Below are 132705 nucleotides of genomic sequence, written 5' to 3' on the forward strand. Positions count from 1 at the left end.
GAGTTGCTCTGACAAGTTCCATGCGAGGGGTTTTTTTTTTTTTTGCCGCAGCGAGCGTAATTTTCAAACACCAACACACACGAAAACTGAGACATCTGTTGAAGTGGAGCACAGCACTGAAAGATGGAACTATCTCAAAAAAAAAATTTCAAAAAAAAATCATAATAATTGGAAAGAGCGGGCCTGGTGTCATGTGTAACAAGCAGGCAGCACCTGCTCTATGTGCCTATGTCGGGGGGGGCATCGATAGATAGGAGAAATGAAGGGGGCAAGTGCATCTGTTGCTGTGGACTAGCCACATGGAGGCATGGTGCATACTTTCCAGGGGCCAGCACTTTGCAAAGCCGTCAGCAGTAGATCAGGCTTTATTCTAGAAATGTTGTTTCTCATTGTCAGCTTTTGCCTGTGGCCCAGGCTCATCTCAGTAACTATTCCATCGCCAGACCTCTTCTTTTGAAGTAGCTGCTGCGGCGTAGTTCTTTTTTCTAGAGCGTCTAAGGCCAAATTCGCACAATGCATTTAAAGCACTTATGGTTGCTTTAGACAGCCATGGCTACCCTCAAAGAATGAGGAACGGCTTAGGGAGCTGGGTATGTTTAGCCTGGAGAAGAGAAGGTTAAGGTATATGATAGCCATGTTCAAATATATAAAAGGATGTCATATAGAGGAGGGAGAAAGGTTGTTTTCTCCTGCTCCAGAGAAGCAGACACGGAGCAATGGATTCAAACTTCAAGAAAGAAGATTCTACCTAAACATTAGGAAGAACTTCCTGACAGTAAAATAAAAAAATTCCTTCAGTAGCACCTTAAAGACCAACTAAGTTTTTATTTTGGTATGAGCTTTCGTGTGCATGCACACTTCTTCAGATACATGCAAAATGGCTGCTATTAACATTTTTTAAACAACGGGACATGCTTTTTCATGGACCTCCTCCTTCACATTAAATCTAGCCCTCAGCCAGGAGCCTAGGTGCCTCAGACTGGCGTCAGTTGCTGTGCATAAATTTTACAAAATTAACCAGTAGCACCTTCGAGACCAACTCAGTTTGTTCCGGGTATGAGCTTTCATGTGCATGCACACTTCTTCAGATACACTGAAACAGAAGTCACCAGACCCTTATATATTGTAGGAGGGTGAGGTTTTTCTCAGAAGAGTACTAGTAGGAGATGGGTGATAGACTCAATGGGTATGGTTTTCCTACTACCCTTCTGAGAAAAACCCCACCCCACCCTCCTACAATATATAAGGGTCTGGTGACTTCTGTTTCAGTGTATCTGAAGAAGTGTGCATGCACACGAAAGCTCATACCCAGGACAAACTTAGTTGGTCTCGAAGGTGCTACTGAGCAATTAAATTTTTATATATATATTTCAACTGCGTCAGACCAACACGGCTACCTACCTGAATCTGTGCATAAATTGTTGGTGCATCATGAATCCATAGCAAGCAGTTGCTCCATTGCCTTCTGAACATAGGGGCCGAAGTTCAGCAGCAGAGCACAGACTTTGGATGTAGAAGGTCGCAGGTTCGATCCCTGGCATCTCCAGTTTGAATCAAGAAGCTGGTGTTAGGATCAAGACATCTGTCAGAGTAGACAGTGCTGGGCTGGATAGGCGTAGTTTCTAGTGATCTGTCCTTGGTCCTGAAGCCTGGCTTGCACTTACATGGGTCAGCAAAGTTTTTCAGCAGGGGCCCGGTCCACTGTCCCTCAGACCTTGTGGGGGGACGGACTATTTTTTGGGGGGTGAACGAATTCCTATGCCCCACAACCCAGAGATGCATTTTAAAGAAAAGGACAGATTCTACTCATGTAAAAACACGCTGATTCCTGGACCGTCTGCGGGCCAGATTTAGAAGGCGATTGGGACAGATCCGGCCCCCGGGCCTTAGTTTGCCTACCCATGACTTGATGGGTACTGAAGCCAGACTCTTAAATTATACCAGCTTATTCCAGGTAGAGATGGACCATTTTGGTTTTTCTCAGTTTTCCAATCTAGTTCACCCAATTTCCACATCAGTTTGCAAACGTTAAGGGGGGAAATAATGGAAATTTATAAACATTTCTCTTAATACACGCATTCATCCTAATCTGAACATTTTTTGCAAGCCGAATTTATGTACATCATGTGGGTGTGGCTGTCCACACTTCCCCCTAATATATGCTCTATTTGAACATATACCAAAAAGGGGGAAGGGAGGAGATAAGGAAGCATTGCCAGCTGAGATTGACAATATGAATAGCCCATTAATTCTAATATAAACATCTAAATTAATATGATCAGTTCATATCTCCAGATAACAATGTTGGAAGCCCCTATGGACCAGAATTTGGGGGCACATGAGGAGCCGTATCCAGCAGCATGAACTGAACTCTATGTGCCCAGTGCCAGATACAACCCAATGTTTTAAGATATCTGAGAGTAAAATTGAGGTGATACCAAAAGCACTCAGGATACACATTAGAAAGTAGCCCAGCTGCTCCCTGGAATTTGAGTTGCTCATTGACAGTGGTGGTTATCCAGAGTTTATTTAAACTGTTAACACAGGCATGTCAAACCTGCGGCCCTCCAGATGTTTTGGCCTACAACTCCCATGATCCCTAGCTAGCAGGACCAGTGGTTGGGGAAGATGGAAATTGTAGTCCAAAACATCTGGAGGGCCGCAGGTTTGACATGCCTGTGTTAACATGAGTCAACAGCATGCTACTGCAGCAAAACAAAAACAACCTATTGCTATTCTAGACTGAATCAATAGAAGTATAGTGTATTGAACAAGGAAAGTCATTGTGCCACTCTATCCTGCCTGGGTCAGACCATACCTGGAGTACTGTGCCCAGTTTTGGGTGCCACAATTTAGGAAGGATATTGACAAGCTGGAATTTGTGCAGAGGACCAAGAAGATGAAAAGGTCTGGAAACCAAACCTTACGAGGAACGGTTGAGGGAATTAGGTATGTTTAGCCTGGAAAAGAGGAGACTGGGAGGAGATATGATAGCCATCTTCAAATATCTAAAAGGATGACACATAGAAGATGGAGCAAGCTTGTTTTCTCCTGCTCCAGAGAGTAAGAACTGAACCAGTGATTTCAAATTACAAGAAAGGAGATCCCGACTAAACATCAGGAAGAACTTTCTGACAGTAAGAGCTGTTCGACAGTGGAATGGTCTCCCTTGGGAGGTTGTGGACTCTCCGTCCTTGGAGGTTTTTAAGCAGAGACTGGATGGCCGTCTGCCATGGATACTTTAGTTGAGATTCCTGAATAGCAGAGGGTTTGGACTAGGTGAGCTTCCCAGTGCTACAATTCTATTATGAATAACAGTCCCAGCCACATATCTCATACAGGAGCTTCTTCCTATGATGCTATGAAGCCCCAAGGGGACAAGGGACGTAGGCCAGCAAAAGCTATTAAACTGAGAGTCAGAAAGAGAGAGTGCAACCTTTATGGGTAATTCATTACTTTTGTTCCTAGATTTTAGGAGACGTGGGTGGCCTCTGCCTTCTCAGCTGAACTGGGCTGCTTTCTGTGCTTCTTGTACTCCAGTGTACACATTCTCAAGAACAAATGTCACGTCATTGACATCATATATGAGTGTTACATGAACATATTGCTTTCTGCTTTCTTCCCATTCACGAAGGCACTTCCATGTATTTAGAAGTAGTGACGGAGCAGGAAAAAAAAAAGACACATGTGCTATTCCTATTGTATTAATAATTGTTTCCACCCCTTGGGGAATTCATATTGTATATGTGATCCATGTGTATTCTGTTCCAGGTATCTGTAGTCAAGGAAAGAAAATATTGAGAGAAGCAGGCCTATGTTAGAGGTGGAGATACAGTGATGCCTCGCAAGACGAAATTAATTCGTTCCGCGAGTCGTTTTGTATTGCAGAAATTTCATCTTGCGGTTTTCCAATTTAAACAAATCAAAGCAAAAAAAAATTCGTCTTGCGAAGCACGACCATAGAAAAATTCATCTTGTGAGTCAACGAAAAGATCGCAAAACGCTTTCGTCTTGCGAGTTTTTCATTGCGCGAGGCATTCGTCTTGCAAGGTACCACTGTAGATGGATAGATGATGGATGGATGGATGGATGGATGGATGGATGGACGGACAGACGGATGGGTAGGGGTGTTTGTGTCAGGCACAAGATTCACCTCCTGCTGACACTTTTTGGTGGTTTGTAAACACAGAGAACAGTGAGACCTGCTCATTAAAAAGGCGATATCACATTTTCAGGCATTTAGACCCACCTCCATTGTGATAAAAGCCAGCTTCTGTTTTGCCTGTTTTTCTAGGTCACGGAGCATTGCCAGAGGGGGTGGATCTAATGAAGAGTATTTGGCAACTTACAAGGTTATTAGTTCTGCTGGTTAAAGATGGGGAGGGAGAAAATAGTTCTCTAAGTAGCTTTTTTTTCCTGATTGGTGACCTTAATTAGATTGTCAAATGGCAAGTGCTAATAACAGAAAAGATGGCATGCCCAGAGGTGATGAATAAAGTGTATTGATTCTGCAACCACAGATTGGAGGTTTGTCTGAGCTCAAAAGTGCTTTGCAGATAAATATAGCACAGAGACTTCGAGCTTTTCATCAAGGCAGCCCCTGCACAACTTCTGATGTACCAGGCCAAGCAGATTTTCTCCCCGTGCCCCCATCATGTATGGTGACCCACAAAGAGTGTTTATTACCAATCTAGGACTGGTGGGTGGGTGTTGGTAACATAACTTAATGCGAAACAGAAATTGCCACTTTATAAGACCGTTTGATTTGATAGACTGATTGGCTGGCTGTATTTCTATGCCACTTTTCCATTCAATGAATCCCAAAACAACTTTCAAACAATAAGCAACAGGAATATAATTGGCCATCATAGTTATTTTGATGTGATTTGATGTACTGAGTGATTTTCCAGCAATTTTTTAAAAGTAATTTTAGTAACATTTTAGAAATGAGTGTAGTGTTTCTCATTTGGTCCACAGCTTTTCCTTTTTTTGGCCAGAACACCAAAGGTAGGAGGAGGTTCGTTTCTTATTAAGAAGGAAGTAAAAGCATGGGCTCTCAATGCTGCACTTTTGGGTGCTCCTGCACAGGCTTTCCCTTGTACTGTACCAGCACTGATCTGCCCTTTCCACAATGTGCAGCTGGACTGGAAAGAAGCTGTGTTTTGCTTCAACAGAAGTCTTTTTACAGGCCTAATTGTTCACCCCATCCATCAGCAAATAGGCTTGGAAAAATGTTTTTTCTTTCTCATGATATGTCTGTCTGTCTGTCACACACACTGATAAAAGCAAAAACTTTTCCCCACGCCTATTTGCTGATGGATGGGGTGAGTTAGTGGGTCTTGGGTGTTTGCATGTGTTTACGGTTTATCCAGCAGCAGTTTATCCAGTTTGTACAAGTGCCCAGGAACCCAAAATCTGCAATTAGAGTGGTACCTCAGTTTAAGTACACAATTGGTTCCGGAAGTCTGTACTTAACCTGAAGTGTACTTAACCTGAAGCAAACTTTCCCATTGAAAGTAATGGAAAGTGGATTAATCTGTTCCAGACGGGTCCGCGGAGTACTCAACCTGAAGCATACTTAACCCGAGGTATGAGTGTAATTGGTTCCGGAAGTCCGTACTTAACCTGAAGCGTACTTAACCTGAAGTGAACTTTCCCATTGAAAGTAATGGAAAGTGGATTAATCCATTCCAGATGGGTCCACGGAGTACTTAAACTGAAAGTACTCAAACCGAAGCGTACTTAAACCAAGGTATGACTGTACTGAGTCAGAGTGTCAGGTGCATTTTCCTTTTAAGTCTGCTAAAACATAGTGCCTAACTCAAGTATTAACCAACAATGTGGCCCCAGCTTCATACAAATCTTCAGACAAATTTACTCCAAAACCTCAGCAAAGATAAGAATTAACAATACGTACTCCAATACCATAGCAATCCAAAGAGACACAATACTTCTGTTAAGACTTCTGTTGGGTATTTCCATTCTAAAACATGAAAGGTTAGAAGTGTGCTCTTAAAAGAAAATGGTGAAAACTGAGAATTCAGTGATGGGCCTATAATACCACCATCCTTCTCTGTTCCCAAAGAGGATATGATTTAATAGCCGCCTTCAAAGCAGCGACAGGAGGCCTGCTCCCCCTTCCCGCTCCCTGCCTTCTCCTGCGCACCCTCTTGCTGCACCAAACAAGCCAGCCCAGTTTGTTATGACAAGCCCGTTGTGAACAGCTCCCGCAAAAATAAGTGGCTATGAGTGGTTTGAAAAGGAACAGCTCCTGTCCTGGCAGGCACCTGGAACGGATAAGCAGATATCTCAGTGCCATTTGATACAAAGCCAGGCACGGCTGTAATTTGATACACTGTGAAATGAGTGGTCTGTCAGCAAGCTCTCCTTTCTGCTCATTCTAAAAGCAAGGAAGGTGTAGTGGACAGGATCCTTCTTTTCCCTTTTTTTAAAAAAAATTGAGCAGGAAGGGATGGGAACTGGCTTTGTTGACATCCCTGGACATCCCTGGAATTTAAATCTAAGCTATTGAAGGAAGCCCCCATCTTCTGTCATCAGAAGGGGAAAGATGACTGCCTTAAACTCACCCTGAGTGATATCTGGTTTTCAACATCATGATATATCACCAGCTAAACATCACAATATACAGTCAAACATTTTGGCTCCCAAATGCTGGAAACCCGGAAGTGAGTGTTCCGAGTGAGTGTTTGCAAACTATTTTTGGAAGCCGAATGTCCGACGGGGCTTCCGCGGCTTCCAATTGGCTGCAGGAGCTTCCTGCAGCCAATCAGAAGCTGTGCTTTGGTTTCTGAACATTTTGGAAGTCAAACGGACTTAAGGAATGCATTCCGTTCGACTTCCAAGATACGACTGTACTCATATATCACAACGGAGCACTGGCTGGCTTCACGGTTTTTCCTGCATCGTAATTTTTGCATAGCACACACATGCAACACACAACACATGTACATCATGATTTGCAATTTATTGCCAGGTCAAAAATTATGAAACCAATATCATGATATGGACTTCAAACCGGTTTTGGATGGTACATTGATATATCACCCACCCTATCCATGAGCTTGCGGAAGAAAATTGATGCAAAGCCCAGTTCCACAACGATCCCTAAGGGGGTGTGCAGCTCGGGGTAAATTACACTATGTGTGCCCCCCCCCTGGCCACCATCTCTCTCCTACCTCTGCTGGATAAAACCAGTTCTTATGATTTCTATCTGTCCACTGTATTTTCCCTATCTTTCTCTCAGCCAGGAGCAGTCTGTTTTGCTTTTGTTATCGCTCGGTCTCCAAAATGCTTATAAAAATAAAAATAAAACAAAAAGCCTCCCTTTGGCTCATGCTTCGTGTGTGTGTGTGTGTGTGTGTGTGTGAGAGAGAGAGAGAGAGAGAGAGAGAGAGAGAGAGAGAGAGAGAGAGAGAGAGAGAGAGAGAGAGTTTAACAGTTTAGAACCAATGACATAATACAAAGGGTGCCAGTTTTCATCACCAAATCATAACGCTTGCAGTGACAAAGTCCCAATGAAATAAAATATCCACAAAACAATTTTAGCTTGGAGATGTCATGGCAGTAAATTTGAGGTTTTAGTATGGCAATTGTGTTTGATATACATCTGGCGGTGTCGTGTTTGGTCTGGCTCCAGGCACACAGACCAAGAATAAACACACTTTGCAAGAACAGGGGTAGCCAAAGGGGTGGCCCATAAGCTGGAAAAGCATGCCAAAACAATTTGGTATGGCTAGATCACAAGCCCTTAACACAGGAGTGAGGAACAGGCCACATTCTCCTGTGGACAACTTGCTGGGCCGCATGAGAGCTGTGAATGGGTAACAGTTTTCTTGAGACATTGTGCATTTCACTTAAGGGTGTGGGTGTGCTTCTGAAATTTTTCAGAATCCAATTTTCATACCCTCCAGTTCCAGATTTAAGTATAAGCTAAACAAGCTATAGCTTAGGGCCCCACTCTCCTGGGGGCCCTAAAAAAAATTAAAGGGGAAAAAACCTGGATGTACATTTTCAAAATATAAGATAAAATACAAATAAAATAAAACCTACATACAGCAACAATGATTCGTGTTGTGCATGCTCCTATGATGTAAGTAATGGGCCCCGCCTGCTAGCCTGCTCCCTAAAATATCACTGGTTTGGTCATTTCTATATATAGGGTGCCTACATTCTGAATGTGCAAATGGCTTTAGATACAGTGGTACCTCGGTTTAAGTACACAATTGGTTCCGGAAGTCTGTACTTAACCTGAAGCGTACTTAACCTGAAGCGAACTTTCCCATTGAAAGTAATGGAAAGTGGATTAATCCGTTCCAGACGGGTCCGCAAAGTACTTAAACTGAAAGTACTCAAACCAAGGCGTACTTAAACCGAGGTATGACTGTACCTATTAAGTCCATAAATTACCATATAGCATACATTCAACACACACAAAAACAGTGACAATTTGTTGTTGACGAAGGACAGCTGGACATATAAAGGGCCCCATTACCTTCAGGAGCTTAGGGCCTCATCAAACCTAAATCCGGCCCTGATACCCTCCAACATTTTTCAGCAGAAAATCATGACGCGTGTCAGCTGGCTGGCTGGCTGGCTGGCTTGCACAGGAGCACGGCACCAAATGACGCACAAGTCAGCTGGCTGCCTCCCCTGCCATAACCCATACCTGGCTGGCAGGTATACCTGATGGTGGTGGCAGTTTTGGAGGCAGCAGAGAAAAGCCGGCAAGAGCACCATGCATGTCCTCTGCCTCTGCTCTGGCGAGGAAGTACCTACCATGCGCACGAGGGTCCCACTTCACGAAGGTCCTCCTGATAAGCGGCAGCTGCGAGCACCAGACCATGCTCCTCCCATGCTCGGAGATGGTGGCACTGGAGGGAGGAGAATGAGACGATCCCAGATTGCCAGTATTGCTTCTGCAAATCTGTGAACGTCCCGGAAAATAGGGACACTTGACGGGTAGGCATTTTTTTACCATTCTTCGTCTCCACTGCTACAGGAGCTTTGATTGTGTTCTCCTCCCATTCCAACCTGCTCAACTTTATTTTGCGGGAGCAAGGAATCTCAATTTATTATTGTTTTCTTAAAAGGTCCCACATAAACCAAGCCCGCCCTCACCTTTCTCCAAGGCGAGGAGAAACCATCAAGAGCTGTTAACATGCAGATGGCTGCAGAGTCTCAAAAAGCTGACCTCCTCCCAGGGCACAATCCTATCTGCATGCCAGGCTACTATAGTTTATTATGTTATTCTCCCTCCCACATTTGCGGGAAGGAAGGCAACCCACGGTTACTAAATTAATGTAATCTACATGAGATGTCCCTGTTATGGCTGGCAGACTGCTCTCAGCCCACAGGTTTTGTGAACTGCTAATTAACTCTCTATTATTATTACTACCCCCCTCCTTTATCAAACTAAACCAAGATTACACAATTCAATTAAAATGACAAGAGGAGAGTTTGAGCTGGTGTATGTTTCACTCAGTGCATCTATTTGCTTGTTTATTTATTTTCCCAGATAAGGTAGAAGTGTCTGTTTCCAGTTAGGGATGTTTTGAAGGATGGCAAAGAAATGTAGGCTACTTGGGATCACAATGCATTGCTCTTTTCATCTCACAGTTTTAACTGGCGTCCCTGCTGGAGTCTAGTAAAGAAGGCCATATCTTGGCCTTACTGGTTTCCAGAAAGTCTCTGCATTAAAGGCTGAAGCCCAAAAACCATGCATGGTGGGAAACCATCAAGGAAGGAGAGCAAGAGAGAGGGGTGGAATGGCATGAAAACAGAAGCATCCGAAAGGTGGTGGAAGGCAGGAGGAAGCATAGACCTGGTTCATAAGACACATGATGAGGTCAGGGGCCCATCTCAACCAGGATTCTAATATCACAGTGGCCAGCCGCATGCCCACGGAAAACCAGCTTTGCAGAGTCTTGTGGATAAAGGTGGAGCTAAAAGGTTGTGACAAAAGTGGCGGCATAAAGGGGTGTGGTTAAAAGAGGAAGTGATGGTGAAAAGAAGAGGGCATAATTAAATTTGGCTGTGTCTACCACATCAGGGTCCCAGCGTCACCCCAAGGAGGGCTCAGATTTGGACACAGCTCATCCCACTTAGGGGAGGGGAGCCCTCGGCACCCCTTGCCTGAAGAAATGGCTCTCTCATTATCAGCCAACTGGTAGGAACAACTTGTCTGCAGCTTCTCCTGCTTCATAGACATGTTGCATCATGTGACTGCAGAACCAGTCAGAATTCCATACAGCTCTTCCCAAGGGTGGAGCCACTGGAAGGTGAAGCTCTGTCGGCCTTCTTAAGCCTCCAGGTAACACTGATCCTTGGCTGAGGCAACATCTCCCATAGCTCAGCCAGTAGGGCCAACTTGTCTGGCCTTGACCTGACTGATTCTGGCCATTTCAAACACTTCCCTTGTGAGGATCAAGCCCCATTAGAACAAGATAAAGAGGTCAGTGCAAATAGGTCCTTGATTTTAGCTCCGTTGAGCTTGACTCGGGGAACTAGTGGTGGCAACCAAAACTGGACTGGGCCAGAAATGAAAGTAAGTGGGAAAGATGTATTGAAATGAAAGCAGGGAAATTAGGAAAATATACAAACTCATCAGTAAATATAAGAACAAACTGAATAAAGAATAAAAATAATGTATACATGAAATGAAAAAGCAGTGTTTAAACAGAAAAGAGCAAGATGGGATTGGCAAATAAAAATAATTACCCAATAAATCATGTATATTACTAAGACTTAAATTGCATCCTCTTGAAACTTCCTCCAGTACAAACTAGCTAAAAAAAACTACTAAATTTCCAGATATATAACTTCAAGATGAAGAAAGAACAGAATTTATAACTACCAGTCCAAGAAGGGATCAAAGGAACAGCGTCCTGTAAACTCAATAAGGAAGTTGGAAAATATGAATCTGGGATCCAGAGTGATCCAAAGGGGAATACCGGTATTAGTTCAGGCAAAAGGAAAAAGAAAGTGTTTGAAATTGGAATGGCAAAATCTGGACCTCACCCCCCCCCAAAAAATGAGGCCTTTTAAAACCATGAGCTAGCAATTCTTCACCAAAATTTGCTTCCATTCCACTCCATAGTTCTCTGAGACAATCGCCTTCACCATGCACAGGAATTTTCCCTAGAAATGAGCTGAGTGAAAAGTTGCTGGTGGGATTCCATTGCATATGGGGGAACAGTCCACAATTATTATAGAATTGTAGAGTTGGAAGGGACCCGATGGTCATCTGGTTCAATTCCCTGCAATGCAGGAATATCAACTATTATTATTATTATTTATTGAATTTATATACCGCCCTATACCCGGGAGGTCTCAGGGCGGTTCACAGAAGAGATCAACATAAAAACCACAATACAGTATATGTAATCAAAACAAAAACAACAAAACAACCGATGCAGGACATTGCCGGGCACTGACATAGTCTTTGCCTGGCCTCAAACTTTACAGCAGAACCCAATAGGGCACACTGGTTGAGGATCCTGCAATGCAATCCTCCACCCATGTCTACTTGACAGTGAGTCCTCCTGAGTTCCATGGGATTTAAAGGTAAAGGTACCCTGACCGTTAGGTCCAGTCGTGGACGACTCTCCAAGGTAAATGGAATTTGGATTGCAGCCTAAACTGCTGAACTCCCCACCACAGCTGTGTTTCTTGTATAGGACCACAGAGACTTCTCACAGCGGCGCATTGCACAACGAGGCAGGAAGTATCTGTGGCTTTTACAAGAAAAAGAGTTGTGCTCTGCTCGGGGAGCCCTCGGGCTGTTCTCCCAGAGGGGTCTAGCAGCTTGTCGAGTGAGAAGGAACATGGACACCACCGTGCCTGAGAGGAAGGGGAATTCCTTTTTCCTCCCATTTGTTTAATTAAACATGCTAAGGAAATACTTGTGGGAGCCTCACGAAGATGCCTCTCTCTTCCTTGTGTGTGCACACACACACATAACCTTGCTTCTCACATACTGTATCTCATTAAAAAGTGAAGAGCAAGAGTTTTCTGGAAACATGAATCTCAACTAAGTCCTCCTTTATATAACAAAATCTGCCTTGTGTTTTGTTCTCTCTCTCTCTCTCTTTCTTGTTCCTCAAAGTGGCTTCTTTGGCCAATTAAAGCATGATGTTTACTGCTGGAGAAGATGGGGTGCACTGCAGTTAGGGATGGAGGAGAAATCGAAAGGGGTTTGCATTTAAAGGCAAACCAACCTAATTCACACTTTCTCAAATAATACGCAGCTCTCAAACAGCAGCCATCCTTGGACAGTTGCACTCATTTGGAGTGCAGTTCTCCAGCCAAGTAACGCGGGTCCTGGGGTTTTTAATGTGCATAAAAATGCACATATTTGCTCAATTTCAAACGATTTGGTTTCTTAGCTTCGACGAATCGGGATTCATTAGGTCTAAACATTAACAAAATCCTAGTGGGAGCGGGAGTGTCACCTTGAGATTAGAGTTAGCCTCAAGAAAAAATGGTTAATGTTTGGACCTAATGGGTCCCGATTTGTTGAAGCTAATAAATTGAATGGTTTTGCAGCTCCTGACAAAGCAGATTTCTCCAATGCACATTGAGCAAAATGAACAGCTGATTATCAGAAGCACCGGAGCTTGTCTACTTTTGAATTTATTTATTTTTGGAAGATAATGAACCATAAGGAGGGAGAGCAGGAGCCTCAAAATTTCCCATCAGCAGTTAGCATCTGCACCACACAAACTCGCATGCCTCCTCATCAGAGTTCCCCCCACAATTGTTCCTGAAAGTAAGATCAGAGCTCACATTTTTGTCATGCCTGTTGTTGTTGGTATCCATTCATCTCAAGAAACAACGGAGGAGTGAGCCATCAGAAGCAAAGGCAAACTATTGGTGGAGTTACAGTGCCTGCTGTGGCTGTAAAGACCGATATGGGAGAGACACATTTTGTTGCAGCTGGGGCATTTTTTGTTTTTCTTATTCTTATTCTTATTCTCCTCCAGTTTCACTGTTTCACATGCACCCTGACGTTTCTTCTCTCTGAGTTTCTCCCATTGATCATTTCTTCTCTGGTCACTGCTGTGGATCCACAACCTGACTGTCTGTCTCCAAGCACTGCAATCATCGGCAAGGAATTCCCACATGGCAGGGTTGACGTTGCCAGCTTTCATATCACATTTGCAGACATCTTTGTAACACATAGTTGGTCTGCCAGCAGGTCTTGTGCCTAAAGCCAGCTCCCTGTAGAGCACATCCTTGGGGATATTGCCATCTTCCATTCTGTGTACATGACCAAGCCAGCATAGATGTCACTGAGACAGGAGTGTGTACATGCTGGGAATGTGGGCTTGGGAGAGCACATCTTTGCTTGAGACTCGGTCCTGCCATGTGATGCCCAAAATCTTCTGACACAGTGCATATAGAAGGCATTGAAGCATCACTCCTGGTGGGTTCAAGTTGCCCATGACTCACTTCCATAAAGCAGGTAGGTAGCCGTGTTGGTCTGAGTCGAAGCAAAATAAAAAAATTCCTTCAGTAGCACCTTAAAGACCAACTAAGTTTATATTTTGGTATGAGCTTTCGTGTGCATGCACTGTATCTGAAGAAGTGTGCATGCACACGAAAGCTCATACCAAAATATAAACTTAGTTGGTCTTTAAGGTGCTACTGAAGGAATTTTTTTATTTTGCTTCCATAAAGCAGCATTCTCAACACACCAGCCTGGCAGACCTTTTGCCCTGGGTTTTGTGGATTACTGGTATTACTATGACCAGTAAAAAGCAAGGAGCCCTTTTTGGAGGTCCCAGAGTTATCCCAGGTTAATAGGATTTTGTTTCTTCTTTTTTCCCCTGCTTTCATAAATTGTATTTGTACTGCTCTTGTGCATTTTAATGCAATGTAAACCATCCTGGAATCATTGCTTGAACAGCAAGTAGAAATCTAAATTGAATACATGAATGTGGTTAGATTCATTGCATTGTAGTCATTATTTCTAAACATGCATCTAAATTAGCATAGGCATTTTTTAATGCAAATCTGCACCGTATTTTGACTGTGGTGGGAATAATGCATATATTCTCTCTTTTTTTTGGCCCATCTTAGGCCAGACCAGTGGGCCATCTACTGTCTGCCGCAGAACCTTTTCTTTATCAGTAGCTAGTGTGCAGGCAAGTTTGGAAGGAAGGTGTAAAACTTCTGTAATGGACAATTATGTGCTAAGATGCCCCAGGGAGATGTTTCCTCTTGACCCCAGCAGTTAGTGCTTGGCTTCTATCTTGAAGCACGGGGGTTTATATCCATCGTAAAATTGTTATCCTACCTAATGTATCCCAAAGCTCTTTTACACACTGAAATACTAGCCCTTCCCATTTCACAGTCTTATCTGCGCAACTGATTACATGCGAGGGGCTCAGTTTGGGTCCAGCTGAAAATCTGAATGACACAACTGCAGCATGGCAAATTATGCATTCTCATTGTGGGCAGATTGGCCGTGGTAGCTCCTTCTTTGCTACTTAGATATGCACTTACTTACAGGCTGTCTTTTGGGTGCATAGCACACACGATGCAGCGTGCATGTGATTCTCAACAGACTGAGAATTAGGCAATCTAAATGACAACAGAATAAACTTATTAGGATGCTAAACACGGCTAATGTTGCTCAGAACAGACTCATCAAAATCAACAGACTTAAGTAAGTGCACTGATATCAGTGGTCTACTCTGAGTAAGACTAACACTAGATCACACTTTTAAAACAGACCAGTTAAAAGTAACTAAAACAGTGGCATAGATTTCCACAGCTAAATATGCCACACATGCTAAATAAATGTTTTAAAGTCTCGAATGGGGATGGGGAGAGAACAGCCTGAAATAAGTGTCGGAAGCTTATGGGTTTGCATATGGAGAAAGTAGAGAGGCAGAGGGGAACCTCCGGGGTTCCTAGTCTGTCTTTCTGACCTAACTTGTGCTGACCTTTCCTCATCACAGTGGTACCTTAGTTTATGAACTTAATCCGTTCCGGAAGTCCGTTCTTAAACCGAAGTGTTCTTAAACCAAGGCGTGCTTTCCCATAGCAGCAGGGGGCCCAATTTACAAATGGAATGTATTCAACAGGAAGCGGAACATGTTCCGCTTCCAAGGCAAAGTTCACAAACCAAAACACCTACTTCCGGGTTTGCAGCATTCTTAATCCAAGTTGTTCATAAACTAAGCTGTTCTCAAACCAAGGTGCATAGCACACACGATGCAGCGTGCATGTGATTCTCAACAGACCGAGAATTAGGCAATCTAAATGACAACATAATAAACTTATTAGAATGCTAAACACGGCTAATGTTGCTCAGAACAGACCCGTTTTTCTCAGTTTGTTCCTCCTTGCATCCAAGAGGCACTGGGCTTTGCAGAAGCTTATTCCTCCTATTGCACAAAAATACACCTGCAGTGAAACACCAGACCCGGGAAAGGGATAGGGTGTTTTTTTTCAAACTGGAGGAAGACAATCTTGTTCAAACTTTTCACAACTCACTTCCCCAAGTCCCAAAAAACTTTTTTTTAAAAAAAAAGCACCCAGAGGTGTTTCTAAAAGCGAATGGTGCTGAGCATTTTAGTTACGAGATAGCTGCTGCCGCCTTTGTCTTCTCTATCTCCGTCTGTCACTTTCCAACTCCCACATCTCAAAAGCCACCACATCCAGACTGACATTTTGACAAAGCTGCCACTCTCAATCACACCGCCATCCATATGTCAAACCTGCCAGAATGTACCTACCTTCTTAAAACGTAATGCTGACCAGGCAAGGCAGAAAACTGTCAGAGAGGAGCAGACACTGAATCTTCCAGGTTTGCAGAAATTTTCCCTGCTGAGTTACTACTTTTGCTGCAGACTCATATTTAACATGTTCTTATTTAACACATTTCAGCCGCACTGGAGTTTTGCATAGCCGGTAAAAAGGAGAAGAGGATCCACTTGCTGAACAGGATCCATGATGATCCTGTCCAAAAGAGACTCCTCCTCCTCCTCCTCTCCTTCTCCTTCTCCTTCTCCTTCTCCTCCTTCTTCCATTTCTTTGCGTGGGAGTTTAACCCTAAAAGAAAATAACATTAAGATACATATAAATTTAACATGTTGATTTTTTTAACAAATAAAATAACATAAAACACAGCCACACACACAAGATGCTTTGAGTCTTCTTGACCTCATCATCTACTTGACAACTGTTTCCCATAGCTGGCCAAGTGCTTACCAAGCACCCTCTCGGCTTGGTGCCCAGTGTGGGGAACCAGTCACACTGCCCTAAAACCACCTCTGGGTCCCTGTTTCGAACCTCACCTTTGCAATGATGACCTTGGGCAAACGACACTCTGCCCTAGTCCTCCTCCTCCAGCACCACCATCTGAAATATGCATAAAAATAATAATAATTTGACCACATCCAGCTTACCTCCATTCATGGTTCTTACATTCCAGGTTCCTATGCAATATTTTTCTTTACAGCATCAGACTTTCCTTTCGCTTCCAGGCATATCCGCAACTGAGCGTCCTTTCGGCTTTGGCCCAGCCGCTTCATCAGCTCTGAATCTACTTGTACTTCCTCAGTAGCATGTTGGACGCCTTCCGACCTGAGGGGCTCATCTTCCAGCGTCATAACTTTTATATGCCTGTTGTCTTTGTCCATGGAGTTTTCTTGGCAGGGATACTGGAGTGGCTTGCCAGTTCCTTCTCCAGGTGGATCACGTTTAGTCAAAACTCTCCACTATGACCTGTCCATCTTGGGTGGCCCTGCATGGCATAGCTCATAGCTTCTCTGAGTTATTCAAGCCCCTTCGCCACGACAAGGCATTGATCCATGAAGGGCTCCATGGCCACCTCATGAGAAGAGAAGAATCCTTGGAAAAGACCCTGATGTTGGGAAAGATTGAGGGCACTAGGAGAAGGGGACGTCAGAGGACAAGATGGTTGGACAGTGTTCTTGAAGCTACGAACATGAGTTTGACCAAACTGCGGGAGGCAGTGCAAGACAGGAGTGCCTGGCGTGCTATGGTCCATGGGGTCACAAAGAGTCGGACACGACTAAACGACTAAACAACAACAACAACAACAACAACAACAATAATAATAATAATAATAATAATAAGGTAGAGCCTAACTACTTGTTGCATTAATGACATGAGTAGCAATCATATTGTGAGTTTCCCCCGCAAAAAAAATTTAGGCATGACGGGATCATTGACACTACAGCGTGCTGGGGGTGGGAGAGGTTTCCACCTTCTCCCCCAGCCACAATCTCAGTAGAAATTATCCTCAATTAGCATGGGGGGATATTTTGTAATGATAACTGCTGTTTAGAGAGCAATTTGTATTGTGATTGTGTCTAGAGAAAGAAGCAGGCTTTAATAATCTTTCGTAATATGGTGCCCTGTGCAAGGCCAAAATTTGGATCTTCTCAATTGTGTGCCCCCTTTGACTCAGTGCCCTGAGGGGTCTTAGGGTGGGAAATTCCACGCACCACTCTAAATCTGGAGCATTGGGGAGGAAAGGTTTCTCCCTTAGTACCTGTTATTTCCTTGCTTTGCTTTATCCTTATATTAAACATCTGATAAACTTTGCTTCAGCCAATTGAGATGGGTTATACTACTGCCTCTGAAACACCAGGGACAAAGACCCATTGATGATGTGTCCATAAATAAGTAAATTCTGTCCAATGCCTAAACAGTTGCACTTACGACGTCTACATTATATATATATATATATATATATATATATATATATATATATATATATATATATATATATGATGGTGATGGTTACCTACATTTTTATGGATTCATTTAGTCTGGATTCCTTATATATATCAAAATTTGTAACATTTCCCTTTGCCTGGAGAAAAAAATGGCTTGTTCTGATTCTGCATACTAATTTGGAATGTCTCTCAGCCAACATGCAGCCATGCTTTCTGAACCCAATGTCTCTTTTTGATTGTATTTTTAAAAAACCAGACATGATGCAGGATGAAAGGTCTGCAAAGCCCAGCCAGATTGTTGCTTCAGAGTGTGAGACCTTCTCAACTAGGCTTTTAATCATTAGTATTGCTGTTACCAAAGTCTGATGGGTGAGAAATAGAGATGGGCGGAGAGGCAATTCCTGGGGTACCAGCCCCACCACCTGTTTCCCCCAAATATTTCTAGTGGCAGCACCAGAAATATTCATATACAGAACAGGCAAAGTGCATTTCAGAGGAAGGCAAGCTTTGCAAATCCTATCGATTTTGTTGCTGCTCTTAAATTGCCAGAGTGAGCTCGCTTAGAGTCTTATTTCCAGCTTATGTTTCAGTTATCATTAGGATGGTCAATTATGCATTGCCAAAAAGAAGAAGAGAAGAATTGCATCGCCAAAAAAGAAGAAGACATAACAGGGCACCAATTCACATGACATTTGCGTTTCTGACTTCTACTAACCATTCTACTGTATGTGTTATGCTCTACGTAAATGGCTCAGAGGTTTCAACGCTGAAGTGGCATGTTGTTGTTGTTTAGTCGTTTAGTCGTGTCCGACTCTTCGTGACCCCATGGACCAAAGCACACCAGGCACTCCTGTCTTCCACTGCCTCCCGCAGTTTGGTCAAACTCATGTTGGTAGCTTTGAGAACACTGTGCAACCATCTCGTCCTCTGTCGTCCCCTTCTCCTAGTGCCCTCCATCTTTCCCAACATCAGGGTCTTTTCCAGGGAGTCCTCTTCTCATGAGGTGGCCAAAGTATTGGAGCCTCAGCTTCACGATCTGTCCTTCCAGTGAGCACTCAGGGCTGATTTCCTTCAGAATGGATAGATTTGATCTTCTTGCAGTCCATGGGACTCTCAAGAGTCTCCTCCAGCACCATAATTCAAAAGCATCAATTCTTCGGCGATCAGCCTTCTTTATGGTCCAGCTCTCACTTCCATACATCACTACTGGGAAAACCATAGCTTTAACTATACGGACCTTTGTCGGCAAGGTGATGTCTCTGCTTTTTAAGATGCTGTCTAGGTTTGTCATTGCTTGTCTCCCAAGAAGCAGCTGTCTTTTAATTTTGTGACTGCTGTCACCATCTGCAGTGATCATGGAACACAAGAAAGTAAAATCTCTCACTGCCTCCATTTCTTCCCCTTCTATTTGCCAGGAGGTAATGGGAGGTTAATTTAAATACATGGTGATTTAAATTAATAGACACAAAATGGAAATAATTTCTAGAATTTGAGCAGAAATATGTTACATCTCTCCATATTGGGGAAAACACCATATGACTTGTGTACCTGTTCCGTCTTCTGATCAGGTGCCGCTAACCGTTTATGGGAAACTTCAAGGCTCCTTGTTCTCCCCTTCTAAGAATGTGAGAAGAGTCTGCTGGATCAGGCCAGTGGCCCATCTCATCCAGCATCCTGTTCTCACAGTGGCAGCACTCTCTCCTCTTGCCGTTTCCAGCAGGCAAAATATTGGCATGAGAGTTAGTAGCACTGATAGCCTTGTGCTCCCTGAATTTGTCTAATCCAAGTTGGTGGCCATCAACTTGGGTTGGTGGCCATTATATGGGAGGAATCCAACATAGGAGATCATTCCACCAGCAAAAAGAATTTCAGCTTGCCAGGCAGAATGATCTACCCCTGTGCGTGGTTCTGAGGGCTCCCCTGACATGCAGCCCAAGGGAATGGGGGGGCCATGGGGCTGTCATTGGAGGAGGGAGTAGAAAGCACTGTTTGCACTAGCAGAAGTCCTAGCACTTGCTTCTGCTACCAGGCCCCCTTTGTTGAATCTTGCCTCTTGTCTTTAAGCCAGACTGCACAGCCCTCAAAACCAAAGACACCTGCAAATAGATGACTGTTCTCTGTAAAGAAGGACATATGAACACTCCTAGTTATAATCTGCATATGAAAAGTGCCTTTCTTTACATAACCGCAAGGATCTAGCAATGGAAGAGATGAGAGGGAGCAAGCTGCTGGTCTGTGTGGGGAACACCTGCCCCCATTTGCCCCTCTTTGCTGCTGCCTCTTGGCACAGCCTCCAAGCCTTCAGAGGACGTCCTCACATCCTAAACCCAGATCTCAAAGAATCGTAGATTTGGAAGGGACCAACTACTTTGGAGAAGCCTTGGAGAAGGCAAAAGAAGTCCCAGTTTGTGGAATTTGAGCCACCCACTGTCACCCAACCACACTGGCTGGGGCTGAGAGGATTTGTCGTCCAAAACATCTGGTTGGGAAAGGCAAGAATACTGGCAGCGTCCTTATTTGTGTGTTAAAATTCAACCAAGACTGGATCTAGGTGTGAAAATAACTTGCAGGCTTCCCAAATGCACGATTTTTCTCATTTCCAGTTGCCCCAGTCTCTCCCTTACCCACCTGCCTGCCTTGCCCCTGGCACTATATTCCCTGCACTCTTTTCTGACTCCCAAGAGAAGGAAATATCATGTTCCATGTTTGCTGGGAGTGATTTATGTATGCAGATGGCAACGCACCTCTACTTACTGCTAATGATGTGCCATCTCTCTCTAATACCCTTCCTCTCTGAAACAGTGTATGTGATCAGCCAGCGTAATAAACTGCTCTCCCACTGTCAGGCTTGATAAAACTGAAGCTTGTTTTTTCTATTAGCAAATCCAGCCAACTAATACCTTTACATTCTAAAGGGGTGGCTTCTACTTGAGAGTATGTCACATCTCCTAAGTATCTTAAAGTAATACTTGATGATATTTCCCCAACCAGTAAACAGACTGATTATATTACAAATAAGATTACCTCTCAGCAGAGCCCTTTTGAAACGAGGGTATGACAAGGGTGAAGGTGTCTTTGGTTGCCAGGAGAGTCAGGGGAGGCTGCTGAAGATCCAGCCAGCTTGCTTTTCTTCAGGAGAAAAAAATGTGCTTCGATCTCACGTGCTCCTTCTATTTGTATACCGCTTTTACACACACAAAACCGTGCTCAAAACAGATCGTAACAAAGAGACGGGAGCGCATTACGCAAACGCGATTAAAACAATGTCTTAATAACATAGCAAAAGAAAAAAACAGCAACAACTTCATAGCATGGCAAATATAACAGCATACAAAATAAATCACATTTCACTACTATAAATATAACAAGATTACGTAACCAAACTGCAGCATCCAATAGCAAAAATAACGAGGGAGCTTCACAGTTTCACCTTAGTCCTAGAACGCCTCCCATGATGTTGGTCCACAGGTGGCGCAATGGGTCAGTGCATTTGGCTGTTAACCAAAAGGTTGGTGGTTCGGGCCCATCCAGGGACAACTGTGGGTTGGACTAGGTGTCCCTTGGGATATTCTATGATTCTACTCATGGTCCCTTTCCTGCAGAGACTTAGAAGGCTATCAAGGGCAAGGACCCCCATGATGGGTAGGGTGTTAGGTTTTTTTAATGCAAGAAATAAAAGTCAGAGGAATTTATTAATCTGGAAAATAAATCAAATCTTTGTTTTGAAACTTTGGTTGCGGGATTGCCCCATAGTATGGTTTGAAGGCTAGCAGCTTTCTGAAACTAAGGAGGGGAGCCTTCAGATGATATTTTTGTTGAGCAGCCATCCTGACTTGCTTGAACAAAGCTTGCATGGTGATTATACTATTTTCTCTCTTTATTGAGTGCTTATCTCAATTTGGTTTTGGGAAGGTGGTGGTGGTGGTGGTTGTTATAATACACATTTATAAACAGATGCTTCCATTAAAGGGACTGGGGGACAGGGTGCTTAACTTCAGCTGGAATTTTTCCTAAACCCAATTTTAAAGCTTTTATTTTTCTGTGGCATAATAATAGAATCTATCAATGTGATACTACCAATCTGCATTTTTTTTTTACCTTGTGTAAGTGAAGACAGCTATCACAATTTCTCCATTTGGTAATTAAGAACCTTATATGTCTCTTTAACAAGCCACAATCCCAATTGTTTACACCGCCGAAAAGAAGAGATCCAAATATCTTCTGCAGTAAGAGAGTCCCAGTTTGATTCTAAAGTTCTTAAGAGCTTTCTACAAGAATATGACAAGATTGTTTATGATCATGATTATTACAGCCTCTTCCCTCGGATACTGCCTTGTTCCAACACCAAGACTTTGTATTTGTTTTATTCACTGCCTTTGCTTCCTCCAAATGTGTAGCATCATTATTTTCTTTAAAGTCTGCTATTGCTTTCACAAGTTGTTTTGACCTGCTAAGACATCATTTCTCCAACCAGTCTTTCCAACCTCCTCTGCTTTGTTGCTGATGCCGATGCTTTAACAAGAGCCTGTTTGACGCTTTCTTGCTACCTAATAAGCTAACACTTGGCTCGCTCATTCAGACAACGCACCGGTGGGTGCAGAGAGTTGATCTGCCGCAGCCACTCCCAGCCTTAATAACAACACAATACAGGAAGCAACCCTGAGAAAATGGCTCTCTCTTTCAACTGCAAGGCATCCGTGGAAGGAAGGCCCACACACATCCACCCCCAGAACCACGACCCACGCTCCAACCTCCTTGAGATTCTCTCTTTTAACATACTGCATTCGGCTCCTTTGGCCGATTTGTAATTTTTGCTGCACTCAGGGACAGAGCGTCCATGTAGGCAAACTAGGCCATTGCCTAGGGCACCAAAATGGAGGGGGTGCTGGCCTGCCGCCGCCACCACCCACCTTCCTTGGGAACCGATCCAAGGTGAGGGAGACACTCTGCACGCGCTCAGGGCCCCTCACGTTGCTCGGCGGAGGGCAGGGCTGGAGCAAGCGAGCGGGCCGCCCAGCCCGTCCGACGAGCAACAGCACGTGCTTCCAGCCTCAAGCCTCTTAAAGAGCTGCTGTGACGTGCCTGATCAGCCAGCGCCCTGGCCGGGCTGATGCTGCCACCGCCGAGCTGGCGCCAGGATGCAGCTCCCGCCGGCCCCGATCCCCTTGCTCTTCCCCATGCTGCTGTTGCTGCTGCTGGCGGGAGAGCCCTGGGCACGCCGGGTGTCGAGCCGCGCCGCCGCCTCCTGCTTGCAGCAGCAGCAGCCACCCCAGCAGCGACGCCTCAGCGGGCGAGAGATGCAGCGTGAGATCCTGGCCCTGCTGGGCCTGCCAGGCAGACCCCGGCCCCGGACGGCACCCTCCTTCCTTCCCTCTCTCTTCTCTCCCTCCCTCTCTTTCGCTATTTCCCTCTCACTCACTCCTCCCACCCTTACACAGACACACTCTCTCTCTCTCTTTCCCTCTCACCCCCTGGGGGGCGCCAGAAGATGATCTGCCTAGGACGCAAAAAAACCTAGCACCAGCCCTGGCTGCACTGTCCTTCAGCTCAGAGAGAAATCCCAAGGCAGCTTATAATTATCAGATAAAATTATAGCAGGACAGTCTTGGAAAGTCATCCTGGCTCCAACCTCAGAGAAAGAGACCCAGTGTTACATTCCCATTCCTTCTTGCCACAGACACTTCCAAAACTCTTGCCCAGGGTGATTTGGGGGCAGTTTGAAAGTGTAGGAGGAATGAGGGCATTCTGGGAAATGATTTAAAATGAGCTGGGGGGAAAATCTTTAAAATAACGTTTTTGAAAAAAACCAGAGGCTTTTTTATTAGGAATTATAGGTGCAGAGATACCAAAGGAGCAGAAATGATTATTTATGTAGGCAACAACAGCAGAACGGATACTACTGGCTCAGAGATGGAAAGAAGATAAAGTCCTGACCAGAGACGAATGGTTGATGAAGATGATGGACTAGGCCGAAATGGCGAAATTGAACAGGAAAATGAGAAACCAGGAAGAGAAGAACTTTAAGAAGGAATTGGGAAAAAAATTCAATGCATTTAAGAGAACACTGTAAACAACTAAAAACTTTGGCAGGATTTGAGTAACGCTTGTAATGTACTAAAAATAATGGTTAAAAAATGGATTATTTAAGAAAAACAGAGAAAATAAGAGAAGCCCGGGGGGGGGGGGGATTGATAGTGGTAACCATGGAAGGGTGGAGGGGAGCTGAAGGATTCAGGAAATCCTAAATGATGATGTTTTTAATGTTTGAATGTAAATTGGCAATGTAAAAATTAATACAAAAAAGATTTGACAAAAAAGTGTAGGAGGAAGGTGGGGGGAGTTATTGTTTTTGTTTGTTACTATGTTATGTATTGAAGGGATGCGGGTGGCACTGTGGGTTAAAACACAGAGCCTAGGGCTTGCCAATCAGAAGGTCGGCGGTTCAAATCCCCGCGAAGGGGTGAGCTCCAGTTGCTCGGTCCCTGCTCCTGCCAACCTAGCACGTCAAAGTGCAAGTAGATAAATAGGTACCGCTCCGGCGGGAAGGTAAACGTGCACTGCTCTGGTTCGCCAGAAGCAGCTTAGTCATGCTGGCCACATGACCTGGAAGCTGTACGCCGGCTCCCTCAGCCAATAACGCGAGATGAGCGCTGCAACCGCACAGTCGGTCACAACTGGACCTAATGGTCACGGGTCCCTTTAGCTTTTTATGTTATGTATTGGGACGTGGGTGGCGCTGTGGTCTAAATCACTGAGCCTAGGGGTTGGAAGGTCGGCGGTTCAAATCCCCACGATGGGGTGAGCTCCCATGCTTGGTCCCAGCTCCTGCCAACCTAGCAGTTCAAAAGCACGTCAAAAAAAAAGTGCAAGTAGATAAATAGGTACCACTCCAGCGGGAAAATAAACGGCGTTTTCATGTGCTGTTCTGGTTCGCCAGAAGCGGCTTTGTCATGCTGGCCACATGACCTGGAAGCTGTACACTGGCTCCTTCGGCCAATAACGCGAGATGAGCACCGCAACCCCAGAGTCATTTGCAACTGGACTTAACTGTCAGGGGTCCTTTACCTTTACCTTTTTATGTTATTTATTTTGGTGTTTTTATATTGTAAACCATCTTTTGATCCCCGGATGGAGGGTGGCATAGAAATTTAGTAAAGAAAAAGAAATAAGACTCAGCACCTTGCCCAGTCCCCCTTAGCATTCCGCCAGAACAGAGAGCAAGTTGTACCAAACTTGACGCTAGTGTAGTTTATTCCTGTTTATTTCCCTTCCATTGTTCCACTGCTGGAGGCAATAGGAATGTCAGCTGCTGGGGGCATGAGAAGTGGGAAGTGTGCTGTTGCCCCAGGTCCTGCTTGTGGGCTCTCTATAGGCATCTGGTTGTGGACTTGATGGGCTCTTTGTATGTTCTTATGACTGTTCGAAAACAATGTTCTACCTGAAGTCTCCCCTGGTAGTATCAAACTTTGAACATTCCTGTTCCAGTCTCTGTTACCACCGATGAAATGTTTGTCATATATCCTTTTTAGGCAAACTTTCCTTTTCAGCAAAGCTGTTTCTTACCAAAAAGGGAGCCAGGGAGTAATTGATAGAGGAAAAATAACTTTTGCACTCTCATGAAGAGTGCACTTACTATGATTTTTTTATGTGCAGGCTGATAGCACCACCTGCAGTCCAAAAGCAGGGGAAACTTCCAGGAGATGATAGTATAACGCAGACTCTCTTCTTTTGTAATAAAGATACTGTTAAACTTAAAATCTTGCTGAGCTATTTCTGCAGACAACCCAGAGAGAATCTGCTTCAATACCACTTAGAAAACTTACACCGTTCCCTGTTCAGAGTTAAATCGCGAAAATGTACAGAAGCAGCTCAAATTTGTGCTGGAAATGGAGAGAGAGAGAGAGAGAGAGAGAGAGAGAGAGAGAGAGAGAGAGAGAGAGAGAGAGAGAGAGAGAGAGAGAGAGAGAGAGAGAGAGAAAGAAAGAAAGAAAGAAAGAAAGAAAGAAAGAAAGAAAGAAAGAAAGAAAGAAAGAAAGAAAGAAAGAAAGAAAGAAAGAAAGAAAGATGATAGATAGATGATAGATAGATGATAGATAGATGATAGATACTTTATTGTCATTGTACATAGTACAACGAAATTGAATGCCAGAGGGTATCTTTTACTTAAAAGACCACTGTAGACTGTTAAAACCATTGGCAGGGATACAACAACACTTGTAATGTGAAATGAATTTTGGTTACTATGATTATTTAATAGATGGATAACGGCAAAAGATGCAGGAAAAAAAGAAAAAGGCAAATATATTTGGAAATGGAACCCATGAAGGGAGGGGAGGAGGTCCAAAGGTTCAAAGAACCTTTTTATTTTTATGTTTTGGAATGGTTATAGTTATTGTATATAAATTTATGTAAAAACCTCCCAAAAATGTATAAAAAAGAAAAAAGAAAAGACTTTATCTGTCCTTAATCTCCCAACATTCAACTTGATTGTCAGCGAGGTGGGGGGAAACCTTTCTCTATCCACTTTCTCCCAGCACACAAATTTTCATGTGTGTCCATCATGCCACCTCTTATTCACCTTTTTCGAAACTAAAAAAGCCCCAGGTGCCGCAACTGTTTCCTTGTAGAGAAGAAAACTGATTGGCTGCAGATTCAGGAGAGACAAGAAATTCAGAGCTGGCTCTCCTATAAGGCAGAGGAACTGTTTGTTGTTTATTCGTTTCCATCCATGAACTGTTTCCTATGAAACGTGCAATTTAACATGAACCTATCAAGAGTAAGCATGGATATATAAAGCAGTTTCATATGTAAAAACATTTTCGGTACAGCATGTGCGGGAAGCTTTGGCCTTCCAGGAGTTGCTGAATGATGGGAGTTGGTGGTCGGCAACATCTGGAGGGCCAAAGGTTCCCCAAGCCTGCAGTACAGATACATGAGGAAATTCATCTATAGCAGCCAAAAAGACAATAGAGACACCAGCTATCTGGTGTGTAATGGAAAGGCGTTCCAAAGGGTGGGTGCCTAACCTTTAGAGCAGAACTCCTGATGAGATGCTATCTGCAGGAGACCCTCCCCTACAGAGCACAATGAGCAGTTGGATACAAAAGGAGTAAGACAATGTTGGAATATTCCAATGGAAAATTTCCACAGCAACAGATGTCCTTATCAGGGCAAGCCATCAACTACGTCTGGGCCAGTGTAAATGAGCATGTGAATGAGTCAGTATCAGGTCTCTGGCCGGATGGCTAAAAAGAGGAAAAGATTATGTTTCTCTCTTTTTTTTCTTTCTTTGTTAATGACCAGTGTAAAATTTTGTAAATAATAAAGACTCTGAGAAACAGAACCAAATGGTGTTTATTCCTGTAATGGGAATTTCACTAAGAGAGAGCTGGAATGCTACTGTTGCTGCAAAGAAGTAAAAGATGCAGGAAAACTTTTCTGTACTAGGAACACTGCTGCAGAAACCCGAGAGCAAATGTCCATGCACCTCCTGAGTTGTTTGCACACCAGTTGTTGTTTAGTCGTTTAGTCGTGTCTGACTCTTCGTGACCCCATGGACCAGAGCACGCCAGGCACTCCTGTCTTCCACTGCCTCCCGCAGCTTGGTCAAACTCATGTTCGTAGCTTCGAGAACACTGTCCAACCATCTCATCCTCTGTCGTCCCCTTCTCCTAGTGCCCTCAATCTTTCCCAGCATCAGGGTGTTTTCCAGGGAGTCTTCTCTTCTCATGAGGTGGCCAAAGTACTGGAGCCTCAGCTTCACGATCTGTCCTTCCAGTGAGCACTCGGGGCCGATTTCCTTCAGGATGGATAGGTTTGATCTTCTTGCAGTCCGTGGGACTCTCAAGAGTCTCCTCCAGCACCATAATTCAAAAGCATCAATTCTTCGGCGATCAGCCTTCTTTATGGTCCAGCTCTCACTTCCATACATCACTACTGGGAAAACCATAGCTTTAACTATACGGACCTTTGTCGGCAAGGTGATGTCTCTGCAGAGACAACACCTTGCGCACCAGTATCAGAGCCTAACAGCTGCAGCTGCTGAGATGCAGAGACAGGGAGAACTACCGTACAGCTGACGTATCTCCATACTCAAAAGGACATTCTGACCCCATCTTAACAAACCTTATTGTTGAAATGGTCATTTGAGGTGCCCTGCCCCCCAGTCAAGAGGTTGAATGGGTGGAAATGAAGAAAAGGGTCTTCTGGGTTTTGGCATCCCATCTTGGGAGTGCCCTCCCCAGAGAAGCTCGCCTGCAGGGCAGGATGCTCCGCGGGGCCTCCAAGGCGTCTGCCTGCCTCCTCCCACTCAGCCACTCTACAACTGAGGGGGAGGCAGCAGTCGGACCGTTTGGACAGCGCGGAGCCTGTGGGCGCCCAAGCCACTGCGTCACTCCCAGGAGAGACACATGGCTCGGGCCCACTGCAGGCCCCACGGTGAAGAAGGAGAAGGAGAGGAGGAGGAGGAGGAGGAGGAGGAGGAGGAGGAGGAGGAGGAGGAGGAGGAGGAGGAGGAGGAGGAGGAGTTTTTTGATACCCTAAGGAGTCTCAAAGTGGCTAACAATCTCATTTCCCTTCCCCACAACAAACACTCTGTGAGGCAAGTGGGGCTGAGAGACTTCAGAGAAGTGTGACTAGCCCAAGTCACCCAGCAGCTGCATGTGAAGGAGTGGAGACGCGAACCTGGTTCACCAGATTATGAGTCCACCACTCTTAACCACTACACCACACTGGTGAGTGCCGCCCGGCATTTTGTCACCCCCTCAGTGGTGACACCCAGGGCGGCCTGCCCCCACCGCAACTCCCTTCCTCCGCCCCTGCTCGCCTCGCACTAAATGTATGTTGGAAGTGGATGGCTGGATACAGGCCTTTTTATTTGCCTGAGATGCAGTCTTTGGCATTGTTCAGCTGTGTGCAAAACATGCTGTTTTATTGATGTTCTGTTGTTCCAGTACAGTGGTACCTTGGTTTACAAACTTAATCCGTTCTGGAAGACCGTTCTTCTTAAACCAAGGCGTGCTTTCCCATAGCAGCAGGGGACTCAATTTACAAATGGAACACACTCAACAGGAAGTGGAACATGTTCTGCTTCCAAGGCAAAGTTCACAAACCAAAACACCTACTTCCGGCTTTGCAGCGTTCTTAATCCAAGTTGTTCATAAACTAAGCTGCTCTTAAACCAAGGTACCACTGTATTGCTTTAAATGCTTTTTTTCCATAATTGTATTTAACCTTGGAAGTTCTTAGCCTCAAAGGGCATGGCAACAAACATTTCAAATCGGTGAAAACTGAACAGGCACAGCAGCCTTGCTAGACAAAGAAGAAAAGAAAAACAGCAGCAAGGAAGCCTTATCCACCCACCCAAAAGTAGAAATCCAGCTATCATCACTGCCATGGGAGCTAGAAAGTCTGAGGTGTTGTGGAATACTGAACTCTAAAATACAGTAGTTACTAAATTTTGTGGCTTATTGTTTTGACTGAACTCACTCCCTTTCTTTTCTCCCATTCTTTTGTGACTTTACAACTCACAGAAGAAGAAGAACAGGTAAATGTGTTAGTACAGGAAATCGCCACTGAGGGAGGAGGTGGGGCTGTCCCAACAGTGATTGCAGCAGCTGTTGGAACCTTAAGCTGCTACAGTCAACTGGAGGCTTCTTGCCACATGGGAGATTACTAGAATTAGCAAAATAAGCAGGTTTATAGTCAATTTGCTGTCTTTTGAAACCCATGATTGCTCTCTCCGCCCCCTGCCTGCATCTCTTTACTGTTGAAGCTCCCTATCATAGGAATAAATTTCCAGGTGACATCCAACTCTCATTTGTTTTTTACATTCAAGTGACTCTTTCTCCCTTAATTTCCTCCCTACCATGTCTTCACTTCGTATTATAAGCATAGCTGCAGATGTTGTTTTACCTCATTCTATTTCGCACAGTGCCTAGCAATTTTAGGTACATTAAAAAGAATATACATGGCATATACAGACCACTGGATTTGTGCTTTTTTAAATGCATAATTATATATTTTCCCTTTCCTTTAATAACATGCACCACTCACCTATATCCATTCCAGTCTCCTTGTGCAAGGAAGGAAAAGCACAGGAAACTGCCTTCTGCTGAATCAGAAAAGCACTTCTAGCTCAGTATTGTCACGGACTGGCAGTGACTCTCCAGGGTTTCAAGATGCAACTACAGTACCTGGAGATGCTGGGGATTTACCTGTTGCATGTAACAGAGTTGTTCTACTTTCAAGCTGTATAGCCCATCCCTTGTTCTGCATAACACAGGCATAGGCAAACTCCGGCCCTCCAGATGTTTGGGACTACAATTCCCATCGTCCCTGACCACTGGTCCTGTTAGCTAGGGATGGGAACTGTAGTCCCAAACATCTGGAGGGCCGGAGTTTGCCTATGCCTGGCATAACCTGTTGTCACGTGTGTGTCAGGGTATGGTCTGAAGACATGCGAAGCCACCAACTAACTAAAGCTAAGCAGCTATTGATCTAGTCCAGGCATCCCCAAACTTCGGCCCTCCAGATGTTTTGGACTACAAGTCCCATCATGCCTGACCACTGGTCCTGTCCTGTTAGCTAGGGATCGTGGGAGTTGTAGGCCAAAACATCTGGAGGGCCGCAGTTTGGGGATGCCTGATCTAGTCTGTGGGGGTAGCTTCCTGAGAAAATACATGCACACTACATTGGTGTCCATAACAAAAGAAAAGTGGGATTATAAATTTAAGAAAATGAATACAACTTCCTTTGCGTATCCAAAGGTCTGCTGATCACATATAATTATAAAATTCCTAAGAAGATGGTCTATTTCAATTATTCTCCTTGTCCATGAGGAAAATGGACTTTTGCTAGTGATAAACCCATGTACATTGTTCTGTCTCAACAAACACATACAAAACTTAGTCAGCAGCTGGACTTTCCAAAGTGGAACAAAACACAGGTGCTGGCATTCCAACACAAGTGTGGAGATTTAAAGTCTCTACCTCAAATATAAAATGTTCTCAGGCCTTGCAGAACAGCACATCAAATGCTGCAAATTCAGCGTGCTTTGACTTGGGCATAAATCCCATTGATCTCGGGAGGATTTACTCCTGAGTAAGCATGCATTGGACCAAACTGAAAAACGTATTGTCAGATAACTTTACAGCGCAATGCTACACGTTTACCATATTGCTTGGAATGAACTAGTTCAGCTGAACAATGCACACTGAACTGGTTTCAAAAATCTCTGAACTACACCTGAAATTAATTGCCTTTGCTCTTCCGTTTCTGGTGAGCCAGGAATGGTAAGTCTCCTTCGACATTGCAGGGAGAGACAGGAGGAGATAAACAAAGAATGATGGGGAAAACTCATTCCTCTCTGGGTGAGAGAAGAGCAGGCTTCACCCGCAGATTGCCCTGAGGTCTGGCACTTGCTTCCCCATGGAATGCGAGAGCAGGCAAGGGCACTGGCTGCCAAGCACTCCACCTGCCGCAAACCCAACTCTGTTCCTAGAAGCAGAGGTTATCGTGTTAATTGGAGATTACAGTACAGGCACGTGCAAGAAGAGATAATATCACAAACTGCCAAACAACACAGCTGCAATGGACTTAAAGGTTTGAATTGAAATAAAATTTATTTTGGTGCCAGAGACAGTGGAGGGAGAGGAGCCCACGGTTTGTCTATTCAAAGTTTTTTCTCTACATTTATGATTTGGCAACCCTCCCCGGAATGCAAGTTAAAAATAATATGTACAAGTGAGGTTAGAAGAAATTGGATTACTAATATGGAATGGAATTTAACAACAAAAATGGAACTGTAGGTGTGAAAAAGGGAGGAAGGGGGGAAGCTCTACGGCAGGCACCCCCAAACTTCGGCCCTCCAGATGTTTTGGACTACAATTCCCATCATCCCTGACCACTGGTCCTGTTACCTAAGGATCATGGGAGTTGTAAGCCAAAACATCTGGAGGGCCGCAGTTTGGGGATGCTTGCTCTACGGTGTGAAAGGATTGTGCTGGAAACAAACAGCCAACCTACTCTGTACTATCTACAAAGGGAACTGAAAGGGCCTTGGAATTTAATCTAACTTGAAGGCTAATTGGTCATAAATCTTCAGCTGTAAGGCTGAAAGGATTCTGTGGGCTGCCAAGAAAGTGGCGTGGAATCTGCAGTCCAAGGGACTGCTTTTCCTAAGCTCGGGGGTGGGGGGAATACAGTGGTACCTAGGTTTAAGTACACATTTGGTTCCGGAAGTCTGTACTTAACCTGAAGCATACTTAACCTGAAGCGAACTTTCCCATTGAAAGTAATGGAAAGTGGATTAATGCGTTCCAGACAGGTCCGCGGAGTACTTAAACTGAAAGTACTCAAACCGAACCATACTTAAACTGAGGTATGACTGTAGTGAGAACAGCTTATTTACTGCCAGAGTTCTCTGTGCAAAATAACCATGGGATAGAACGATGGAGAGACTCTTGGGAAACAATGGGACACCCAAGTCATGATGGGTAACAGCAACAATCAGAGGAAAGACAGACACATCATACATGGTTCTAGTTACAGGTAGGTAGCCGTGTTGGTCTGAGTCGAAGCAAAATAAAAAAAATCCTTCAGTAGCACCTTAAAGACCAACTAAGTTTATATTTTGGTATGAGCTTTCGTGTGCATGCACACTTCTTCAGATACACTAGAAACAGAAGTGTCAGACCCTATATATATATACAGAGGGTGGTGGGGGTGGGTGGGAATGGGTGATGGGCTGATGGGAGAGGTAAACCTGTAGATGGCTGTTAATGGCTGCTGATGGCTGCAATTAGTCCTGGGCGGAGATGGCTGTAAATGGCTGCTGATGGCTGCAATTAGTCCTGGGCAGAGGTGCTAAAGAAGCTCTGGGAGGAAGACCTTTCATTGCCTACAGACAGCCACCCAATCTTAAACAACTCCTCACCCACAATAATACAACCACCAGACTTAACATGGACCAGAGCCTGCAATAAACCCAGATGCCAACTTTGCTGCCACATACACCCGGACAACATCATTACTGGCCCCAACAACATCCAACATACCATCTCAGGACTATTTAATTGCTCATCTTCTAACATTGTGTATGCCATCAAATGCCAACGGTGCCCCTCAGCTCTCTATATTGGACAAACAGGCCAAACCCTACGCCAAAGGATAAATGGACATAAATCTGACATCAGGAACCATAAGACTGAAAAACCAGTAGGGGAACACTTCAATCTCCCAGGACATTCTATACAAGATCTCAAAGCAGCTGTTTTATTACAGAGAAATTTCAGGAACAGACTGGAAAGAGAAGTTGCTGAATTGGAAATCATTACCAAGCTTAAAACCATGGAAGTACCTGGGATGAATAGAGACATCGGATTCTTATCTCATTATGCATGATCAAGCTTTCTTTAGCACCTCTGCCCAGGACTAATTGCAGCCATCAGCAGCCATTTACAGCCATCTCAGCCCAGGACTAATTGCAGCCATCAGCAGCCAGGTTTACCTCTCCCATCAGCCCATCACCCATTCCCACCCACCCCCACCACCCTCTGTATATATATATATATATTTTAAATAATCTTTATTAACAACACACAAAAAACAAATCAAATATAATCAACTCAGAAAATAGTACAAATCGTTAAAACCAATGAACAAAAATTATAACCCATTGAAATATCATTTTTGCTTTGCCCCCTCCCTCCCTCCCACTTCCCCCCAATCCCCACCCCCGCACCCCCCGCACTGTATATATATATATATATATATATATATATATATATATATATATATATATGGTCTGACACTTCTGTTTCTAGTGTATCTGAAGAAGTGTGCATGCACACGAAAGCTCATACCAATTTATAAACTTAGTTGGTCTTTAAGGTGCTACTGAAGGAATTTTTTTATTTTACATCATACATGGACAGGAAGAAACATCATGGACAAAGTAATTGCCACACACAGGAAAGAATGATAACAGATTCCTCACTTGAGGTTTTATAAATTACTTGATGTAACAACACAAATAGAAATCATCAGGATTGCAGCTGCTCTATAAAGGATTATAATTTTAACTGGAGTGTAACTGAAATTAATAAGATTTTGGAAAGCTGAAAAAGGCATCAAACCTAGCACACGGGGGGGGGGGGTCACTCTAACTAAAATGTATAATCTGGTATTTGATAAATTTGTATTAATAATTGTATTGATTAGATATGAAATGGCATTGTTATAATGGGGTTATTATTGGAATAATATTGGAAAACTAATTTCAAAAAAATGAAAATAATTGCCTTTGGTCGATCTGGCAACTAAGTTCATTTTGGGGTAGAACTTTGAATGATTTCTAGTCCAGCTTTGCCAGATATCCCCAGACTTCGGCCCTCCAGATGTTTTGGACTACAATTCCCATCATCCCTGACCACTGGTCCTCTTAGCTAGGAATCATGGGAGTTGTAGGCCAAAACATCTGGAGGGCCGCAGTTTGGGGATGCCTGGTCTTTGCATTAATTTCTTCCACCACCTAAGGAGGAAGCCCAATCTTAGCTTTCATTTAAAAATAATAATCACGAATCAGACTTGTATAAAGTTAGAAAGCAAAAAGTGAAGGCAATGTTCTAAGCCTTATGAGACAGATACAGAGATGCTGTTGTCGCCAAGGGCACTTAATCACTACTACTAAAAATTCAGAAGGAATGTGAAGCATTTCCTATAACTTTCTTGCTGAAGGGATATGATCTTGTGGGGAAAATGATGTCTTGTACCTTTAACAACTGTACATCTGGTACAAATTAAAAGGGGAAGCCTTTGGACCTTACACTTCTGCACAGCAGCTTGTAGAATTATGAATGCCGAAACTGCTTTGCCAGGAATGAACTTTTTATGAACTAAAAATGTTCATTGGACAACTTGAACTGAACTAGTCCATTTTGTAAAAGGACGAACATGAACCGGAACGAATTCATTTTTGGGCAGGATTAACTTGAACTAGAACTTGAATTAGAACTAGTTCCTTTCAAGCAACTGGTTTACTCAGAAGAAAGTCTTACGGAGCTCAGACGCCATCATAAATGTCAGCATCCTCCATGGTTTGCTATTCATCCCCATCCCTCAGGTACCTCTGCCCTGAACTTGGGTGTATTCCCCAACCCTTATTGAAGCACAGAAATAAATAGAATCACAGAACTGTAGAGTTGAAGGGACGCTGAGGATCATCTAAGTCCAACTCTCTGCAATGCAGGAATATTCAGATGTGGGGATCAAACCTGCAACCTTGACATTATCAGTACCATGCTCTAACCAGCTGAGCTATCCAGGCTATAATATTAGGCCAAAGGTCCACATCCTTGAAAATGTCCTGGAAAGCTTTTTTAGTTATCTAGTTCCTAAAACTATAAATGTAAGCTTGCCAACCTGTAGGTAGTACCTGGGAAAATATCAGAAGCCACATTTCCCAGGTGGTGGTACCTTCCATCGCACTATATCCTTCCAACATCCAGCAAAATTAATTATGGAAAATTGGCATACATTGCAAATGTACTTCATTTACATAGCTGACATAGGATTCAGCTTTTTTAATCTCAGAATTATATTTGTTTCCCTGCCTTTCTTTTTTTGCGTGAAGCCTACGTGTTTCTATCCAATCTCCGCGCTCCCCACCCTCCTTGCATGCTCTTTCCTGCTCAACCTTTGTAAAATAAACAAGCAGCCAAACTTACCTATTGGATTTATCTCCCTCCATTGCACCCTGAGCTCAGGTTGGCATAAATATTTTCCCAACTATTCTGCTGGAAAAACGTGGCTGGCGCAAGGTCTCTTAGGAGGGGCAGCCATGCTCAGCCTGCTGCCCGGAACCAGAAATCCCCAAAGCCCAGGCAGCACAGCAAATACTGCATGCTCTGAAGACATCCGGATTGGACTTTTGTAAATGTGCTCTACAATTCAGAAACTTCAACTGGAAATGCAGTCTACAGATTACAGGCTGGAGTTGAGGAAGGCTGATGTAGGGACTTGAACCCAGTTTTCCGTCTCCCAAATCCAGTATTCTAACCACTATTCCACAGTAGCTGAATCTTAAGACGCTGAACTGTTTAGGCAAAGTACATATTTGCAGGTTTAGATAACTTGTATAATTTATTCCAAGTGCAGAAGCGGAGTTTCCTTGGCATACAGTTTGTAATTTTATTTCAGGCACTGATCACCGTGGTGAATTGTTAACTTCCCAACACTGCTTAAAACCAAGAGAGGTTATTTCTTCGAATGTTATTTTTTTTATAAGGGAGGGGGGTAGCAGTGTAGGGTCGGGGAGGGGGGGGGAGAAATTAAATAAATCCAGAAACAGAAGTATTTTTATAGAGCAAAAATACATACACAGGTACAGATAAATTTGTTTTTAATAAAGGAGTTAATTTTCTTTCAATCCTATATAAAACAATAGCAATTAAAAACTTCATTTCTGAAAGTAAAATATTTACATATGAACAAGGAACTGTGCAAAATTTACATGAAAATAAAATGGAAAGACAGGATTTTTATTCCCTAAAAGACGAAATAAAAAGGTGTAACAGTTTGTAGGGTGTTTGATAAAAATACTGATCAGCATTCAGTTTACACACAAAAAGAGTTAAGGTGCAATCCACCGGAAACGCTTCTCGCACAAGGCTCCGTTGAAACCCAATGCCATTTCATGTCGCAGAGCTCCCTTCGTTTCAATAGGATTTGCACAAGAAGTGTTCACGGTGGCCCCTGCCCTTAAAATCTAACATGAGAGTTCACACAAAGAAAGCCGACATATTTACAGTCATAAAAGTACTATCAATAGACAATTTAATACAATAACCTCTGAAAATATAAAGAACCAATTAGTATATTTGTAATAAAAAAATAGGTACAAAGAGGGGAATTTTGCTCTGGACGTCTTTAAAGTAAGCCCATAGCTTGCATACAGTCTTTTAGCAAAATAATTATAGTTTACATAGCCATTTTTTTTAATGTTATGTGCCAAAAATTATGTACATTTACTGACAAAATACACCAACCATTTTTCAACACTTGATTTCACACTGAGAAACTGTCTTTTTTGATGATTCCTCTCAACTTTGATTTTTATTTAATCTAAGCTTTCACTTTCGCTAAAAAACACAGTGCAAGTAAAATATATTTATGCTGAAAAGGTTTTTTCTTTTTTTCCTTTTTCCTTTTTTTGTTTTAAACTTTACAGCTTTACAAACTATAGCAAATAAAATGCATTTCTTTTTTTCTTTTTCTATTTTTACAGATGCTGATAAAACATTCAGAAGTAACCCTCCTTTGTGGGCCTTCAGAGTGGGGGTTGCCTCTAATAAGCGATAATAACAAGATTAAAAGAATTGAGGTTACGCTTAAAATTAAGTGTAATCTAGGATCTGAACAATTTTGGGCAGGAAAAGATAAATATTTATTAAAATCAGTTCGCTTTGCTAACTGACTCCTTTTAAAAGCTAAAATAAAATGAGGTCATCTGCTGTAGACATATACCTATATAATCGATCTCGTTAAGTAAAACTGAACTAAAATGCACAATTAATGTTGAAATTGCTACAGGATCTGACACAGAGTAGCTGGTTATTTGCTAAACGGTTCCATCAGTCTCTATAATATGGCTTGTTTGGCAAGAAGGCCACTCAATCAAAGAGATGAGTTAAACTTTAAATTGTCCTCTTATCGACTCCTCAGGCCTTTGCAAGTCTCCTTACTGTCAAAGAAAGGGAGATCTCTCTCTTACACCAAAGAGTTTGTAATAAATGGGACTAGAAAACGGTTCCTTGTAAAGAGGTGGTTGTCTCAGAGTGGTGGTGGTGGTGGTTGTTTGTTGATGGGGTGTGTGTTTTTCTTAAACTGTATCCCATATGCTCGTTACAAAAAGGCGTAATCTGCAAATATATATAAAAAAGTGTCCCCAGGTGTCTTCTCCGCCCAAAATACCTTGATGTTCTCCACTTTTTTTACTTAAGGAATGCTTTGTATAGCAATAGTGAATGGCTTGTCTCTCGCTCATTTTCTAAACATAATATGAGGTCCCTGAGGTTCACCCGCGTTATCCTTTGCCGTGTAAACTGCCTGGCTGTTCCGACTCCAGAGCTGCCTGGCACTGCCACACTCGTGCTGGATCCCTGAAAACAGAAAGAGGAGAAGTTAGTTCATTTTCCAAGCCCCTCGGAGAAGCCTTTGCGGCGGTGGAAGCTGTGCGGAATACAGTGTGTGCGAACAGGGCAATGGGTTAGTTCTCCGAGCTAGCGGTATAGCGGAATAAGCAACATGCATCTCTTAGAAAGTCCCCTCTAAGTCAGGGATGGGAAGCTTAAATGGCCTCAGCCCTATATACTCAAAGGAGCATCTCCACCCCCATCGTTCAGCCCGGACCCTGAGGTCCAAGCTCCGAGGGCCTTCTGGCAGTTCCCTCACTGAGAGAAGTGAAGTTACAAGGAACCAGGCAGAGGGACCTCTTGGTGGTATAATAATAATAATAATAATAATAATAATAATAATAATAATAATAATACCCCACTCTTCTGGCGGGTTTTCCCACCTACTCTAGAACGGCTCCCAACAGAATATATTCAAAAGTGACAAAAGATCAAACATTAAAAACTTCCCTAAACAGGACTGCCTTCAGATGCTTTCTAAAAAGTCAGAGCTGAACGATGGGGGTGGAGACGCTCCTTCAGGTATACTGGGCTGAGGTCGTTTATGGCTTTAAAGGTCAGCACCACACTTTGAATTGTGCTCGGAAACATACAGGCACACGGGTAGTTGTGCCTGCCCTGTGGAACACCCTCCCGTCAGATGTCAAGGAAATAAACAATCCTTGACTTTTAGAAGACACCTGAAGGAAGGACTGGACAGGGGAGTTTTTAACATTTGATGTTTTACTGTGTTTACTGTGTTTAACTTGTTGGAAGCCACCCAGAGTGGCTGGAGCAACTCAGTCAGATGAGTGGCTTATAAAGTTGTTGTTGTTGTTGTTGTTGTTGTTGTTGTTTGTTGTTTATTATATCTAGTTCTTCCCACCTGCAGTTCCTGTTTGCTGCCTCTTATGCAAATACATTCTAGGTTCCTTGCCATTTCTACAGCCCCCTTTCAGTAAAGTAGCATTCATTTCTTATCCTGACAACAACCCAGTAAAGTGATTAGACCACAGGACTCTCTGCATGACTTTTATGGTAATACAAATGACTTGGCTCAAGGCTCTCTAAATGGACAGCTTTCAGCTTGGCCCTACCTAAAACAAACAACACTTTATATACTATTGCACCAGACTGGCTCCAGGGTGTGTAAGCATCCATCAACATTTTAGAAGACCTCTGGACTTTTATCCCACCTCGCGTAGTGGTCAATTTGTTTGTTTGTTTTACTGGAGTAATTTCTACCCTGAACTTTGTGTATCAAGAGAGATATGCAAGGTGGCTTGTAACAATAAAAAGAGTGATGCAAAATAATTAAAACCATTAAAACAGAAATAAAGTGGGGAACAGAGGCAGCAGGTAAAAAGCTAATGCAATTTTGCAGAACGCTAAAGACATGAACAGCACAGATTAAATACCTGCTGGCATATAACTGAAACATTCTGAGAATGATGCTACTCTGCCTTAGCATCAACGGGCCAACATCTGTTTCATAAGCCATTATAAAGACACACTCATGGGGGCAGTATTATCCAGGGGACATCTGTCCCCAGACACCCAAAGCATCATGGGAACTATGGAATCCACATAGGAGTTGGAGGAAAACTAAGGCACATTCTATGATTTTCGATCCTCTGGGGTGTCTTTTTAACAAGCACTGAACATTCATTTTTGTAGTATGAGGCCACATAACAACATGAAGCATTCTCACTGTCGGGGGTGGGGGGGGGTGGGGATCATCCAGTAGTTGCAGGATTCCATTCCCTGAAGACCCGGAAATTGTTATCACCCAGCCTACCTATGAGTGCATCTATAGCACTTAGAATTATAGAATCGTAGAGTTGGAAGAGACCCAACGGTCATCTAGTCCAGGCATAGGCAATCTTGGCCCTCCTGATGTTTTGGGACTACAACTCCCATCATCCCTGCCCACTGGTCCTGTTAGCTAGGGATGATGAGAGTTGTAGTCCCAAAACATCTGGAGGGCCGAGTTTGCCTGTGCCTGATCTAGTCCAACCCCCTACAATGCAGGAACCTCAGCTAAAGCATCCATGAGAGATGGCCAATTCAACCTCTGCTTAGAAACCTCCAAGGAAGGAGATCTTTGAAGAGAACAGAAGATATCTGCCTTGCTGCAAGAGTCTTGGCTTTCTGCTTCCAAAGAGGTCAGGCCTATATTCAAGATGGGGCTGATGAGAGTTGTAGTCCAAAATATCTCAAAAGTACCAGGTTGGCGAAGGCTGGCCTAAGCAAACGCCAAAGGCGAGTGGCGGACCCAAGATTTGCAAATCTTACAGTGGCAGTAAAAAGCTGAGTGCCCAAGTCAGTTAAGGGTCAGAGACTGGGGAGCTCTGGTTATCGCTATCACTGGTATTATAAACTGAACGTATTGATGTGGCAAGACATTGAACCTGCGCTATAAGATATCAGCCTGTTCGAAGCCGACGCAGATGTGCCTGTAAAAGCCACAAAGCGCAGGGTGAGCTTGAGGCACAAGCAGTTGTTTGGGGAAGGTGCGAAAAATTCCCTCTCAGTCCCTGGTCTTCACCCACATCTCAGCTTCTATACATCCTGGAAAGCCAACCAGACACTTTCAACCAGCCTAGGTAGTTTAGAGCCAGCTTCAGTGACCAGCTTATGATATGACAAACTACTCAAACATTTGGCACCCCATGTTTACAGCCTTTTATGAGCACAGTCCTTCCTGCTGAGAGCATGACACTTTTGCAAATAAATGTCAGGCAGGAGCAACTGCTCTGGCCCACAATAAACATAACTATGGATGACTGAGGGTGAATTTGTTTAACAGTATGCTATTTAGCACAAGCTCTGTATTTTTTAAAGGGGGAGAGAACAGCAGGGGCTATATTTCACGCAGTTTTGGAAGTCATATGCTAAACTCAAGGAACGTCATTGCAGATTACATCACTTCTCATATTGTGTTGTTGTTGTAGTTGCTGTTATTTATTGAATTTGCATACCGCCCTTCATCCGCAGATTAAGACTACAGAAGCAGCAGAAATACACATAGCTTTTGTTTCGTAAAATGATGAGTACTAAAAGGTAAGTCAACTTAACAAAAACAAAGAATAGGAGTGAGTTATCGCATCGGAAGAGACAGGAGGTTTTGCAGCATCTCCTCATTGTCTTGGAATGCATGTGGAGAGGCAGTAATGAGCTGAGACCAGCAGGTGGCATATATAGACCAAAGAATTCGCCTCTGCTCTGATTTTTCTATATTAAAAAAAAAGAACCAAGGGAGATATACCACCTGGAATGATTGCTAATTGGTGTACAAGTTGAAGCTGCAGTTTGCACAAACTGAGCAGATGCAGTTTAGTACTATTTGCCTTAACAGGGTCATATTTGACAAAAATATTAGGATTATTATTTTTTAAGTGCACAGTGGTACTGTCCTCCCACTCTTCTACCTTCTTGATTCTCAGCCTTTCCTTTCCTGATACACTGTAGTGCCCCCAACAGGGTCCCATTCATTCACCACTCCAGCCCCCAGGATCACGATCCATCTGCCCCCTCCTTCTTCAATGTGCAGCCTCTTCTAACAGTGTGACCAAAGGCTCACATACCTCAAATCTATCCCTGCCAAATTCCTCACTCTAAGCCCCTTGCTTTAGACAGGACCGCCCCCTTCCAGAAAGCAACGTGCTTAAAAGTAGAAACGAAGCTCAAAAGGCTTGAGAAACATTGCATATATCTGCCCAAATACCAATTCAAAGGCTGCCTCCTCACGTGTGAGTTAAAAGTATGCAGAAGGAGCATCCTGTTTGAAGGCTCCGTAATTCTAGGGAGTGTGTGGTGAAGAGAGGCAGAGAGAAGGAATAGCGTAAAGTCACTTGTGGGGTCAAACTGGGTCATGGCCAAGAATTGGGGTGTGTGTGTCTGAGGTATATTATGGGAGCCTTTAAGCTAATCAGGCAATCTTGTCACAATATATTTTGATGCTTCACAGAAATGCTCAAACAGCTGAATTTGCACAGTTAGAGCAACAAATTAATTTGTCCAGGTAAAACCTGGGCTTTTGACATCATCTCGGATATTGAACATCATATCCACAAGCTAATTGTGCAATCACATTTTCTTGGCTTTTTTCCCCTTTTGCTTTGCCCACAGGTGACTTACTGTATATTCCTGTGTATAAGACTACTTTTGTATAAGACTACTTTTTAACCCAGGAAAATCTTCTCAAAAGCCGGGGGTCGTCTTATATACCTGTATACCTGAAGGAGCGTCTCCACCCCCATCGTTCAGCCCGGACACTGAGATCCAGCGCCGAGGGCCTTCTGGCGGTTCCCTCACTGCGAGAAGCAAAGCTACAGGGAACCAGGCAGAGGGCCTTCTCGGTAGTGGTGCCTGCCCTGTGGAATGCCCTCCCATCGGAGGTCAACTACCTGACATTTTAGAAAACACCTAAAGGCAGCCCTGTTTAGGGAAGTTTTTAATCTGTGATATTTTAATGTATTTTGGTATCTGTTGGAAGCCGCCCAGACTGGCGGGGGAAACCCAGCCAGATGGGTGGGGTATAAATAATAAATAATAATTATACGCCAGGTCATATTTCTTATACGGCGAGTATATCCCAAACTCTATATTTTAACTGGAAAAGTTGGGGGTCGTCTTATACGCCCAGTCGTCTTATACACCGGAGGTCCGACATTCCTTGGATATCAGCATGCTAGTTTGATTTGGTAATACTGCTTTAACTGCAAGAAAAACACCCCCACCATGTGTGCGTGCACTAAGAGAGAGACAAGGGGAGCTCAGTTTTAAAATGTCAACCGCAGCAGCAGCAGCAGCTGCACAGCTGCGAGTCAATTAAATCCAAAGCAGCTGGTTCTTAATTAAGCAAACAAAAGCTTCGATTTAGGACATTTGGCTATCCCGTAATAGATTAATCTAAGATAACTAAATTGATCACAGTTTGCTGATGTGCAAACAAGAATTTCTAAATAATGAAAAGCAGATTCCATATACTGAAGGACATATGAAGTTAAATGTTCATGTGTACTGTGGTGCCTCCAGTTACGAACGTAATTCGTTCCGGAGTTCCGTTTTTAACCTGAAACCACTTGTAACATGAAGCGCACTTTTGCTAATAGCGTCTCCCACTGTTGCTGTGCTGCCAGCGCGTGACTTCCGCTCGCATCCCAAGGCAAACTGGGAACATCTACTTCCGGGTTAACACAGCTCGTAACCCGAAGCATTCGCAAGGAGGACGGTTCGTAACACGAGGTTCCACTGTATGCCTGAAGGTTTATGTGTGTGTGATCCTAATAGCCCGCATGGTATTTTAAATCTACCTTGGATAAATATGTAGGAACTAAATGAAACTGCTTTCAAACACAGCAGTGTAGGTCCTACTAGAGAGGAACAATTGTGGTAGGGCTTCATGATACAATGTAGTTGGGGGACCAATGCCATACTCAGGTATTGGGGAACCTCTGGTCCAGGGTCCAAAGGAACCCTCCAGAAATCTCTGATTGGCCTTTGAGACTCTTGCTAAGCCATGCTCCCTCCCCCCAGACAATCCTGCTCTGGGTTCTCGGCTGCTTTTGCCTGGCTGCCACTGTGCAATGACTCTTGCTTACCTGAACAAAGAGATGTGCAAACATTAATCTCCCATTTATACTGTACAGAAGAAAGCAAGCTTCACACCCATTGCTCCACCCATTTTTGCCCCTGGCACCACCCACCACTGGAACGTGGCCTACAGCATGGAGCAGCTGGACACAGACTTCCCAAATGATGCAATGGGCATGATGAAGTCATTCTCTTTAACGGTAGGCAGAAACCCTGATCCTGAATGAACTAGAAAAGAAGATCACTTCTGCACCTCAAATCAGGGAGCAGGTGCTATTGCCCAATAAAAACTAAACATTCTTCTTTACCCAGGCCTTTGGCAATTAAATAATCTATAGTCTGTTAAATGTATACTGGGGGGTGGGGGTGCAGTTATCATGATTGTTTTATTATTATGCTGTGTATTATGTTTATTATGCTGCATAAATTATGTTCTTAATGTTGCGCACCGCCCTGGGATCTTTGGATAAAGGGTGGTATATAAATTTTAGTACTACTACTACTACTACTAATAATAATAATAATTCTACTAATAATAATAATAATAATAATAATTCTGACTGATAGGTTTGGAAGCAAGTTTACTGGTAAGGTTTGGAAGTAAGTTGTTTTAGGCTCTGATCCTAAAAAGACTTAACTAGGGAGTAAACCCAACTGAACACAGCTTACTTCTAAATTTGCTCAGCATACCTAATGGACTTAAGACACAATGGATGCTATTTGGGAGCACTGTTCCAAGTTTGAGCAATGATAATTTTGTTGCATTCCCTATTTTCCCCCATCTTTCTAGGTGCTACTATTGCTGAGAACACAACTTAAGTTTTTTAAATTAAGTAAGCTTTGAGTTCAATTTAACTCAATTCCCTTCTCCCCAGGACTTCACAGACACAGTCCCATAGAATTCATTGCAATGCCCTTTTAGATATGGGTGCAAATGGATTTATAAATGCCCTTTTAGATATTTAGCAAATGGATTTATAAAACCTATGTAAATGCTTTTTAGATTTATAAAAACTATGCAAGATTCATAAAATATTTACTAGTAACAATATAAACACACGCAAGAGAAACTTGCAGCTTCTAGGAAAGGGGAATTTTGCAGAGATATTTCTAGATAGGGTTATCAGCTTCTGCACTATCATTTTGTGCCTTCAACCAGTCCTACTGTCAAGAAAAGTGAGACTACTACCTCAAGAAGCTGATTTTGGGCAACAATTTAGTTAATTCATTGCTGTTGTATATTTTACTTCAGGGAAGGGAAAGAGCTGCTTATGGGATTTTCTACCCCAGTGCCAAAATAAATGTTGTTGGCCTTTGGGGTACTATTGTGCAACTGCTGCTCTGCCCGAGACAGGAATTCAACAGGTTCCACTAATACACACTCCAGAACTTAAAGAGTGTATCTACTCAATTTCTGCCTGTAATTAAAGCCTCTGTTAGAAGAGAAAATGGAAACTTGTTTCAATGAGTGTTATCCAAATTGCTATTCGCAGGAAAGCCTGCAACATGAAAATCATTTTTGTCAAGAGCTATGCAGAAGATGAACGTCAAAGCCCATTTTCTTCCACTGCTGCTACAGCAATAAAGAAAACAAATTGGCAGATATATCTGCTTTTATATTAATATAGGTTTTCTGTGAGGCATCTGGAATTGCAGATCAGATATATTGAGGCCCCAACCCTTTGTTTAAGAGAACTACCACCATTATGAAGCATTCCAGAGGTTACATCTCACACACAAAATGCAAACTTTATATCCTGTTTCACATCAAGAAAGATTTTGTTTTTTGCACATTCTGCACCACTAAGAAAAGACAGATGAAGAATCTTTTCCAACACATCTTGAAATTATCAGTCCAAAGACATTCAGATAAACTTAACAGTAAAGCCTCTTAAAGTATTACGCCTGTCAGAACTTACACAGTTGTAAGAACATGGCAGATAGGTTTAAAGAAATTTAAGATATATAGCAAAAGGCACCCAAGGGTAATTAAAAATGTGCAGCAGTGGGGCAGGAAAGTGTACCAGCAACGAGACTTGCGACTTGCATAGGTGTGGTGCACACTTTGTTAAACCTGGGGTGGCTTACACCCGCAACAAGAAAATCTGTTCTGGGCAAGAGTGAAATGTGCTTCCAATTTCAGTTTAGTTTGAAACTGTACCAGAGCTATCAAAAGTCTAGGATCCAATGATGTACAAACAGAGTTGTAGTCTTGTACCTCTGTCCCTGATCCGGAGCCTGGGGAATCCACTTTCCTCTTCTTTCTGGGTCCTATTGCAGCCAAGGCAGTCAAGTTGGCATCCCTCTGTCTCATTTGTGCTAGTTCCTGTTGCTGCATCTGTGTTTGGCAAAACAGAAAAAGCCACCGTTTTCCTTTGTGTTTTTACTCTCTCCTATGCTCGTTTTGGAATGCAGTCATTACTACGCAAGTGAAAATATAACAAATGCAGCACCGAGATGATAAATACGATCGGCGGTTTGGAATAAAAAAAAACCATACCTCCTTGGCTTTCTGTTTCAACCTAAGCTGCTCCGGGTCTTCTTGTCTAGATCGAGACTGTGTTGATGAAGAATTTCAAAGTGGCAGCAGGGAGAAGGAGAAGGAAGACAAAGTAAGAAAAAAAAAAGAGAATAAATCAGAGACATTTTAAAAATGTGTTCTTGGCTATACCATATGTTTCGTATTTTAACTATATTCCAAACACAGATGAATGAGTTATTAGTTATTGCATTTATCTTGCACTTAATCCTCCAAGGAGTTCAAGGTGGTATGCATGGTTTCCCCCCCCCCTCCCCATTTAATCTCCACAATGACCCTGTGAGGTAGGTGAGAAAGGTGAGGTTCAGAGGCACTGACTGGCCCAATTTTACCCACAGAGCTTTATGGCCAAGTGGGGATTTGAACCCTGGTCTCCTAGGTCCTAGTCCAACACTAGCACATGCTCAGATTTTCAAATTTAAGATGATGAGCTACCACACTGGTGGCTGGGAAAGTGAGGAAGAAACAGACCGGATCCAGCCGAATACCCAGACACCCACCCCAACCTCTGGCATAGTTCTAGTTACAAAAGAAAGGAGACTGAATGGAGGGTTTTTCCCTTCCTCTTGATAATTCCTTGGTGATTTCTGGTGTCCGGATAACTTCAGATCCAAGGAACCTAATATAGATATTCTGATCTCCTAGCAAATTGTGGAAATCACTGGGTCTCACGCTTTGGGTATGAGACAGGCTGCTGGCCTCTCCGTTATACACAGCAATGAAGTCTAGCAGTTACTTATTTTTCACACATGTATCTTGGCTCTTCCGTGAAGGATCTGAGAATGGCATACAGGGGGTTATCTGCCGAAGGAGCATCTCCACCCCCATCGTTCAGCCCGGACACTGAGGTCCAGCTCCGATGGCCTTCTGGCGTTTCCCTCACTGTGAGAAGTGAGGTTACAGGGTACCAGGCAGAGGGCCTTCTCGGTGGTGGCGCCTGCCCTGTAGAACGCCCTTCATCAGATGTCAAGGAAATAAACAACTATCTGACTTTTAGAAGACATCTGAAGGCATCCCTGTTTAGGGACGTTTTTAATGTTTGATGTTTTATTGTATTTTTAGTATTCTGTTGGGAGCTGCCCAGAGAGACTGGGGAAAATATTTTAAAATAATAATTATTATTGATTAACCTCATAACAACCCTGTGGGCTGAGACACGTGCTTACAATTTCCAATTGTGCCACAGAACTTTCTCCTCCTCTGCAGGCCCTGCACACCCACAAAATCTGCTTCTGGGGGCTGCAGGACAATCTGGGGGGCAGCACAGGGAGAGGAGAGGATGGGGAAGTTGCACGGTGCAAGTGGAACTCTACTAGCGCTGTGTTGGGTATGACCCACGGTGACTGACCTAAAGTCACCCAGGGAGTTTCATAGCTCAGTCCGGATTCAAACCAAGCAGCAAAGCTCTCACTGGATTTGCGCCTCCATAAGGAGAAAGCAGGAGGTTCCACGCTACCCCTTTTGTGCCTGGTTTTACAAAATGCATTTGCATAGGGCATTTTGCTTCTCTTTGAGCCATCATTGAGAGTGCAAAATGTTATTCAATTCAATCTCCCCGTTCAAAGGAGTACAAAGCGTTTTCCACTTCAGTTTCTGGGCTACAGTTATAGGCTGGGATCCAAAGAGCTCGCTTAGACCTGAGGAAGTATTCCCATCCACACCAGAATCCCCCAGCTGTTTTCACAGAATCATAGAATCGTAGAGTTGGAAGGGACCAGGAAGATCATCCAGTCCAACCCCCTGCAACGCAGGAGGAATCTTTTTTGTAACATGGGGCTCAAATCCATGACCCAGAGATTAAGAGCCTCATGCTCTACAAGAGTGCTGCTGGGGGCGATTTCCAAAATTGCTGGGAGTGGCTTCTGGATGATGAAGGACACCGACACGCCCTCCCCGAAAAAGGTGGGGGGGGGCACCTGTCTGGATAAAGCTTGACATATAGTCCTTTTGTGGTTCTGAACTAAAGACAGCATGCAAAAGATCAGGGCATTTAGGGTTATAAGAGCCTCCCGTCTCATTTCCCGGCCAGGAGAACAAAAGAACCGCAGCTCTTTCAATGTCAAATGCGACACTTGTCAATCTATTAGGGGTGAAAAACAACAACAAAGCACTTGCCTTTGCTGCGCGCATTAGAATTTCCCTTTCTTGTTCATCTTTCCTCTGTTTTTCTATTTGATCAAGTTGTTCAAAGAATTTGAGCTGCGCCCGAACATCACTTGCTTGTTCGTATCTTTCATCATCCTAAAAAATGTGGTGAAATGGTTTTCATTAGGGGGAAAAAATGGGGGGGATCACAAAGCTGTTCAATTGTACTGCACAGCTAAAAGAGACAGACAGACACACACACACACACACACACACACTAAAGCTCAATATGTTCACTTAGTCGTCTTCAAACAGCAAGTTAATCTTTAAACTCATACAGCTGGCTAAAAATGTGTTGTTGTTTTGTTGTTTTAATTCCACAAACTTTTCTATGATCTCATCAGGGTCTATAACATTCAAGTGATATTTTCTGTTTCCTTTTTCAAAAAGATTCTTTTCCCCTAAAAGCCCAGTTCTTTAGGTCATGGAAACCTGTCAAGTCAACTCAAGAATATCCGATACTTATCCTTCTTTTAATATTTTACACAATTTCATTTCCAGAGCTTGGTCTAAGGCGTAAAAAATAGGACAGCCAGTAGATCAGGCTAATGGTTCATCGTTTCCTCTATTTTGTATCTGATAATAGCTGGAGGTGGATTTTGAGAAAGCATGTAATGGCACAGAATATCAAGACAACCACTGCCTAATCTCCTGTCCTGTCCAGTGTTGAGCCAAATTAAGTTTAGGGATACTCTAACCATAAGTAAGTCCAATTTTGACCTTCTCTGCTAACAGCTTTTTATATTCGTATTTGCCCTAAGTCAAGTCGGTCCTTTCCATGGAGTAATTCCAGCAGCAATGAGTTCCACCGTTCAGCATCACGTAGTATTAAGGAGCGGGGGCAGGGAATAGAGGGGAGGGCAATGCCTCCATTGTCACAGCAAAGACCGTGTCTACAAGACACACTTGATTTCTTCAGGCCTGGATGCTTTTGTTCGCCACCATGAGGTTCTCTGCTGCTAGGAAGGCTACAAAAAATGTAAATCACTGGCTAGAAACAGAATTCCTGGGATTGTGTCTGAATTCATTAAACCAGAGCTCAAAATAATACAAGTTGCCAAACCTTTTCACTGTTGGTAAGACTATTTACCTTGTAAGACATATTCTTTTGCTGGGCAGTCTCCGATACCTTCTCAACCAGGTTTTGTAACCTTTGTTGCGTTGCGTGCGATACGTAGCTAACTACGTCAGGGTGGATTTCCGTTATTCCATGCTTCTTACCTGTGTTTCCAACAAAAGCAAAGGCATTCAGTAACAAACCTAAGCAGCCATTGCCGATTCAGAGCCGAGTTCATGTAAAGAATCACATTACTTGGTTCTTGTTGGTTGACTTGCCACTGAATGTGTGAAATGACTCCACTGGAAAGCACTGAGTTTAAGGTGATTCAAAAGTTCTACCTGTAGTGTCTGACCCATGATGGCCCTTTACTACCTGCTTAAGACCACTTGATACTGCAGCCCCCAAAGCGATGGCTATGCATGCACAAAAAAGCCCCCCAAAACAATTCACATAATGTGATTTACAGCTGAAGAGCCCCATGCAGCTGCTTTTCTCAAACAAAGCTCAGCAATTTACTACAGTACTATACACCAACACAGCTAATGTTTTTGGGTTTCCTTACCAAGTGGATTGTGCACCTATTGAAGTATGTGTGCTACTTAACAGTGATATTAATTAGTTTCGTTTCATTTCCTTTTATTTGCAATGGGCTTCATGAGTCTCATTGTGCTGCTTTTTGGAAAAGAAGTGTGTGAGTAAGGACACTATGACCCTCATTTTAAAGATGGCAACTATCTAGCGACTGACCTACCCAAATATTATTTATTAGTATTATATCTATACCCCACCTTTTTCCCTGACACGACTCGATGCAGCTTACAGATTTTTTAAAAAAAGCTATGCAGCAATTTAATCCTAGATATCCTAGGCGCAAGTCAACAACTCTAATCACCGCATTACAATCTATTCTTCCAAGTTTGAAAAGTTGTTTACAACAAGCAATAACTTTTGCTAGAAAGGGAAAGACGGAAGGAACACTTGGGAGCCTGCTATAGAAGCCTGATAATAGCTACGACATAACATCCAATGGAAATGGTGTGGGTGTGGGTGGGTGTGTCCATGTCTGTACCTGCGTGCACAAATTCATTCTGCTTTGCTGCCTGCTAGGTGCAATTGTTCTTTACAGGGCAAGTCACATGTTACAGCAGTAAAATACACGTTATCCTATACTGATATCCTCCACAGGGAAGCTGTAGCCAATTTGGGTTCCTGATAGCTTGAAACCAGGTTGTCCATGTTCTTTAAAAAATAGGGTGTTTGAAACACAGAAGCTACTTTTCTGGTGTGTGAAACATGGGAATATTTTTTAAGCTACTATGTAAAAAGAGTCTCCGAATCACTGTACCTAATGCGGATGACTCTCAGTGGCCTTTAAAGATAGCACATAGACAACTGTTGCCTTTGTCCCATCCACTCCTCATTCTCTATCCACTTTTGCCTAATAGAATGAATTTGTGTGTCACATCTAAGCTGTGCTCAATTATGGGCCGCCACTGCTGGAACAGTAACATCATCACATGGAACCATAAAAGGAAGGAGTCACCAGTATCACCAATCGGGCCATTATGCTCCCAAAGTTTACCGCAACTCACCTATTTCGAGTATCCTTCTTTGCAAAAGTGCTGGGAGAAGAAAGGTTTCGTCTTTACACGACCTTGTTAACGTGCCCACCAACTCAGAATTCGTGGCCAATATACGTGCGCTCTCTTCTGATAGATTAACTCCTGCCATCGATGCAACATCATTGATATCATCGTCATCCCTTCAGAAAGAGGGAACAGTAGATTCAAAATACGGTAAGTATTGTTTTTTTCATCTGGAAATTTCCAAATATTTCCAAAATTGCAAAATTGTATTCAATGAGCAGCTGAATAGATACTGGGAGGGTGGGGGCAGCAAAAACAAAGTGAAGGGCATTTTGCAAAACAATACGAAATTTAAATGTGATTGTATTGGCTCAGATCTGGATATTTTGGAGACGCTGCCACTTGGTGCAAGGCAACTCTGGTTCTCTCCGAATTTTATGACATTCCAGAGGGTCTTAATTCCCATCATCCCTGACCTGCTAGCTAGGGATCGTGGGAGTTGTAGGCCCAAAACATCTGGAGGGCCGAGTTTGAGGAAGCCTGGTCTTAAGAATGTAAGACAAGCTTGCTGGATCGGGCCAATGGTCTATCTAGTCCAGCATCCTGTTCTCACAGTGACCAACTAGATCCCTGTGGAAAACCAACAAACAGGACTCAACACTCTCCCCATTGCGGCTTCCAGCACTCCCTCGACAAGTGGGAATGGCAATTGGACGGAAGACTCGAGAAAGCCCCACTGCATGAAAGGAGATCTTCTTGGCTATCTCTGGATCCAACCGATAGTAAAATATTGAGAGTATCAAAACTCAAAGAAAGGTAAACTGAATCCAACAAAACTACCAACCACTGCCATTATTTCTGATACAGAACTTAATTGAAAGATGAAATGTGGACATTTCTTGACATCAATAAAGACAGTTGTCAAAGGAAGAAACCTTAATGAATATGAATAATCAAAAGGCGTGGTTCAAATTTATGCAAATAAGGCATTAACGCATCAGCAGATTTTTCCATTAATAAATTGGGGGAGGGGCTGGGGGAGAATGAAAGACAATCAACAACAACAACAACAACACGGGGGTCCTGTATGCAATGCCTATTTGTGTGTTCGGCAGTGTCTACTATCCACAAGCTGGATAGTAACGTGATTATAAATATGATGAGAAAATACGCACTTTAGGTTTTCAGCTAGGGGTAAGCTAACCTATCATTCTAAAATCCATAAGAGAGCTACACCTTCAATAGGCCAAGTAAAATGTCATGAAATGTCCAAGCGCCGCAGGAATAATCAGTCTAGATCTGCCATCATCAATTTGGACTACGACTCCCTTCAGTGCTGATGGGAGTTATGGCCTAAAATTATGGAGGGCAGCAAGTTAGCAAAGGTTATGCTAGAAGGTAAGTGGTGGGTGGGAGAGAAAATCAGAGGGGCGGAGAGAGAGATTTGGCTGGTGGTAAAGCTGTGAGTTTGCATCTATGTAGGAAAAAATGTGAAACCTGCACAGAGCCTTGAGTGATAGTTTCCTACCTTCTGCCACACTCCACTTTGAGACAAGGTATAGTATCAGCTTTATCAGCAGCTAACTATTTCCCCTCTCCCTTCTTTACCATCTAGCCCAATGAAGAGTGCCAGAAAACTTGAAAGCTTGCATGCTATTTTATAACAGTTTGGCCTAATAAAGGTATCACCCTAAATGCAGAGATTTTGGATTGTTCTTCTTCCTATAGGCCAACAAGAATAGCATCACTTTTCCTCTAACATATCCCGCTAGAGTAAAAGGAGTGAGTCATGGGTTACATGAATAATAGGGATTGTAAAAAAAATAATTCACTGAAGAGCATCTATTGCTTTTTGCACTCGGTTCATAATCTCTATTGTTTTGCAATCTGGTAACATGCATGTTATGGGGACACCGACAGAAGGTAACAGAGCCCAGCATCCACTCTCGAGAGACAGGCTAGATTAGCCGTTCTCAAACTGTAGGGCAGAGGGAATGAAAGGCAGTTGGAAGACAGAACAGTCTGAGAGACTGGGGGGTCAGGAATCAAGGAGGAAGAGATGGGGTGGCTCAGCTCGTTGACTTCCCCAGGTCCACCAGGGGGCGCTGTTTCCCAGCAACAAAATAAAATATAAAGGAAATCCAGGTCAAGCCTAGCTTCCTGTATGCTGGTACTACTGCCCTTTTCTTCCCACAGGAAAGAAGAATAAGCAAGATGTGCTGCTCCCTGGTTCCAGTTGTGCATTTTATATCCAATGCATGTAAGTCTACCTTTTCATGGCAGACTTAAGATAGGGGATCCTTTATTCCCTCTCATACTTAAGCCACCTGGAGAAAGAGAGAAAGGTGGATGGGGGTAGAAACTGAAGACCACTTCCATCACCCCTAATATCTGTGGGGAGGGAAAATTAGTGGTGTATTGAGATGGAGAAGTAGAAAAGAAGATGCTTCCTTGGTTCCCCTCTCGCTTGGGGTTTTCTTCTCTCTTTGTTGCCCCTAAAATCAGGAAGGGCTTTCAGACCATGCCATCTCTCCTTTTTTTTTAAAAAAAGGTATGTTGGCAGGATACGTTGCTCACCCACCAGAGAATGGGTTCTTCCCGGGATTTCCCCCTTCGTTGCTGCCTCACAGAAGTGGGAGAAGAGTTTGGATTTGATATCCCGCTTTATCACTACCCGAAGGAGTCTCAAAGCGGCTAACGTTCTCCTTTCCCTTCCTCCCCCACAACAAACACTCTGTGAGGTGGGTGGGGCTGAGAGACTTCAGAGAAGTGTGACTAGCCCAAGGTCACCCAGCAGCTGCATGTGGAGGAACGGAGACGCAAACCCGGTTCCCCAGATTATGAGTCTACTGCTCCTAACCACTACACCACACTGGGAGGAGATGTAAGAAAGGAGAAACCAAGAGGTCCTGATGAAGCATTCTTTGAATCCCTTTGCTCAAATTGACAGAGCCTAGTCCATCATAGTAGGCTGCCAGAAGGCGTCTACACACGAGAATCTCCGTGCTTTAACCTATCAAACATGGGGAGGCATATAGAGTACATTCAGAAGTTGCAGAAAGATTTGAGAGACCCGGGGCAGTATAATAAATACAGAAATGCAATTCAGCATGGAAGACAGAATGAGCCAACTATATTTGCAAATCCAGATAAGGATATATTTAAAAGATCAGTATTTATTCCCTGGGTGCTGCAAATCTGCAGCTACTGAGAAAGCAACAAAAGGCATAACTAAAACACACACACACACACACACACACACACACACAATACAAAATATCTGTCACAGGGACAGGTGTCATTTCCAGGATTCCTCCCCCACCCCCGAAATCTCTTTGCACAAATGCACAGGATTACTTACCTAAAAGAACCTCCCCCAGGTTCTTTGAGTTTGTTTTTTTGAGCAGCAGCTGCTTGAGTTGAAAGTGTAGAAAGAGCTTTGGTTCCAGGTAATACTGTCTGTTTTACCACAGGGACTGCAAGGAAAGGAAATCAAGGAAAATGCTCTGTAATTCAGAATCCACACAAACACACCAAAACCAGCAGAACAGGGCAAAGTCTTTACCCGAAGCAGAATTAAGAGGAGAGGGAGTTAAGCATGGAGTATGCACAGTCCTGCCCCATGACCTGATAAATCTGCTACCTGAGATGCTAGCTCAGAAAGAATGTATATTTCCTGTGCAGGTTTTCTGACTTTCAAGAATCTGATTAAAAAAAACTTCTCCAAAACAATCATGTACCATTAAGAGGCCCCATGACTGAAAACATTATTTTCCAAGTGCAATGTTATGGCACTGCACCAGATGGCTGGTTTTTTAAATTTTAAAAAATCCCATCATAATAAATAACAAGAATGCTTCTCTCTTACCTGTCTGAAGTGGGTTTAGCTGAATTTGTTGAGGAGCAGTAAGCATAATACGGTTGTGCGGCGGCCGCAAGGCTACCATAGGGGTCTGTGTCAATGTCACCTGTGGTGGCCTGATCAACGTGCCTGGCTTTTGAGACTGCTGGATAACCTGAAAACATTTGAAGAGACATTCGTTTCAATAAACCGGCTAAGAACAAGAAAGCCTAGGTGCACTTTTCTTATAACATGAATACAAAGCTGAAAATGAATGAATTGCAGCTAAAATATTATGTTCCTTTTTCACATGGCCTCATCCTTCCCCTGCCCACCCCCCTAATATTCTTAAGAGGGTCTCTTCTCCAGTCTTCAGAGAGTAGCTGGAAGCGGGGAGGCAGAAAAGGGTCCTTTTCTTCCACCCTGCAACTTTAATCTGAAATCTTAGACGCAGTACAGCACCTAGAACTCAGAAACTGCTCTTGCTAATTAAATTCCTGGTTGCAAAATGAGCCTACAACAATAGGAGTTTCGAACACTGACCTTGAGTTCCTTGGAGGAAAAGGTGGCAGAGAAACGTAAGAAATGAATAAAAAGTTTGAGAGTACAGTGGTACCTCGCAAGACGAATGTCTTGCGCAACGAAAAACTCACAAGACTAACGCATTTTGCTATGTTTTTGGCGCTTTGCAAGACGAAGTTTTCTATGGCCGCGCTTTGCAAGACAAAGTTCTTCGGCGGGTTTTTTGGGGGGTTTTGCCGCGGCAAACCGCGCTTTGCAAGACGAAAATCTTGCTAGACGAAGCGACTCGCGGAACGAATTACTTTCGTCTTGCGAGGCACCACTGTAGTTGCAGTTGACTAAGAATGCCAATTCAACTGACAACTTTTGGAACTTTAACCAGGGCTTTTTTCAGCAGGAACTCGCTGGAACTCAGCTCCAGCACCTCTTAGGTGGGCGCCATTGCCATTACAGTATAAGAGAACACAGAAGGCATTAATGGTGAGTTCCGGCACCTCTTTTTTCTAGAAAAATAGCACTCCCTTTAACTATGCCTCAAATTAAAGCAGGCCATATGTGAAAAGGTTATTTTCCGCATCAACCGAATAGGGTCTAGAGATGCATGATAAAAGATTTGCTTTATGCAGCCCTGGAGTGGCCCCTTGTTTTATACAACCACTACAGCCCTGTCCAACGTTTTTCAAGAATGAACACCATTCCATTTTAGTGGGTGATGTTGCTCTGCCATACTTTGGGGTACAAGGTTGTCAGAAGCCTCTCCCCTTTTAATGCATAATTTAGATACATGTTGTGAATCATGAGTCTACCTTGCCATAAAGCCCTATTCCCCTGCAGTACAGGAGCAGTGGGTTTAAGAGTAGCCCATCCTCACAGCCGCAAGTACAGGAAGAGAAACAGCTTAGATCATGGGTAGGCAAACTAAGGCCCGGGGGCTGGATCCGGTCCAATCACCTTCTAAATCCGGCCCGCAGATGGTCCGGGAATCAGCGTGTTTTTACATGAGTAGAATGTGTCCTTTTATTTAAAATGCATCTCTGGGTTATTTGTGGGGCATAGGAATTTGGTTTTTCTTTTTCTTTTTTTGCCCCAAAATATAGTCCAGCCCCCCACAAGGTCTGAGAGACAGTGGACCAGCCCCCTGCTGAAAAAGTTTGCTGACCCCTCGCTTAGTTTTTCAAGTAACTAAGAGCAGGAATGCTGACAGGCAAGTGCGGTGAGTCAAATCCAATTCAGGTTTGAATCTTTAGACACTAGCAAAATCAAACAAAAGAATACTGTCTTATTTTAAAATGACAACAGAACCTCTTTCGAAGAGGTTATCAATGCACATACGCAACAACTGCCTTGCCATTCATTTAGTGCACAGTTTGGTCTCTTATCAGTAGCCAGTCTAATGCTCCTAGGAACCTACTGCTTGCCCCTAGCCTCTGGCAAATCATTTGTATGCTGATTCTGAACACGCAAGTTTTAACTGTCATAGCTCGAAGAACTTTTCTCCATGAATTTTTAAAAACTACCTGGTGCTACTGGCTATCTTTCAGAAATGAATCCAAGAAGTTGCTTTTGGCCTATGCAAAGCAGTATCTCCCTTTAATTTCCCTTTAATTCCCTTTAATTTCCCTTTAATTTCTCCTGTACCTACTCTTATAAACTCTTCGTTTTCAGAGAGGCTGCCATGGTAACAACACACAGTGATCGCTAGAGTAAGGATAGAAGTTGTGTCGTGCAGCTGAGGCCAATGCACAAAAGTTTTCAATATGTCCTTGATAGAGCTTTTTCTTTATCAAGAAAAAGGAGGTATGAGTTAAGGGCATGTGAAGCAGAGAAACAGCTTGGGGGGGGTGGGGTGGAAATCATTAACTCTTTCTACATCTACAGCTTTTCCATTCTGAATTTCTCTCTCCTCTCCTCCCTCCACACCAAAGCTACTTTCCCTTGCAGCTGGGAACAATTTGGAGCAGAAAAATAAGTGGGGAGAGGGTTAACCACACATGCTTTACATGCCCGCCTCCTGAATATGCTTTTCCTGAGATGAGGGGAAAGGGGATCACTGACTACAGTGCAGCACACATTTGTAACAACTGATAAACATGCATGAAGTATTGACAAGGTATCTGGTTCTATGTTCAGTTTATGCCCATTACTGACTGGAGTTAGGAAGGAAAGGGTTCAGTTTTCTGGGAGGTAAAGTGTAGGATTGATTCATTTTGGTTTACACACCACCTGCGTGGGCTGCCCTTGTTTGCCAACCCCAACTTGCGTCGGCTGTGTTAGGCTGATGACCGGCTGCTGCAAGGTACTTGTTACGGTGGCAGGGGTCTTCCCCGCTGTACGCTGAACTGAGCCGCTCAGCATCACTGCTGTCAGGGCCGTCGTAGGCTGCGTCGTGGGCTGCTGCTGCTGCTGCTGCTGCTGCTGGCTTTGCTGAATGAAAGCCGCCGAATCTGGAGTCAGCTGTCTCAAGGCAGGTAAGCTCCGCTACGGGAACAAAAGAGGAAGTGACGTCACACTGCTCTGCGGCAAGTGCTAATGCTTATACACACACACACCCCCAAAAAATAGCATCAAATTTCAGTTATCCCTAGAGGCATCGGAAATGTGCAATAGTTTGTCATGAGTGACACTCCCATGTAGCATACTGTTAGACAAGGGACACAGTCAAGAATCAGAAGTTATCTCAAGCCTTGCTATCCTGAGATAAAAATCCCTATCAAACAAGGAATCTAAGGTTGTACTTGCAATACTTACTTGTCCAAAGGAGACAAACTTTCTCTGTGGAACAGTAAACTCTATACTCCAGCCGAGCGAACAACCTGGCTATAATTTTTCGTGAGAGGGGCAAATCAATAACCCCAAACTGCGCCGGCTTTGTCTTCCAATTCATTTCAATTACTGAACTGACCACAGTGACGCTCCCCCATTTGCAGGGGCAAGTGGGCGTAATAATACTGACCCATCTTGCAGAGTTGTGGTAAAGATGCCTGTGCAGCGTGAGAAGTGCTAAAGCTAAGTTAGAGTTAATAAAACCCTTAATACCCTGGAATGAAAATAGTGCTTGGGAATCTGCCTCAAAGCAGGGGAAAGCCCATCCTTGAAGAGGAAATAAAATCTACAGTCCGCAATTCTTGACTGCACAGGCTTGACGGGAATGCTCAAAGCACTGACTTCTGAGACAAGGAGTGCCTCATGAGTGCAAGATCTGACATTTCTGTGCAGATCCCCTAAGATGGACTGGAAATACTGTGGATTTTACCACATTATCAGCAGGGACCAAACAGAGTATACAGCATAATAATAATAATAATAATAATAATAATAATAATAATAATAGTGCTTGGAAGCTGTGGCTGGATGGCTACGTGGGAGCCAGTTGAAGCTAAATCCTTTGAAGACAGAGGTCCTCTGGCTGGGTCGGGATGACATGGGGTTGGGGGGCCAACTCCCATCTCTTGCAGGGGCTCAATTAGTGCCAGCGCCTTCTGTCAAGAGTTTGGGTGTAACCTTCGACGCATCCCTTTCCATGGAGGCGCAGGTTGCAGCCACAGCTAAGGTGGCATTTTTCCATCTCTGCCATATCAAGCAGTTGGTCCCTTACCTCTCTCGCCCTGATCTGGCCACAGTGATCCATGCGGCGGTCACCTCCAGGCTTGATTATTGTAACTCGCTCTACGCGGGGCTGCCCTTAAAGCTGACCCAGAAACTCCAGCGGGTGCAGAATGCCGCGGCGAGGCTCCTTACAGGGTCCCGGCCGTGGGATCACATTCACCCAGTGCTTTACCAGCTGCACTGGCTCCCGGTGGAGTACAGGATCAGGTTTAAGGTGCTGGTTTTGACCTTTAAAGCCCTATGTGGCTTGGGACCCTCGGACCTACGGGACCACCTCTCCTGGTATGCCCCGCGGAGGACCTTAAGGTCCACAAACAACAATAATCTGGAGATCCTGAGCAATAAGGTGGCTAGATTGGCCTCAACTAGGGCCAGGGCCTTTTCAGTATTGGCCCCAACTTGGTGGAACACTCTTTCACAGGAGACCAGGGCCCTGCGGGATTTGTCATCTTTCTGCAGGGCCTGCAAGACAGAGCTGTTCCGCCTGGCCTTTGGGTTGGATTCAGTCTGACCCCTGTGTTTTCCTCCCTCATGGTTTGGATTTATGGACTACTTAAAATGAGGCTGCATTTAAAATTGTAATATTGTATTTTAATCTGTATTTTAATTAATAGTTTTCTTTTCTTTTATGTCTCATTGTAATTTTATTGGTGTTAGCCGCCCTGAGCCTGGTTTTGACTGGGGAGGGCGGGGTATAAATAAATAAATAAATAAATTATTATTATTTTATTATTTGTACCCTGCCCATCTGACTAGGTTGCTAACAGTATGGTGCTAGCTAATATTTAACCAATGGAACTGGCTCATAGAATTATTATTATTATTATTATTATTATTATTATCATCATCATCTTTATTATCATCATTATTAACATTCATATACCGCCCTTCATCCGCAGATCCCAGGCCGGTTCACAACATACCCAGGGCATTTCACAATAATTGCTAGTTGGAAATCAGAACAAGTGATATAATATGAAGCTTGAAAACGCACGTTTGCATACACGTTGCACACACAATACAACATGACTTGGGATTCACACATGTTAAATTCCTATAGTTCCTCCATATACACCTTTTTTTAGGAGGAAGGGATGTTGAGAGCAAGAATGCATGTGTATACCCAGCATCACACATTATGCCTTGTACCACTCAGGTTCCATCATCTCACCAGGTCTACCAGAATTCCAGCAGTGATTGTGTGAACACAGTAATTCAATATTCTGCATACAGAATATTGCCCACAGCTGCACTCTATAGTTTTTACATGAGGAAAATTCCCCTGTGATTCCTCCTACGAAGAAAGAGAATTTTTGTTCTTGTAGTCAGTCTTCATTACTTTAATTTGGTACCAATTTCTAACTGTGTTTCCCGCTTCTTTATTGAAAAGGCCAAGAGGTTTCTCTGCCAAGTGATGCAACTAGAATGAAGAGAGGTTGTTACCTTCAAGAAAGGCACAAGGTAAGGTTGAGGTGAAGAATTAAGTTCCCGGTACAGTCTGCTGGTGAAATCTTCTGCTTCAATTTTTCCATCCTGAAGAATAAAATTCAGATTCAGATTTTCCAGATAATGAATTCCAGATATTAAGCCATCAACCATTTAAATGTATAAGAAGGACATATCTTCTTAACAAGATACAGTTGTACCTTAGTTACCAAATGCCTTGGTACTCAGACATTTTGGCTCCCAAACACTGCAAACCTAGAAGTGAGTGTTCCAGTTTGCGAATGTTTTTTTGGAAGCTGAACGTCCGACGCAGCTTCCAATTGAGTGCAGGAAGCTCCTGCAGCCAATCGGAAGCTGCACCTTGGTTTCTGAACCATTCTGGGAGTTGAACAGACTCCCAGAACGGATTAAGTTCGACAACCAAGGTACCACTGTACTTAACTGGGTAAATTTATTTAAGGCATTTTGCAAGAAGAATCCTACATATTCATCCAACATAAAAATACAAATAACACATCTGCTAGCAAGTTCAGTTTAAATGCATTTTGAAATCCACTTGATCTGCTCTTATTTTCTATGCTCGTAAGCAGAATGCTAATCATTTCAAAAAGTCGCAAAAAAGTGTATGTTTACATCAAATGGTAGAGCTTTTATTTTGATTGGATTGTTTTTGATTCCTCTTCTTTTTCAGATTTGTGACTAAAGGGTTCGTCTGTGTTTTTCAATACTGGAGAGCAATGAGAACGTCCATATGACTGAAGCCTTCTGTGGTTTTCATGTCACATGAATGAACTCTGTCTTGTCAGGGTATATCTTGCCTAAGTTTTGTTATTCCATACACATGTAATTGTTGTAATTAAAAAAGAAAAGTTGGGGTGGGGAGGAAAATTCCCATATTTTCAGTTTAAGCAGTCAATCTTGTTAATGTTTTGATCAATCTTGTTAATGTTCCTTAATTCACCTTAAAAAAAAAAAAAGATCGCACTGGAAAATTATGGCAGGTTGCTGTGGAGAAGCTGGTTGCTTCTCTGTAGCTCCCCCTGCTCATTGACCTTATATCTAAAAATAGATGTTCTGAGTCGCATCCATAACACCTTGTACATTACTTCAAAATTTGCTCTTCGGTATTACAACAGGGGTAGCTAACCTGTGGTCCTCAGGTGTTGCTGAACTCCCAACTCCCATCAGACCCTGCCAGCATGGCAAATAGTCAAGGATGACAAGAGTTTGGAATACGGCAGCATCCAAGTTTCAGTAGAGTGTGAGACTCTTAATCTCAGGGTCATGGTTTTGAGCCCTACATTGGGCAAAAAGATTCTTACATTGCAAGGGAAAAGGAATAACCCTTTTCTCCTTAAGCAAAGGAGTAAACACATTAAAAATATATTGCTATGTCTACTGCTTCTCAAATCTTTGTTTTGTGTAACAATATTGAAAGTCAACATTTTAATCTCTTATTTTCAAACAATGTTTCATAACCGTATTTCTGTGGCCTGGTTCAGACAATCCAGCAGACTGGAGATGAAATATGGCAAGACTCAGACTCCCAAGGCCTCCATCCCCATCTTCTCCTTCATACATGCAAGGAGGAAACTGGAAGTTTTGCTTTAGAACAAATTGCAGTTCTGTGCCGCACCTCAACTCAAGGAACAGTGGTTCGTTCCAACTGAAGTTGTTAAAAACAAATGATTAAACTATGGTTTCAGATCCTGACTAACTGATTTTAGTTAGAGCAAACCACTGCTCCTTGTGTTTTAGACAACATGTGAACTGCGGTTTATTTTAAATTGGAAGCTTTCGTTCTCTTCCTCTTATATGCAAAGGCAAAGGAGAGGGGAGAGACTCATTCTCAGTCACCTATGCTATGTTTCAGATGAGGATCTGAACTAAACCGGCGTCTGTCTTACCAGCAGGTGCTGAACTAGTTCTTTCACATTAGCTGCAGTCTCGGTAGACTGCTTTCCAGAAGAGGCCAGTTTTATTAGCGTGGAGAGAAAATTCTTGCATTTCTTCACATTTTCCATGGTTTCCTATTGGAGGGAAAGATAGAGAAGAAAGTGAGAAGGGAGAGGGCTTTTTTTTTTAAAAAAAAATGTATTCGAATTCAATCTGAACACTATAAAATCCCTTTCAACCCTAACGATTGGCAACACTGTCATTCAAATTTTATTTGGCCAGGGGTGTGGATATTCTGTGCCCATGCATAAAAAACACATGATGTGATAATGGAAACATGCCAGATTCTCAAGGATCCTGGCTTCCTTGTTTTTGTCTTCAAGAAAGTTTATGGCCCTTGTTACTACAAATATGTTTCATGGATTGTGGGGCAATGCCTGTTGAATCTTAGAAGCTAGAACGAGAAGCTATGCAAGTGTTCCGCTATTGCTGTAATGTTTTTAGATTTCAGTGTCCTGCCCATTTCTTTGCCTCTCCCATCAGCACAAGGAGCAGAATAAATTGTGCAAAATAAGAGCAAAATAAGCAAATTGCTTATGTCATTTAATCCAGCTGTCCCCGACACAGAATTTAGGTTACTTTGGTGCAGAACTTGTACTTATTTTGTTTCATAGCATGTGTGTGGCGCAGTAATGTTTACCATAATTCCCACAAACATTTACACAATCTCAGCACATTTGCCTCACTTAGCAGTTTCATACCCATAAGGTACAAACAGGAGTGTCAATACTGTGCCAGCGAAGTAGTCAGTATGCCCTACACTGAACACTTGGTGGTAAGTTAATGGGTTTCTCTCTTGGCAGCTAGATTTGGCTTTTGACTTGCAACAAACAGTCATCAGGAGCTTACTGTGGCCGCAGCTGAGGCTATTGCGGCTGCTTGCACCGCCCTTTGAGACGTTCCAGTCTGCACAGCAGTTGCTGTTCCTAATGCTGTCGTTTGTGCAGGATTACCCAGAACAATCTGAGGCTGCAAAGATACACAGATATTAGACAATTATACCGAGCTGCAAACGAAGGGAGGATGCATTTTTATCAGACGCAATATCCTCCTTACAGTGATGTTAAAACAGGCTCCAAAAAAGAGAGACATTTGCTATGGCCATCTGTCTGGCGCAGTTAAATCAAACAACCACCAGGTGGCACAAAGCCCTATGCATTCAGAATTCAAGACTGGAAGTTGATTAAACAAAGCATGTGTTTTTGGTGCAAAAGGTAGAAGGCAGCAGAACCCAGGACCTATGAAAAGGGCTACAGACCTTGTGGTGCAGCCAAATAAATCTATTTTGCTTCTGCTTCTTAGTAATCACTCCCAATTATTATAAGGGCACTGTGCGTGCAAACAGAACAGGCATGAGGATAAAAACTTGGGGGGAAACTTTGGTTTGCATCCCACATCAGTCACACAGGAGAGCAGCACACAAGCAACATATGTCAAGGAAGAACAGGTAGGTGCAAATCGAAACACACTAAAAAAATTTGCACAGTTAAAAGCTGTTGTTCAGGGGAAAATGTTTAGAAGCGTAGTCACTGAAAGAGAAACTCTTTGCTGGTTCCACTGTCCGTTGACTTCCAAAAGTCTGAAGTAGCTGGAATAACTATTCACAAGTACTAATCTGGACCACCCGTAACATAATTTCAGAGGTGTAAAGAATCTTCAACAATGCTATACTTGGGCAGCTCCTGCAGAAAGTCCATACCCCTTCTGAATTAGGACACGCTACCATTTGAATGCACCAGCTTTTTAAACCTCAGTAAGGGCTGGGCTGGGACGCAGGTGGCACTGTGTGTTAAACCACAGAGCCTAGGGTTTGCCAATCAGAAGGTCGGCGGTTCAAATCCCTGCGACGGGGTGAGCTCCCGTTGCTTGGTGCCAGCTCCTGCCAACCTAGCAGTTCGGAAGCACGTCAAAGTGCAAGTAGATAAATAGGTAAGGCGGGAAGGTAAATGGCATTTCCATGTGCTGCTCTGGTTCGCCAGAAGCGGCTTTGTCATGCCGGCCACATGACCTGGAAGCTGTACGCAGCGGGCTCCCTTGGCCAATAGAGCGAGATGAGCGCTGCAACCCCAGAGTCGGTCATGACTGGACCTAACGGTCAGGGGTCCCTTTACCTTTACCTTTAAGGGCTGGGCTATTCAGTAATTTCTTTTTGCACTTATTATTGTACTTACTCTTCCTTAACAAGCTACACGTAAGCCCCACTGTGTTTGATGGAGTCCACTCACCTACTTGGGAGAATGCCCCAGTGTGAGTTTTACATCTCCACCATCTATTCTCATAAAAATGAACGGCACCCGAACAGCACCCTGGTTCTCAGCCAACGTATGTTGGCAACCTTACCTGAACTACAGGTGGCCGCTGTAGCGTTGTCGTGGGCTGTACAGTTGTCTGTGCCTGAGACACTTGCTTGATTATAGTGGTTGGAGCCACCTGCCGTGCAATGATAGGCGTTCCAGGAGCCTGCAAAAAAGAATCCCAGGTACGTTCACAGAGAAGTAGCCACATAGGTAAATAGGTAACATGCCCAGTTTAACCTAGAATCCAACCTAAGGTAAGTTGGGCTGAAATTTTAAGTTCCAGCACTTTCTTCAGTTCTGCATCCTTTGAAGCAAATCCACACCCAGTACTTTGTCCTGATTAGTTATAGCTTTGAGTTGTTTCAACTGCACATCTTCACAACTTTGGATCTAGTCTAGATTTTTCATGGTTTAGTTTTTTTTAAAAAAAAACCAACAGGTTTATAACCTACTAGGGCTGGGCTGGACAATATCTGGTTTTCAACATTGTGATATATCACCAGCTAATCATCTCATATATCGCAATGTCTGAATAAGGATGGAGCTATGTAGAGGCACTGGCTGGCTTCATGGTTTTCCCCACATTGTGATTTCTGCATAGCACACGAACACGAATGTGTACACACACACACACACACACACACAGAGAGAGAGAGAGAGAGAGAGAGAGAGAGAGAGAGAGAGAGAGAGAGAGAGAGAGAGAGAGAGAGAGAATCATGATATGGACTTCAAACCAGTTTTGGACAATGTTCTACGTGATTCTGTGGGCTATAGGGCTGGAATCACAGAAAAGTCACAGGGCTTCTCTTACTATCTTGATCCCAAAACTGATATGGCAAGTTAGATCTTCACCAAAAGTTATTGTGAAAATTAACAGAGTACAGGATGTAACTGCAGAGAAGCCTGAACTTGATGACTGGCATTATTAATTAGGCTATTTTATTATTAAAATTCCAAAAGCAATATGTCAGGTCTCCAAGCCTCTAATCAAATACCTTGAGATAAAGGCTGGTTTTCCGTTAGAAAAATCCTCCACTAATCCTAATATTTGAAGCTGCAATGTATTAATTTGATGTTGATTGTTTTAAAATAAAATAAAAAATCACATGGTTATAATTCATTGTCTGAATTTGCATAAAAATGTTATGACCCTAAGACTAAATCAGCATTGTTCTAATAGAGATTAACTAAACAGTTGAGGTAGAATCAGAAAACATGAGGTGATTAATTATCCAAATCAAGACTTTCAGATCCTTAAAGTAGCTCCACCTCCCCATCCTTGCTTCAACTTCAAGTCCCTATCCATCCACCCCTAAACTATGGCCACATATCCAATATCCTAATATATGGCCAAACACCCAGACTTTTAAATACGTCAATTGGAGTGGGTTGTAAAACTGGAAATTAAGGTGAGCACACCTCTACAATTATGAGGTTAATTGAGGAATGTGAGTTTGCTAGCTCATAATCTGGATTTTAGAAAACCAGAGGTGAACAGAAAACATGCAACACTAAACGCAGGCCAGGGGGTTCAGTTTGCCTCAGAATACTCCATATGGCACTCAGCACAAAACCCTGAAGCTCAGGGCCAAGCTAAGAATCACCAATGGGTTTTTGTTTCCTTTTACTGAAAGGAAGCTGTGGGAGATTGCAGGTAGGGCTGCTCCTTTTTGTAATTTATATTGCAACTAGCATTCCCAGAGCTGGTTACAAAACAATAAAAATAAAATCTTACAGAAGGACTGAATACAGCACAGAAAAAAAGATAAAACTCTGATCAGTGAAGATGCACAACAGCAAAACAAGGTTTTGTTTCTTTTTTTAAAAAAAACTTGTTTTTTTAACAAGTTAGCAACACTTAAAATGGCTTGGGGGGGGGAGACAGTAAAATCTATGTCTGGTTACAAAATGCTTAATTTTTTTCCACCGGGGGAATTTTTCTACTCAAATCCACACACACACACACACACACACACACATACACAGCCTTTTTTTTAACCAGTCTTGGGAAGGTGAGAAAAAAGCACTTAGGAGGCAATTCTGAGCAAAAAGCACAGTGGAGGGGAGAGGGTCAAGCACCTCTTTACCATCCATCCACTTCCAAATGCAACTTCCTACGGCCTTTTCTTTTTGTTTAAAAACCAAGCGAAAGAAAGGACAATGATAACACAGTTGCATGCACCACCCATGAAGCATCCAGCATCGGCCTCAGTCGGAGTCCTGAAGTCTCATGCTTGCTTCTGACCACAGTAGCCAATTATATTCATGCCCATTTCATGCTCAGCCCATTAACTTCCACCACTTCTTCTTTTTTAAGGAGTGATTCAGAGGATGAAATTAACGAACTGATCTCCATCTAACTACTGAAAAGTGGGTTGAGATCCAAGCACAAAGTCTGCAGTAGGCCTCAGATTTATTTTGCAAACAAATTAAAGAAGGAAAGCAACATTGCTAGGCTTTAGGGATCTATGTATTGGAAGTGTTTGCCGTGAACAGAGTTCTGGAAATGAATTCCACTAGTAAGGCGCTGGGAGTTTTCATGGCACAACTATCAGGCAGGAAATGCATGTCTCCAGATACACACTCTTTCCCCTTTCCTTTACGACTGGCTCACAGTATGAAAAGCCGAATGCAATACCAAGATATGCAAACAATATTATGTATGCATGTTAAGCAAATCCTTGCAAATTTGCCACATTTGGATCATTCGCTTCAGCTATGCAATTCGAGATTTTGGGCCATGGAAACCTGGAGCGCTTTTAACCCAGCAGGTGAAGGTCTAGGATAGGAAGCACATGCAAAGGATATAACTAGGAGCTGCTTTTTTCCCCCGGGAAGAAAAGCTTCACTGGAAGGCTGGTGGGTAAATGCGGGTCTCTCAGTGGACTGAGAATCTTGTCACCTAGAGTCAGCGCAGACATACTTTGCAGGCACGCGGAATACAACGCAGGGCATGTCAAGGGAAAACACCTGGAGGCAGCCAGTTTGGATACCCTCAAATGTAAGGAAAGTTAAGATTTTATTTTACTTACGTTTCTCAGTGAACTGACCTGCACAGTCGAGATCTGGACCGGAGAAGCACTGGTAGGGGTGGCAGGGCGAGGAGTCATGGTGGTTTGAGGCTGGGACTGCGCATGGGCCTGCATTTGCGCCAAAGCTTGTTGAGGGATCATCAGTAGCTGGCCATTCTCGCTACGCACAAGAACCATGCCTGAAAGGGAGGGAAGAAAGTTCCCGTCAGGATTGGCTTGGGAAACAGGAAGTCATTCCACATGCGGGAGCAATGAAGATGCAACTTGGGACGTCGGTTCAGTGAAAAGTGTTTCAATGAGATTCTGGCGTTGTTTTCCCAGGATAGTTAAGCTCAAATTAGCCAAAGAATATTTCCATTACCAGACTGCACAATGGGGAACATGGTCCAATGACACAGTACATGCCTTGCATGCAGAAGGGCCCAAATCCCAGCCCCAGCCCCTTCATGTAGAACAGGGGTCAGCAAACATTTTCAGCAGGGGGCTGATCCACTGTCCCTCAAACCTTTGGGGGGGGGGGGCGGACTATATTTTGAAAATAAAACTGAACAAATTCCTATGCCCCACAACTAATTTTAAATAAAAGGACACATTCTACTCATGTAAAAACACCAGGCAGGCCCCACAAATAACCCAGAGATGCATTTTAAATAAAAAGGACACATTCTGCTCATGTAAAAACACGCTGATTCCTGGACCGTCTGTGGACCAGATTAAGAGGGCGATTGGGCCAGATCTGGCCCCTGGGCCTTGGTTTGCCTGCCCATGATGTAGAAGAACCTTGGAGATTCACTGCCAACTCAAGTGTTTCCCAACCTTTTTCTGACCGTGGACCCCTTCTGACGTTGTTTCCTTCCTGTGCCCCCCCCCATGGATGTAGACAGGGGGGCTGTGGGGCAGCTGCCCCCCTTAAGAAAAAATTAATACAATCCACTCAAATCTGAGATTTTGCCACCCTAACAAAAATCCTGGCAATGCCCATACCTCCATTGCATAAAATGATAAGAACATAATGAATTATTGTTGAAGCAAAAACAACATAGAGCTGGAATGGTCATCTTTGTAGTGCAACCCCCTGCAATGTAGGAAACTCAGCTAAAGCATCCATGACAGACGGCCATCCAACCTCTGCATAGAAACCTCCAAGGAAGGAGAGTCAAGAACCTCCCAAGGCAGATCCATCCTCCATGTATTATAAAAAGTAAACAAGATATTTTATACTCTTGAACTGTGGTGCCGGAAGAGACTCTTGAGAGTCCCATGGACTGCAAAAAGTTCAAACATATCAATTCTGAAGGAAATCAGCCCTGAGTGCTCACTGGAAGGACAGATCCTGAAGCTGAGGCTCCAATACTTTGGCCACCTCATGAGAAGAAGAGACTCCCTGGAAAAGATGTTGGGAAAGATTGAGGGCACTAGGAGAAGGGAACGACAGAGGATGAGATGGTTGGACAGTGTTCTCAAAGCTACTAACATGAGTTTGAACAAACTGCGGGAGGCAGTGGAAGACAGGAGTGCCTGGCGTGCTCTGGTCCATGGGGTCATGAAGAGTCGGACACGACTAGTTGATTAAACAACTATTTGACACAGAGGGGGAAATCTATAGATACAGTCCAAAAGACGCACTGAGAGTTTTGTATACATGGGAGAATTTTAAAAAGCAGGTGATCTTCACTGACCTGGTGCAAAAAGATCTTGTCATCCAGAGGAGCCCTGACTGCCTAGAGAGCCCCACACACCCTTACCTGGGATTAAGGCCCACTGAACCCAGTGTGGCTTTCTTCTGAGTAGGCACTTAGTTACTTACTAGATGCAAGTCAGCAACACCAGATGACCATGCTCGTCTAGGCACTGAGGTGGATTTCACCGTACGCCTTGCAGAGCCAGGCCAACGCTGCCACTGGGCCCAGCACTGGCAGCAGCAACATGCAGCTATGGCTCGTCCAGCCCTACCCATTGCCACCCCACCACTGCACTTACCTGAGCTGGGGCTCTACTTGTCAAAATGGAAGCCTCAGCGATCACCCTCTCCCAGTGGAAACAAACCAGAACTGCTCAAAGAAAACTTTTGCCATGTGGCAAAAAGCAGCGTTAGGCCCTGGTGGGCTGCCCCCTTATCCACTTGTGATTGGCCAAGGGGCTAGCCAGCCAATCAGGGTTTTTATTTTTTAAAAAAAACTGCGTTTTTTCTTCACAACGTGGCTGTTTTCCTAGCAACAACTCCATCATGAGGTACATATAATGAGGGAAGAGAGCAGGGCTGGCAAGAGAAGTCTATTGACCTTACTTGATGTTACAAAGGCACATGCTGCAAGAGCAGAACCAAAACTGGAAAGGTTGTAGGCCATTTGCTATGCATTTGCACCCCCACCTCACCCCAAAGACGCAGAAAGGGACACAAGGGACCCTAGAGACATGGCCACACACAATCCTTATATATGTTTAGAAACACTCAAAACTGGGAGAAAAAAATAGTTGCCAGAGGTGTTGTCATGGATTGGTTGGACACAGAAGAATGGTGGGAGGAACCTGCTAGGGAACCACCAAGAGAAGATGGCTCAGAGCCCAGGGAATGGTGGTGGGACAACAATGATTTGTCACAGGGTGAGAGAAGACTAGGGAGAAGGGGAGTTGGAAGCTGAAGGGGTAACAGGTGTGCTGGGAGAGTCTGTGGCAGACAGCAGTCCAGAAGCAGAAGCAGAAGCAGAAGCAGAAGCAGAAGCAGGAGGGTGGTTGGACAGGAGGGAGGTTAAGAGGCAGAGGTGAGTCAGGCTAGTGAAGAGTCATGGGTGTCTCCCCCTCCTGCTGTGACAAGCTCCCCTCCTTGCTGGTCTTCCAGAATCAGAAGAGGGATGAAGCAGGAAGAGCAAATATTGCCACGCAGGCACAGTCTCTGATTGCTTGGGGACTTAGGCAGCTGTGGGGAGGCTGGGACCTTCAGTCTCAGCAACTACTTGGGGGAAAGGCCTACTGGAGATGAGTTGTGGTGCTAATTAAGCCTGACCCTCCACCAAGTCTGTGCTGATCGTGTTTTTGCTAATAAAGAGTTTACTCCAACTTGCACAGTGTGATTTACTGCTAGCTCACTTCTGACAGGTTTTTTTTAAAACATACCACATTTGTATACCACTCTTCCACCAAGGAGTACAAGTGGGTGTGGGTGTGGTCTCATTTTAACAAGAGATAGTTTAGGTTGAGATACAATGAATATCTCAGAAGTTCCTTAGAGTGTTTCAGAAAACCACTTCCGTGTCTCGCGGAGGTGGCGTTGTGGGCAGGGACCGACCCAACCTTCGCGAGAAGCTGTGTGCTCAGCCCTCTCGCGAGATAGGGTTCCCGCCTCCGTCACACCCGGATGGTCAATAGGGCCGGCCGGGAGGCAGAGCCTTGCCCGCGTTTAAATCAGGGCGGAGGCGGGAACCCTGCCTCTTTTCCCCGGTAGCCAGAGCAATCGGATCACCCACCCACCCGCCCCTTTAAGTTAGGCAGTCAGGCAGGCTAGGCCGACGCTGCTATGGACTTTGTTGGTCGCCTTGGTTGGCTGGGGGGCCGGGTAGGACTTTTTCCACTTGGATTAGCCAAACTGGTTTTTTCGCCTACCTCATAGCATGTCGTCACAACTTGGTTTGGCGGTTAGGCATTGGAAATTTTTGCATAAATAATGTATGGGGGGCAGATCACGTCATCCTCTGCCCGAAATTGGAGATTTAATCCCGTTAAAGGGGTTCCGGGGGCGGTAGCTTTGTCCTGGGCCTACGGAGGTCAGGGCCTTAGAGCACCCCCCAACGGTGGCCACAGGAGGTGTCTCGGTAGATATATATCACCGGGCTCCTTTCTGGTGGTTAATTTCTCCCGGACTGTAACACACGGGTTGCAGTCGGATATAGTCGGTTAGGGTCCAATGCCTAAGCCAATACCGCTCAACATCCTTAACCAATAAAGTTGTGGCCTTTTCACCCACTTTAAACTTAACTTCCTGTGTCTTGTCTCTTATTTCGGGTTGGGGAGGGACATTGCCACACAACATCTGAATGCAGGTCTCCCCAGTCCAAGTCTAGCATTCTGTTTAGGACATTGTGCGAGCTTTCATACTGATGTAGTTACTTGTCTAGAAAAGCCATTAGCTCACTTGTGAATACAACAGCAGAAGGAAAAACCTACTATTAAATTCAATGCCACCAACCAATTAAACAGAGGTTTTCGTCAGAAAAGGGAACACAAATTGTCTAACTTCTAAATTAATTTCCCATAACAGATTTAGTCACAAAAGTGGTTATAAAAACCATAACTGGCCTCCAGTGCATCTGTAACAGACGGCGAAGTGCTGAATTACATCCCAAAAGAAAAATAAAAAGGACAAGGCAAATAAAGCTGCCGTTCCCTGCTTAACCACACATATCTACCCTCTTAACCTGCTGTAACAGCTACAGTAGGGAAAGGGGCTGAAAACAAAATTCACACCTGTTCTCAGTTCTTATGGGCAGAACTAGGATGTAACAAATCCAACACAATTAGTGAAGCATTCATTCACTGAAACTCATCTAAAGAAATACGTCATGCTCCGTTCACACATAATAATTGGAGCAAGTGATGAGCATGCATGCCTGAACTAGCCCTATTTAACAGACAGAATTTGCACATTGCCTCAGAAAACAATGCAAAATTTGTGTGGAGCCAGTTCACACATTCAGCCACAAATAATCAAGTGCAGAGTAATAAACCAGTGTCTAAGCATGCATGCACAAACACGCTCAGCATGGCTGCAAAGAAGGATGGCTTGTGCTGTTGACAAGGGTTATCTACATCGAAGGGAGAAACAAGATATCTGACAAAGAATATATCACGAGGCTCTCCAATTTCACTTTTAAAAAGCATTTTTAACCCAACGTATTAAAGAGAGGAGCTCTCCCTGCTTCTCCCTCTTGCTTAAATGCTCTCTTGCACTTAAAGGATCAGGGCTCATCCTTCCGCATGCCCAACCAAAGGATCTCAGGCACTAAAGGAAGGTGGAAGCCTCTGGAGAGCTTCCATCAGCCCAAACCGCCAGTTCAGGGTTAGATGGAGGACAAAGATACAGGGTAGTTTTATGCTATCTTCCATGGGGCCCAGAGAGTCTGTACAATAATCAACACAGCCAATAACAATATCCATCAAAAGTCACAGAAAGCATACCACCCAACTAAAAAAGTAGAGAACCGCTCCTTTATTTCTGACTACAGGAAGTTGCCCAAATGTTAAAAGTCATTACTTTCTAGGTGCAACCCAGCTCAGGATAAGTTGCCTAACTTAGTATTATTATTTATCTTTCTTGTGGCTCTGCCCATATTATGCCCCTCTTTAAACCCCTGCACTACTCTTCGGTCCACTCAAAAAACCTAAACAGGCATCTCATCCTTACTTTTAAACCCACCTGCCTCTTCTCTCCACGACCTTCAGCCACTCAAAAGTCTCTTTCTCCCTCAAATAACTCTGACCTTTTGCCCTTGCTGCGTTTAGATCTAAAACTGCCTCCCAGAATGCCTTTGTGCAGGCCATCTCCGTTACCTCTTTCAAGCCCCTCCTTTAAAACTCAGCTTTTCGAAGAAGCCTTCGGAATACCTCCATATTCTTGATGTAGAAGAACGTTAAGAGCCCTGCTAGGTGAAACCAAAGACCTATCTAGCCCTGCTTGTTACTTTCCACAGTGGCTAGCCAGATGCCCATGGGGCTACGCTGCCCAAAGTGCTGCTTACCGCTGTATAGACCTGTAAGATCACTCAGGTAGTCTGGGAAATTTTAATTATGGCACTACAGAATATCACAGGGTGATGACCCAGAAAGGGATGTTACCAGCTTTTCTGCATTTTGTTCTGGGCTGTTTCAATCTTATTGTTTAATTTTGGTTTAGGCTGTGTGTGTGTATTTCAGCCCTGGGACTTTCAAGTGAAGGGCAGGTTATAAATAAACGTATTTAAGCAGCCCCCTGGTAGCCACAGGCAACAAGGGTTTTCATCATGCAGGCAAGTGAGTGGGCTGGGATGCTTCATCCCACCTCTGTGCTCAGCATAAAAACCAAGTGATGTGCAAGATTCCCCCTGCCTGTTCCACAGCGTAGAAAGCGGGTGGCCTGCTGCAGGAACAACAAGAGGCTAGTGAAAAAACTTTGCAGGCTAGTATGTTTGGTGGACTCATTTACAAGGCAAACTTTCTAGGAAAACTTTGCTCCCACATTCCTTAATAAGGTCTTAATCAGAACGTGTTGAGTGTTATTATTATTATCCATATCATCCCCCAGTGCCATTCAGAGACCTTGCTTCTTTCTTTGGCCGTTTAGTGCTGCTCCTCGCTTTTCTTTCAAGGGGGCAAAATGAAATTTTATATTGTGTTTTCTTCCCTTACTGGATTATCCACGGATTGGGAAAATCTGAATTTAGCAGAGGTAAAGTATGGGTTGACATTTGAATGAGGACCTTGTGTTGACACAAGGGAAAATAAATAAATAAGCAGTTTCAAATCCACAATAAACTCCAGTGTGGATGAGTCCCAATTGCTCTTAATTTGCATAATGTATACATGTCTCATAATTCAGGTTTTCTTGGAACGTGCTTCTTAATTTGTTTGAATAACTAAATACAGTGGTACCTCGGTTTTCGAACATAATCTGTCTCAGAAGACCATTCAAGTTCTGAAATGTTTGAAAACCAAAAACTCAATACCTGTACAGAAGCCTCAATACAGAAAACTCGATATGGAAGCAGCGTGTCATGTTTGACTTCTGAGGCATGTTCGAAAACCGAAGCGTTTACTTCCGAGTTTACGGCGTTCGGAAACCGAAACGTTAGTCAATGGAGACGTTCAAAACTGAGGTACCACTGTACGTCTTTCTCTTAAATCCTACCCACCTACTTCGAGATTCTGGCAGTACCCACATCATTTAACCATAAATCTTCTCCATTCCTACCTGGACATATATCCCAGCCCTGAAAGTAACTAATGACATCTAGCCCATTCTACTCATCAAAAATACTCGTCAAAATTCAACACCTGCCTTAGCTCATCCATTTATCAGAGGCTGATCATTGGTGACAATTAGGAAGAAAAGTGGCATTAATCATTCCAGCTGAGTCAATATTCTGAAACTGGTAGCCATGCATTGGTAAAGGGAGGTTTCAAATTTGTATTAGCCTTCACTTGTCAGCAAAAAAAAAAAAAAAAAAGCCATCAGTTTCACAGACTATACAGAAACATTAGCTATGTTCCTTGCAGATATTCTGATAAAGTTGAAATGTTTGAACAGCAGGCTTAAGCATTTCCCACTAATTCAGGTGTAAGCAACATACTCCGCAGGAGCATCACGTTCCCCCCTCACCCCATGACATGCAATTAACATACCAAGCTCAACGTGCTGAATGACTGCAATGAAGCAAATTCACTAATAATGGGATGTTTTACTATAAAATCTATTGAGTAAGTGTAACGTACAAATGTTACAGATGGCCTACTTGAAACTCAGGGAAACATTATAGAAACAAATATTTGAAAAACATTGGATGGAGGATTCATATTACTTTCTCTTCAAGCCCTAAGCATTTAGAATATGCCAACAATGCATAGTATATCTTTGGGGATATCTCTGCAACCATGAGGGCTTGATTTTAAAAAAGAATGACAAAAAGAAAGCATCAATGGGAGTAATTTTCAACAAACATGTGTTCCATGCAGAAGTAGTTATAAAGGAAGCTCTTTGGCCAATGAATGACCTTCCCCCTAACTCAATTCTGAAATAATTCTGAAATCTTCAAGACTGGTAATTGACAATAACATCCTACTGTGGTCAATAGAGTTTGCTCCCATGTAAGTGTGCATAAGATTGCAGCCTTAATATACTGGATTTTCTGGAATATGGTTACCAGAATATTTAGAAAAAGGAAGGAAAGAAAACTGAACCACAGCCAGATTTAATTGATAACAAATATCATTTTGTTTTTCTCTCTAATCATGATACAATATGCATACACTGCACCTTTCTCAGCAAAAATCAAAATTGCCCTCTTTTAATTAGTAATTATAAGTCACAAAGTGTATGAACCAGGCAAAGTTAACCACTTTTAAGTCACATTGGTCTCCATGGGAAAATGCTTAAATGAATCCCATTGACATCTGTGGGATTTAGAAATGCCGGACTTTTCCTGGATTCTGCTCATAGAGTACAACGAATCACAAGCATTAACTATAAAAACTTTAGTGCCCCCTGCCATCCCCAGAATTTGATGTTTTATTCCAACATATAAATATGACACAGTCAGCAAACAAACACTTTTTGCCCATTTCTGTGTCATATTCTTGCCTTCATTAAGCCTAAAACGAAACACTGAATCAGCACAGATCTTCAGCATACTCAAAAATGGAAAACAAACACCTGCTGCTCTGGAAAATGCATATCAAGTGGCACTTATAAAATAAAACTGTCACCAATGCTAAGACTTCAGAGAGGAATTAGCAATTCTCCCAAAGTGAAATTGGCAGGGCTAGAGGAAAACACAAATGCCTCCAGTTAGAAAATATAGTAACATATACTAAAATACATGTCTAGGACATATAAAATCAATGCAGTGTCTTCAGGGTTCAGCATCTCTCCTAGAGTGATGTATTTGTCAAGCTTTCTAGCTTTCCATGTCACCTTTTCTGCTCAGGATACCTTCAGTGCCAGCAATGAAACTTCTCTACCTTGCAAAGAATTATGGGGCATACAGTGGTACCTCTACTTACGAATTTAATGCGTTCCGAACACACATTTGTAAGTCGAAAAAAATTGTAAGTCGAATCCCATAGGAATGCATTGGGAGAAAAAATTCGTAAGTCGAAGCAACCCTATCTAAAAATTCGTAAGTAGAAAAAATCCTATCTAAACCGCATCCAAGATGGCGGACGGAGCTCCATTTGTAAGTAGAAAAATTTGTAAGTAGAGTTATTTGTAAGTAGAGGTACCACTGTATTCCAGTGCATGCAAATTCAGCCACTGCCTGGGACTCCTGGAGCTCACCATTGCCCTGCGTGAACTGAAATGCACCTTTAGCATTCCTGCCAAGATCAAAAGCAGCAAACAAGGAAGCTTGCAAATTATCTTTTCACTGAAGAACCCCTGGATTCCCCAGAACAGAGACTGAAAACTACTGGTTGAAAAAACATTTCACAACTAGAATATGCATAGTCCAGGCCATGGGCAAAGGGCATCAGATGCCTGCAAAGGAGTACTGGGATGCACTAACCACTACTTTAATCCAGATTATACTAAATTGTTTAGGTCATGATTCTCAGCAAGCATACTGGGTAGTAAATTAACTCAGTGGAACTTACTTCTGAGCAAACATGCTTAGGACTGCACTGTAATAAAGATAGCGATGCTGCAATACTTATTTCAATTACTTAAATGCTTAAGAGTGCAATCCAAATTTACTGGTCATTTAACTAATGGATTTAAAATTTGTCTTTAATTTCAACATAGCGAGCAATTCTTCTCACTATAAAAAATGTTTCAAAGCTGCCACATGGCTCAGCTGCATTGAAACACTGATGGAGGGGTAGTCATATATGGCAAAAATATCATAGTGTATGTCAAAACAAAGCTCTTCCTGGACTGATTTAAGAGGAGGATATACATAAGCAGGCATACACACCTTGATGTTATAAAATTACATTAATAACTTTAAGAATTACAGCACCCGCTACCCACTTCTAACAGTCCTATAGAAAATATTATAGAACATGAATCCAGCATGATGTTAAATTTAAAGTGTTTGAAACTTCTTGTAAAGGATTGGCTGCTATTGCCATATAAGGATATGTTACAAAAACATTAAGTTTCAAAGATGATAATCTACTTCAGAAGGAGGTTTGACTGTGGAAATCCTCGCCAAATAGCATTGCTGATGCTTTTCTATTCTATTTATTTGTAAGCATTTATAAGCACTTAATATTTCAGAAGACTCAAAGCTGTATACAGTCTAAAAAAAACCTCAACAGTGTATCATTAAAACATGAGAAACAAAAAACCCCACAACCTAAAACCAATAAAACAACAATATAAACACACATAAAAGCATATGGAAGTGGGGGGAAACAGAAATTCTCAGGATTCAAATGCGTAAAACACGTAAAGCCTTGTTTAAAAGATAATTCTTCGCAAGACATCTGAAGCAACTGACAGCTGCTTCTTCATATATGGGCATTCCACAGAAAAGGGAGACAGAGAAAATGCCCATTTTCAGGTTACACTGCCTAAAAGTCACCAGCATTCCTGACCAGTGATGATATGACACAGGAAATTGTCCTATGTTGGCCCCACAAGGGACAATTTACAACCCTACAAGGGCGTTGGACTGGATGACCCTCAGGGTCCCTTCCAACTCTACAATTCTATGATTTCTGAAGTGGAGAAGTTGCCACAAAACTTCAAATTTTGCAGGGTGAAATGTTCTTGTGAACGTGCTCCCCATACATGTTCAAGGTAATTGCTTGCATTGGACACTCTTCGTCAAAAAGTAACATGCAGCTCTCCAAGCCTATCTTCCAACCCCGAAGGCTCCCATCACTGCAGTTCTGCATCTTTCTATAATGCTCGCTGTGGCTGATGATGCCAAAGTCCCAAACTTAAAACATATGCACCTATTAACAACTCTTGTTCTCTATGCAGCTGCAGGTTGCTATATGCATTATAGTTTTTTGTTTTTTGTTTGCCTGTTTTTCAGGCAACTTTCACTCCCTAAGAGACATTAAATTCCAGCATAAGATACAATATCTATGATGAAATTTTCGGCCTTGCCATTCTGCCTTTTGAAGAGCATTGCACAACACAGAAGTTGGCATCTTCTGGTGCTCAAAATATCACTTGTTAACACTTGTGTGTGACTTTACCCACGAAGTACTTGGAAACAATCTCGATCACTGTAATCTCCATAACCACAATGCGGAGAAGGGTTAACAGTCAAGCCAATCGCAGGCATAAGGTTTCCAAATTTAGGATGGGCTCCAAGCAAAACAAAGAGCAAGTGGAGAGTTACAAGTAAAATAGGATCAAGGCAAAGGGTCACTGCTAGGACAGGCTGGCTGACTTAAGGTTAGGATAAGGTCAAACATAACCAGCCTAAATGATGCTGGTGCATTTTATGTCCAGAAATTAGGAACAGGAGAGAGGGAGAGGGAGAGGGAGAGCACTACACACACAATATATGCACATATACACATGCACAAATCCCCCCTCACATAACATAGCAAGGAATTTATTACCATAATTGCTACCAACATTGAGCACATGCAGATTCCTGCAGCAACTTACCAAACAGATCTAATGCACTCAAGGAGTGACTCACTAGGATAACCATCACTGTTCAGTTTTCAGACTTTTATTCACCAAATCTGTATCCCTCTTCTTCTAAACTGCGTGGGCAGCTGACATGGGGTGTTCATTTCACTTTCACCACAAGCTCATAGGTACCAGTAAGTGGGGCAGAGAAAGGCTTGCTCAGAGGCATCCAGTGAACTTCAAGGCCAGAAGGAAAACTGAACCTGAATTTGCTACATGAATCCCCACAAGTTAAGCTCTTCACTTCGCTGGTTCCTGCTGCCCACCACCCCATCACAAAAGGATTGCAGTGTGCTTTACAAAGGAAAGGAAAGGAAAGGGAAAGGGAAAGGGAAAGGGAAAGGGAAAGGGAAAGGGAAAGGAAAAGGAAAAGGAAAAGGAAAGGGAAAGGGAAAGGAAAGGAGTGTCTCCACCCCCATCGTTCAGCCCAGACACTGAGGTCCAGCGCCAAGGGCCTTCTGGAGGTTCCCTCACTATGAGAAAGTGAGGTTACAGGGAACCAGACAGAGGGCTTTTTCGGTAGTGGCGCCCACCCTGTGGAACGCCCTCCCACCAGATGTCAAGGAAACAAACAACTATCTGACTTTTAGAAGACATCTGAAGGCAGCCCTGTTTAGGGAAGTTTTTAATGTTTGATGTTTTATTGTGTTTTTAATATCCTGTCGGAAGCCACCCAGAGGGGCTGGGGAGGCCTGGCCAGATGGGCGGGGTATAATATACATTATTGTTATTATTATTATTATTAAGTAATTAATTGTTATTAATTATTATGTCATTTTATAATAATTCTTTAATTTATTGATAAAAAGCAACTGCAAGGCTACTCCAGGTAATATTTCACATCCAAACAAAGAAGCTTCAGTCCAAATGATGAACTATTTTAATCCAAATTATTTGGTTTTAAGCAGAATCAAGTTCAGTGACAGCAAGAGCCATTTCACATATTATGAAGAACAAACCACAAGTCTGTCACCAGATCATCCAATCCTGCCTTCCTTGGTGAGTACCCTATATTATATAAATGTTTGAAAAAATGTCAGGTTGACTCTCTACATCTTTTGCCATACTTTTTCTGTTCTACGACTAAAATGTAATGTGTGGGTGAAGTTCTAGGGCCAGAGTCCTGTGCACATGAACCTGAGACATAAGTCTCAGTTTACATATTCAGGACTGGGTCATAAAATTTATGAATCCAGTTTGAGCCATATTAGGCTGCACCTTTCTTTGGAGTAAGTCCCACTGGAATCAAGTAGAACTGACTTCTGAGTATGCAGTCATAAGATCAAAATGTTAAGGCTGCCATCCCCAAATGCTTTCTCTGTTCACACTGTTCTCAAAAATAATTTCCAGATATACCACCCCCTAACAAATTAAAAAAAATCCCTTTTTGTTCTGAATAAGAAACACCCAGGAGACATACTTAGTGCTTGTTCTATTCAGTAATTGCTTAAAATGCAACACATTTAACCAAGTCTCAGGTACTGTCCATGCGTGTCACAAATTTGTTGAATTTAAGATGTGAGCACTAAAGTAGCTTTCTTTTCCAGCTCCATTTTAAAGCAAGCAAGCATAAGAGAGAGAGAGAACGTTTTTAATTAGTTATCAAATTGATTCTTTCCATTAGAACGAAGCAGACACAGTGGAGACTTTAAAAGCCTAGTTCTTTAGTCTGAATTAATGCCAATTTATTGCCTCACCGTTAAAAAAGAATTACCCAAATTGGTCAGGAATGGTCCTTCATATTAATTATAGAAGTTTGCATTTTGTCACAACAATTTCATATTTTACTTGCTGTAGGCCACTTGCAACAATATCTCAAACACCTCCATTCATAATATTCCCCAAAATACGTTACAACAGCAACATCTGAAAAAGAAACAAAGTTGCAAAAACAAGTGTTTTACTCAGCCATCACTTGCTACTTATTTTCATTTTATTTACAATGTATAGCCCACCGTTCATTCCCAAGACGACAAAATTGGTTCTTATATCTACACATACAAGGTAAGCTTTGGGCTCAAGGATCGTCATCAGAAAGGCCTCTTAAGAGATAAATATATTTCCATGTTTGACATTGGAACGGACTCCCTCGGAAGGCTGTGAACTTTCCTTCCTTGGAGGTTTTGAAGCAAAGGTTGCGTGTCCCTCTGTCATTGATGCTTTAGTTGAGATTCCTGCATTGCAGACTAGACGAGTCTCAGGGTTCCTCTCCAACTTTACAACCCTATGATACTACGACTTGCTAAGAACCAACAACAGCAAGGTAAGACTATCTTAAGACACTGAGAAACATACTTGAGAACTGATGGTTACCAGTTCTGTACCCAACATTCATGGTGTTTTCCTTCATATTTCCCCCTTATTTTTCCCAAGTAAGCTGCTTATTTTTCAGGGGTGTGGGGATGTACATTCATTTCCAAAATATCTGGCAGTCTACAGCCACTTCCATTTCTATGGCTTGCGACAACTTCTGTACGTAAGATCATCCACCGTTATACAACATCACCATCGTTGACGAGCCAAGCAATTCAAGCCAAGTGACAAAACAAAGATTTATTTTAGAAGAACGGAACGTAAACTCAAAGCAAGTTGGTTCTGCAGTGAATTTAAAAAAAAACCAAAAAAAACAGCAGCTTTAGCTCAGCCCATTTGATACCTAGCAGCCCCCACAATAGCCATTTCTCAGGAAGTTCTGAGAAGAATGATAGGCAAACCAGAGGATAAATGCTGAAATGGAACAGGCTACAATTGCAATACTGATTAATACTTTCTATTAGGGGAAGAGCAGAAGGAGGAAAAATATGCTTTTGTGGCTATCAGAAGCAGTGCAATGCAGTACACAGTCTGGGGAAGTGAATTCAACTGAGTTGGAGAGGAAAAGTTTTCACCAACAAAGAATAATCAATTTTGAAGTGAGATGGGGCCAGTATAGGACCACTGGTTAGCTTCTTAAAATACCCCTTCAACACCTCTTTTATTTTTCTGACATTTATATTCCATCTCTCTTGCCTCATGGAACCCAAGGCAGCATACATATGGCTCCTACCTGCCTACCTTAATTTCTTCATTAGCGTCACGGGTTGCCATTTCCTTCCTTCCCAGCATGAGAAACTCAGGTATATAAGCTAATTGCCAAATGGCACCTTAAACCTAGGTTACAGTCACTACAACAGAATGTCTAGGTGTCATTTTTCCCAGTGAAATATTATTATGATTGATTTCATTTCTTTATATTTTAAAGACACAACCTTAAAGGTGTTTACAACACAGTAAAATATCCAATCAAACAATTCAAACTAAAACATTTTCAAGCTTCAAGGAAAATATTTCAGATCCTTCTCCAAGTGACATTTTGCTTTCCCCATAGTTATTTGCCTACTTAATATATATAGCTCCCCCATAGCAGAAATACTCTAGGAAGCCAGTGTGGTGTAGCAGATAGAGTGTCAGAGTAGGACCTGGGAGATCAGGGTTTAAATCCCCAATTCAGTCATGAAACTCACTGTGTGACCTTCGAGTCAGTCACAACTTGTTAACCTACCTCACAGGGTCGTTGTAGGGTTTAACTGAGGAGTGGGGTGAACCATATACTTCCTGGAAGAAAAGGTGGGATATAAATGCAAAAAAATGAGCTATTCTGCTTAGCTGCTTAAGAAAGCTGAAGGGGCCAATCAGATGGAGATGTCAGTTGCCAACCTGGCATTCAGAGATCTCCACGTGGTCACAATTGGACCAGCGCCAATCGCAAAACATGCCTGGGGAATTTCAACCACTGCTCCTTCCCAAGGGACTGGGCAGTCCTCTACTTGCCACCAAGAAGGCAACTGTTTGCCCTCCACAATCTTCCCACATGCCACAACAACCAGCTTCCGCCATCCTGCCAGCTTCTGTCACACATGTCACCCAAATATCCTCGCTTAGCCACAGATATGATTGCCCGTTCTATGCTATTTGCCCTCATCTGCAAAAGGTGGGAAGTTGCTCTCTCTCTATACACTCCCTGACACCTGAGCTGCTAATTTAAATGGAACGGAGAGGGGCTGATGCTGTTACTCACAACAGCAGTCGCGGGTAAGCCAGCCCCTTTGCTTCGCTTGGGGCACTGCTTTGTCAGGCTGAAGATGGTTCAGCAATTTGTGTGTGGTGTGGCGACTGTTGCTATGGACCACACTGGAGATCCTACAAACCTCAGACAGTGTTGCCATAGAGTTTTGCATACTATGCCTAGCTGGTCTCTGCTAATGGGGAGGAAAGCGAGCACTGAAAAACCAGCAGATTGGATGCTGAACAACTTTTCAATACTTATGTATCAATACTTCATATGTGAAGCGCTTTGAACACTCTAAAGCAGGGGTAGTCAACCTTTTTATACCTACCCCCCACTAATGCATCTTTCTTGATGGTAAAGTTTCCTTACCGCCCACCAGTGCTCGATGGAAGGAGGATTCAGTTTGTGGCATAGAACCCCCCTACCGCCCACCTAGAATCCTGAAACGCCCACTAGTGTTTCCAACCTGGTAGGGACCAGGTTGACAACCCCTGCTCTAAAGTGAAAAATATGTGCAATACATATAATAAATGATGAGGCCATGAACGTTACCACTTGTTAACCCAACTTTCTAAAACAAATTGTTCCCTGGTTATTCAGCTTCTTGATACACACACTGGTAAACAGGCACTTGCAACCTTCCCTTGTTACATTTTTAGATGCACAGCTGAAAGACAGAATATGCCATGCCACCTGGAAAGGCACTCACACACCTGCCACTTCCTGGAATTGAAGAAAAACTGCATAAAATGAATGCTGAGGAAAAGGAGGCCAGGTACTATTTCTGACCCTCTGACAGTCCCCACCCCCACAACAAGCACATTTACTAACACAAAACAAGACTGCCTCCCTTTATCTTGCATAGCGTTTCAAGCCAGAAGCTTCATTACCTTGCCAAAATGTTATTATTTATTAGTATAATTTCTAAAAAATCATATCCCGTATTTTAATGGGCAAACAGCATTTCTCACGGCTGTGCTCCCAAAATATAAATATGACAATGAACAAATATTCTGTGAACCGCACTGAGATCTTTGGATGCAGGGCATCATACAGATTTATTAGATAAATAAATAAATGAAAAAACTGCAGTACAGGACTAAAACATCAATCAATAAGAATTCACGGCAGCTTAAAAGAACTAAAAACTTTGAACACTGCTAGTTTTAAAATGCCTGGGAGAACAGAAAGCCTGAAACAAAAAATGACAGCAAAATATAATTTTGGAATCAATAGATTGGAAAGATGTATTGTGCTAAGAACATGTTTGCTTCTGAGTGCCCTCTCTAACACAGTGGAGCCTGCATTGCTCCTTGGTTTTCTGGAGAGCAGTGGATAATGAAACAAGCCAGAGGACATCTGGAACACAGACGGAATCAAACTCATAACAAAGATGACAAGAAATTGTACTTTTTTGCCTCCATTCCATCCCCAAATAGCCACCAAGCAGTTGTTCTGAATGGTACAGGATTTTTCTAACATCCACCTCAGCCAAGACCTCTCTCTCAGAAGCCTGCAAGGCACTCTGAGGGCAAAGTCACTTGTCTCTGTAACAATCGGGACAGCATGGTTATGACAAAACCAGATGAGGTGTCCAATGTACAGACTAGTGCGTTATTATGGAATCTGATTCGTGAATAAAAAGTCCAAGTTATAGCCTTCTGGCTCAGCGTTTTTCACAGCCAATCAGATTCAAAGCTAGAGTTGGAAAAAGAAGACTTGCTTTTTCGACACTGTAAGTCCATCAGCAGTACACTGAAGTATCTGAGGATAATCCCACTGTGATCAAACATGCCAAAACAGTCCGCTCAGCATCTTCGTTTGCCATGATGGGCCTGCCAAGCTAGGCAACAGCACCAATGTACTGCATCTATAGATTATTACACCCACCACTCATTCTTGTTTCTACAACCACTTACAAGTTCACAAAAATGACTTATTGTTGTTGTTTAGTCATTTAGTTGTGTCCGACTCTTTGTGACCGCATGGACCAAAGCACGCCAGGCACTCCTGTCTTCCACTGCCTCCCGCAGTTTGGTCAAACTCATGTTCGTAGCTTCGAGAACACTGAACAACCATCTCGTTCTCTGTTGTCCCCTTCTCCTAGTGCCCTCAATCTTTCCCAACATCAGGGTCTTTTCCAGGGAGTCTTCTCTTCTCATGAGGTGGCCAAAGTACTGGAGCCTCAGCTTCAGGATCTGTCCTTCCAGTGAACACTCAGGGCTGATTTCCTTCAGAATGGATAGGTTTGATCTTCTTGCAGTCCATGGGACCCTCAAGAGTCTCCTCCAGCACCATAATTCAAAAGCATCAATTCTTCGGCGATCAGCCTTCTTTATGGTTCAGCTCTCACTTCCATACATCACTACTGGGAAAACCATAGCTTTAACTATACGGACTTTTGTCGGCAAGGTGATCTCTCTGCTTTTTAAGATGCTGTCTAGGTTTGTCATTGCTTTTCTCCCAAGAAGCAGGCATCTTTTAATTTCGGGACTGCTGTCACCATCTGCAGTGATCATGGAACCCAAGAAAGCAACCCAAATTGGAACCCAAAAAATGACTAGCCATCAGCAATTTGTACTAGCTCAAACGCCCATACATATCACCATAAACCAATTGTGGCACATAAGTACAATACAATAATAAAAAGCCGTTTAAGACAATGCAGAAGTGTTCGTATATTTAGCTCAAGTCAGATCAGAATTACAGGAGGAAGTGGTAAAGGGTGGAAGGGGAAGAACCCACTCCCTTTCCCAAATACTGGATGGCTCGTCAGTCCTCTTGTTTGAGTCTGCAATGCCTGATGACTTCTCTGTGGCATAACTTCCTTTTGTTCTTCCTTTTTCTTTTCTTCTTCTTCAGAGTCTCTCAAATGTTGGAACAATGATTTGCACTTCTGGTAAGCTGAAAATGCCTCATTGCACTGTAAAAATTCCTCAGATTTGGCCACCTACAGGGACAGTCGTCCTCCTAAGTAGAGAAATGCCTATCACCCTGGACCAGGGAGAAGCAATTTTAAATGCCTTTTCAGACATGGGGCAATCTGGGTGACCTTAGGCCAATCACTTTCTCTCATTCCAACCTCAGGGTTGCTGTGGGGATAAACTGGTATAACAATGTGCACTACTCTGGGCTCCTCAAAAGAAAGGCTGGATATCTATGTGGCAAACAAAACTCCCTCATATTTTCTGCTATGCGGGTGGGGAGAGACCAAAAAGAAATATTTAGGCAAAAGCACAAACAAAATTAGCTCAATTTGTATTCTCCATTATTATTTTTAAATTAAAACTCTCTATAAACCATTCAAATTCTTATATCCCCACCAGATGCTGTGAATGGTATGGCATCCTCCTAGACTGGTTCCATGCTATGAGGACTATGGTTCAGTGCTGTTCCTACCAACAGGATGGAGCCCAGAGAGTGGCATTGGCAAAGTGCTTTTTGGCCTCCTGACAATTATGCTATGGCCCGCTGCAGGGCACTATTTTACCCTCAATGCTATTTATTTGGGGCAGGGTGCCATCAGAACATGGGCAGCACTCAGCTCTGTTTCACCATAACATTTGACTGAATCCGACTAGCAGCAGAAAACACCTAGAATCTGCACAACGCCATTGAAACTGGCACACCATATCTTCGTAACTCTCTGCTACCCACCCAACCTAGCACCATTGCTCAATATCACAATATACAACTGGGAGATTAGGGCCACAGATAATAAGCCAAAAGTAAGCACATCCCACACTGTCGAACAGAAGACTGTAGTGTCACTATAACACTTCTCCCTGTCTCTTGCTCGGAGGACCACCACCAAACCAAACTTTCCCTCTCCCAGGCTCTTACCTTAGGTAAGGGTGGCAAGCCTGTTGACCCACAATCCCTATCCTACAATGCCATATCCAGAGAGGCCTCTTACCTGAAGGCAAGCAGGAGTCACACCAAGGAGAACAAAATCTCTTAATTATCCAGGCAACATGGCACTTTTATATTCAATACCTGAAGACTTCTTTCAATCTGGAGGAAGGGACCTACCGGTATACTACCCCGTTGTAACAACGTTGGCCTGAGAAGCCAAGCGCTGGGCAAGAGGAGAGCTCCCTATAGGCTTTGATATGCCGAGTAATGCTGACTTTTTCTTGGATCGGCAGTCCTCAATTCCAGGTCACATGGGGCTTTGGAAAGTCCCCTCGATTCCAAAAGTGGCCTGTTCTGCGGCATGGGAGGTAGAGGGGGAGGCTGCCATTCAAGAAATTCCATCCCAAGTCCCCATTGAGGGCACAGAACTAGTTCTACAATTCTTTGGATCCCAGCCAACGTAATTATTTATACCAAGTTTCAAGCCCCCCCCCCAAAAGCAAGGATTGTCATTATCAATAAAAATGTAACTCCTTCTCCTTTCCCACTTCCCTATGAATGTGATTTTCATTTGAGCAGACTGGCCATAAAAATATTAGCTTTCATGGTGGTTTGGTGCTCATATACTGGTCCCAAATAACAGAAAGATTCTGACCATGTCTCAGTAATATTAAGATTGAATACTGAATATGTTATGATTCTGAATTTCTGTGGGTTGCAATACAGCATGGAGATGAAGATTAGAAGAATGTTGGGAGGGTAGAGATCTAAACATAAGTATATAAGCAGACCATGATTTCCTATACAGTACTGGTATCACCAAATGTGCTTGGGGGGACACTTTTATAAAAGCAGCAATCTCCCTGCCACCAGTTTTAAGCCTTGTACATTTTAGCAATTTATCCCAAGCCTAATCATTTTCTATTTCTCCATTAGATGTGTATTTTCAAGGCAGCTGGCATTCACCGCATTCTTCAGCTCCACAACAATATACCTACCAGTCTTGATGAGGGAGCATATACATATTTTATTATTTCTGTATATATTTACAAAAAAATTATCCTGCCATTTCTCTGAGAAAAGGAGGAAAGAATAGATGGTTCTTTTCTCACACATTTTATCTTATTTTTCTGTGCAGCCTGAGCAGGAGCAGTCACCATTAAGAAAAAGAGGTTGGAAGATGCCAATAGATATGGGGACTGTCCGTCCCTGGATCAAGTGACTTTTCTTCTTTAAGTTCTCAGATCTCTTAACCAAGCTCAAGGTTGTCCTCCAAACTAGCCAGATGCTTAACAGATAATCAATCCCGATCAGTACATTATTTGAAAATTATGTCTTAAAAACGTCTTAGTCAAAAATGGCGAGTAGGCATTCCGTTTTGGTGACTGCAACCTTGGTTTAAGGAGCCATTTGGCACCTAACTTTATATATCTGAGTTTCTAACACTGCCTGCCACATAGAAACAGCTAAAAACAGTTTTAAAGTGGGGGGAATATACCCAGAAAATGAACTACAAAGCAATATAAATCAGACAACTATGGCAAATTCTGCTGGGAAAGCTTGCCTGAACAAAAATGTATTCTATTGTCCTGGGTGGTGGCGATTTGTCATATCTAGACATGAATGTTGTTCCACAGAACACAGGCAGCCACACTGAAAGTCCTGCTTTGAGTTACTGTGGAGCAGACTTCTGGTATCTTTGTGAACACAAGGAGGAGCTGTCCTGCAGACAGCAGTGAACTACTGGATACATAAGGTATATGGTGGTCCATCAAATAAATGTATGTAATTACTCAGGAAAAGACTGTTCAACAATTTGACAGGTTGCAGGATAGTCACAGGCTGTGGAATGAGTTAGCTGCTTATGGCCTATTTAGTGTGAATATCCTAGTGCAGAATTTTCCTGGTGCCCAACAGTTACTCTGCATGGTAGCCATGGCTGAAATCCTAGGCACGGTTAAAAATTTCAAAATGAACCTGCAGAACACATACGGTAGCTTTGGGCAGATTTCAGCTTACATTTTGTGGACAATTTAAGTCTAGGTAGCAAGTGTGTGCCAAAATCAAGTCTCTACTTCCTCGATACAGGTGTTTTTTTTAAGCAATTAAATATACCAGTGATGTGTTCAATTTGTGAATAATACCTATGCACTTTAGGTTTCCTTCAGCCTCTAAACTTTTTAGCTGCTTCCACTTGGCTCCATATGCTTCTCTTCCTCCCCTCTTGTTTTTAACCTGAAAATGAAGCTCTTTTTCATGATAATATTTACAGCAGACTTTTAAAGAGGGGGAAAATATTGCACATTACATTTCACTGCACAATCATTTGGTTTCTGTTTCATATCATCCTTCTCCTTTTAGGTCTGCAGTGGCATTTTTCTGTTGTATGGTTTGGGGGAGTGGGGATGTAATGGTACAAAAAAACCATGCTAACTTTAGCAAAGACCCTTAAGTCATCTATTAAAAGTGAATGCCAATTGCTTTTATTGGGTCAAACAGTCCACAAAAAGATCTAAGTTCCTGGTCAACAACTAGCAGAGAGCAGGAATGACATTCCAAAGTCCAATGTGCACTTTTGAAAGAAGGAGCCTGTTTCTTGTGCATAGGACAGCCATGCTAGGTCATGAAAATAATACCTTTTACTGGATGAAAAACTAGCAGAAAACAAAGCCGCCAGTCTGCGTGACTGCTAAGCAGCAGTTCTGATCAGAAGCACTTGCATGCTCCTCAAAATTAAAGTGGGTAAATCATCGCCATCAAAATAATTGTTCAAGGCCAACTTGGAAAATGGTTTTAAAAAAACCTCGTTACACCCTCTTTGACTTTCAGTTAGACTTTCAGACTTGTATTATAATTGTAACATGACAACAGAAAAAGTATTCTCTATAAAGTGAATAGACTTTTCATTTTTTCAGCAACGTTCTTCTGTTCCCAAATCTCATGCACTAGAGCCTTCACTAAGGTTGGCACTTCTCTATATTGTAGACCAAAAATTCAGTAACCTTAGAGGGAGTGCAGATAGTGTGGTGGGGGGAGGTCTACAGAACATAATACTCTTATTAAATCTTATTAAAAACTACAGGTGCCTGGGTCAATTCCTGACAACGGTATGCATCTCTCATAGAGTCTCGCCTTTATTAGCACTACTTAAGGCTTCCACAGCTGTGAAAACAGCTTCTACAGCTAAAATAACACTCAAGCCATATTCACAAAATCTTTTAGTGTGTTTTAACTCCTGTCCTGGCCTCACTTGAAAGAGGAGTATGTGGGAACAGAATTTTTCTATGTGAACTGTTAGTCCGTGGAAATGTCACATGAGAGTGTCTCTTCCAAAGGCACCCGTTTCCAGTACAGAGACCCTGCTCGCTCACTGGAAGACAAGAGTAAAGGAGGCCCCCTAAGTACCGTACCTTCAGTTGATGTCAATGAGCATGACCCAAGAGAAAAAGTACCACCAAGTGAAAAGCATATGTAAACAATGCAGAAGGCCTGCCCTCCTTTCCTCCTTTTGTATAAATGCAGCTTCCATCCTCACACAAGTTGTTGCCCAACAAGAAGTTATGGAATCCCTGGCAGGTCTGCTGAGTACAAGACTAAATGTGTTTATATGAGCAGAGAAACTCTCTTATATCAAGTTGGCACACTGGTTCATCTTCCTCCATCCAGTAGTAACTCCTTTCCCAGTCTTGCTATCAAAGATCGTTTAAGCATGCAAATGATCCCAGGACCTTCTGCATTCTAACCACATGCTCCAGTCACCAAACTATGAACCTTGCTGGATACGTGAGTATTCCAAGTTCCCAGTTTGTAATTATGAACATCCACAAATTCAGTCTCTAACACAGTATGCTTTTTCCACATTGTTTCAGCATGGCCAATGCATAATACCAGTTTATAGCTTGTTACATAAAACAAACTATCCCTATAGCTCTCTTTTACTTGAACGCTTTGGTTCTTCACAGAGTTGAACCCAGTGCCTAACCTCCATGAAAAAAATGGATGCTTAGTTTAAGATTTAATTAATCTGAATTAGTGCAGACACTACTTATCACAGGTGAAACTAAAGCAAGTCTCTCACAGTGCAATCCGATAAATGTCAACTCAGCAGTAACATCCAAGTGAGTAAGTAAGTGGGTACAGGATTGCAGACTTTACTGTAGCTACATTTCTACATCAGACCTCAACTAGCTTAAATAACATTTACATCATGCAGCTTTCTAGCTTCAGTTGACTCAGACAGAAAAACACAGACACTCCTTCCCCTGCAGAAATAATCACAAAGCCACAGGATGGTAGTACTTTTACTAAGGCCAAGGAAAATGCCACAAAGTAGCGGACCTCTTGTAAAAGAGCTTTAGGTTTATTTCCCTATAAAGTCCATAAATAAAAGATATTTTCCTCTATTTGTGAAAGGGAAAAACACTGTTCTGACCATACAGGCAAATGCAAATATAAACAAAGCACTGATTTAATCAGATCCAGTATCCCAATTACATTGCAGTGAGAGAGCACACAAGGAGCATCAGGTTGGTGTAGCTGCAGTGACATCCTGTGGCCAGCAAAATACACCCTACCTACTACAATGTCTGCTATTTGTAAAAATAGGTAAAGATAAAGGAATAAATAAAATAGGTAAAAGTAAAAGCAAAGATAGGGATGTGGGTGGCTCTGTGGTCTAAACCACTGAGCCTCTTGGACTTGCCAATCGGAAGATCAGCAGTTCGAATCCCCATGACAGGGGAGTTCCTGCCGCTCTGTTCTAGCTCCTGCCAACCTAGCAGTGCAAAAACATGCCAGCGCAAGTAGATAAATAGGTACTGCTGCGATGGGAAGGTAAACGGCGTTTCCATTTGCTCTGGTTTCCATCACGGTGTTCCGTTGCACCAGAAGCAGTTTAGTCATGCTGGCCACATGACCCAGAAAGCTGTCTGTGGACAAATGTCGGCTCCCTTGGCCTGAAAGCGAGATGAGCACTGCAACCCCATAGTCGTGTTTGACTGGACTTAACTGTCCAGGGGTCCTTTAAATTTACTTGTATAAATATTGTGAAGGACTGCTGCAAAACATTAGGTGCTGTCAGGACTCAAGACCACAGCAACTCTTGAAGACGTGAGGGCTATCAAGCAAAGATTCTGTAGCCTAGCCCTACAGAGACCAGTCACACCAACCAAGGAAATCTCTTTGCACCAATACGACTGACCTCTATAAAAGCTTCTGGGTCAAACTTGCTCGTTCATCTGAACAACTGGGAGATCTGCTCTTGCCAAGATACAATTCAGGCCTTTACTTCATCCTGCCCTTGAAAGCAAAGGAAGCAGATCTGACAATGTGTACAGTTGCACAACTGTAAATCAGGGCTATGCTGGCAGAAGTGCTTCTAGGATGCTGAAACATGCCTCTGTTCAGTCAGTTCAGACCTATGCATGACAGCTCTGCATAACACAACTGTGCATGTCTAGCAATAGTGGCTGCTGCTCCTGCAGCAACACATGCCGGCACAATATTCTGGATTAGCTGACCACAGTTGTTTCACTTTTACCCTGCGTGTGCTCACAGTGCAACAGCTGATGGCACCAGACAACAACTGTGGCTGGACAACAACTGTGGCTGGACAACAACCCCTAATACAGAGTTGTACAGAAATATCTACCGGTACATCCAATTCCACCCCCCACCACAGAGTGATGCCTGGACCAGAACCCACCCTACAGCACATGCTTTCTGCTGAATACAACAGTCCTCCCTCCCCAGCTCCAGCAGCAACCTTTTGTGCATGCTACAGGATCCATACGAGGATCATTCCTGTTTGGACTAGGAAGAAATCTCCTCAATTTCCTTAAGAGTCCAAGGCTGGCCTCAACTTAAAAAAATCTGCAGAAAGAGTTACAGGTGTGTTGCATGGGAAGCTTTTTTAAATTGTTTCTAAACAGCAGCCTTCCTTTCTGAGCAGCATGAGAAGCAATTGTTTCTGCCCCCTCAAGTTTTAAAAGAAACTCCCAAAAACTTGGGGAAGGTGGTGGGTGGGTGGTTTTGGAGTACTGAAAAATTGAAAGGCCTTGCCAAACACATGCAGGTGCAGCCAGGTACAAGCCTGCTGGATTAAGACCATTGGTTGTACCAAAGAGCAGTTGCCTTATGGCTCCCAAATTGACCTTGTCAGTTGCAATATACATTTCATATTTGTATTCTTTCTTTCAAGAAGCCCATGCTACCTTACACAAATATCATCCCATCACCTTCACAACAGTGCTGTGAAGGTGGTCAAAAGAGAGTGATTGTCCCCAAATCACCCACCAAACGTCATGGTTGAGCAGGGATTTGAACCCAAGTCTCCCAGTTCTGGTATCCAAGTCATACATTCTGTCCACTATACTGTGTGGTCTATTTTTATTTATTTTGTATTTTGCTGCCACAATAACATTGTTGGTTTTAAGTTAAATTAACACAATCTAGGCTATGGTTGTAGTAATGAAGAATTAATGTCTGGAGCACACCTTTCAGGTGAATTGTATGACAATGAGCTGCTTTCATAGCTGTCAGCCTTTAAAATGTGGGGCAAGCTATTTTCAAAACAATTACACTTGACAGAAACACAAGTAGAACTGAGCAGCCGTGGAGTCTAAAGAAGAATAAACTTTGGTGGGTGAATATTAGGAGTGCACTGCCATTTCAATATTCAGTGTTCTATTAATATTTTGCATACCATTTACATCTAGAGAGATAAACAAATTCCTTACGGTGCGTTCAGGTCAATAGCTAAGTGCTTCAAGGGCACTCACTCTATGGCTTTACAAAAGCCACATTTCTTGGAGAAGAGCAAGTGTGTTCTCATATCTTGTGTGAAAATGGGGCAAGAGATATATTGACTATACATTGAGGACAAACCACAGCTATGCAGAGAAGAGAGGGGGGTTTTTAAGGTAAGTTTAGCATATGTCTAAAACTTTCCACTGTCCTGTCTACAAAGTGGCACAAGTAATTCCTTGGAAGAGGCCTGAGGTTGCACTGCCAGAGTCCCAGAGAGCTGCTTCTTTCTCCCCGCTACCCTTCCTTTCCCTTACCTCCATGGTCCCTATGCTGTGTAAAGCTTCCTTTCAGCCCTTAAAGTCAAGGAACGGAGCTGTTCATTCTACAGTCTGGAAAACTACAGTGACGGTTGCACAGCTTCTCTCTCGTTCTCCAATCGCCTTTTCAGATTGGGGAGGAACCGCAAACTCTTTGCACTACTGTTTCCTTGACACAGCAGCACAGGTGGAACTAAAAAAGCCCTCTCGCAGCTGCATAGATCTGGGACACTAACAACATGGTGGAAAAGAATGTAAGACGCAAAAGGGAAAAGGCAGAATGAACTGGGGGAGTGGAAGTGAAGCCCATGAATGTCAGAACAGAGGATTTCTACTAGTAGGGACTTAGACATATTTACGTGCCAGGCAAAAACATTCCTCTTCTCCCAGGCCTTTGGCTAAATAAAACAATCTATGGTCTTTCAAACTGTGTGGTGGGGGCGGTATTGTTTTTGTTTGTTACCGTGTTGCGTATTTTTGAGTTTTAATATTGTAAACTGCCCTGTTTACAATTACACCTGAATGGTGGAAGAAGAAGAAGAAGAAGAAGAAGAAGAAGAAGAAGAAGAAGAAGAAGAAGAAGAAGAAGAAGAAGAAGAAGAAGAAGAAGAAGACACTCCTCACAATCAGGAAGACGTGTTGTCGTTTTTCAATCTTGGTATTTAAAATAGGGTATGTGAGTGCTGTAACCAAACATTGCAGTATGAAGTGTTCCTGTTCAGCAAGCACATACCTCACTATTGTGTATGGATGGTGCTGTTTTGGCTAGATACGAATCCATAATCAGATAAACAAGTTCACTAAAGATGTGAAGGTACAGAGAAAAATGGGTATAACGGGGGGGGGGGTTTCCCTCTATACAGTATTTCCCATTTTTCTTCTTTTCTCCCCTGAGTACTCACATCTCTAGTTCGTATTGGACGATATTGATACTGTCCACGCGTGACTAGATGGGAAGTTGGGGGAAAGTCCATAACTCAGTGGTAGAGCTGTGGAGCACTTGCATCTCCATTTAATAAGGGATCTCTGCTCAAGGGCTGAAAAGTCCTTGTCTGAATCCCTCAAAAGCTGCTTACCAATACACATACTACCTGGCGAGATAAGGCTGTGACTTTCACTGCCTTGCAATCTTTAGTTACCTCCCAGGGTTGTTGTGACAGAGAGGGGAAGAGAACGATGTGCACCACCTTAAGCTCCTTGGAGGAAAAGGGGAATATAAATGTAATAGTAACAACATACTACTCACACTTGAATGTATTATGTGCAACCCCGAAGAGATAGAAACTTGACTTCAACCACCACTATTCCTCAAAATACAAGCTGAGGTTTTGTGAGATAGCAAATTTTGTACACCACAGCCCTACTTGTAACCCACACACAACTAGGCAACTTTCCAGAATGACACCAACAGCAGACTAGTAGTTTTGAACTTGCAAGCAAGAACTCAGGATATCTCAGTCGGTAAAGCATGAGACTCTCAGGGTCGTTGGTTCGAGTCCCATGTTGGATAAAAAAAATACCTGAATTGCAGGAGATTGGACTAGATGACCCCACGTGGGGTCATCTAGGAGTGCCTAGCTAGTCCCTCCCTTCCAACTCTACAACTCTATGAATGGGTACATGAATGTGTCTGAGTTAGACTATGAATGTAATCAAACAGGTGTAACCAAGTCATCAAAGATACAGATTATTTAAACTGCCAGTATATGCACACTGCAGGAAGAGAAGTACAATCACTAATAAAGAGCCTACAAGGGTGCCCCTCTCCCACTTTTGGATAAAGGCTTGGATGAATTGGGGGGCACTGAATTTTTTTTATCCTGTGTTCCTTCTTCCTGCTTCATGACTCAGGAAAGGTAAGCTCATCTTGGTTAGAGTGTGGTGCTGATAACAGCAAGGTCGCAGCTGCAAACTCCTGCATTGCGGGGGGAATGTACTAACTAGATGATCCTCAAGGTCCCTTCCAACTCTATAATGCTATGATTCTATCTCTTAGGTGCAGCATGCAGGAAGTGGTGTGTGGGAGTAAAGTCCAAGGTGAATCTTCTTTGCAGGCAATCCGCCCTTTGCAGCACACCTGCACCTGCCCACCACCATCACCTGGCTTGGACCTCCAAGGACTGGTAATATAAAAGGCTGATAATTTGTTTAAAAGGTAAAGGTAAAGGGACCCCTGACCATTAGGTCCAGTTGTGACCAACTCTGGGGTGGCGGTGCTCATCTCGCGTTATTGGCCGAGGGAGCCGGCGTACAGCTTCCAGGTCATGTGGCCAGCATGACAAAGCCGCTTCTGGCGAACCAGAGCAGCATATGGAAACGCCGTTTACCTTCCCGCTGTAGCGTTACCTATTTATCTACTTGCACTTTGACATGCTTTCAAACTGTTAGGTTGGTGAGCTGGGACCGAGCAACGGGAGCTCACCCCGTCGCGGGGATTCGAACCGCCGAACTTCTGATCGGCAAGCCCTAGGCTCTGTGGTTTAACCCACACAGCCACCCATGTCCCCGATAATTTGTTTACCCCTCTTTTATTTATCCATATTAGGCATATCCACAGCATAGGTGCAACTTTGCTCGCAAATATTTCAAAGCAGAAAAATTATATATCAGTGGCATTTCCAGCTCGATTGAAAACTTATGGGAACAAATATAGTATATCCTTAATATATAGCATATATACAAATCTAGTACAGTGGTACCTCTGGTTAAGAACTTAATTCGTTCCGGAGGTCCGTTCTTAACCTGAAACTGTTCTTAACCTGAGACGCCACTTTAGCTAATGGGGGCTCCTGCTGCCACCGCACCGCCAGAGCATGATTTCTGTTCTCATCCTGAAGCAAAGTTCTTAACCCAAGGTACTATTTCTGGGTTAGCGGAGTCTGTAACCTGAAGCGTTTGTAACCTGAAGTGTTTGTAACCCAAAGTACCACTGTATATCCTTATAGTATATCCTTACAAAAGAATTCATATACGTACATATTTTAAGAAGTGACATGCCCACAGTACTGCTGCTTAAAAGGGGGTTTAAGCAGATATTCAAGTGCTATCTTAAGCTGTAGTCTCTATGAGCAAAGCTTGCCGGGGGGGGGGGGGTTCCTTTCCTTTTTGAAAACCCTCAGGAGTCTCAGATTAGAGCCATCAATTTGTTTAGAAGTTAAAGCTTTCACTTAACACTGAAATTTTCCATTCTGCTGTTGTGAACAAAGCTAGCCAGACCAGAATATGATATAAACAGAGACTTCATACTTAACCTGCAGGTTTGGAAGTCAAGCACTTCAGCATAGTTTTACCAAGAAGAAAGGAGGCAAATCTGATCCAGCCCTCCTGTGGCGCAATGGGTTGGCGTGGCTGTTAGCCAGAAGGTTGGCAGTTCGAGCCCACTCATGGAAAGCTGTGGGCAGAATCCTTGCATTGCAGGGGGTTGGACTAGATGACCCTTGGAGTCCCTTCCAACTCTACAATTCTATGATTCTCTATGGTGGGCAACAGGAAATATACCACAAACACCAGCTAGTTTTAGCTTCCAGTAACTCTGAAAATATACGTGGTGACCAAGACATATGTTTAATAAACCTAAAATGCACTTCCTTTATATGACAGAGTTGATCTCTTAATTTTGGTTACGAGACTGGGAGTAGGCCTCGGTACAACATACTTTCTACCTAGGGCAAATACTCCCTACTAAAGCAAGGTTAAGTGTCACTGCCACCTCTGTTAACTGTAGTTAAAAAGCAAACGCCTGATGCTTAAAATATTGCACTGGCTGCCCATGTCACCAGGCCAGATTAAAGGTTCTGTGCATTAATTTAAAAGGCCCTTAACAACTTGGGTCTGTGATAGCTCAAGGACCATCTGATCAATTATATCCCTGCCCAATATCCGAGATCTTCAGGAAAGTCTTTGTAAGTGGGGAAAACTTGTATCAAAGACAGATGATAAAAAGCATATTAACCATGGTTAAAAAGGGGTCCCCAAACTAAGGCCCGGGGGCCGGATGCGGCCCAATCGCCTTCTAAATTCGGCCCACGGACGGTCTGGGAATCAGCATGTTTTTACATGAGTAGATGTGTCCTTTTACTTAAAATGCATCTCTGGGTTATTTGTGGGTGCATAGGAATTCGTTCATATTTTTTTTCAAAATATAGTCCAGCCCCCCACAAGGTCTGAGGGCCAGTGGACCGGCCCCCTGCTGAAAAAGTTTGCTGACCCCTGGAAGAGATAACTTCCATTATGTTTGTAAGAGCCCAATGTAGTTATTTACATAAAAAGCTGAATACTGTAAAGCCTATTTTGCCCTCACTGCCCAGCCAAATTAACCTAAACAGCAGGGGTACACAACGTGGTACCAGTGTTAGAAAGTAGCCAGGTGTGTTTTGCGACTGGCACAGGTCCAGTTGCAACCACATGGAGATCTCTGAATGCCAGGTTGGCGACTGACATCTCCATCGGGCTTGCCCCTCCAGCTTTCTTAAGCAGGTAAGCAGAAGAGCTTATTTATTGCATTTATTTCTCACCTTTTTCTCCAAAGAGTACATGGTTCAATCACACACCCCAGTTAATCCCTACAACAACCCTGTGAGGTGGGTTAAAAGGTTGCAACTGACTCCAAGGTCACCCTATGAGCTTCATGACTGAGCGGGGATTTGAACCCTGATCTACCAGGTCTTAAGTCCGACAATCTAACCACTATACCACTGACTTGAGTACTTCTGTTATGGGGCCAGCTATAAAAAATTAAGTAGGTAAATAAACATGGGGAAAGCAAAGTATCACTTAGAGAAAGATCTGAAATATTTTCCTTGAAGCTTGAATTTGTTTTATTCTAGATTGTTTTATTTGATGTTTTAATGTGTTGTAAACTGCTTTGAGATTTCCCCCCTTTAAAATATAAAGCGGTCTAGAAATGAAATTAATAATATAAAATTTCACAGTAAAAAAAAGGGCACCTAGACATTCTCTTGTGGCGACCATAACTTAGGTTAAAGGTGCCATTTGGCAATTAGCTTATATATCCGAGTTTCTAACACTACTCCTGACCACTGCCATGGTGGCAAGCACTGATGGAGCCATGGTCCACCACATCTGGAGGGCACCCCTGGCCTAGGGAAATTAACGATAATGTCACAAAGATCCTGCTCCCACATGCAGTTTATTTCACTTAAATACCCACTTCTATTAAGTTAACTCCTCTCCTATTCTCTTCACAATACCACCTAGTGGCCCTTTTACTCATGCAGCTAATACAGTACTGCATCTCTTTCTGAGAAAGGGTGGCACCTTCTGAACCAAAACCACTGAACAGCAATAAATGTAAATAATATCCTGCAAAGGTCAGGGTAAATTACCAGAATTTTCAGGTGCATGTCTGGGATTATACTGACTTTTAGCTACCAACCTCTTTTTCCCCTGGGCACCTCCACACCTGACGCAACAGCCACGTTCAGACCATCAAAGCTCATCTTAATAAAAACCCAGCTCCTTTGCTCCCACCTCACTCTTCCCTTTGTATGAGCAAGCAAATATGTCAGAAAGCTGCCATCAACCATAGCTTCCCAACATATCTGAAAAAGGAGCAATAGTTAATGGCTTCCAAACAAGCCGGCTTCTTAAAAGCAACTCTAAACCTTTTGGCTTCATATAATCTGGCTTGTTTAGAAACCATTCATCATCACAGTTTCCTGCTTCAAAGGCAAAACCACTCACACAACGAGGTGGGGAGTGAAAGGTGTACAGTATAATGTTCATGCTTATAAGCAGAGATTTGATCATCCAAAGGTGGCCGCTCTCTTAGGAATGCTGGTGGTCTTTCCACCCCACCAGCTGGATAGCTCCTTGCAGGCAGGTGATGATCTGGAGCAGGCATCCCCAAACTTCGGCCCTCCAGATGTTTTGGACTACAATTCCCATCTTCCCCGACCACTGGTCCTGTTAGCTAGGGATCATGTGAATTGTAGGCCAAAACATCTGGAGGGCCGCAGTTTGGGGATGCCTGATCTGGAGCATCTGTCAGGGGTATTGCATGGGTGGTTTCCTGTACACTCTTCAAGGCATGCTCATCAAGGTGCTGCAGAATCTCCTGCCTCCAAGAAGTATGCCCAGTTGCCACTTTACCCAAAGTGTCCCTGCATGTCCCTGCACTATTTAGTATCATGAGTTAAGTACCAAGGATCAGACAGGCAAGACAAACAAGCTGCCTTTCTCACACCTTGTGATTTCTACCACAACAGTGTTTTAAAGGCAATTCACATAACAGCTGCCACGTCAAAGCCATTCTGAATCCTTCCACACCTCACTATTTTATTTTATTTTTACTCAGGTAGGGTTCTCTCCTGCCCTCCCATTTATGCCCCACTTAAACAAATGCAGCTTATGATATGGGCAATATGTCTAAAACTTGACACATCCAATTATACAAATGATTTGCAAAGTCTAATGTTTGGCAAGGACCCAGGTGGCGCTGTGGGTTAAACCACAGAGTCTAGGGCTTGCTGATCAGAATGTCGGCGGTTCGAATCCCTGCAACGGAGTGAGCTCCCGTTGCTCGGTCCCAGCTCCTGCCCACTTAGCAGTTCAAAAGCACATCAAAGTGCAATTAGATAAATAGGGACTGCTCCGGCGGGAAGGTAAAGGGCGTTTCTGTGCGCTGATCTGGTTCGCCAGAAGCAGCTTTGTCATGCTGGCCACATGACCCGGAAGCTGTCTGCAGACAAACGCTGGCTCTCTTGGCCTATTGAGCGAGATGAGCACCGCAACCCCAGAGTTGGACACAACTGGACCTGATGGTCAGGGGCCCCTTTACCTTTAATGTTTGGCAAATACTCAAATTGCAATCATCTTAAGGCACAATTCTGAGATGCCTGAATGCTGGAAAAGTTGTTCCCCCTTGGTATATAAATTCCTTCCAGAAGAGCTAAGGGTTACTTAGAACCTACCGTAGAAATTGGGGGGGGGACCTGATACAAGATGAATCTTCATTAAGCAGATTTCACACCTTTTGATTTTTCCCTGCCCCTATTGATGGTCACTCCTAGTGTGGATCAGAACTGGGAAAATTCCTTGCATAATGGTCTCAAACTCACAACTGAGTTTTGCCTCAGGATATAACCAGCAGGTGGGAAACTCACAACAAGGATGCTAGTCCCGATATTGTTGAGGTAATGATTGGCTTGTAAATTTGTGTATTTGCATGTCCAGGCCTCTAGAAACAACAATGTAATACCTCAATTTGCTTTGCTTTGCTTTGCTTTTTTAAGTGGAGGATACAAACTCCAAATAGTGAAGCCAAGTGTGTGCATAGAAGGTGGCAAAACTCAGGCCTAACATCACATGTCAACAAGTGATTTCAGCCCACTTTCCTCATTCATATCTATCTCCTCTCTTCTTACAAGCTTCTATAGGTGCTATGGGGCAACTGTATTTTTGGGGAAAATTTCTTAAACACTCTAGTTATGCCTCAGATGTTTCAAAGAAGCTCACAAGTTTCCTTACTACTACACACCAATACATAAGAAAGCTGCTTTCTCACAGATGGGAGCCAGTGTCACACAGTGGTTAGAGCGTCAGACTCAGACTGGGAAGGTACCAAATCTCAAATCCCTACTCAACCACCAAACTCTGAATGGCATAGGGTCAGTCACTCTCTGCACCTGAACTACCTCACAGGGCTGTTGTGAAGATTAAAAGGGAAGATCACCTATGCCACATCAAAGCCATTCTGAATCCTTCCACACCTCACTATTTTATTTTATTTTTACTCAGGTAGGGTTCTCTCCTGCCCTCCCATTTATGCCCCACTTAAACAAATACAGCTTATGATATGGGCAATATGTCTAAAACTTGACACATCCAATCATACAAATGATTTGCAAAGTCTAATGTTTGGCAAGGACCCAGTTGGCGCTGTGGGTTAAACCACAGAGTCTAGGGCTTGCTGATCAGAATGTCGGCGGTTCAAATCCCTGCAACGGGGTGAGCTCCCGTTGCTCGGTCCCAGCTCCTGCCCACCTAGCAGTTCGAAAGCACATCAAAGTGCAAGTAGATAAATAGGGACTGCTCCGGCGGGAAGGTACAGGCCGTTTCTGTGCGCTGCTCTGGTTCGCCAGATTTGGGAAGATCACCTATGCCACTCTGAACTCTTTTGAGGAAAATGTGGGATTAGAGTATCAGCTTGCTAACCAACCAAACCAAACATGGCAATTATAAGCATGACTGCTGCATGGTACCCACAGAAAAACTAATAGGATTCAAAGAGGTTCTACGGTAATAGCTTTTATACTGCTTGTCTGGGACACACTTTTTTTGAAGCTGAACAGCAACTTATTCCTGTGCATCAGAAAAGCAAGAGTTCTATGCAACTTGACATCTCATCACTCATTCCATCCAAGACAACTGATCCAATAACATGCATCATAGGAATAATTTCAAAACCCAACATGCTACACTTTAAACATTACCATGCCTCAATCATTTCAGAAATCAATGAGCTATGGTATAAAATTAAACCCTTCAGTATAGAGTCAAGAAAATTGCTGCTATCCCCCCCACACACACACTCTTGTTTGATCCACACCTTTCACATTCGACCTCAAAGTGTTTCTTGCAGATCCCTCTTTAGGCTAGAGCAGGCATCCCTAAACTGCGGCCCTCCAGATGTTTTGGCCTACAACTCCCATGATCCCTCGCTAACAGGACCAGTGGTTGAGGAAGATGGGAATTGTAGTCCAAAACATCTGGAGGGCCGAAGTTTGGGGATGCCTGGGCTAGAGGCAGGCAGCTGTCGGCCTGCATGTTCTCATTTAATTCAACCACTAGTATGTCGTAGACTTCCTACTAACAAGAGACAAATGCAGCAGGGGTACCTTAGTCTCCCTTTATGCATTCCTGCACGGTACCACCATGATCAGCATCTCTTCAATGGTTGCTCCCATGCAGAGTCCAGTGTGTGCAAAGATTCTCACCCGTGTATTGCTTAACATGCCATTAGAAAGAACCATGTGGTCAGAAGCCTCCATGTGACCCAGGAATAGCATGAACAGCAATCGGGGCAGCGTCAACCATAAGCACATGTTAAGTACAGCATCCAAGAAATAACATGCAGTACTGGAGCAATCATCTAATTTCTCAGGGAAGTGCCAAGACTTGGGGAGTGGGGAGCAATGAGTGTAAGAGAAACCACTAAAAAGGTTTACCAAGTGAGATGCTGCTTACATTTTGCTAGAAACAAAATACTGTATAACTACCCTGCCCATATTCATAGCTTCCCTCGACATACCAAGCACACACAAATTGCTCTTTACATCAAAGAATCTGTGGAAGCAGTTTGGTGATTCAGTTGAGGCAAGGACAGTTGGAAGACCTGGCTGGGGGGGGGGGGGGCTGCTGCTGAGGAAGCCATAGAAAGTGTCCAGTTTACATAGAATCCTCTCCCACAAAAAGTCTGAACTTTGTCTTGCATGTTCCAGTTTGGGACCATTGTTTAACACGATACCTTTTGTGCATTAGAACTCCACCATGCAACTTAAGCCATCTAAATGAGACAATGGGTTTCTACTTGGTGTAACCTGACAAATCTTTTAACAATCTTTTCTTCTCTAACTCCCCAAAGACATTATATTCACAATCATTCTTTGTTCGGGGCCGAAAACATATTTTCAATACTGTCAGAGATGCTTATGCGGCTACTCTAGAGTAACGACTCCTCACAGCATAGTCCTTTCAGGCTTTTATTAAGTGCTGATTATTTACAGTGCTCAGAGCGATCTATATACATGTTGTCTGTCAGGTTTCAGTACCTCCGAATGGAGGTTGGCGCGTTTTCCTCCAGCAAAGAAGCTTGGGGAGACCCAGCCTCTTCCCCCGACGTTTCTTGCGCAATTCCGGGGTCAGCGGGACTGGCCTTCCCCCCTTGCTCCCCCCTTCCTGTCCCACCTTGGTCAATGGCTCCGCTACCTTGCCTGAGCCTCGGACACCACTTCCTGATTCTCCGCTGGAGGCGGAACTCTCCCTGCTTTCCCCAGCGCTTGGGGATGGGCTGGAACTTAAGATGGGAGGGACCTCCCGGTATCCCCTGTCCCTCACAAATACCTAGCAGCCACTCTGAAATTTTTAGGAGCCAACGCTTCACTGAGTTGATTAAAATATTAACAACTGCTAGACCATAGCATGAAACCTCTTGCAGCCCAAGAGACCAGGCACTTAATCTCTCTGTACATTTGATATTAAAAACTAACCCCAATTCTTTTGGAGAAAAGAGCTAAAGATTGTTAATTCGTTATGGGGGCGGGGAAGAGCATGACTGCTAATAATAATATACAGTCACAAACAATGTTTTACAGAATAAATAGGAGGAAACGGCAAATTTGAAACTATATAGCTTACAGTGTTGGCAGTGATGAAGACTACAGAGAAAAGGGAAGTACAGAGAGGAAATAAACAGAAATTAATACCTACAAATTCAATTAGATGTACTTAGGTATTATTTCAACTGGGGGTTAAATATGGGCTAAGAGTCAAAGGCTTCGTGGAAGAAATGTGGGGTTTGATCTTCACATCCTTGCCTACACATACACTGTGCTAGCACAAGAGGAATCCACAATCCGGACAGGAATCACACCTGTAGGCCAAATCTGCACACATAGCAGCTGGTGCCCTGATTGCATTATTACTTTGGACATCACTTTTAAATGAGGCCTAGGTCTGATAAGTATTGGAGGAGGCAAGGGCATGGTGATAAATGGGGACAGAAAATGGGATATTTTTAGGGCCTACTTTTATACGAAAATATAATTGCATGGAGCAACTACTGTAAAAGATGAGCGCTCCCGATAAAAATGAGCAAATAAACATTCTGCTAACTTCATTGACCCATGTTAAAATATTTCAGGGTCCAATCCTTCAGAATTTCTTGCTACTTCAAGAAGTTCAAGAAACACTTTCTTCAGTGGAATATGTGCAATGTTAGTTGTTATGTTAATAATGAACTTAAGTCCCTAAATTTATTGTACTCTCAGAAGAGACTAGAGGACGCTCAAAAGACAGCCCTAGAAGTGAGTGGCAGCTTTTTCAGAAAGAAAACCTTAACACTGCTTTGTGCAGATTTATGGCTGTATCATGCATAAGTGAGGCATTATGCAGAAGCTCCAGAGATTTACAGTATCATGTGCCACCCCAAGTATCTTGCAGTTTTGCACTTCACAAAAACTCAGCAAAGTATGAAAGTCCAACCCCCTACAAGAGTCAGAATTAAATAAAAATTCATCTGCAAAACAGAGCCATCCCTCCCACTCCAAATATTAACCCAGAACCCACATTGTGTACCGCACAATATACAAGAAACAAGACTTCACACCAGGCTCTGATAAATCAAAACGCAAATAACATGAGCCAATCAGCTAAATTATCTGGTCCAGGAGAGACTTCAAACAAACCACACACTAACTGACAGCTCTGATCTCATGACCAGTTAGGTACCATATAAAGCAAAATGAAACCTCCCAACCTCGCCAAGAAAACAATATCTGAGCTACAAGCCTATTCTATCCAACAGTTCAAGATGTAGCAAAGATAAAAATACTTAAAGGTGTTTTGGGGGGTGGGGGGTGGGGAGGGAATCTTTCCAAGCAAAAGGGGAGGTGCCATTTGAAAACAAACGAGCTATTCTATATATGTATGATTTATCTCTGTCTACCTGGATCTATTCTAGGGATAGTATTCCAGGAGTTTAAAATTTCTAGCCTCCAGAAATAGCTACCAATTTGCATTTTAGATTTATTGATGCTTAGTAGCTAGTATTCCTTAGCTTGACGTTCCCACTGCCCAATCTCAAGCTTTTTACTCCCCCGCAAATTTCACTCCATTTTTTTGGGGGGGGGGGTGAATGAACCCTAAGTGTGCAGCTTTTCTGGACAACTAGTGAAAAAAGTTCTCAGCACTGTTGTTTTCCTAGTCTATCATTTCTTCAGGGTGTTTAAGTACCTGTTCCATTTGGGACAAAGAAGTGTGCTACCTACCCTGCAATGCTCAGCTCCAAGTAGCTCTGGGCCCACATCTCCCACATCAATGAGCACTGCTACACTTAGCAAGCACGTTGTAGTAGGCAAGTAGGCAAAACAGCTACATTTTTCCCTTTTCTGAATCCCACTCCAGCTAGATTTTCAGTGCCTTCTTTGGGAGCAGGTGCTTCACAATATGGAACTTAGTAATAATTCATGTTCTCATTAAAGGGGGCCTCTCTGCCTGGTAATATGCACATATCAAAAATGCCATTTATGATTTCAAGCTAGCCATCCTCAACCTGGTACCCCTCCCAAGGATTTGGACCACAACTCCACTCACCATGCTGGCTGGGGCTGATGGGAATTGTAGTCCAAAACATCAAAGGAGCACCTGGCTGAGGAATCCTGTTTTCAGCACACTAAACTGCAATGTCAGAGGATGTGTCAGAGCCAGTATGTTATAATAGTAGCAGAGCATCAGACTAGGACATGCGAGACCTGGGTTCAAATTCTCACTTGCAGTGTTCCAAATTAGCCAGGCGTGTTCTGCACCTGGCTATCAACCACTTGCAACCAAGTGAAAATGCCCACGTGCCAGGATGGTGCCTGACATCTCCACCATCTGGAGGTGCATGCCTTGGGATCATTGGATCGGGAGTGTTTTCACACACAAATATAGTGGAACCTCGGTTTATGAACACTTCGGTTTACGAATTTTCGGTTTACGAACACCGCGGACCCATCTGGAACGGATTAATTCACTTTCCATTACTTTCAATGGGAAAGTTCGCTTCAGTTTATGAACAGACTTCCGGAATCAATTACACCCATGCTTCGGGTTAAGTACGCTTCAGGTTGAGTACTCCGCGGACCCGTCTGGAACGGATTAATCCACTTTCCATTACTTTCAATGCGAAAGTTCGCTTCAGTTTATGAACAGACTTCCGGAACCAATTGTGTTCATAAACCGAGGTACCACTGTACCGTATTTTTCGCTCCATAAGACGCACCTGACCATAGGACGCACCTAGTTTTTAGAGGAAAACAAGAAAAAAATGCTTTCTTGAATTGTCCTAGGCATAGCAGCCAACTCCAAGAGGCCTAGGTGCCTTTGCCCCCCCCCATTAAATATTTGAGGAAGTTGTGTGTCCCCCGCCCCATGCTGATGGGCATTGTTATTCATATAGTGTGCATGCATTTTGTCTTGAGATCAATTGCAGCAGTTCTCAACCTGTGGGTCCCCAGATGTTGTTGGACTACAACTCCCATCATCCCTGAGCTCTGGCCTTGCTAGCTAGGGGCAATGGGAGTTGTGGTTCAACAACATCTGGGGACCCACAGGTTGAGAAAGGCTGATACGGTATGTGAGGTGAGGCTTACCTGCCCCCCCCCATATTTTTTTCAAGTTGAATGAGGGAGGGAGGGAAGGAAGGGGGGGGGAGGAAGGATGGAAGGAAGGATGGAAGCTGGGAGGAGAGGCGGAAGGGGCTCCCTTCCGTCTCTCCTCTCTCGCTGTCACGGAATCAGCCCGAGAGCTGGTTTCCCGCTGCGCGCAGCTCTGGCTCACGCATTCACTCCATAGGACGCACCGACTTTTTCCCTTCCTTTTTGGAATTTCAGAAACCAAAATGCTTTTTTCTGTGCAGCCTGAGCAGCAGCTATCACTATTAAGAAAAAAGAGGCAGGAATAGGCCAATATATACGTGGACTGTCCCTGGATCAAAGCACTTAACCTACCTCAAGGTTGTCATCTGAACTAGCTAGATGTTTAACAGATAATCAATCAATCACAGTCAGTCCATCATTTGAAAAATACGACTTTAGAGCCATCTTAGGAAACCGTAACCTTGGTTTAAGGGTTATTTGGAGCCTAGCTGATATATCTGAGTTTCTAACACTGCTTGCTGATTGGCCTTGGGCCAGTCATTGCCTCTCAGCCTCACCTACCTCACAGGGCTGTTATGGCGATTAAACAAGGACAGAGTACACCACCTTGAGCTCCTTGGAGAAAAGGCGGGATTTAAATGCAACAAATAAATATATAAAATACTGAATATTCCTCTACCTGAGAGCAAACTTGCTATAGCCTCTTGATAATGCAACTTGCATTACATACCCCCCCCTCTCTCTCAATAAATCAGCTCTTATGGTCCTAAAGAACAACAGGATTCCCCTTCATGATTGCACATGCACAAGCACAAAAGAAGAATAAACACCATTACCCAATTCAGACATTAGTTTCTAAACTAAGGTTAGCAGATTTTTTTTCAATAAATCAGGGGACACTTTTCAACTTCAATAGATTTTGTAAGGGGACTGTCCCCGGGAAATGGGGACATCTGGTAACCTTATTCTAAACTCAAAGCCCTTCCACCTGAGATCTTTTAACTGTTAGTACAAAGAATTTAACCTGGGACCTTGGGCATGAAAAGCATATGCCCTCTGACACTGAGCTATGGGCAAGCCCCCAAACTTCAGGGTCTTCTTGCTTAGCAGAGTGGGGGGAGGGGTGCGTAATATGCTTCCTGGCAGTTGCTGAAAAACATTTTGGTGTCTTAATTCCATCTGACTTTTAGCAGCAATTGTGTTTTATTGCAACTTTTTAATGGTTCTATCTTTTTAAGTGCTTGTGTATTGTATACTAATCTTTGGTTATATGTCACTTTGGGCATTTTCATTAAAAAGTGATGATTAAATATTGTAAATAATTTAAGCAATAAAACTGACTGCGTCTTTGTACGGTATGCGTACAAAGTATTTTTTTTACACTATAAAAATTATGAGTACAGTATAAGAATTGCATCTGAGTGATTTGCACCCTGATCCTGTGGGTGTTTATACAGCAGTAAACCCAATGAGTACACTGGAACTTACATCCAAGTAAAGGTGCATAGAACTGAAGTAGTAATTTTCCTCCCACAAGACAGGCGTGGATTTTGGATTTTGCTGTAGACAGATAGATACTTTATTGTCATTGTACAATGAAATTGAATGCCATCCCTCAAGTCCAAATCTTCTAGAGAGCAAGCCACACTTGTCATGATCTGGAGCACGTGTATTTTTTGCAAATGGACAGCCTTTTAAAAATCGCAAAACGAATGTATCGAAAAGGTACACGTGGTCATTCACAAGTTGTTTTTAGATAAGATCTTCTTTCTGCAGCACTACTAGCCCCACAGGGGCAGCTTTTCACATTTCAATAGGCAACTGAAAAGAGTGGCAGCAAAGTCCTCAGCAAAGCTTCAAAGGCCTGCCCTTGAAGATTTCGGTGCAGAAAAAGCTGTTGTGTTTTGAGGGCATTTGTTGCAATATGTTTGTAACTCCTACTAACTAGGAAAATGACATCAAATGAAATGATGTTCAAAGAGTCACCCTCTTTTTAGGAAAAATGGGTTTGTGCCTTTGGCATGCATGAGAACATAATAGTAGCACAGGTGGATCACACCAAGGTCCACTTAGTCTAGCAATCTGTTTCCAACAGTGGTCAGTTAGATCCCACCCCCAGAGCTGGGCATGAAGATAGCAGTCCCCCCCCCCCGTTTCTTGTCCCGTTTTTTAAATTTACACAGTGCCAAAAAAATCTCGCTTTCCCCCTCTGAAAGGCACTAATCAAAGTGGCTAGGTAAAACAAATGAAAATGAATATAGATTCAGAACCACATGGCTAAAACCTGTGTATATCTATGCCTTATGAAAGCTAGTGGCCCTCTCCACATCTTGTGGCAGTAAAATCAATACATTCATGATGCATTGTTCATCTCCAATACAAAGGCCCAGGTTTTTGTGTTGGGCCAGAAATATAGGGATATATTTGGTCTGGAACACATTGACTGGGAGGCCTGGAACAGGGACAGGCCATAGCACCATGCTACAGTGTCTCCTTCACACACAGAATATCCCAGGATTGATCCCCTGAATCTCTAGGTAGGGCTGCAAGCGTCACCTGTCTGAAATCCCGGAGCTGCTGCCAGTCAGTGTAGACCACCCTCAGCTAGATGGACCAATGGTCTGACTTTGTACAAGGCAGCTTCCTATGTTCCCTACCTTCTAAACTGTACCCCGGCAATTCTGTTATCAGAATGGAACTTTGCTTCTTTTAGCAGCTGAGCACCCTTGTTCTATACAAGCCATTTATAACGTGAAAGAAAATGAAGACAGAATTTTTGGAGAGGCAGGGTGAATACTACCCCCACCCCCTTTCAAATTAAGAATGCAATGAAGAACAGCAATTACATGGTGTGGAAAGCTTTCTTGCACAGTTCAAGACTGCCTTGAACCGTGGACATAATTAAGCTTACTATGCAGTATCTTTCTGTCCAATGCAAATACCCTAAGTTTTCTGAATATCTAGCCAGCCTCTATAGAGGATCTAACAGGCAGCCATCAGTGAACTGAGCAAGAGCATCAGCTGCTGCATACAAAATGCTACTGTAGAAGAAAAGTACAGTACAGCAATATAATAGGGCCGCTGGTCTCTCTTATGCAATAAACATATCAATCTAAGCAGATCGCCAAGTATGTTTCAACCAACATACTGGCTTTGCTACTCAGAGATCCACTGAAATGAAGCACACAGAACACATGCGCCACATTGATTTCATTAGGTAGCAATAAGAAAAATAATAATTAGATGTGCTTTGTGCAGTAGCAATGCCACCTTGCAATAAGAAATACTTGGGTGGGGGGAATACTAATATTCAACTATAAGTGTCAATTAGAGCTGCATATCCTCATAGGCATGTAGAATTCAGGTGGAATTGGCAGGTGTAAAGGTCTGAAACAGCCAGTTCAGATTACTGCTGTCATATTTCAACACCACAAAAGAATGTCAGGGGGAAGGTGCATCACTGTGAAAGGCTGGCAACATCTGTAAGAGAATGTTGCCCATGTAATACTCAGTAAGAAGAGAAAGCTAGACACACAATTTTTACTAATTATTTAAAACATCTCAATTAAAGTCACAAACTGAAGGTATTGAAGCCTTAGGATATACTACTTTGGGATCATAAGGAAGGAAAAGCAGAATCAAATTAACCCAGCCTTGTATTAGGTCTTGGACTAGAGAAGCTCCATCCCACGTTGCCTCTTAGTACTAAAACATGATCTTAGCTACTACATGTGCTTCAGCACTACCCACAACAGGGTGATGTGAGGACAGAATGAGGCTGGAATGCTGTTCCAGACATGCCAGTTTTAAAAACCATCAAGGGCCATAAGCGCAGCATTTTTTGTGTCATTTTAATCAAGAGAAAAAAGAAAGCAGATCTGCTCCCAAATTGTACTTGCTTTTTGCTGCTTCTGTGACAGCAGTGGCAGGCTGAAACAGAGGAGAAGAAGTAGGAGGATGCTAGGACATATCTCCTTTGCTTGGCACAGTAGTAAAGCACTTTGCTGTACTGCAGGTTTACTGCTTTGCTCACTTAACACTCAAGTAAAAATTTACCTAGCAGTGCATTCTCTCCTAGGGTTCAATACCAGCATGCTCTGGTCACTTGAAACACCACACTCAATGTGGATGCAATGTACTACTCTGGGGAAAACATCAATATGATTTAAAGCTGTTCAACTCATAAGGCTTCTACTGGAATCCAAAGAATCTCAGATTTTGCTTCTTTTAGCAAAGTTGTGTTTCTAGCCCTCATGGTTGCAGAGGAATGCCTGAAGGAAAAGCTGCTAACAGACTAGATACAATCAGAGCAGAGCAATCTACCCAGAACAATATCAAATTTACAGATGCTGCAAAATGTCCATCAACTGGTTCCTGAACAGCTACCTGCATAATGCCAATTACAACTAATTGGAATATGCAGAACAGAACACATGTAACTCAATGTCCAACGAGACCTTCACAGAACAAGCTGTCCAACCCTGCATTTACAGTAAAATCCGGAACATTTGCTTCATTTTAAGCAATAGGCACCAATAGCGCAGAAAAAGAGAGAGGGGAAACTCCTTCAAGCCTTTCCTTACCTGGTGGCAACTGAAAGTTCTGAATATTTGTTGGATTCTGAGGAGGCTGAGGCAGACGAGGTGCTAAAACAGTGGGAGTCAAAGTTGCTCTGATTCCACTTGTAGTTGCCGTCGGAGTCCTTGGTAGGCTCTGCGCTACTGTATTGGTAGCACCCTTAGCCAGGCCTGTGGGGGTGCCTGGAGGCGCAGGAGGTACCCCACCAGGATTAGGGGCCACGTTGGGCAGGCCAGCTTGCATAGTTTGCCCGATAATCATATTACCCCCTGTAGTACTGGGCTGGCCACCAGCAGCCAGAGTCTGCTGTTGAGTTACCGTCTGCACAATAGTTTTAGGAGACTCCGATTTGATGACCTGTGTGGCGGGTGCAGCCGGTACCCCAGAACCTGGCTGGCTGTTCACGAGGGTGGTCTGGAGGGAAACACCAGACCCCACGGTGGCTGCAGCGACAGCCGCAGGAGGAAAACTCCCCACGTTGATGGTCGAATTGATCACAGTATTGCTCCCGTTCTGGGTGGCTGCAGCCACGGAGGGTCCTGCTGTGTGAATGGGTGGCCTCACCAATGCTACAGTTGGTCCCCCAGCTCCAATACTTGGGGGCTGCTGTGAGGAGATCACCGTTGGGGAGGGCGAAGAGGCGGAGGACACCCCAGTGCCAAGGAAAGAAGTCTGGATGACGGTATTTGAAGCGGATGGCAAGACGGCGTTAACGGTACTGACTTTCCCCACATTTCCAGGTCCATTGTTAACAAGAGGGGTGACAGCAGGGATTACGGTAGGGTTTGCCGTTACAGGCGTGGCCGAGAAAGCAGCGTGAGAATTCATCACTACGTTACTCCCATTCAAGGTCTGCACTGTCGTGGTCCCAATTTTACCATTCCGGGTAGATAAAGCTGTTGCCATGGTGCTGATTACCACTGATTTACCCTGGCTAAGGGTTCCTGGGGTGACAGCAGCTTCAGATCCACCTTGCACAGGTGCAGTGGTGCTGGTGCTGGTTGTGGTGGCCCCATCCAAAGTAGAACCCTGGGACCTGGCGTTATGATTGATAACACTCCCTTGCACTCCAACAGCTCCTGCAAATAAAACAAAGGCGATTAAATGACAAGAACGCACAAAAATAAGAGAGAAGCCAAGAAGTCTTTTGACTAGAGAAGCCAAGTAGAAAACATCTGCCAAACTCTGCTAAAACAGTGGGACTCTTCTCCTTTGTCTTAAACTGTCTATATTGAATGACATGAAAAAGGTGAAAATATTTCCAGAGTGGAAAATAAAAAAATCATCTCACTGTTCCCATCCCCCCACAAACGGTACACTTAATAATTAACCAAAGCCATATATATATATGACACACACAATAAGAAATCAGCTCCTAAGGGGATTGATTATGTGTTTCCTTTTCCTCCTTTCACTATAGCACTGTGTTTGATAATACTTTATGCAAGCCTGCTCTAGCAGTTGCAGGGAGAAAAAAAGAGAAAAGTAAATAGGGGGCAGCCCAGAAGCTTCAACCCCCTCCGTACAATCCCCTTGTCTGCTATAGGAAAACCTAGTGGCTAAATGTTTCCTGTTGAATGGAACAACGTGGAAAAGTGGGACTGAACAGCAGCTGTCAGAGAGATGATAGAAGGCAAGAGGTTGCAAGGCAGTGTTAGAGGATTTCACCCTCCCTCTTAAACATACACACATTAAACCCTGCTGCTTTGATTGCTGCTCCTACAAAGAAAAACAAATACTAGCAAAGATGCTTCTTTTGCACCCAGAAAACCCACTGTCCCTAGCAAAGTCTGGCATTATGTGTTACACCATCCCTGACTTTACAGGCCCCATATTTAGAAGACCCAAGTAGGAGGACTGTAATCAGATAGATAACGTCACACAAATCAGGGCTACCGGAGGGTTCTTCCTCCAAGATCCCCCTTTACTAACCTGGAGTCCTACGTGCAACAGCATCCCTGTAATATTTCAGTCACACAAAAGCGAGGGAAAAATATATAGAGGGGGAGGGGAGTGTAAATCATGGTGGTGGAAGGGGAGAGAAGCACTGTTTTCTTTCCCTTACAATGCTCCTCTAGCCATGCAATGAAAGACAGGACCAAATGTTATGATACCCCTCACAGTCCACTGTCTTGCTATTAAGGGGAAAACATTCACAGATGGGCTGTCATCTCTCCCAACCCCACAGGCAAGAGGGGCTTGTACTCAGATTTGAAGCAAACCACACAGCTTGGCATATTGTTTAAGGAGAAAGAAGAGACTCAAAAGGTTGATGTATAACCCCCAACGACAACGGAAGGAGAAGCAGCCAAACAGACCGGCCTTTGCAAAGAGGTATATTTAAAAAGGGTTCCTGACCCTGACGTCCCCCCATCACTTCCTCTTCTCAAGGGAAGCTGGTGTCATGATTAATAACAATGCCCCCCCCAACACAAAAACCCTTGCACTTCGGTTACAGAGAGTGGGGAGGGCAAGGAAGAATTCAGACAGCTCCAGAAGAGCATTGTACAGTATATATACAGAGGGAGAGGGCGGGAGAATCTCCCCTGTAAACAACACAATTTCTTATTTCTTTGACAAGGCAGTGGGTAGGGGGGAGGGGAGGAGGCGCAGAAGTCAAACACCAAGGTGTCTCCGCTTCCGTTCCATCAGGAGCACCCCAAATACCCCAGCTACCAGGAGATTGAAGTGGGGGGGAAGGGATGACATAATTAAAAAGGAGGGGGGTGGAGACAGTGTTAAAGAGGAGAACTGCCATACATACACACATATACAACCACAACAAAACCCCTTAATAATCCATTTCCACTCTAGATGTAGTAGGAAGGGGGGGAGGGGAGGCCAGTCCCAGCCAAAAATAGTATGTTGCTGGGAGGGGAGGGGGGGTTGGAGGGTGAGAGGTTGGCATTCTAGGAAGGCCTCCCTCGCCCCCGACCCTCTCCACCCAGCCACCCCCTTGAACACTCCAATTCCTAACATAACAACAACTGGGGGGGGGGGAGAGAGATGGAGAAGAGAGAGAATGGGAAAGAGGAAAAGGAAAGAGAAAAGACCAAGAAGGGGAGCCAGCAGTCCCGGTTTAGGGGGGGGGAGAGAAGCAGGAGGGGGAAGGGGGCGGCAGGGGGAGGGGAGAAGGGGAGCCCCCTCTGCCCCCTGAGGAAAGGGGGCAGCCCCCTCCCACCCACCCCCGTCGCCTCGCCAGGTTACCTGGCTTGGTGATCTCGGGGCCACTGAGTCCCATCTTGGCGGCGCTGGTGGCGGCGGCGGCGCTGCTGCCGCTGCCTCCGCCGGTGGTGGTGCCGGTGCCGCTGCCGGGGCTCTCGGTGTGGACGTGAGCACTGCTGCCGCCGCCGCCTCCTCCGCCTCCTCCTCCGCCGCCACCTCCTCCTACTCCTCCAGGGCTCGGGCTCGGGCTGCTGCTACTGCTGCTGCTGCTCACAACATGGTTCCCCAGCAGCCCCCCAGCGGCCCTGAGGGGCTCCTGCGCCCTGTGGTGCTGGTGGTGGTGGCCCGAGGCCGCCAGCTGAGACTCCAGGGAGCCCACCAGGTCGCTCACCACCTTCTCGTCCACATCAGGGTTCAGGAAAACCTCATCCAGCAGATCCGAGCCCGCCGCCATCTTTTTTTTGGAGGGTTCCTGTGAGAGGCTCCCGCCCGACCGACCGCCTGCCGGCCCCCCTCCTCCTCCCTCCTCCTCTCTCACTCCTCCCTCCCCCCGCCCTCCTCGCGCTCGCCACCCCTCCCCTCTCGCCCTCACTCACTCATTTTACACATACACCGAGCTCCCCTCCCGCCCCAGCCTTCCCGCACTGGGCATGCGCGCGAGGGAGGGGGGAAAGAGGGGAGGGGCGGGCCGGCCGCCGAGGCATCTCATCAGCGGCCGGAGAGGGATTCCGCCGGCTCCGGATTGGACGGCCGGTCGCTATAAAAGCTCGGGCAAATGGCTGCGAGTGCTTAGTGAGGGGACGGGCGGCGGCGGGCCCGGCGGCGGCCTAGCGAAAGGGTTGGGGGGAGCAGAGGGAGGGAGGAGCGCCGGGTGCGCGCGCGGTTGGCGGAGAGGGGTTTGCGAGCGTGGCGGAGGCGGCACTGTTGACAGCCGCCGCCGCCGCCTCAGAAGCGAGCAGCCGCCGTCGCAGTTCTTTGTCTGGCGAAGCCCAAAATGGCTGCATGTTCCGCGGCGGCGGCGGCTCCCGCTCTTCTCCCTCCCTCCCTGCCTGAGGTTTCCCTCGGCGGAGCGGGTCTGAAGGGCAACCCCGCCGCACCTGTGCCAGCTGCTGTAACCGATACACTCGCGGGAAGGGGCGGCGGTGAGGGGAGAGGAAGAGGGCCGGGCTCGACCCGGTGGCGGCGGCGGACCGCCTGCCTGTGGGTGAGAAGGGCCTGGTACCGCCGGGGAAGCTCGTTCGCCTCGCCTCTTAGCTGAGGAGACGGGAGGTCTCGCCCGCTCGCCTCGGCCTTGGAAGAAGAAGGGCCCGCGCTCGCTTCCTGGCCATGCCGGCTGCCGCCTCTTTCCCTCCCCTCAGCCTTGGTTTCTAAGAGAGTTTGAGATCTCTCACATGGTAACACGGGGAGACGACCCTTCCCCCCCCGGCGCCTTTTCATCCTCTCGACACCCCCAAATCCTTGTCATGGGGCTCCCCGTTTTGCAGGCACAGGCTTCCCCGCCCCAGTTGAACTGCGCCCCCTCCCTCCCTCCCTATTTTTAAAAATATTTTTTTAGAGTCCTCTTCGGTGTCAAAATCAGTGCCCTCCTTCTCTCCCGCCTTTATTTTTCAAATCGCTTCCTTAACACTGCGAAGCCGGCAAAGGAATCTCTCCCCCCCCCCCACGCCACCACGTCAAGCCTCCGCCTTTCCATTTAGGAGGTTCTCTCGTATAATTGATCCTCGCACACTATTTTTTCCTTATTTCATTTTGTCCTGAGAGCAGCTGGCTGCTCACATCGCAGCCATGTCGTCATACCTTCCAGTTTTTAAGTTGCTATTTGAGAGAGGGAGGAGAGATCTCCACTTTGCATGTAAAGGATTTATCTGAAGGAGACAACTCGTGTTTCTAAAGTAAGCTGAAAGGAGAAGGGTAGCAGATAGGCTTTAAAGTGCAGAGACTGAAGGAATGTAGAGCTGGAAGGGACCCCGAGGGTCATCTAGTCCAACCCGCCACAATTGTATCCTTAATGTTGTTTACATCTCCCTCCCCCCCTACACATGGCTTAGTCAATTGTAATCAGTTTTTGGTGGGGGTTTTTGGTCAAAACCACTTGCCGAAGCTTCCTATAGTGATCCTTTTGCATTGCAAAGTCACATTTGTTAGTGCCACTTTTGTCGTAGTGTGGTTTGCCTGCAGTGTAAAGCTGCCTGAGAAGATCTCTGTGCTTTCCTTCCTCAGATTGGCAGAGGAGGTGCAGGCTATGTGTGCCGCCATGTAACACAATTTATCACCAGTCAGTTGTAAATTGAATCATTCGGAATTCTCTTTGTGTTCCTCTCCCTGCCTTCTTTAACCAATTTAATCTGGAAAATCATCTACTATCAGGCTGTGCTAGTCCCTGTCTCCCTTGCCGAGATACCTTATGTTGCTGTTGCCCTTTATTAATTATTTCTGTGCTTAGCCCACCCCATCCTGAGGGTTCAGGATGGGTGGCAGTACTTTATTCTATAATTTATACTTCTAATGAGACTTTTAGAATGGTGAAAATTAGAGGGGATGGAAACAACTACATCTACTTAAACCTGACAATTAAAAGAATCCACCATTACCAAGAATTTTAATACCAGGCGTCAGGCTCTTGAACAACTCCCATTTTTAAGACAGAGGGGTTATGTTTTGCTTTACAACATATTTCATCTTGGTTTTAAAGAGTTAAGAAGGCTAAGCTTTCCTATTAGCAGTCAGTGTCGGTGCACGGCAGGTATTTCAGGTGCCTCTCTGGGCAACTGGAGGGGGGTCTGCACTCCTTGCAGCAGGTAACTGGTTTTGTTCCCAGTTAAGGATTAGCTGAGGAAGTACTGAAAATGGGTAGCATACATGGAAGCTGCTGACCTTAGTACTACATTGTCTTTTTTGTAGAAATTCTTGATTTTGAATTTAGAAAACTTTGCAAACTGATAGCCCCATTCTTTATCCAAGCTATGTAAATACACAGAGAAAGCGTTTTTTATATTAAAGCCTTGGGAGAAAAAGAAAAGGGGGGGGATGATTAGTAGCTATTCAGACTGCCCTTTAAAGTTCAGCAGCAAAAGCCAGGGGGAAAGGATGGCTTGAGAGCATCATAACTACTGTAAGTAATATTAACCCCTCACGTCTCAGGAAAAGCTGTAAACTCACATAGGCTAGGAAAAAAGAATGTAAATAAATCTGCTTCATGCTTTGCTTTCTCTTGAGAGAGGGAACACATGCCATGCCCTTGTTTCTGATCACCACTACAAGAGAGGGTGTCTGAGACATATCAGCTTCCTTTACACATTTCAGACACCCAGTTTTCCCAAGTTTGGAAACAAATCTCTTAATATGAATTAACTTCATGTCTGTCATATTATTGTCCCTTTGTCCTTTTAATCTGACCATTTTACCCTACCCTACCCTAAATCCTGCCTGTCTTTTGGATAGCTACACATCCTGCTTGGTAATTGCTGCCTTCACAACAGGTAGTAGAGGTTTTTTGTTTAGTAAAAGAAATGGAAAGAGCCTTAGCCAGGGCAGAAATGTACAACATACCTTGCCTTTTCTTTTTCAAAAAATGATCTTAAAGCAGCTTACAAAGCAGAAAAGACTTAATATTTTAAATCAATCACACCCAACGCCTGTAAGAAAGCAATGGCAATAAGGGGTGACATGTTACTTACCAAAGTCCAGGTTGTCAGGAAGCAATAGTTACAAGTTGTTAGTCATTCTCGCCTATTATGTCGTGCTTCTGCTTCCTTTTACCTTTGCCCTGTCTATCTCTCGCAGCAAAATTACTAGTGAGCCTAATCACCTCTGAGGGAGGGGGGGGGGAACCTTGCCACTTCTATGATCTGTGCAGCAAGTAGAATAGTTTGCACCAAAATCTTAAACCATTCCTCAAGGAGGAAAAATGCACTGTTTATGTGATGCAAACTACTTTACAAACAGACCAATCATAGCATGCTTACAAAGCAGTACCATTGATTTAAGTGGCTTTTACTGTACAGGTACTTGCCAGTGTGTATGCTTAGAACTGCTGTCCAAGAGTGCAAGCCACTTCCAGTGTGGCTTAGTCCAGAGATGGAAACAAGGTAGAATATGGTCTTGTCAGTGGATCGCTAGCCAATATCAGATAACACTGCTTAGTGCCTGCTCGTTCCTGGGATTCTTGATGGACTAGTCCAGGCTTCCACAAACTCGGCCCTCCAGATGTTTTTGGCCTATAACTCCCATGATCCCTAGCTAGTAAGACCAGTGGTTAGAGATGATGAGAATTGTAGTCTCAAAACATCTGGAGGCCGAGTTTGAGGAAGCCTGGACTAGGTGGACCTTAATAACATGCTGCAAGGTACTTCTTAAGTGTGCTCTTACTTTGTCAAACAGTAAGTTGGCTGGCTCAGATCAGTATCTCATAATTAACAACCAACCACTCAGCCAGCTGTGAGAGGTATGTGAAGCACTATGAGATCACAATTCCTCAAATCTGTGCCGAACTTGATGCCCCAATTGGTGCAGTTGCATTGGAGGTTCTAACTACTAGACATCATCTTGTTGCAGCTTGTGGGGTCTATTTCCATTGTTGTATAGCCTGAAGAAGTGTAGGGAACACTTGCAGCAGTGAGACTGACTAAAGTCCTCTTGATCCCAACTCATTTGACAAGCAAAATATAGTATGAGGTGGTTAAATGAATGGGAAGAATGCCCCTTCCCCTCCTGAAAAGATCTTCCTGACATACAGTTTTTTGAGGAAACTACCAGTTTCTAATATTCCCTTCCTGGGTAAGGTGGCCATCTGGAATCGGTTGTGCCTGGAAGAAGCAGATTATCTAGACTCAAACTGGTTTCCAGTCTGTTTTTACCACCAAAACTGTCCAGGCCTGCCTGACTGGGAAAGATAGCTTGGGTTGGTTTGCTAGTCATGGTCGTTCCTGGACTCGGATGGCTTCAACTCAGTTGTCCATGCTCTGTTGACTGCCCATCTGGACTACTTCAATTTTCTCTACATAGGGCTGCCCTTGAAAACAGTCCAGAAGCTGCTGCTAGCAAAATACAATGCTGCTACATTTACAGCCCAGTGGAACCATGTGTAACTGGTCCTGAAAGCACTGCACTAGCTGCAAGTGAGCTACGAGGCTCAATTCAATGTTAGCATTTGTGTACAAAGCCCTAAACCGCTTGGGGTCCAAGTTCCTAAAGGAGTATCTCCCTCATCCTCAACTATTTTGGGCCCTAGAATCTGCAGGTGAGGCCCTGTTAGTGGTACTCCTCCCGAGGGCTGTGAAACGTGTTCACACATGAAAGGGCCGCCTTCGTTGCAATTCCATATTTACTGAATGCCCACATTGGTGAGATATATCTGCCCCCCTTTAACATTTGGGAGGAATTTAAAAACAATATAGTAATCCTGGCTGAAATATGTTGAGCCCAGCAACCTTACAAATATTAACTATGAGTATATATTATTGTTTTTAGAGGGGCTTTTTAATTAATTGTTTTGTTTGCTACCCTAATAAATATATTCTCTCCCCCCTCTAGGTAGACCATATATAACCACAGTCAGCCTATCCCTGGCTTAGTCTGAGGCAGTTTCCTAAAAGTACAAGTAGGCTGTTCTAAATAATACTCAATTCAAGGTTTATGGGCTACTTCATATGTGCAGATGTTCACATAAGATGTTTTACCTAAGAATGTAAATACAGTAAATGTGTTAACAAATCTGGTTTTCCTGTGTATTTGCAAAGAAGAATATGCTGAGTTGAAATAATCTTGCTGCAGCATAAAATTACTTTAAACTTTTTTTTGCAAATTAAGGATAATCCAGTAAGATAAATATTTAATTTGCAGTATTTTAAAGAGTGGTGGGCAACATGGCTTCTGAGGCCCGCTATTTCTGTTAATGTTGGTAGTGCATTGCTGCCACATAGCTTGCTCAACCACCACTTTACGCCCTGAGCTTCTCCCATATAGGTCAGTACATGCTGCACTACACAGTACCAGCTTCACACGAAGGAGCCATGCTGTAGTGCAGCCTTCACCAACCTGCTGCCCCCTGTGCTGGCTGAGGCTCATGGGAATTTTCTTTAGACATCTGGCGGGCATTCAGTTTGTGGAGCCTGCTGTATTTGTTCCCATACTCTCAGTATAAGTGGGGAAAGTTTATATCCTCATGCAAAATAAAGAGGGTAGAATTTTGGACTGTTGAATTTCAGAGTGTAGGTGTAGGGAGAGTCATAGCTGTTAAATGCTTTTTTCACACAAGACTCCTGTATGTAGCACATCAAAGGATATCTCTGATACAATGGTATATGCAGGGAAAGTTATATATGGGGAAATAATTCTTTTAAAATATGCAATCCCCAACATGAAGCACGAAGTGATACAGGCCAAAGTTTTAGAACCTCATTTCATTTGCAAGCTGACAGAAATGTGAAAATAAAAGGCCTTAATTTAGTTCTTTTCAGTTTCGATTTTTTGACTTCCCTATGAATTCCCTTACATTAGGTCATAGTATCAGGATTTTTCAAGGAGTTGGCTTTTCCACAACTTATTTTCAAATCCAAGGCAGCATCTTCATTGATCCATAATTGGGTGGAATCTCTAGGTCTAATATTTTTTTTTGCGAAGTGTGAGAACATCAAAGTGCCAATTTACACACTATCCATAATCTTAACATTAAAGTTTGCTTAACCCCTGTAAAAATGAGCAGAGTTAAACTTGTTCCATGCCGAATTGAGTTGTGGGCTGTTTTTGTGGCTTCCTTACACGGGCATTTTGTGCTAGTGTTTTGTGTCTTTTATAACCTTGCAAGCCTAGACAACTTTCTAGGTTGCGTACACATGACATTTTTCGGCTGCATGCACACATTTTATTATAGAATCAATAGAGACTTGAGTACATTTTTCCCTGTGTAGTATACACACAAAATCCAGATCTTCTCCCTATCCCCCTCCCAGCACTTTTAGATAAACCGGATTCATTCTAAAAATAAAAGCTCATTGCAGATTGAGTCTGCCCTACCCCCAAATGTATCCATTTGAAAGCAGATGTAGAGGGCCCTGTCAGCATACCCACACCTGCCCCAGTTACATTGTAGGTGGGCATGTACAAAAGCCACAATAACCACTTCATTTGCCTGAGTCATGTGAAAGAGCAAAAGGCATGGAAAACCTAATCAAAGGGTGGGGCTTTAGAACATGTTTCAAGTAGCCACATCCACCTTAAGGATAGCAGGATCTAGAATCAATCTAAATGGAAAGCAGCATGTTGAATACAAGCATGACTGATTCTGGATTGAGAAACACTACATTTTTGTGCTACAAGCAGTTAAAGTGTGTACGGCCTTACTGACAGGTATATCTTCTTGCTCCAGAAATTTCCGCAGCCAAGCATGATGACGGTGAAAATAACACATGAATTGCCTCACATACAAGAATTTTGAGTTTGGTCTGAGGTGAACTCAATATTGCCCTTTAACCTGTGGGTTGATCTTTAATTGGTTCTTATTGTGATGAAATATATTTTAAAGCTATATGTTTTGTATTTGTGGTGTTTTTTGTTTGTTTGTTTTTGCTTTAGCCTGTGGTTTTTGATTTTAATAGTTAACCACACCAATACTTTTTTTGAGTAAATAGCTGATGATCTGCTAGCCATTTAGAGGAGGAATTGAGTTTTGAGATGTAGAGCACCTGTGCCACCGCCTAAATAGATCTTGGGCAGCAAGGCTAGGAGATGAGACGCAGCAGAACCACAGCTGTTTAACAGTAGACCGTACTGGGGGAGATGGTAGTTTCAAATATGTTCACCATAATTTCTAACCTTTATACTTGCAATGCAGATATCTTTACAGCAAAATAAAAAGTTGACTTTCAACATGCTTTGTCTGCCTGTTGTCCAAAGGGGCGTTTCTGCATACATCACCTGATGACCATAATAAAATGGGTGGTTTGTATGCATAATACAGCCATCACAGATAATGGCACCCCAAACTATAGTTGTTTAAAATGGTTTTTTATCCTGTGACGTGCCCTAGGATCTTAGGGTGAAGGGTGGTTAATCATAATAATATAGGTTCAGCCTTTGTGCTAAATTTCCTTATGTGCAAATCAGGTATTTTGACATAAGCTTTTAGATCCCACTTCATTAGATGCATGAAATGTTATCCTCAGTTGGCAGTTATCAGCCATCTGAGAACAACACTTCACGCGTCTGTAGAAGAGAACTCTAGGCTAGAATATCTTATGCACAATATTGGTGTGTTAGTTTTTTTAAGGAATCACAAGATGCTTCATTGCAGACATCTTGCCTGAATCATCTCTGTATACAGAAGATTCCAAGAGCAATGGAGGCACAAAAAGCCTGTTTCTTCATGTGGTTGAGCTGGTTCTGGGGGGAAAAAAACGTTCTAAAGACCAGTTTATGCATTCTACAACCTCAGGCCTTGTTGCCTAGTTCTTTTAAAGTCTCAAAAAGTGCATTCAACTTTGCCTTGCCTATTTTTCAGCATAAGCCCAATAACTTCCAGTACATTTGCCTGAAGGTGCTATTGTCCAGAAAAGCCCTTTAAAGAAGACATTGGAGCAGGCAATGCAGAAAGTACCTCCTGAATTACAATTCAATTCTGCAGTTACTGAATTTAAGGGGAGGGGGGATTGTGTCATCGTAAGTTCTCACTACACTCTCTGAAAACCTTGAGAAGGCTGTTGATTTTTTTTTTAAGTAAAGCTGCTTTCCTTCCCTAACATTGGATAGATTTAAATGCTATAATCTGGCTCTGAAAGCTGTCTTGGATGGGAGACCACCTGGGAACCATCTGCAAGTTGATTTGAGGTCTTTAGAGGAAGCACATGGTATGAGCAATAAATAAATGAAGACTGTTTATGTTCATATTCAAAGCTTGTATGTTTGGTTAAGGAATATTCCTTAGGGGAAAATGGGACTGCTCAAGTCCTTTGATTCATAAGAAGTGTTTCCTGAGTTCAATTAATATATTTCCTTTTTTTTAAAAAAAAAAAAAGTAGTTTTATTGTTTCAAGGGACAGAACTTGGGCAAGGGCAGGGATGAATGAAGGATTTTTAAAGCAATAGTAGTGCTGAAATGAATTTCAAAGAGTTTGTTCAAATATGCATGTGACCATTTAAAATGCAAAATTCTAATTCTGGAATTCCAAATCCAGATTTGAAATTTGACTCCAGCTTTCAAGTTCTATTTATGGGTGAATTTTCCATTCCATTTCCATTGGAGTGAAAATGTTCAGGTTTTTGTGTAGGTTCACATGAATGTTGGTGACAAGTTTGAGTTGCAGCATGGGGGGGAAATGTGAATTGAATTGCAACGTAGACACCGCATACTGAATGTTGCAGGTTTCATAGACATCACATTCCGCTTGCCATGCAATACTTGGGAGGAAAGAGCTACTGGATATTAATATAACAAATCAAGTAAAACTGTATTGACCCCATGTTGCTTCCATGTAACTTTATTACAACTGTGCCATTTAGTCTGTTTGAAAGAGAGTCTAGGAGAAAGCATTGCATCATAGTCCCAAACCATTGAGCCTAGTGGTGGACATCTCAACACAGCTGCTACTTTTCTACAGCAGCCTGTTTCTGAATAACAGTTTTTGTAAGGTTTTGGTTGCTGCTGCTTCCAGCTGTCTTGAAGATATGTAGAGTGCCAAGTTACACAGTTCTTTAAGTCACTGCAAACACTTTGTGACCACAGTTATAATGAATCAAACTTGTACTTGATCTGTAGATAAACACTCTGGGTGGAAATCAGCATGGCACTAAAGGAGGTTGTTCAGTCAGCATAAGCATTTTTTGTTGCATGATAGAACCATCTCCTCTCCTCTCCCTACAAACTGTTCTGCGGTTTCTGGACACACACACACACACCCGGAGCAGATTTGTGGGGTACATGGGAGGAAAGGGTGGGAAAAGCCCTACTGGAGTCTTGCTGGCTTCCACTAACAGGACCAAATAGCTGAATCCAGCCCATAGCCTAGATTGCTGCTGATACTACCAGCTGTCATTATCCAATGCCAAATTTGGTTCTTGCACCAAATACACATGCCTAAAAAACCTGAGTTCTCATATTTTGACTCACTGCCCTCAACATGTCAATTTTTATTTACTTATTTAAATTTGTATACTGCCCTTTATCTGAAGATCCCAGGGCAGTTCACAACAGAAAAATACAAAAGGAGAAAACAATATACTGTACATAATAAAAACCAATACCCCCCAACACATTTAAAAAGCCATGGGGTGTTAAATCAATACCTGGTTGAAGAGAAACATTTCCCCCTGGTGCCTAAAGATATGTAATGAAGGCGCCAGGTGAGCATCTCACAAACGGAGCCATTGCAGAAAAGGTCCATTCTTGTGTTGCCATCTTCCGGACCTCTCATGAAGGCACACAAAGAAGGGTCTCAGATAAATAGTTCAACTTTTTGCTCTTAAAAGTCATTTAAACAATGCCCAATCAAAAACAGAATAGGATAGTCTAAAGTTAACCACCTTGGCTCCCAATTCCATATTAAATCTCACCTTTTTGAGGGCCTTGCGTTACTAACAGCCAACCATGTTGAGTGTGTAAAATTTATACCCATTATCCTCCCCTTTTGTGCCATTCCAGGATACAGAAATGATTAACTTTTGGAGAAGTTTCTGGTACTTAAAAGTGTTTGCAAACATGTTTGCTGCGTTTACACTATTCCAATTTTTATTCTTCAAATGTGCTTTCCGATTTTGCATTACTTCCTGCCCCAAAACCGCAGTTCGTTTAATAGCCAAGAACCTATCCCTCACTGCTGGGTATTTTCTTCCTTTTAAAAAAGTTTTATTCAAACTTTTCAGCATACTGTCCAATAAAAAACTAACTAAAAATTTAAAAAGAAAATTTCAACTTCATCTTCAGCCATTTAAGAATATTGGTTTCATCATCTAAGTGGTTTTCCTGACTCTTGTGTCATTAAAAATTCTTGTGGATATAATGGCTTTGTGTTTGCCAATATAAACAGGTCCCAATTATTGTCTCTTGTTTTGAAAGGGATCCGATTCAAGCTTTTAAAAGTTGATGTCCTGTAATCAACTCCGTACCATAGACGCCTGAGTAAGCTTAGCAGTCATGGGAGAAAATGAACTCTCCTCTTATGGATCAGTAACTGTTTAAGAAACAGGAAGAGAGTAGGAAAAAATGGATATTTCTCCAACCAGAGAGATGTAGAAAATGGAGTCCTTTTCAGCTTGTTGATAAATGATCTAGACCAGAGCTTTTAAAACTGTGTATTGCGACACAGTGTGTTGGCTACACTGTAGGTGTGTCACGTGAACACTCCTTGTGCTTTTCCAATGGCTGGAAAGGGGTTAATTTAACATCTGATTTGCTAGTAAAACTGAATTACTGTGTCGCGAAATGATGCATGTCTAAAAAGTGTGTCACCAACATGAAAAGTTTGGCAAGCTCTGATTTAGATTAACGGGTGAGCAGCAAAGTAGCCAAGTTTGCTGATGATACAAGGGATTGTAAAGACGTCCAAAAGGACTTCTCCAAGACTGAGTGAATAAATGTAAAATTGCAACAGCAAGCTAATGCAAGCAAGTGTAAAGTAAGGCACATTGGGACAAAAAAAAAGATCTTAATTTTGCATATACACTCATGGGGTCTGTACTGGCAGTGTCTAGCCCAAAACCACCACCTTCCCTACAGACCTTCTCTGGTGCTAAGATGGGTGGAGGGTGCCCTCTTGGTTTTTGCTGCATCCTCAGAAGCTTGGATAAGGCTGTCAACAGATACTAACCATACAGGTATGTTTTACCTCCACTGTAGGAGTAGAACATCAAACATTAAAAACTCCCCTATACAGGACTGCCTTCAGATGTCTCCTACAAGTCACTTTATTTCCTAGACATCTGACAGGAGGGCGTTCCACAGGGTAGGTGCGACTACGGAGAAGGTCTTCTGCCTGAACGAAGGAGGAGTGGCAAATAAAACTGATGGAGCATGCAGAACTGGCAAAGATGACTGGGAGAATTCGCAACCAGAAAGACCAGGACTTCCTTAAGGATTGGAAGAAATATATGATTTACAGTATCTGAAAGACAATTGCATTGATGTAACATTGCTTGTAACATTGCTTGTCCCCTTCATGGATCAATGCCTTGTCGTGGCGAAGGGGCTTGAATAACTCAGAGAAGCTATGAGCTATGCCATGCAGGGCCACCCAAGATGGACAGGTCATAGTGGAGAGTTTTGACTAAACGTGATCCACCTGGAGAAGGAACTGGCAAGCCACTCCAGTATCCCTGCCAAGAAAACTCCATGGACAAAGACAACAGGCATATAAAAGTTATGACGCTGGAAGATGAGCCCCTCAGGTCGGAAGGCGTCCAACATGCTACTGAGGAAGAGCGGAGGACAAGTACAAGTAGATTCAGAGCTGATGAAGCGGCTGGGCCAAAGCCGAAAGGACGCTCAGTTGCGGATATGCCTGGAAGCGAAAGGAAAGTCCGATGCTGTAAAGAAAAATATTGCATAGGAACCTGGAATGTAAGAACCATGAATGGAGGTAAGCTGGATGTGGTCAAAAATGAGATGACAAGAATAAATATCGACATCCTGGGCATCAGTGAACTAAAATGGAAGGGAATGGGCGAATTCAGTTCGGATGACTATCATATCTACTACTGTGGGCAAGAATCCTTTAGCAGAAATGGAGTGGCCCTCATAGTCAACAAAAGAGTGGCAAAAGCTGTAATGGGATGCAATCTCAAAAATGACAGAATGATCTCGATACGAATCCAAGGCAGACCTTTTAACATCACGGTAATCCAAGTTTATGCACCAACTACCGGTGCTGAAGAAAGTGAAATTGGCCAATTCTATGAAGACCTACAACACCTTCTAGAAATGACACCAAAGAAGGATGTTCTTCTCATTACAGGGGATTGGAATGCTAAAGTAGGGAATCAAGAGATAAAAGGAACAACTGGCAAGTTTGGCCTTGGAGTTCAAAATGAAGCAGGGCAAAGGCTAATAGAGTTCTGTCAAGAGAACAAGCTGGTCATCACAAACACTCTCTTCCAACAACACAAGAGACGACTCTACACATGGATATCACCAAATGGGCAGCATCGAAATCAGATTGATTATATTCTCTGCAGCCAAAGATGGAGAAGCTCTGTACAGTCAGCAAAAACAAGACCTGGAGCTGACTGTAACTCAGATCATCAGCTTCTTATAGCAAAATTCCAGCTTAAACTGAAGAAAGTAGGAAAAACCACTGGGCCAGTAAAATACAATCTAAATCAAATCCCTTATGAATACACAGTGGAAGTGAGGAACAGGTTTAAGGATTTAGATTTGGTGGACAGAGTGCCTGAAGAACTATGGATGGAGGCTCGTAACATTATACAGGAGGCAGCAACGAAAACCATCCCAAGGAAAAGGAAATGCAAGAAAGCAAAATGGCTGTCCAACGAGGCGTTACAAATAGCGGAGGAGAGGAGGCAAGCAAAATGCAAGGGAGATAGGGAACGATACAGGAAACTGAATGCAGATTTCCAAAAAACAGCAAGGAGAGACAAGAGGGTCTTCTTAAATGAGCAATGCAAAGAAATAGAGGAAAACAACAGAATGGGGAAAACCAGAGATCTGTTCAAGAAAATTGGAGATATGAAAGGAACATTTCGTACAAAGATTACCATAATCAAGGACAAAAGTGGTAAGGACCTAACAGAAGCAGAAGACATCAAGAAGAGGTGGCAAGAATACACAGAGGAATTATACCAGAAAGATATGGAGGTCTCGTACACCCCAGGTAGTGTGGTTGCTGACCTTGAGCCAGACATCTTGGAGAGTGAAGTCAAATGGGCCTTAGAAAGCATTGCTAATAACAAGGCCAGTGGAAGTGATGATATTCCAGCTGAACTATTTAAAATTTTAAAAGATGATGCTGTTAAGGTGCTACACCCAATATGCCAGCAAGTTTGGAAAACTCAGCAATGGCCAGAGGATTGGAGAAGATCAGTCTACATCCCAATTCCAAAGAAGGGCAGTGCCAAAGAATGCTCCAACTACCGCACAATTGCGCTCATTTCACACGCTAGCAAGGTTATGCTTAAAATTCTACAAGGCAGGCTTAGGCAGTATGTGGACCGAGAACTCCCAGAAGTGCAAGCTGGATTTCGAAAGGGCAGAGGAACCAGAGACCAAATAGCAAACATGCGCTGGATTATGGAGAAAGCTAGAGAGTTCCAGAAAAACGTCTACTTCTGCTTCATTGACTATGCAAAAGCCTTTGACTGTGTCGACCACAGCAAACTATGGCAAGTTCTTAAAGAAATGGGAGTGCCTGATCACCTCATCTGTCTCCTGAGAAATCTCTATGTGGGACAAGAAGCTACAGTTAGAACTGGATATGGAACAACTGATTGGTTCAAAATTGGGAAAGGAGTACGACAAGGTTGTATATTGACTCCCTGCTTATTTAACTTATATGCAGAATTCATCATGCGAAAGGCTGGACTAGATGAAACCCAAGCCGGAATTAAGATTGCCGGAAGAAATATCAACAACCTCAGATATGCAGATGACACAACCTTGATGGCAGAAAGCGAGGAGGAATTAAAGAACCTTTTAATGAGGGTGAAAGAGGAGAGCGCAAAATATGGTCTGAAGCTCAACATCAAAAAAACCAAGATCATGGCCACTGGTCCCATCACCTCCTGGCAAATAGAAGGGGAAGAAATGGAGGCAGTGAGAGATTTTACTTTCTTGGGCTCCTTGATCACTGCAGATGGTGACAGCAGTCACGAAATTAAAAGACGCCTGTTTCTTGGGAGAAAAGCGATGACAAACCTAGACAGCATCTTAAAAAGCAGAGACATCACCTTGCCGACAAAGGTCCGTATAGTTAAAGCTATGGTTTTCCCAGTAGTGATGTATGGAAGTGAGAGCTGGACCATAAAGAAGGCTGATCGCCAAAGAATTGATGCTTTTGAATTATGGTGCTGGAGGAGACTCTTGAGAGTCCCATGGACTGCAAGAAGATCAAACCTATCCATTCTGCAGGAAATCAGCCCTGAGTGCTCCCTGGAAGGACAGATCGTGAAGCTGAGGCTCCAATACTTTGGCCACCTCATGAGAAGAGAGGAATCTTTGGAAAAGACCCTGATGTTGGGAAAGATTGAGGGCACTAGGAGAAGGGGACGACAGAGGAAAAGATGGTTGGACAGTGTTCTCGAAGCTACGAACATGAGTTTGACCAAACTGCAGGAGGCAGTGCAAGACAGGAGTGCCTGGCGTGCTATGGTCCATGGGGTCACGAAGAGTCAGACACGACTAAACGACTAAACAACAACAACATTGCTTGTAGGTTTACAAGAAGTTTTGTAAGGAGGACTATATAAATCATTGTAAAATGATTTAGGAAGGAAATAATTAGGAAAAAAAGTTTAAAAGCATTAATTATAATAATAAAATTCAAGATCAGATAACAAATTTGAAAATCACTAGACAGGATTGATGGAAGTCTCAGGCTATAACAGCCAAAATGAGGATGATGTGATGTGAAGTTTTGTTTGGAAAATATACACAAAACCTAATAAAAATGATTTTTAAAAAAGAGAGAAGGTCCTCTGCCTGGTTCCCTGCAGCTTCACTTTTCGCAATGAGGGAACCGCCAGAAGGCCCTTGGAGCTGGATCTCAGTGAACGATGGGGGTGGAGACGATCCTTCAGGTATACAGGGCCAAAGTACAACAAACCAGCCCAAAACTGAATATTCACAATAGCAGAGAAGTCCTTAATAATACTTACTGATATTAATCACTCCTACAGTATGCCCTGCACAGGTATGGAGGCAGAGTTGGTATGGGAATGTGTTCTAAGGGTTGGGACATAAGGAGACAGTGATTACCGCCCTGCGTTCATCACAATCAGCAGTGTTGCCATTCTGCTACAATTTTGCTTCTTCTAAAACCTATGTCAGTGGCCAGAACTAATGTAATTCATCAAGTAACTAATTCTAATGGAAGGGAAACATCAGGAAATGACCATTACTTACATAACGTTTGCAGACTTCAAGGAAAAACACCATAGCCAATACCACTGCTATTTGCTTGCATGATTTCTATTCCAGACTTCCTATGAGCATGCAGTTTGTGGCAATTTACACTCCCATTTCTACAGCATCCCTATCTAGGGGTCAGTCTTTGTTTGAGAATCTTTGTTTAGTGGTGACTTATAACTAGCATGGATGGACTGTCTATAAGCAAAGGCAAGGCCTGCATGAAAGGAAGCATCATTCTGCAAAATTTCTTGTAGAGCAGGCACCCCCAAACTGCGGCCCTCCAGATGTTTTGGCCTACAACTCCCATGATCCCTAGCTAGCAGGACCAGTGGTCCTGGACCAGTGTAGTCCAAAACATCTGGAGGGCCAAAGTTTGGGGGTGCCTGTTGTAGAGTCTTGAGAATGCATGGCAGGGTGGAGGTGGGGATTAGCTGGAAAACTAAATTCATGATCCTTCAACACAGACACTTAAAATATTTATTTGGGTATCCTCGTTAATTTCAGTGGTCTCGTAGAAGTAAAGCCCACCCCAGGTATCTTTGGTTTGGTTTTTTAACTGATTCTATCAGCAGTCCTAAGTATACTTACAAGGAATCTCTGCTGCAATTCTATATAAACACTTACTTGGGAGCAAGCCCTACTGTGCCCAGCGAGACTTACTTCTAAGTAAACATGCCTAGGATTGCCCTTCATGTCCTTTTGAACTGAGTGCGGCTTGCTTCTAAGTAAATATGTTTAGGATCAGTCTGTATACGTTGTGATTTAATCTCACATTATTGAACTGGGCCTGTGCTAATGGCTGACTGACAACCACACAGTGCCGTAAGTCAATAGCTAACGAGAGAAAATGAGATGAGAAGAAACCACTGCTAGAAGTTGAAAAAATAATCTCTTGCATTGCAAACTGGGAATTTTTGCTATACTGTACCATGCTTCAAGGGGAGTGGGTGGGCAGAAGATAGATCCATAGCTATTACTTGTTTTTATTACCAATTTGCAGCCAATCAGCAAGGGTTTCTGGCACCCAATTAACAAAAAAGCTTCCTTCCCTCTTCTAAATCAGGCAGCTGAAATAAAGAAAGGTCGGGGGGGGGGGCAACCAAGAGGGGATTTTGGTCAGAAAGAGTTGTGATCTCAGTTAATTCTAAAGCACATTTTCACTACACTTTAACAAAATGTAGACCTCGGCAAGCCTGAAAGCTATATAACCCAGCTATACATTGTTGTTGTTGTTGTTGTTGTTGTTGTTGTTGTTGTTGTTGTTGTTGTTGTTGTTGTACTGCCTTATACCCATAGATCTCAGAGTGGTTCACAACATAAAATCACAATATAAAAAAACAGCAAATGCATAATAAAAACAAAAATGATTTTATGCTGCATCCTTCTGTGGATTACTAAACTGGTTTGGAATATGGGTTTTTTGACTCTGTATCATCAGCTTATTTGAAATTAAGAGGATGGAATAGCTGCTACAGTTTCATGGCCAATAAATGCATCCCCTTCCTCAGAAAATAAAGACTTTGCTTCCTAATCAAAGACACTTGGTAATGGTATACCAATCGTTTCTGTGTAGTGATTCTGGACCTGCAATGTCAGCGTTGGCTGAGTGAGTGGTTATTATCCTCATGGCCTGAAATCATAATACCAAATGCAACTTTTGATATTACTTTGA

The 132705-nt window shown here is 43.4% G+C and overlaps 1 protein-coding gene across 6 annotated transcripts; it reads right to left on the bottom strand.

Annotated features, from left to right (window-relative positions):
* Positions 1-36118: 36118 nt before the first annotated feature.
* TAF4 (TATA-box binding protein associated factor 4) lies at positions 36119-115490 on the bottom strand. 6 transcript variants are annotated; one of them, XM_035121950.3, is made up of 16 exons: positions 115007-115490; positions 111805-112878; positions 67535-67713; positions 64546-64665; positions 63055-63174; positions 62157-62279; positions 60247-60336; positions 57418-57675; positions 54703-54850; positions 54196-54310; positions 50841-51010; positions 49279-49409; positions 48159-48284; positions 46005-46061; positions 45723-45842; positions 36119-37894 (listed from the first exon to the last, which is right to left on the bottom strand). In XM_035121950.3, exons 1-16 carry the CDS (start codon positions 115416-115418, stop codon positions 37727-37729), a joined length of 3411 nt encoding a protein of 1136 aa, XP_034977841.3. In that variant the 5' UTR covers positions 115419-115490; the 3' UTR covers positions 36119-37726. The 6 variants fall into 6 exon arrangements, with proteins under 6 accessions (XP_034977841.3, XP_060133315.2, XP_060133314.2 ...); XM_060277332.2 differs by having other exon boundaries at positions 67553-67713; positions 115007-115472; XM_060277331.2 differs by having other exon boundaries at positions 57421-57675; positions 115007-115472.
* Between the last annotated feature and the right edge of the window lie 17215 nt (positions 115491-132705).

This window comes from Zootoca vivipara, chromosome 7 (genome assembly GCF_965207765.1).
Source record: "Zootoca vivipara chromosome 7, rZooViv2.hap1.1, whole genome shotgun sequence".
NCBI lineage: Eukaryota > Metazoa > Chordata > Lepidosauria > Squamata > Lacertidae > Zootoca > Zootoca vivipara.

Coding starts and splice junctions, on each gene's coding strand:
- TAF4 (XM_035121950.3), bottom strand. CDS start 115,418: ATGGCGGCGGGCTCGGATCTGCTGGATGAGGTTTTCCTGAACCCTGAT. Junction 112,879..115,006: donor CCCCGAGATCACCAAGCCAG/GTAACCTGGCGA, acceptor TTTTATTTGCAG/GAGCTGTTGGAGTGCAAGGG. Junction 48,285..49,278: donor AAAAGAATATGTCTTACAAG/GTAAATAGTCTT, acceptor CACATTTTTTAG/GATGATGAAAGATACGAACA.